The 144,179-nt window shown below is 43.6% G+C and overlaps 1 protein-coding gene, 2 long non-coding RNA genes and 1 other non-coding gene across 10 annotated transcripts; 1 reads left to right on the forward strand and 3 right to left on the reverse strand.

Annotated features, from left to right (window-relative positions):
* Window positions 1–23,452: 23,452 nt before the first annotated feature.
* TRIQK (triple QxxK/R motif containing) lies at window positions 23,453–89,962 on the reverse strand. Of its 7 annotated transcripts, XM_053249612.1 has the most exons (5): window positions 89,136–89,427; window positions 85,389–85,503; window positions 70,798–70,876; window positions 30,746–30,831; window positions 23,453–23,862 (listed from the first exon to the last, which is right to left on the reverse strand). In XM_053249612.1, the coding sequence occupies exons 2-5, from the start codon at window positions 85,398–85,400 to the stop codon at window positions 23,749–23,751; spliced, it is 291 nt and encodes a 96-aa protein (XP_053105587.1). In that variant the 5' UTR covers window positions 85,401–85,503; window positions 89,136–89,427; the 3' UTR covers window positions 23,453–23,748. The 7 variants fall into 7 exon arrangements, with proteins under 7 accessions (XP_053105587.1, XP_053105588.1, XP_053105590.1 ...); XM_053249613.1 differs by lacking the exons at window positions 85,389–85,503; window positions 89,136–89,427 and adding an exon at window positions 89,939–89,962; XM_053249615.1 differs by lacking the exons at window positions 85,389–85,503; window positions 89,136–89,427 and adding an exon at window positions 89,533–89,673.
* Window positions 62,301–62,382, reverse strand: TRNAS-AGA (transfer RNA serine (anticodon AGA)). The gene has a single exon. It is a non-coding gene; the product is annotated as a tRNA-Ser (tRNA).
* Window positions 88,628–92,610, forward strand: LOC128324720 (uncharacterized). Its single transcript, XR_008307054.1, has 2 exons — window positions 88,628–88,907; window positions 90,018–92,610. It is a non-coding gene; the product is annotated as an uncharacterized LOC128324720 (long non-coding RNA).
* An 18,589-nt stretch (window positions 92,611–111,199) lies between these two features.
* On the reverse strand, window positions 111,200–123,768 carry LOC128324675 (uncharacterized). The gene is made up of 3 exons (XR_008307030.1): window positions 123,719–123,768; window positions 122,824–122,893; window positions 111,200–111,636 (listed from the first exon to the last, which is right to left on the reverse strand). It is a non-coding gene; the product is annotated as an uncharacterized LOC128324675 (long non-coding RNA).
* Window positions 123,769–144,179: the final 20,411 nt, after the last annotated feature.

Consider the following 144,179-nt stretch of genomic DNA (forward strand, 5'->3'; position numbering starts at 1 on the left):
GTGGGGTTGTGGATCTGTATGCCTTTCACACACCTTTGTGCACTTATTTCTACAGCAGAGCTAAGGTCACATTTCTGTTTTCATCTATCCCAGGTCCTAGACAACAGCATAATTTGAGTTTATGTAATGCCTTTTGTTTTGATGCACTTGAAAGCTGTAGAGGAATGTGAAAGAGGGGTTCTTTTGCTCTGGGATTAAACTGCTTCTGCCACTGGAACTTAATATGCCTTCTGGTCACAGGTGTGCTTGTGTTTAATAGTGCAGAAGAAGAGTTTACAGATGTACAGTGAGTGAGCTGCACCCAGATCTACTTCAGAGGAGATCCCAGACCTCCATCATTTGGGGTCTAGACTAGTATATCCTGAAATGGATCTGTATTGATGCCTCCAAGCCCTGGTATTTGGCAGTCACATTTGTTTTGGGCTGGGGAGGAGAGCTGGTTTTGTAGTAGTGAGCATGAATTGTTCCCTATGCTAAGCAGGGTCTGGCTTAGTTTGCATTTGGATGGGTGCTGCAAGATTGCATTTGGATGAGTGTTGCATCCCTTAGGAGATTGGATCATAGCTCAGTGGAAGAGCTCCTGCAAACTTGCATGCAGAAGGTCCCAAGTTCACTTCCAGGCATCTCCATGTAGGGCTGAAAAAGACACCTGCCTGAAACCTTGTAGAGCCACTGCCAGTCTGTGTAGAGACAATACTGATTAGATGGACCAATGGTCTGACTCAGAATAAAGCAGCTTCTGATGTTCTTATGATTCAGTACCTACCACTGGAGGAGAGCTGGTCTTGTGGTAGCATGTATGACTTGTCCCCTTAGCTAAGCAGGGTCTGTCCTGGTTGCATATGAATGGGAGACTAGAAGTGTGAGTGCTGTAAGATATTCCCCTCAGGCGATGGGGCCACTCTGGGAAGAGCAGAAGGTTTCAAGTTCCCTCCCTGGCTTCTCCAAGATAGGGCTAAGAGAGATTCCTGTCTGCAACCTTGGAGAAGCCACTGCCAGTCTGTGAAGACAATACTGAGCTAGATAGACCAATGGTCTGACTCAGTATATGGCAGCTTCCTATGTTCCAATGTTCCACTGGGGAAACAGCATCCTCACCATATCATCTATTGCTTCTAATAACAGCACCATTCACTGAAGGAATGTTGTGTCAGGTACTGATATCTATCGGCCCCAATAATGACATCACTGCTGAGTGCCATGGTCTAGAGGGTCTAATATAGATACATTTCAGGGTCCAGATAATTTTTTATGACCTCCCAGTTGCCTGGGAAATCAATCCAGTTTCACCAAATTATTCTTTTTTTACATTTCCCACCGATTTTGCTACATTAAAATAAATAAATAAAATACTTAGGGCGGCCATCAGTGACTCATTACAAAGTGGATATGGGTGTGACCCCCAGCCATCAGCAACTTTTTCTGTTTTCTATCTCAAAACTGTTTCCACACAACATACTGAGTACTTTTGATCATCTATCACATGATTTACTGTATATCATGTCTGAGTGTTGCTAATGAGGGATAGAATGTGGAGATCAACTGTACATATCAAAGGAAAAACTTATACCACCCTTAGAGTTTCCCTTTAGATGTTCAACAGCAGTGTAACTGAACTTGTGTTTGTATCAGTAACGTTTAGTGTTTCATTTCTTGAAGCTTGAGTATGGCCACATTTGCACATAATGCCAAACTGCAGTTAAATGGGGCAGAGGTTTGGATTTGTGAACATCCAAATGCATACAACCGTGGTTTCACAGCAAAAGCAACCTAAGGTTTGCCTCACCAAACTTCAGTTTGAACCTTTGGTTTGTAGTGAGTTTCGCCACCACAACCTGAGGTATTTTGGCAGCAGTGTTGGGTCTGAATGGGGATGCCACCATAACTTCAGTTTCTGGACCTGTAATCATAGTGAGGGCAGACCAGAGCCACTCAGGATCACACCCCAAGTGCCTAAGGCACTTCTCACTGGCCACCTCTCCCAGTACTTGCCCCACCCACTGTTTCTAATCCATTAAAGCAGTTGCCTGGCAACAGGGATGCCAGCATGTCCCATCATCCCATCCCAGGCTTCAAAGCCTATCAAAAGAGAAAGTCACATGGGGGCATGCCTTCTTCCCACTGTTCCCCCCCACTCTCCTGGCAGTCAGGAGAGAAAGGGGACAGGATGGCAAAATGGGCACTATGTGCTTTGCTCTCCGAAAATGTAGCGATCAAGATGTATGTTCACAAGCACATGCAGCCACAGTGGCAACATAAACAAAGCTACTCCATCAGATTGCTGGGATGGGAACCTATGGCAGGGCAGCAATAACTGGGATTGGGTTAAAAGGCAGCCCCAACCAGGGATTCTTGAATGGCTCGGCTCTGTTTTTTGCACAATGATGTTGGAGAAGGGGGACCCAAACCCTTCCCTTTGGGGGAACATGTGTGGTCTCTAGGCTTACACACGAGAAAGGCTGAGTAGCAGGATCAGAATTGCCAACAGTAACAGGGGATTCCTCCTCTGTGATGACAATGGATGCTGTTCCTGAGTGGACCATTCACTCATGAGAGTCTAAGGCCATGGAATTACCCCTTCACAAATCATGAGAAGAACTGTCTGTGGGGACAGGGGTGTCAGGCATAATTGCTAATAATCTGTGATGATAGCTCTTCTCTCATTGACTGCTCTCTCATGAGAAAGTCAGGCCATGGAGACATGCATGCGGGCCAAATGAATAATGCTGCCCAGCCTGGTTGTTCTATATAGGGAGGCTGTGGGGATGGGTACCCCAGCAACACCTCTCCCTGCCTTGGCAACTGCTGCAAAGAAGAAGTCAAAGCATGCCCTCTGCCAGCCTGTCCATCCATTTGAATATGTCCATCTTTATTTTTGCCCGGAACGGCGACCCCACTCTACTGGGGTTGGAGACAACCGAGGCTCCCCTCTCCTGTGATTCCCTGCAGCAGCAGATCTGAGTTCAGCGCAACACTGTTCCCAATGCAGGAAATTTGAATGAGAGTGAATATCTACCCCCAGTCCCAGTGTTTCTCCAGTCTGCACATCCTGCTATGCCCAGACACATGGAGCGTCAAAGGCTTCCCTGGAGAGGGGGAATTAACCATATCTCTCATTGACCAGGTAGAACAGGGAGTCAACACAAGCAGGGCCTCCTGTTTTGGATAGCCCAACTCATAAGCACACAGTCTGCTGGAAGACCGAAGTTTGGAGACCCTAACGTCATTCCCAGTAGACTGACCCTCTCATGAGAATGCTAGTCCCCTGGTGGCAAGCCGACTACGGGGGCAGGAGTGTGGTTTGATCTCTATGAGCCATCCTTGGACACAGTGGGCCAGACTTGAGGATCTTTTGCCCTCCTTCATATACATACCACCTCCTAGGAAGTCATCATGTTCCCTTCCCTTCCTAACAGAAAAATAGTGACCCTCAGCATCCACCTCCCAGCACCAGAGATTATGCTTGTGCAAGACTGTTTTTTGCCAGAGCTCTTATGAGGGTGGCAGTGCAATTGCTTTCAGAAGAAGGGCTTGCATGACATGGTATTTAAAGGGTTTTAAATGCCCTTTCCCTGCTGAGGATGGGTGGACCATTCTGAAATGGCACAATCACACTCAGCACGCCCCCTTGAAAATTGTGGCCAATGGCTGCTACCCTGGATTCATCCTGATGCCTTGCCCACAGTCTGGCAATGTTAGCACTATGGGACTTGCTGGGATTTGACTTCTGTGGATCAGAAAGTGGGAGGTACTCTCCTGCCCTGAAAACGGAGGTTGTTGGCTGTGGTTGAATGAATGTCTGTGATGCAATTCATGGTTAGAAAAATTAACCGCAGGTTTGGCAACCTTCGGTTTCATGTTATGTGGAATGCTCCACATAGCGCCAATGCTCCAATGCGGAAAGACTTTGGAATGCTCTCCCAGTGGTCATTCACTCCTCGGACTCAATCACAGTTTTTAGGAAGCTTGTTAAATCTTGGTGTTTTTTATCCAGGCCTTTACATGATTGTATCATTGCTGCTTCTGTGTGTTTTTATCTGTGTACAGTTTTAATGTTTGTATTTTATATATTTTAAATCAGATTTGTTACATTTTTAGCCTAATACTTTTAGCTGTGGTTTTTATTATATGCTTTTTTTAACTTTTGTAAACCGCCTTGGGATTGTTTTTAATGAAAGGCAGTATATAAATTTAACAATAAATAAATTGTTAAAGTGTGAGAAGAGTGTGAGAAGGCTGCTAGCAGGGATTTACCTCGAGCAACAGACACTGATCCTCCAGATAACCAAGATCAGTACATACAGTCTGAACTTCAGCACTAGCTTTGGTTGTATCCATTATATTTTTAAAAAATGTATTAACTTTGTAATAAAGAAACCTGAATTTTGCAACTTTCATAAATAAAATATATTTGCATAATTTTGTTTCTTCTTCCATATATTATTTTGCTTTTCCTAATTGGGACAGGGGAGGCAAGGAGTTATATGTTCTATTCCAGCACCACCCAGACTACTAAAAATCTTGCTCCATTCCTTTGGTAGCTTCTGATATTGGCACTGCCGTTTATCACGCAGTCATTTTTTTTTAAAAATGGAACATACTTACATTTATTCAATTAAATTCAATACAAATCAATATAACACATTTATAATACAAACAAACAATACCTACATAGCAAAATATTCATGATTTCCAAACTTCATGAATAGGATCAGAATTATATCCATTACGTTCTATATAATAAATATTTTTTTTTTCCAAATATGACAAAATTGTGATTCTTTTCTCTGATTTTTCATTATCTTCACTTTATCGGAAATGTTTTCTAAGATTGCCACTGACCAGACCTTGTTATAACATCTCTCCACCTTTAAATTATCCAAGAGTTTCCATTGCTATGCCATGCTTGCTTTTGGAGCCAGAATTAAAAAGATAATTAATTCTTTATCTATAAGTTTAGTATTGTTTCCTGCAAAAATATGTAATAAACCTAAATCTGGAGCATATTCTACTCTTTGATTCATTATATTGCTAATTACAACAAAAGATTTCTCTCCAAAAGCTTTAATTTTCTCACAAGTCCAACACTTGTGATAATATGTACCTTTCTGTTTACAACCCCTCCAACATTGTATGTCACACAGTCCTAAGGACTAGAAAGTTGCTTTTTATTTAAAAATGAACTCTAAAGTTCTTGAGAAGGTCGATGCTGTGCTGAGTATCAAGTTTTGTGCTTGGATTAATTGAATATTCACAGCTAGAATGAACACATTCCTCACATTCCTTGATACAGTAATATAAAGAAATCCAGATTCCTTAGATGCATGCAACTAGAACAGTCCAACTGAAATGCAGCTCCATGAAGCTTATTTGGCTCTGTGTCTCCCATTCCTTCTCATTCTCAATCAGCATAAGCCAACTGTAAGGTTAACTTCCATCTTGCTGCAGAGGAGATATGAGACTCTCAAACCCAATCATGATATTTTTTCCTATATTCCTTAGGTGTTTTGATATTCAGGAGACCTCAATAGATCATGGAAACCTTGCCTGCAGGTCAAGGGTTTAATACTGTCTGTGAAGAAATGTAACAGTGGGGTATCTGCAAGCTATAACTTAATGAATCGATTCATTCATGCCAATTTCTACAGCCCTTTAAACAGGGAAAGTTGGAATACCTTTGTTAAAGACAGAGTGGTCCAGCCATGGTAAGTGGTCATGCTGTTACATCCAGTGTGTAGGACTTCCTCAGTGGGCCAAAAGGCCAAACACACTGCTGGGGAAGTGAGAGAGCTACCCCATAGGGACTGACAGTCTTGCAAGAGAAGAAACTTCCCAACCAGAGCATTGCCAAGCTCTTTTTAAGGGCAAACAGGCTGATGATGTGGGGTGAATGGGCTGGAGCCAGGGATGCCAGGAAGGTGTAGTCAGCCTAAGTTTCTACTGGATACACGTTCTCAAGGGAAATGGGGAAAGAAGGCATAGGAACTTCCCTGCTCCCTAAACTTGTTCCGAGGCTGAGCATAAAGCAGGAAGTCTTATGGACTTATGGTTTTATTAAAGTGTTCCTGATACCTTTGTAGGAAAATGTATGTTGTCCAGTCACAGAAGATATGTATTAAATGTGGACCTTATCAGTAGGGATGTGCAAATTGTTTTGAGGTTTATTTATTTATTTAAAATATTTTTATACAAAACTGTATGTCTCTAGGCGGTTTACAACAAAACAAAATAAATGAGAACAGAAAAATTAAAACATTAGTTAAAAGAAACAACAGCAAAAAATTTAAAACTTTACAATTTAAAATTTTAAAACAATGTTTTAAAATAGTGTTAAACTATTAAAACAGTATTTAATAAAAAGCCTGGGTGAGCAGATGCATCTTTAAATACTTTTTAAAAATGGTCAGAGATGAGGGGGCTCTTATTTCAAGAGGGAGCACATTCCAAAACTTCGGGGCAGCAATGGAGAAGGCTCATCCCTGAGTAGCCACCAGACAAGCCGGTGGCATCTGCAGATGGACCTCTCCTGATCATCTCAATGGGCAGTGGGGCTCATGACAAAGAAGCCATTCTCTTAAATACCCAGGGCTCAAGCTATTTAGGGCTTTAAAGGTTATAATCAGCACTTTGTATTTTGTCCGGAAACTTATCAGCAGCCATTGTAACTCTTTCAATACAGGAGTAATATGGTCTCTCCGAGATGACCCAGAGACTAACCTGGCTGCCGCATTCTGGACCAGCTGTAGTTTCTGGACTACACACAAAGGCAGCCCCACATAGAGCACATTGCAGTATTCCAGTCTGGAGGTTACCAGCATATGTACTACTGTTTTGAGGTCATTTATCTCAAAGAAATGGACGCAGCTAGCATATCAGCCAAATCCGATAGGGTTAGGGTTAGGGAGACCAGGAAAAGGCTTGGATCCAGAAGCACCCTGGCACCCCTGGCCAAAATATAACTCGAATCAAAACGCCCCAGATTCAATTTGAATCAATTTGAGATTCGAGTTCCCCTTAGTCACTGCCATTTCATCATGTCCCTCTGAGCTTCTCTGCCACTCTGGTTTAAGGATTTTTTTAAAGCTTTAAGCGATTTTGTATTTTTCTGCCATAGGTAATAATGGGGATTCAAAGTGGCCCCATTATTCCCCATGGGTAGTACCTAGGTACTCTGGAGCGGGTATGGGAGTAGGGCAGTATGTGTGCCCCCAAGTCACAAGGCAGTGGGGTAAACGGGTGATTTTGGGGGAGGGGATGTGTATTTTAGATTCTCTAGTGTTAACTAACTTTTTCTCATAATGAATCCCTATGCTACATTCTCATAATGTAATCCCTACTTATCCGGAACCATTAGCTGTTACACATGACTGTGACTGGATCAGTCAAAGATGCTCATTAAAGACTTTAGGGCTGTTTGTGCTTGAAAATTTGGGTGCTGTGCATGCTCCCGATTTTCATTTGTGTGTGAGCAAACAACTAGCTAGGAGAGCAGGGAGTGATGATGTGTGCGAGAGGAGCTGGGTAGCTGTCCAGCTCTTGTACTCAGCATTTTAACCAGGCAGAAGGAAAATTGGCAGAGGGGCATGTGTGTGTCTCACAGTGCTCTTGAAGCAAGGCAGGATACTCGTCCCATCCAGTTTTCAAGTGTGTGCAGTGCCTTAATGTTAAGTTTTTAAAAAAACTATTTTGAATATATCATTATCTATCAGAAATGCCTTGAAACGAATTTTTTTTGTTTCATTTTCTTTGTGTCTGTGAATTAAACTGTGTACATTTGGGTTTGCTGATGAAGGATTCAGTGTTATATAAAAGCTTGCACCATCATACAATTGCCAAATTCAGATGTACTAGGAATTTGGAGGTGTCTGCACCAGCGGTTTCCCAAGCCACGTGTCCAAATGGATGAAACCAGAGTTAAGGCAAGAAGGGACCTGAGGTTTCCCTTCCCAAAGTTCACTCTGAACCTTGTAAGGTCAGAGTAGAGTTTTACTGCTTTTATTTCCAGTTCTGCGGTGCCATTGTTACATCTAAACACTGGCACTACAGTTTAGGCTCCACAGAACCGAAGTGGAGGGAGGAAGTTCCCCCTCACTCCAGCCTAATTGGCTGAGCAGAGTGTCCTTCTGTCAAGAAGGAAGCCCACACAGCCAGCTCCCCTGTCTCATTTGCTACAGAGAGGCAGCTCTTCTGTATGTCCAAAAGCATTGGGAGAGTGGGGAGCGGGAGGGGGGCCTGGGGGTGCACAAAACTATGTTATGTCTGAAGGTGGCCAGTGTCTCAGCTGTAGACATCAGCTTTACCACTCCTTGTCCACGCTGTATAAATGACAAGACTGACATACTGCATAAGTTTCCATTTGCTTTGTAATACAACGTGTGCAATTGTGCAAGAGCGCTTTTTCACAAGCATGCAAAAATGCAGTTGTGTGATGGACTGCCATTATTTCCAATGGCTATCCTTCCTACAACTCTCTTTGTGTAATTTTGCACAAGAGCACACTTGTGCACACATTCCATTATAATGCAAATCAAACCTTACTCAGTATGTCAGCTAAAGGTACCAAGAGATAAAGATTCTGCATTCGGTGATTTTAACTACAGGATGGGAATAATAGAAATAGATTAATGTATATATAAATTAATTAATAGATGGACTGCTCACCTTTAGAAAATGTCTTTGGACGGCTTGCAGGAGTGTGTTTACCCAATGTAGAGATATTACTACTACAGTTTACGTGGAATTGGTTACTAGGAACAAAAGAGGTGGGTGTTTTTTTCCCAGCTTAAGGAACAAGTATGTTAGAAAAGGAATCTTCCCCTCGAAGCAACTATTGCTCAAGCTCATCTTCAAGCACACACATTCTTGCAAAATATGCAGTTCTTTAAGGCTTCTCTCATTGTCATGTCAGAAGCCTTTATAAATGTGAACTAAGATGCCACCATTTCCAGCTCAAAGCAAGGCTGTTTGTAACAACTGTCTCAAGAGTTCTCAACGGCTTAATGAGCTGGTAGCTGCTTGTTCTGGAAAGGCAGGCAATCATATGTGTCTTTATCTGTTCATTAATCTTAGCCATTCTCAAGCTGCTCATCGCTGGCAATTTCTTTACCTTTGTGCCGCATCGCCTCTCCCTCAAATGCCACTGAGTTGTGATAAATAAAAGGTGAGAGTTCCAGGCCTCTTCCGTACTGTTATTAAATCTAATAATGAATCCAGATGTTGGCAACATATCCTGAGAGGAGCTTCCCCATAATTGGACGTTTTTGTCTTGGCCCAGAGTCATTTCAGGAGGTAACGTCTTCCAAAACTTGATCTATAGTTGCGTATCTCAGTTTGACAATCTATTTGTCATCGAGAGCTTATTCCAGCAAAGCAACGGCACACTAATTTGATCACAGCTTTTGGCAGGGGCTCTTTTGTGCTAGGAATAGATGCCATGCTAAACTGAGGACTAGTGCTTGGCTTCAGAATCCACAAAGGAATCAATTTTGCAAACATGAAATTTTGGGCCGACAAAAGGAAGTACTTTTTCAGACAATGCATAAATAACCTGTGCGTTCTCTGCTGCAAGATGTGGTGGCAGCCACCAGCCTGGATGGCTTTAAGAAGGACTTAGATACAATTCATGGAGGACAAATCTGTCAGTGGCTATTAATCTGAGGGCTATAGGCCACCTCCAGTAAGTTGGTGAGGAGCAACGGCAGGAGAGAGAGCATGCCCTCAGCTCTTGCCTGTGGGCTTCTCTGCAGCATCTGGTTGGCCACTATGTGAAAAAGAATACTGGACAAGATAGGCCTTGGGCCTGATCCAGCAGGGCTGTTCTTATGTTAAGTGAGGGGATGAACTTTCAGGGCTGTGGAGAACGGGGCTACTCCAGGATAAATGGCGTGTGGGGTTTACTTCTACTACCTCTGTTAATCACTATTTCCTTATTTGGCTGTATAATCTCTGCTACCCACAAGAGCTCATTAAGTGCATGTAAACAATTATTTGGTATGATATAAAGAGTGGCATTATTAGTTCAAGAACAGGGGTTCTGACAGTACTTGGGGAATGCAAGTCCTTTATGGAGCATGAGACACCACTGTGGGACAGCGTTTTACATGTGTTGTCAGTAATAGACATATGTATTTATATCTAATATATACCCCAGCTTTCTGCAGGTCAGGTGGCTTACAGCAAAACAATAACATCATTCACACAACCAGCCCTCCCGGGCAGGACATGGCTAACCCAGGTAGGGCTGGTTGTGTGAAGTGCTGGGATCACTCCCAATCCTGGCTCACCTACCCTGGATGATTTGGAAACCGAACATAAAGTGAGGTAGAAGAAAAGTGCATGCATCCTACCTCACTCCCCAGTCATGTGGGTGCTCAGTCATGTGGATGCTCAGATGGCAGTCCAGCTGCTCCTGGACTGCCAGTGGCCAAGGGGGAAGGAGCAGCCAGGTAGCAGGGAGAGGAGAGCTGGTCTAAGGAGAGGAGAATTGGTCTTAAGGAGAGGAGAACTGGTCTTGTGGTAGCAGGCATGACTTGTCCCCTTAGCTAAGCAGGGTCCACCCTGGTTGCCTATGAAAGGGGAACTAGAAGTGTGAGCACTAAGATATCCCCCCCCCCCAGGGGATGGAGCCACTCTGGGAAGAGCAGAAGGTTTCAAGTTCCCTCCCTGGCATCTCCAAGATAGGGCTGAGAGAGATTCCTGCCTGCAACCTTGGAGAAGCCGCTGCCAGTCTGTGAAAATAGACCAATGGTCTGATTCAGTATATGGCAGCTTCCATTGTTCCTATGTTTCCCAATGCTCCATGCTCCTCACATGGTGCATTGTGGGATATCTGGTGGCCCGGCTTCCTCCCCCACCCTCTCCCAATCACCACGGACTCATTGCAGGACTGTTCATGTGGGTGGCAGAGCCCAGACTGATCATCTCTGGTAGCATGAGGGAAGGTAGGCAGGTTCTTCCCTCCCTCTTCCCGCCCATCCCCTTGTGGTTATGTGAACGATCTCTATAGATTGTAAGGGAAAACGTCAAGCAGTAGCAGCAGATAAAGTGCCACCTTCTCTCATATAAACCTGCCTGCAAAACTACACCCAAAATGAAAAATTCACTTCCCAAACAGGTTCGCTTGACACCATCTCTGTTATCATTTAGCTACCAGGTGAAGTTTTCCTTGTTCTCATATGTCTTTAATGGCTTTTAATCTGCGGTTTTGCCTTAACTCAGTTTAACTGATGGTTTCATTCAGTTTAACTGATGCTTTTATTGTCCTAGCTGCTGTTTCTTCTGCCTTTTTTATTTGTATCTTTTTACTGTAAGCCACCTTAGAGCCATCATAGGGAAAGCAGGATTAAAATATTCATAATCACAACCAACAAGCCTAGACACTGGGTTTCCCAAAGTGTGAATGCTGACTACACTCATACTGTGGGAATAGAGTTGCAAGATCTTGAATGCTACAGACCCAGGTTCAAAACTGGTCCCTTGTTACTGTGAATATTTAAGCTATGTTATTTCAAAAATCCAAATACTCCAGGAACAGGGTTGGTCATTAAGGACATTGGACCTTTCACATGACTCTGCATGAATTATCAGGGAAGAAGCTTTTGACATATGAAGAGTACCTTGCAGAGAGTAGGAGACTGATGGACTGTTAGGGGGGCAAAGACTAATGTTGTCATAGGATATGGAGGTAGTGGGGTGTAGTAGTTAGGCAGAGGGTGAGCCAGCTGCCATTAGGACGTGCTGTATCATGAGCAGCAATATTGCAGAGCAAGGCAGTCCAAAACATGGCTGTAGTGCTGGCTACAAGACAAACAAGCATCCTTTGCTGAATAGTGGCCATATAACCAGCATAACATTCATTTTTAACCTACTTTCCAAAGGGAAGAAGACTTGTGAGATTGTCATGCCTTGTATGTGTCTCTCTGTGTGTACCCCTCTAACAACATTTACATTTACAGTCTGATACAAACCAAATTCACAGCACATGGCAAGAGGTCCTAGAGGAACCCAGCAGGGTTTGGTTTTCTTTTTTCCCAATCTGCCAACTTGTTTTAACATTACAGGCACCAGAGTTATAGACAAGACTTATTTGTGACTGGTGTGCTGACAGTGAGATGCAAACCAAATTCACAACACATGGGATGGGGTCCTAGGTAAGAGTCACCATGTGAAAAGAAGCAGAATGTAGGCTCCATTCATTCTATTTAGAAAACCTATTTCTTTAAAAACATTATGCCCTGCCTTTTGATCAAAATCCTCAAGGAGGGCTACAGTAGATTCCAATAATACAATAATAATTCAATAATACAATAATAATTCACACATATACAACCCAGCAGCCCTTTATCCTCCTCCAGAAGACAGGAATGTGCATGGAACCGGTTCGGAGAACCAGCAGTTCCGTTGGTTCGAAGGTGGCGGGGGTCTATCTTTAAAAGCGGAGAGGGTGCACTTACCCCTCCCGCCGCTTCCCATCCCCCTGCCAGCATCCGTGTGTCCCAAAGTCCATCTGAATAGCCAGCACGGGCGTGCACATGTGTGACGTGCATGCGTTGGTGCCTTCCGGTCATATCCGGAAGACAAGGGCAATGGGGCAGCAGGGAGGTATGCTGCCGCCGCGATGGGCTTTGGAACACATGAATGCCGGCAGGTGGGGGGAAGCAGTGGGAAAGCGGCGGGAGGGCTAAGTGCACTCTACCTCGCTCTTAAAGATAGACTTCCACCACCTTTGAGCCTCCATGTCGTGGTTCCGTGCACATCCCTACCAGAAGATGCTTCACTTCAGCAATTCAGTCCACAGACAACTGGCAGTTAAAGAGCAGAGGGGGAAAGTGACAGAGACCATGAAGAGCGATAGAATATTGTTTTAATACTAAGTAGTTTGAATTTAACTTGCAAAGACAATTTAGTATAATCCGACACTAGTTCAAAAAGGTAGAATATGTGTAGGGTAGTTGTTTGGTCTCAGCGACAATAGTTCATAGTTACTGTTGCCAGGACTGGCAATAATCAATACTGTTGTCTCAATTAGGGACAGTAAACAGATTGTCCCATTTTCTAAATAAAAAAGCCTCCTACAATGTAATATGTCACAGTTGTGCATGTTTCTTCATCCAAATGAACTATAAAATAATGCTGAGACATGTGTTTGAGAGACATGGGTATCTAGCATTTTGGCTATCTCCCCACCCATGTTTCAGTAAAAATGAGGTGAGGTTGCTATCAATTGCATGCATTGACATGACATATAATAGTTCCTTCGTCTTGGAAATATGCATATCTGTACACACACAAACACACAGCAGTGGTGTGTCCTTTGTACAAGTGGGGAGGAAAGAGATCTGATCTCTCTCTCCCTTGCTTCACTGGTGTACAAGCACCAGAGAGGAAAGCCCCATGGCCTCTCAGGATCTCCGCTTCCCCTTCAAGGGCCACTGCAGTAGTGGTAAATAAATAGAGTCAAACAAGCATGTCCATTGGCTCTCTTTTTATTTAATTTTTATATCAATATAAAACAGGCCATGGTTTCTCAGAAATTCTTCTCCCCCTCTCTTAATGGGCTCGATCTTGATGTGTGCTGATGATATGGCACTGATATCATTTGTCGAGATTGGACTTAGAAGAATGCCGGTCAGATTGGCCAATTGTTGTAAGGAGGAAAAGTTGAGGATCAACTGTGATTTTTTTAAAAAAGTGGTAGTTTTTGGAACCAGTAGAATCAAAAACAGATGGACAATTAACACTCAGCAAATAATGCAGCACTCCTCCTTTAAATATTTGTGAGTCTCCTTTTCAGAAATCTTTATCATGGTCATTCCATCTTAATCCAGCCCTATTAACTGCATGACGTACAGTGGGGATCATTTTAAAATTCTTCTTTCCTAGTGGGAGTTCAATTAATAGCTCCTGCACTCAAAATATTTCAGAGCAAAGCAATTCCACAGCTTTTGTATGGGGCAGAAATTTGGTGGTGGAATGTGAGTGAGAAATTAGAAATAGTCCAGAATAATTTCCTGAGGAAGATTCTGGGCCTTCTCCCAGGCACCCTTGTTGCACATCTAAGAATGGAGGCAGGGCTTCCCTCAATCTCTGTTAGAGTCCATCTGATACTGCTAAAATATTTTAAGAAACTTGACAACCTTCCAGAAGACCATCTACTTAAATCATGCTATTGGCGCTACCAAGAGGAGAATCAATGGGCAGATATGCTATCCCATATTCTACAAATGTACTCTCTGCCTTCATTAGAGGAACTTAAGTCCTGGGGTAGGGGAAAGATCTGTGATTGGTTCCTTGAGTGGGATCCCAGCTGAGATGCTGGTTTGGTCCAAAATTCAAAGTTCTCCCTATGGTATCCTCACTTCAAGACAAACTGATCCACTTTGCAGTAACTAGTCAAATTCACCAGCGCACCAACAAGGAAGGCATTTACCAGTTTACATTTTCAAACTTTCACAAAGTTCCAGTGGAACAGCACCTCTGCCCCTGTGGCCAGGGACAAGTGGAGGACACTAAACATTATGTTCTACACTGCTCCTTTTATGGAACAATAAAAGAAAAAACATGGGGTCAGATCATTGATACATTTACAGGTTCTGAAACAGAATGTGTTAATTACTAGTTCGTGGATCTGTTTCCTTATGTTGGTTATCAAGCGGCCATTTTTGCTTTATTGTCTTTTAAAATTAGGAAGAGAACTGTATCTGCTAGCCCTGCTAGACATCTGGCTAAGTTGTAGTTCCAGGACAAGCTCTCTTATTCAAGTTTTATCCATCAGAGTTGTAACTGCATTTAGGTATTGAGGACTGTATCTCTTTTTATTTCCATGCATGTAGTTCAGCTAGTTATTGAGGTGGGTCTCACGATCGGTGAGACCCGCTTCGAAATGGTTTGCGGGGAGAGCAGGCTAATTCCACTCTCCCCACAGACAATCATGAAGCCCTGCCTGGGAGGCCAGATCAGCCACAGACACAACTGCTGGCTCCATCATGGAGCCAGTGGGGGCTTGGGAGTTCGGGGGCTGCACAGCCCCCGGGAGTTCCAGCATGCCCTGCGTGAGCACACAGGGCATTCTGGAGGGACCCCTGAGCCGGAAGGAAGTTTTTGAGCCTTCCAGCCGGGGGTCTACTCATGAGTTGCTGCAGCATGGAGCTGGGCTGTGGCAACACACAAGCATAGAGTCCATGTTAGCAGAGCACTCGTTCCGCTAACCTGGGCTTAGGAGAGGGCTCCGTAAGCGGGTTACCCGCTGGAGAGCTACCAGGCTCGCCTGTGAGCCCGGTGGTTCTCACTGTCTCCAGAAAGCGGGCTAGGCTCCCTTAGCCCACTTTTTGGCAATCGTGAAAATTGCCTCATTATGTTGGTTTTTTACTGTCTTATAATGTCTTATCTGTTTTTCTTTAAGCATGATATATTAGCTATTGAGGTCTTTCACACAACCTAATGGCTGCTATTGAGTGAACTGCGGGGAAGCAGGAACTCCCCGGCAGACAAGCAGTGGCCGCCCTTCCTTCCGCCATGCTGTGTGCCCACACGAGCAGCACAGCAGCAATGGCAGGAGCTGGGAGCGGGAGGACCTTCCCCCCTCCTGCATCCAAAGTGCCCCACACAATGAGCATGGCAGCTGATCTCCTTCAAGCAGCTGCCACGCTTGGCAGTGCTGCTCCTTCCCCCCAGCTTCGGGGGGGGGGGGGAAGCCTCTTAAAACAGCCACGATCGCCCTTACAGTTGCCGGCTGAAGTTAAGCAAACCACAGGTTTGCTTAACCTCAGCTAAACGCCGGGTTCAAGAATGGGGCTTGGCAATAAAGCAGCACCAGGAGCAACCTCACTCCTGGCACTTCACAAGTACAGGCTAACCCAGGCTGGGCTACCCTAGTCAGGGTTAGCCTGCGTGTGTGAATACCTTAATTATGATTTATATTTTATGGTGTTTTATTATGCTTTAATATGTGTGTTATGACCTGTGGTTACAATAATAAATTTACTTACCTATAAAATACACAATGTTTTACTGAATTGGTCTGCACTGTGTTATCTAAGGTAAAGTGTGCCATCAATTCTATTTTGACTCCTGGTGCCCACAGAGACCTGTGGTTTTCTTTGGTAGAATACAGGAGGGGTTTACCATTGCCTTCTCCTGTGCAGTATGAGATGATGCCTTTCAGCATCTTACTATATTGCTGCTGCCCAATATAGTACCAGCGGGGATTCAAACCGGCAACCTTCTGCTTGTTAGTCAAGCATTTTGAGGAATGTTCTCTGAGTAAAGTTTTTAAACTTCAATGGCTTAAAATAACTGACTTCATCTTCTTCTTTTTTAAAGGAAGAAAAGTTTTTTTAAAAAGAAACAAAGCCTATGAATGTGCCCTTAGATTGAACTAAACAGCATTATAACCAAAGTTCTAAAATGTGTTTGCAGGAATGATAGAGGTAAAGGTACAGTTTTTCATTGTTTGAATTAACTCTGCATTATGGTATCTATTTTAGAAATGTTCTATATCTACACTTCCTTGCCCTGATAGATACTGAAGCCTGTAGTAGTACCCCATTAAAATGAATGGAAGATGTTTAGCAGCAGTGGTGCTTGGTGGACTGAATTCATCATAACTTTTCCCATCTTTAGATATTTGCAGAAAACTCATCATGATAAAGAAAAATAGTAGGTCTTGTATATTTTTATGTACTTTTAATATCACTTACTTTTGATTGGAACAAAAGTTGGAGTGGGGAGCCTTCACCCCATAGAGCATATTTAAATGTAAATCTTGCAAGAAAATATGGACAAATTAGTATGCTCCTAATTTATTAGATCTATGTATGAAACAGTTTTAGTAATCAGTACTAGAAGTGATTAAAAATGACTGTCTAACTGCCAAACAAAAAATTTGGACTTACTATTAATGTCTGGTTTTGAAGGCTTTGTGCTAAGGCAGACTTTAGCTCCTGGGATGCATTTCCTCTACTAATCAGACACCAAGTGGGGCAGCGGGTGGGGGGTGGGGGGGACACTTCTCCCTCAGTTCCCAGACTGGCCTTGGAACTCCAGCAGATCCATTCCCCCTCAACTGCATATTTATGTTTGTGCATATCACCTGAGTGTGATATTCATATATTTGATTCCCTAGTTGAGACTGGGGAATCTGTTGGGGGTAATTCCTTTTGAGAATCCCAAAGCTTCCACGCATCTGCTTGTTGCTTACTGGGTCTCTGTGTGTCCTCCAGAACATTGTAGAGTCCTTGGCTCATCGGATAAGATTTTATCTGACATGACCTGTCACTGTATTGTTATTATTACTATTATTTAATACATTTATAAACCGTCCCATCCAGAGGCTCTGGGCGGTATACAACAACTTCTAAAAAGACATAAAAACACACAGTGCTAAAAACAATTCAAAAACAATTAAAAACATTTAAAACTAATTAAAATACTTTTAAAAAACAACACCACTCTACAAGCCTTGGAAGGCCAGGACAAACAAGTAAGTTTTTAGGGCTCTCTTAAAGGCTGACAGAGAGCCTAAACTGTGGATATCTGCTGGGAGTGCATTCCATAGACCAGGAGCAGTTACAGAAAAGGCCCAGTTCTGAGTCACCATCAGACGTACCGGTGGTAAATGGAGACGGACCTATCCAGATGACCTCAACGAGCGATGGGGATCATACCAAAGAAGGCGCTCTCTAAGGTAGCCCGGACCCAAGCCATTCAGAGCTTTAAAGGTAATAACTAGCACTTTGTATTTCGCCCGGAAACATATTGGCAGCTAGTGCTGCCCTGTAGTTTGAGCCATCCAGCTTGGGAATCGGCTAATCTGGCTGGAATCCATGCTGTCTCTTTGTTACTGTAGCTGTGCCTTTATCAATTAGGGGTGTGCATGAAACCGGTTCCGTGCACAGCTGGGAGGTAGGATGGGAACCTTTTAAGGTGCAGGGTGTTCTTACTTCCCCCTGTGCTTCCCCCTCCGGTGCAGCATTAAAAATCACTGGAACATGGTGGCTGTATTCCCTCTTGCTGCCCTGGTCAGTATAATACTAGAAGTGGTATGCACACAAGAGGGAATACAGCCATCCCACGCCAGCGATTTTTAACGCAACTCCAGAGGGGGGAGCGTGGCGGGGGAGGTAAGAACACCTTAAAGAGAACTCCATTCTGTGTTTGAACTGGTTCGACTGCGGGGGTTCCCAACATGTTCGACAGTCTGTGTATAGACCGCCGAACAGGTTTGTGCACATCCCTATTATTAATCCTGAGATCAGATATGAGCCCCTCAAACTTTGTTAGGGGCTGGGCTCGTAACCCTTTGCGGGGGGGATTACTTATATAGCAGAATATTTCAGGAGCTTAGTCACTCCCATTACAGCAGAAGTTAACAGGGTCTCAGGGGCAACAGCTACGATACACATGGAGATTGAATTAAGGTCAAAATTTTACTTTATTTAGAAGTACATGATGATAGGAAAGACTTGTACCTAGCCCAGCTAGCTACATGGCGGTCAGAGAGAGAATTATAGAAGCATGGTGCCCAGAGAGCTAGAAGCATTCTGGAGAAGAGGTCACTCTCAGAAAGTTCCTGAGTACATTACATTCTACCAATAGAGGGGTCATAGATGCAAAGATAAACAGGAAAGAGGAGGAGACCCTAACTGACTATCTCTACTTCCAATGCCCCTAGTGATCACTAGGGTTACAAAAAATGTAACCCTAGTGATGCAAAAGGTCGATGCCATCTGGAGCTGGATCTCCAACAGAGTCTGATCAAAATGTCATCTGGTATGAATGTGCTGAGACTGCTGAAAGGGGGCAACAAGGGCCAACAGTACTCAGGGTGCACAGAAAAGGCTGAAGTGAAGGTCCGAGGATTGGAATTGGGTCCCCATGTAGGGAAAGCACAGGAATTCTGGTGTGATTGATTTATTGCAAAATGGAGACAGGCCTCAGACAAGTCCACAAATCCTAGAAAACCTCTGTTGTTGATATATGCTAATGTCAGTCTTAGCATCTCCCTCCAGACGTGTCCTCTCTGCATTAAGCAGTTCACTACCAGTCTAGTGTAGCTCTCACACCACCAATTTGCTTTCGTAGCATTAAAAATATGGAGTAGACCCAGGATCAAACTCAATTTCTTGGAACTGATTCTATAGTTCTTACTTGCAGAAGATGCTTGATTGCTGACAGAACTGTGGAATGTTTTCTGGGAGAACATTTTGCCTGGAAAATCTCTCACCTGAAATCTTCTCCAGCTCCAAGGCATAGCCTTTGAAGACTGTCTTCAGCACTTACCGATCACTGGTCAAACATTTTTATTCTGTTATAAAGTGATAAAGATGTCCTCCAGTTCTGCTGTGGTGACAAGGTGGAGTATGAGTAGTGTTGTCTCTTCCAATTTCAGTTGTTGGAAGAGGATTGCTGGGAATTGGGCTGTTGACTTGGGAAATTGCCACCTGCTCTTATAGCTCCTTGCTTCTGCTGCAGCTGGAAGTTCTGAGGTCACAAAAGGATTTAAACCAAGAAAATGTCTTTTCTTCTTTTGTGTGTGTAGGATTTCATTTTGCTGCAAGTTCTTGCACCCTAAAGGATCTTAAGGAAGAGTTTGGGAAAGTATTCAAGAGGGAATAGTTGTTCTTGCCCTAAATCCTTCATGGTTTCTTGCTGACAGTTACCACTGCCGGAGGGGAGCCCTGTTCAGAGTACTTGGAGGGTATCTGATTGATCCAAGGACACCTCCAGATGCATTGGGGAATGAAGTGTGCTACGGTGGTCCTGCTTTTCCTTTCTCCATTTTTTGGGGGTGGGGGTGGAATGTTGTGCATTTTCCCCACAGATCCTAATCCACTGGATTGCTCTGGGAGGGAGCTTTTCTAAGGGATAATTTGTGGAAGCATTGGATCTGTTCCTGCTTTATTTCTCCAATCTACAGTTGGAGTGGCTGTGGGTTCAGGGACTCCCCCCCCCCTTTTTTGTGGCATTTGACTTCAGCTTTGTCACCCTCTCCAGCATGGCCATATTAAACACCTCCCTGTTTATGAACTGTATAGCTCTGTTCATGAAGCTACCCTTGGCCCCATCTCCTGACAAAACTGGCTCTAAGGTGGAAGGCTGCTTACCTTCTGCCATACTCACTGTACTGTGGGGAGTGTGCCTTTTCTTTCCCCAAGCTCTCTCCCCCAACATGGCTGGCTGCTGGGGAAGCTCTGCGTTTGCTTTCTATTTTCCAGCTGGGTCAGTTTTCCCCTGTCCTGTTTGTGGAGGGCAAAGAAATTGTAACATTTGCTTTAAGAAATGAAAGTGGGTAGATGCCATGTTGCTGGGTGTGACACGGTCTGCTCTGTACTTCTGGTCCAAAGGGTGGGGAGGAAAGAGGTCAGGCAGTACAATGGGTGTGTTTCTTGGAGGCCCCACTGCCAAGTGTGCCATTGCTCCCTCTCTTCCTTTCTCACTGTGAGCCTGTGGAAGGCACAGTGGAAGACACATGGGGTTGAACTAGGCAAGAAGAGAGAAGCTGCTGCTTAATGAGTGCTTCCTCTTTCTGCTTGAGATTGGATTGCTGGGCAGGATTCCTTATCTGCCTAACTAAGGATGAGGGAAGAAGAGGACTACTACTGATTGATTGATTGTTTGATTGAGTGCCGTCAAGTCAGTGTCGACCCTTAGCAACCACATAGATAGATTCTCTCCAGGATGATCTTGTCTTCAGCTTGGTCTTTAAGGTCTTTCAGTGTCAGTGGTGCATTCATTGCTGTCATAATCAAGTCCACCCACCTTGTTGCCAGCCGTCCTCTTCTTCGCTTTCCTTCCCAGCATTATGGACTGTTCAAGGGAACTGGGTCCACTCTTCGCATAATGTGTCCAAAGTATGATAGTTTGAGCCTGGTCATTTGTGCCTCGAGTGAAAATCCTGGATTGATTTGTTCTATGGTCCATTTGTTTGTTTTTCTGGCTGTCCATGGTATCTTCAAAAGTCTTCTCCAGCACCAAAGATCAAAAGTGTCAATTTTTCTTTTTCTATCTTGCTTCTGCAAAGTCCAGCTTTCACATCCATAGTGTCACGGGGGAAACCATTGTCCAAACGATTCTAATCTTTGTAGGTGTAGACACGTCTACAAACTACTACTATGGATATTTTTTTACCGCTCTTCAAACTTTTCAAAGCAGTTTACACAGAAAAATAAATTCATAAATAAGATGGCCCCCTGTCCCCAAAGGGCTCACAATCTAAAAAGAAACATACGGCAGTTACCAGCAACAGCCACTGGAGGGATGCTGTGCTGAGGTTGGATGGGGCTAGTTGTTCTTCCCCTGCTAAATATAAGAGAACCACCATTTTAAAAGATGTATCTCTTCTCAGCAGGGGTACAAAGACCTGCTAACTGTTAGGAACATGTCTTTAGTGTTAGGAAGAGCTTAGAGCTATAAGAAGATCCTGCTAACCACAAAGCAAACTGATCCAGTCCCCATTTGGCATCCCTTCTTGTAAACGGCCCTGTCTGATTACCACAGGAGCTGTTCCCCAGGAGTTAAAGACTGTGCTATCCCGGAACCTCCAGAGAACAAGAAAATTCTGCATCATCCATGTTGACATTGCAGGCAGCAGCAATGGTATAATTAAAACAAAATTTCAACTTATATTAATGAAGCAATGTGCTAATTAAAATCAACATCGACTGAACTTTCTATTTACACTCATTCAGATAGCCCAAGAGGCAAGGAACTCTGCTTCAGAGGCATATGTGAATGCTTGAGCTTCTGTCATCCAGGTGCCATTTCTGACAGAACACATGTGCCTTGAACAGTTGGCAATGAATGAAAAAAATGACTGCTGATACACATGCACAAAGGAGCAAAGATGACACTGAAATCAACTTGTGCCACCACCACCTAAAGGGGGGGGGGAGGAAGGGTTCTTTCTGAGCAGCAAAGTTTGCTGTGATTTTATGTATAGCTGTGCTGCAATTACAAATTATTAAAGCATGTTTACTTCAGGATCTTATTTGGCATCACTTGGCTACTTAGAGGCTTTGACTCATAGATTTTGATCAGAGTTTACTCCACACAGCATTTATTAAATTGATGCTCTCCATATTCTACTCAAGAAACATCCACTGGAAGATACTATATGCATGGAGAGCAAGTGAACTTGCCCTTGCCCTCTTCGGTAGAGAGAAGATCATCCATTCTGTTTTAATTTGTTCAACTCTTAAAATATTTGGATCAAACTTTGTATCTGATTCTGGCTTTTCTCATTTACACCTGTATTTGAGTACAGTTTAATTTGCTATTACAAAATAAATGTAAGCACGTCACTTATCTTCTGACATGAGAATGCGTCTTTGTTGTTAACTATTTATTTTCTCAATTTAGATCCCAAGTTGCTTCTTGAGACCAACACTTGCAGAGGTGCAAGCTAACTAGCTTCCTTTCCCTAGCATCCTTTTTCTAGCCAGCATCTGACAGAGTTTTGAGCTCTGGGTCTTGAGCTCTGGTTCCATGTTTTCTACCTAATACCAGTAGGCACATTCCACCCAAAGTTAAAGATTCTTAAATTCAAATTCAATCATTATAAATGGAAGAGATGTAAGCACAGGCTTTGGTCCCCTTCTAAAGTCACTCTCACCTTGAAATCTCGCAAGAGCCACTCTATACCCTGCTACGCTGTCCGTTGATAGCAAGGCAACATCTCCCTGCCCAGGCCAGCGTGGACACTTTCAGGTGGGAGTATTGATGTCTACTTCTTCCCCCACCCGATAGGGTCCTCCCTGCAAGACCCAGGTGGGGGAAGTCCCGACATGAAGCTCACCACGTTTACCCGGAGTGATCGGCTCCATCTCTGGGATTCCCCTACAATTTGCTTAATTTTATTTATTTGTATTTATAGATCGCCTGATATGTGTATAACTAAGCTTTGCATCCAGTAAAGCACAGGCTTCAGCTCTTGCTCAGCTACAAATTTTGCTTTAGCCAGAAAAAAAATTAACTGTATTCCAGCCTAAATTAAAATTTATTTTAATTTCTCACTCTAATTTATGGGTGGTAAAAAGTGTCAGTCATAGAAGTTTGCCCAGTGATGACACAGATGATGTAATTTAATTCTGTTCATATTGAGTTTGGGTTTGCATTACTTTTATTTTCATTTGTTGTGGTCCTTTGAATTAGTGAATCAGAAATTGTTTCAAGCAAATCAGGATCTATGCAGAATTAATCTATATCAGAATTAATGCACTAATAATAATAAATGTAGCAATTGTCTTCTGGAATCAAACTTTTTCAACTTGAGAAATAAGGTAGAAAAAGGATTAACATCAGCCAATAACGAATACAGCAGAAGATTGCTCTGTGGAATTCTTTGTTAAAAACTGTTTGATAATCTTTGTTAAAATTGGCTGAGATATTACTATGAGCATTATTGGCTTCTGAACTGCAGGAACTGGTTCAAGTTTCCACCTCAGTAAAGAGACAATTTGTTTGTGATTTGATTTGTATTTATTTATTGTTCAGTTTTTATACTGCCTTTCATAAGGCATCCCAAGGAGGTTTACAAAAGTTAAAATACAATAAAACTCCATAAAAACCACATTTTAAAATCTTAAAATCAGTTCAACAGTAAAAACCATAAAACATCAAAACAAAACAAAACAAAAGCCTGCCACCATAAAAAAAAGACAATGAGAAGAGGAGAGATGAGAGACCTAGCAACTTGGATTGAATTGGTCAAGTTAATGCATTTCCTTCAAAGAACTTGGAAAATGACATCTGCTAGTTTTCGTCTTGATCCAGATCAAGGTCAACTTCTTTGGATAGGTTAAGATAAAAGAAAGCATAGCAAGCCAGCAGAAATACCAATATAGCTGCAAGGATAAGGCTGACTTCCTGTAACAATGACACAATGTTTGTAAAATAAAGAAGTTAGATATCTGATAATTTCAGGTTAAGAAATAAAAACAAGTATTTTCATGCAAATATTATCATCATTGGACTGTGTAATTATCTCCAATTCTGATTATAATCTTGTATGTATCCTTAAACTCCAGATTTCCAAGATATTGGCCTCATCCAGACATTCTCATATGCTACAGAGGGTTATACACAGCAGGCTTAAGTCCCTTAATGAAATGAAAAAACTGCACCTCCAATTTTAGCCAAATTTTGCCACCCCTACCCTCACCCCACCCCCGCCACCTTCTCAAAACAGTAGATGAACGGGCATCCAGACAGGAAAGGAGACTGAGCACTGGTCTCATGATCATTGCTTTAGTTAATCCGTCTCAAAAGTTCTCTTTAAACAAAACATTATTAACAACAAAAACTGGGGTTGGCCTAATAAAGATATTTTTAGAAGACCAGTTCAGACAGTGTTGTTTTCTTAAATTACGATGTGAGCAGCACCAGCCTTCCATGTGGCAAAGTAATGTGTGAACCAGCCAACCATGAGGCTGGCTTCCCCCTGCCACATGCTTCCGGCTGAGCAGGTTGTGTGGGCACATGGCTTGCTTGCCAAAAGGATCCAGAGGGCTCATCTGGGGAGAAGGTGAGTTCAATCAGCATTCCCCGCCCCCACCTACACACTGACCCACCCAGTCAGGTGAACGACCTCAATGTCATTCCAAGGCACTGAAAAAGTTAAACTTGCTCTGTCAACTCAGTTTTAAAAATCAGCTCCCTGATCTCGTAAGTTCTTCTGGACTAGACTTCATTTGCATCTATATATTTAATTCTCCTAAGCATACCCATCGCTAATCCGATGCGTGGCAGCTCTCGTGAGAGTTCAGGATAGCGATGTGATGGCAGGGGGGGGGGAATAGTGGCGGCAGCAGCCGGGCACTTGGCTGGCAGGGAAACAAAAGGCCAGCGAGTGACAGCACAGCCAGCGGGTGGGGGGAAGAGGGCAGCAACGGTGGCAGGCGGGTGGGGAAAACGGGGGGCAGTGGCAGAGGCTGGCCTGATGGGGAAATGGCAGCAGAGGTGGGCAGGGAAGAAAGGCAGCGGCAAACCTAATGACGGCGGTGAAGGTGAATAGTTAGTGGTTGAAACTGAGGATTTCTGGAAGTGGTGGGGAGGAGAAGCAGCAGTGGGCAGGGAGGAGAAGACTGGCCACTGAGGGAGAACAAACTGGAGGGTGGGAACAAACTGGGATGGCGGGGAGAATGAAATGGGGCTGAAGGGGGGGAGAGTCAGGGAGAACTAGAGGAGCAGATGCTCTGCACCAGGTCAGCTAGTTTATATGAATGCAGGTTATATTTAATCACTGTTTTAGGTTCACAACTTGATAGAAGCCTTCTAAAACAGACTTCAAATATTATGGCTTCTTTGGGCTAAGGTTTCTTTGTGGATCGTCAACAAGTGTGCATGTGCGCACGCATGCGTTTGTGTGAGCCATACCATAAATTGTTGGTATACTTTACCCAAAATCCTAACCTGCATTTATAAGGAACATTAAAAAGTTTATACTAAAATTGCTGTTTTCTTTTGGTTTTGTCTAGTGGAATTAAAAATAAGAGTAACATCAATTTTTTGTGCCTGAAAGGTGGGACTTAAATCTCATAGACATGTGGAGAGACAGAAGTGGGGATTGCACTGCAGTTTAAAGCCTCTGTAAACGAAAAGGCAAGATCAAGGAGAGAGATGATAGCCATCATCAAGTATCTGAAGCAGGGAGCTCCCTGGCGAGAGTTCACTGGCAGATGCAGGACAAGCTCCTGCTGGCAGCTCCCTTCTCCCCATTGTTTGTCTTGTACACGTGCATTAGTGGTTGCCAACTACACCCCTGCACATGCTCTCATACATAGGGGCGTGGCCACTATAGGCTGTTATGCCACTCCCATTAAGTGCCTTCGTTCAAGCACTGTATGGATGTGTTCCATCTCTGCTCCAAGCAAGGCAGAGAAAGAAGCACCTAGACAGCATTAGAACAAAGCCTCAGCTGAGAGCAGCAGAGGGGTCGCGCAGCTACTCCTCCCACTAGTGGCCATGGGTGGGAGGGAGAATGGACAGATGAGTCCGGCAGCTCCCAGAAGGCCCGAAGGGGGAGGGGGACAAGAGCTTTTGGCGGCCCCTGAATGTGCTGGTGGAGCTAGGGGCCAGCCTCAGGTGGCCCCCAGAAGAGCTCAAGGTGGTGGCAGCCTGAGGATGGCCATCTCTCTATACTCCGTGGTAGCCATGCACCTGATCTGAAGGAGGAGCAGAAGGAGGAGCAGACTTGTTCTCTGTTGCTCCTGAAACAAGAACCAATGGGCTAAAAATGAGAAGGAAGCAGACTCAGCATAGACATTTGGAGGAATTTCCTAACTGTAGGAGAAGTGCGACAGTGGAACAGCTTCCTTCATGCACTGGTGGGGCTTTCCTTCACTAGAGATTTTCAAACAGGCTGGACAGCCACCCTTCAGAGATGCTGTAGCAGATGCTTACTCTGAGTAGAAGACCTCCAAAATCCCTTTTAGTTCTAAAATTCTATGACTCTATGATTCTATGAAGGTATAGTCATACATTTGTCGGGAGAAATTGTACAAAAACAATTTTTGGGGGGATGCTAAGAAAGAGAGTGCATCAAATATGGCATAGGATCACAAATCTGTCTTTAAAAAAAAATGTTCATCCTTAAATATTTTGGGGAAAGCAGGCTAGAATTGAAAGATGGTCACAATAAGGATGCTCACACTAGTTGTTGAATAACAGAAAATCATTTCAACAAAATCTTCACTAGTATTTTTAGAAGGATAAACAAACACATAGTGGAGCTATTCACATGACTGGGGGAGCGGGCGGGCAAGGGGATGGATACACAGTCCATACCTACCCCCCAGATGAGCAAACGTTCCTTCCTGGGAGTGCTGACCGTGCTCCCACACAACCTGATCTCTGGAGGCCGAGACGACACTTCCCAGTCTCCGGTATCCCACAATGCACTGTATGCTGAGCACAGTTCATTGGGGTTTCCCACAGGAGACAAGCGCTCAAGGCACTCATCTCTGTGTCTCCTCAGGCTGAATGTAGCCTGAGGAGATATACAATCCCGGACCCTGGATAAATTGCATGCTGATGCTGCTAACCGGGGATAAAAGCTGGGCTAAAAAGCAGGGCTAGGTGGTGCTGCCCCACGGGGATCAGGCCCGATCCTGGTGATTCTCACACACAGCCTAACCCAGGCTGGGCTTCCCTAGCCTTGGTGTGGGTGGGTGTGAGAACAGCCTTGGAGAGTTTCTGATATACATAGAAAAACACATAAATTCTGCACACTAGCACAGTCATCCTTCTTCAATAACAAAGTCAAAAATGTTTGATATTTATTGCCCACAAGTTACTATGTTGACATTATCAACACAGATAAAAAATCACTCATTGGGGAAATTAACAAAGTATTAAATGGCAACGACTAAATGAAACTTAGTTCCTTTCAATCCAGCATAAAAATGACAAGCAATCAAAATCTGACAGGGTAGACTAATTTGCATGCCAGTTATGATAGTAAAAGTACCGCAGTGGGGTTGGTTTGGAAAAGTTTAGTGTCTTTTTTGAGGGGAAGCTGGGATTTGTATTTATTTTCCCCCAAAACAAACTTTGTAAACTTATTGTGCAAACTTTACCCTTGGTGGGAACTCAATCTACTCTGGGTAAGTAATGAACAAAGTAAGTCATAATCAAGACATTTTAAAGAATGCTTAAGTCACTGGCTGACATATTCTGCAGCATAACATGCATGCTACAGACACATCCACGCTGCTGTGGGGCTCTAAATCACGTTGTGACAGCACAGCGCAAGAGGGCAGTATCAATACTGTTGAACCTTGTGTGATCATATGTTAATCGCACTCTACTTCCATTATTTCCAACAGAAATAGCGCATGATGTGTGATCGCACAAGAGGCAGCTGGTTACATGTTCAGGGTCTACCTACCTGAAAATGGTCATTAGCAGCTTTAAAATGACTAAGGAATTTCCCTATACTTCATCCAAGTCTCGTTCAGATATTCAAGTTTGTCACTTGATGGCTGCAACATCATCATGTAATGTCCTCAATATGAAAATGTACCATCACATATTGTTGGGGAATGGCAGTTGTGGGGCAGGAGAAAGCAGGGAAACTTACTCCAAATACTGGGAGAGCTTGGCCTGTGTCATGTATCTTGCCCGCTGCTCCACCTTGTGGCCAATGATGGGCTTAATAGGGGTGATTGTAGGCTAAAATGGCCCCAGCAGGGAAGAATGCCCAACCGGCTGCCCATGAGGACTGCCGGGGCTACATGGCTCCCAGCAGCACCTCAGCAGCAAACTCGCCTAGGGAGCCCACCAGTCAGCCGAGGTTAAAGCACATGTGTGCCATTAACCTGGGCTAACTGCTCGTGTGTCAGAGCCCACTTCTTCCAGCTGGCGCTGACACAGGAGAAGGCTCCCGGCTGTTGCCGGGGGAATTCCCACGATTTCCGGGGGCTGGGAAAGTGCATTCCGGCCCCCAAACCTCCTCCCTGCTTGAGGCAGCAGCGGCTTGTCTGGGCGCACCATCTGTGTACCCAGAAACTCCTGTAGATTGTCTGTGGAGAAGGTAAGCTGCTATAGTCTTTCCCATCAGCTGCCTGCAAGCCCGCTCACAGGATCGTGAGCAAGGGCTCACTGGGTTAGTTCAAATCTAACAGTCTTGCTCCTCCAAACCAAGGTTTAGAGGATCATGCAAATCTTATAGGCTTGGATGCTCCCTCCTCACTTTCTCCCATCATGTGTCTGGATCCAATGAGTCACTTTTCAACACAAATCAACATTTCTACACAAAATCAACACATTTCAGCACAAATCAACACTTTCCAAGATAAGGCAAGGGGGTGGATGTGAACCTGAGGCTTGCTTATGTAGTGCCAAATTGTGGTTGGGGGCACTGAGAGGGTGGTGAAATGTATGTGGGGAGGGCACCGAGCTTTGAGCAGAATAGGTAATTAAGGGTGGGAGTTGGGGCGCAGGGGCGCCACGCAGCTGGGGAGCACCAGGAATATGCCCTGTGAGCCAGTCTGAGCCTGGGTGAACTGATCCAGTGCCCCAAGCAAACAGCTTTTCAATGGTCCATTTAGACATCCAGCTGCCAGTCAATAAAGCACATGTTAAGAAATCAAATGATGTGCTTGATATGTTAACCAGCTTTAAGCTCTGGATTATGGAACCATGGCACTGAAGAGTAACACTGTCTTTGAAAGCCCTTTTTTATTATTTATTAATCACCTGCATACATTTTTAATATGCAAGGTGGTAGACAGACTTTGAGACTGTTCACACGCGCAGCCTAGCCCAGTTTAGGGCAGCCCCGCCTGGGCTAGGTTGCAGGTGTGAAGTGCCAGGATTGAGCTCCCTGCACTGCATTCAGCACTGGCCTCACGCCTAGCCCCACTTTTGAACCTGGCGTTCAAAAGTGAGGCTGAGAGCTTGTAATATCTTGCCAATTTTGTCCCCAGTTGAAACCAGGTCCAAGACCACGATACAATGAACTGGAACCTATAGGCTCCTGACAAAAAGAGGTAAATGTAATCAAAATGAGAAGGAGAGAACCATACAACTCAATAGGTTAATAATCTGCTTTTTAAACAAACAAGAAAAAGGCAATCTACTTTTTCTCATTAAAACCTGACACACAGCACTAACTGAGGAGATTATGTTGTGAAAACAGACCACATTGCATGGCAATGCTTGATCGAGATCAGCTATCAGGGAGCGAAAAGAAACCACTGTTTCGTGATTATAATAGCAAATTCTGGAAGACAACCAAATACATCATCTGGCAGCTCAACAGCTGTTACGGCTTGGTAGTAATACCTTGCCATTTGCTATAAGCTATAACTTGGAAAAAATTGATTTCTCGTCTGCCAGAAACAAGAAAATGTTCTTCTTTGAACATTACTGAAATTCCTTTCAATAGAAACAGCTCATTTTTGAACCTTTTCCCCCTCATCTGCATCTTTCTTTCAGCATGGGTTGCTAAGCTGATTTTATGTTAATTTATTTTGAACCAAAAATAAACTGAGGAGAAAATATTGGAAGCAATTTAAACAAACTACATATGTTTAGCCAAATTCTACAACAGGGTCATGGGGGAGATGAAAATACAGTATAGTATATACGCCCTTCATATTCATATTTATTACCTTTGCTTGTTAAATAATAATTATACCTTCCTTAGTCTTTAAAAACAGGAAGTTTTAAAATAATTTAAAGTCCACCAGCTTCCTTGCTGGGTCATTGATAGGGAAGGCAATAATTTTCCATGTTGGAGACAAAGATGAAAACCGTAGCCTGGATGTATGTTATATATATTAATGACAAAACACTACTAACACTTAGCCATTATATCTATACATAAACCCCCCTCATAATCACCAATGATACATAAAAATCATTACAGCACTCACTGCATACTTATGACAAATAGTAGTTCATAGGCAGCATTAAAACACAGATGAGTCTTATCAATGATGCAGAGAATCTAAAGTCCTTACAATCAAATCCTATGGACATTAACTCATTAGTAAGTTTCAATATTCAACGGGGACTAACTCCTAAGTAAATGTACATAGCATTTCAACCTTAGAGTTGCCGTTATTTTAGTTTGGCTGTGGTTTAAAGTAAAAGAAAGCCATCATGAATATTTTAGATTCTGGCATTCCACTTAGGGTTTTGAAGTGTCATAAACAATATCTCTCAAAGATCAATATTCACACAGGACATCTATGGGGAAAAGAACATCTATAGGATGTTAGTGTAAGCTATCAGCTAGATATACCTTTATGCCTGGTGCGGTTTTCTTGGCTTCTGCTTTTAATCTTGTTGCTTTTAACATTGGCCTGGTTTTCTTGTAATCTTGTTTTCCTATTGCAGAGGGTAGAAAACAGTTACTGAAAATGCTACACAAGAAACGAGAGAAATCATTTTAACATCCATGGCATATCCAGATTTTTCTTTACAAAGCACAAGAAGCAACTGCAATCATTGATGGCTAGAGAGAGCAAGCAATCATATTAGAGCTGGCTGCAAAGTAACAAACTCTGAAATGTTGGTTCTAATAGTGAATGCAATATGAGCAATGCATTATTTTATGCTTGGGATGGTTACATCATATACAAGCTGTCTCAATGACAGCTGCTACAGGACACTGTGTAGCCATGCTATATCCAATGCAGGAAAAAACAAAAAAAACAAAACCCCAACCCGACATTGAAAAAGTTATACATAACTGAAATCAAGTATGTCAAGGGTTAATCAGCCCTAAAATAAAACTCTTACTTTTTGGAGATAATTTGTGTGGATTTGTAACCATTCTGCTTGCATATCGTAAGATTATTCACTCGACATCCAACTCAATTCTAGAAAAATAAGATGGACTTCCTGCCTAGTAATAATAGGTTTGGACCATGTTGAAATTATTTTAACAGTATCCATTTTTCATGCCTCATGTCACAAAGCTGCATTATGGTGGCATGCCTGCCTGCCTGCCTATTAGCATTAGATTAGTTGAAAGCTGTACTTTATAGCCTTGCAAGTCTTAAAAGCTGTGATCCTAAGCAAATATGTTTGGGACTAGAGCTGTGCCAAATCTTTACAAGTTTTTGATGTAAAAGTAGGATGGGGGGGGGCACAACAAGGTCAATGGAAAAAACCCACCCTACCTGTCACAGTGTGATACATGTCTTATGGTCACACTCATTGTTTCCCTACTCTCTGGTGATGACACTGCACCTCTTTAAAAACAAGGGTTTTTCATTGTGTACATAAATCAGAAAGCATGCAGTGAACATTATGTCATGATGTAACCAATTACACTTGATTACATGGCATCACTGAAAACAAAGAAACTCCTCCCACTGTCCTCAGTCAGAACGAGGAAGAAAAGAAGAAACATATTCTCATTGTCCAGGTAACTGAGCTGAAGCTGACTGGGGCAGAATGTGGATGCACATTCAGATGCTTTTGCCTTCTATTCACACTGCATAACTTTTAATGGAATGGATACACATCTGAACCAATCAACATTCTACCACAACTGGTAACCTGCATGTTACTGGAATAGGGCAAGAGAGAGTCAGCCTGGTTGCCTGAGCAATAGGGATGCATTATCTCTTCTTCCCACCAACACCTTCTTCCTTGTGAACAATTTATGCAAAGGTGTTGTCAGGACCCGACCTACCCGAAAGAGGAGGAGAGATAGGATCCTGCAGAGGTCTTCAGCTCAGATGGGAGATCAATACCCTCTGAGGAACAGACAAGAGGCAACCACTCACTAGACTCCCTTGCACAAAGTGGATCCAACAGCAAAGAACCCAATGCCACTTGTCAAGACTCCCATCACATCTCTAGTTCCTCGCTTATCGTCTCCAGGACCTCAGAAGTGGTAGCAACAATGGCCCCAAGATGAAGTGATGCTGTGTCCTTTTGGCAGACCAATTCCTACTATCTGACCTACTCTGGAGGAGATAAAAAGTCTACACATGCTGGAGATCCAGGAAAAGGTGGAGCCATTAGACTCAATATAAAGACAATTTATTGTTTTATTTATTTAAAATATTTATATCCCACCCCTCCAGTACAATACTGCTCAGGATGGTTCACAACAGTAAAACAATAAAAGTAATATAAAATTTAAAACAGTAAAACAAATAAAACACAGTGTAGAATAAAATCAATTAAAACAGACCCAATTAAAAAGCCATCAGATGGTAGTAAAAGACATTTAAAAGCCTCTCTAAATGGCTTGACTAGCAAGCCAGAGGTTGCCGGTTTGAATCCCCGCTGGTATGTTTCCCAGACTATGGGAAACACCTATATTGGGAAGCAGCGATATAGGAAGATGCTGAAAGGCATCGTCTCATACTGAGCAGGAGGAGGCAATGGTAAAGCCCTACCAAAGAAAAACACAGGGCTCGGTGGGCGTCAGATGTCAACACTGACTCGACAGCACACTTTACCTTTACCTAAACAAGAAAGTTTTATGACCTTTTAAAAAAACACCATGAAGGGAGGGAGCAGGGCAAAGCGATTCCAGGATGGCATTCCAGAGCTGCGGGGCCACCACAACTGAGAAGGCAATATCTCTTGTCCACATCAACCGAATCTTAGTCAACGGTGGGGCTATGAGCAGGACTCAAGATGATGTGTTAAGGGCGCTGGTAGATTTGTATGGTGAATGCGATTCGACAGATACCCCAGTCCCAACCCATGTAGGGCTTTAAAGGTCAAAACCAGTACTTTGAAGCAAACTGGCATGGCCCGGAAGCAAACTGGCATGCTGCAGGGTACTTGAGAAACAACTAGCACCCACAATCCCTGGCTGCTCAGTGCTGATGCAGCACCCTGTGAGGATGGTCCTTGTTTAGCCAATGGCTCTAACTCCAGCTCCATTTCCTTTGCTTGGCCTGGCCTCAGGACTGAGCCCCATGCTTCTGCCATTTGTGACTTCCTCCACCTTCTCAGTATAGTGGAAACAGACCAATGAGAGGGAATAGGAGAAAATCAAAAGGTTAGCAATGAGAAAATCTTTGCAAAACACACCCATTTGGGCTAAACACTATTTAGAACAAAGGTGTAAGCAAGCCTGTGGTTGTTCTGCATTTAAAGATCAGCATTCTGTGCTGAGGTTACCCCAAACCTGATGATCTGTATAAATTGTGTACTTTAAGAACATTGTACTAGATCTTCTTGGTTTGCACAATTTATTTCCCTTCTGCTAATTATGGGCAAGGGAAAGAAGCTATGTAGGACACTGTAACCCTGCCCCGGATTACCGCTTTTCCCTCCCCAGCATCTAAGGTTTCACCAAGCATTGTCAGCACACTTTGAAGTCTAGTTTAATTCACAGTCATATAGCCTAGAAAACTGCACCCTGATCTAGCAAGGTTGAGATGTGTGGGATGATAAATTCTGCACCAAATATAACACCCTGTGCTTGCAAAATACATAGTCCAGGGGATACGGGTATGTATGATCATACATATGATCATACATTCCCACAACCCAGTATGATGTATGGTCATACATTGTATGATACAATGTATCATACATCGTACAATGTATGATCATACATTCTTACAACCCAGGGGTGGGAATGAAAAAGCCCTGATCCCAGGTTGCCACCAGATGAACTGGTGGCTCCCAAAGATAGGTCCCTCCTGATAATCTTAATGCATGGTGTGATCTTGAAGAGAAAGGCCCTCTCTCAGGTAACCTAAGCCAAAGCTCTAAACCTAGAGCTTTAAAGGTAATAACCAGCACTTTGTCCTTTGACAGTTCCTACTTACAAAAGTAAAAATGGTAAGTTCAACCATGGTATCCTTCTAGATCACCTGAGGGACTTGGGGACAGGAGGCACAGTTTTACAGTGGTAAAACACAATCTCAGGTAGATTTCAAATGGTGGTGGGTAGATTTCACTGTATATCTGGTAGATTTCAGATGGTGGCGGTTGGTGAAAATTGCTCTTCAAAACAGGAGCTACTAGATGGAGTCCCTTGGGACTCCATTGTGTCACCAATGATTTTTAACATTTACATAAAACTGCTGGGTGAGGCCATCAGGGGATTTGGTGCTGGGTATTATCAATATATTGATGATACCCAAATTTATTTCTCCTTGTCACTGATATCAGGAAATGGCATTAGCCCCTTAAATGTCTGCCTATAGGCAGTCCTGGGCTGGATGAGGGATAATAAACTGAAGCTGAATCCAAGCAAGACAGTAGGGATGTGCACAGAACTGGGTGGGGGAGGCTCGAAGGCAGGGGGGGTACTGCTTTAAGGGTGTGGGAGGGTGCACTTACCCCTCCAACCACTCTTCCTCCACCGACGCTCTGTTTTTAGTAAGTCCATGGGGAGGCAGCTTACCTCCCTGCCGCCTGTTTTCCCTCATTTACCAGATATACCCATAAGTCTCTGGCTCTCTGCTGTTCAAGGCCGAAAGGAGGAAGCAAGGCAGGCTCAGCAAACCTCCTGGGTAAGGCCAGGGCGATTCAGATGGATAAGAGTCCCCAGCCTCTCAGCTACCCCCCCCCCCAGTCTTCCTCGCTGCCTCTGGCTTTAGCTGACAGTGTTACCAAGCTGGGCGCAAGTTTCTCCCCCATCTCATATATTCAAGTGCAATATGGCCCGCAGAAAGCAGTCTGTTCAGAGAAATAACTTCAATACCAAGTATGATGCTATGTGTTGTGTTGGCTCAAGCTAGAACAACAGAAGCTCATCCTGTTAATATGTTTCCCTCTTATAATTCTTAGTGATGCCTTTGACCAAAATTTATGATAACAGTCTGTATTTCACATTTTGAGAGATATGCATGTTTCAGTCCATTGTTCGACACAGAGAAGCAGGGTGAGGAAAGAGGATCTTAATAGCTATGGTTTAGACCAGGGATTCTCAACGTGTGGGTCCCCAGATGTAATTGGACTTCAACTCCCATAGTTCCCAACCAAAGGCCACTGGGCTGGGGATTATGGGAGTTGAAGTCCAATAACATCTGGGCACCCACATGTTGAGAAACCCTGGTTTAGACTTAAGAATGAGAAATCTATCAGGAAGAGAGAAAAAATGTATGGAATAGTGCTTTCTGTTCATGGTAAAATATCTTTCCTTAACAAATTACAAAAGAAGAGATGATTTTAGAAAGTTTTCTATAAGTTTTGAAAAATTTGGGGAAGAGAGGACTACTGTGAAGGAGGAAAAGTTGGCTCTGCTTGAACTATGCAGGAAGTAGAAGCTGGTCTGGAAGGTTTCCAGAACATTATTTTTGTTGCTTTCCCCATGGGGAATTCAGCGGTCTCTTGGATAGTCAGTCATTGGGTATCTTGAAAACAATCAAATGGAGCTTTGCTTGATGGAACTCAACACATTTTGACTGCCATTTCCGCTGCAGAAAAAAAGGAGATTAAGTGGAAAATTCTGGAAAATATATGTGTAAGAGAAGTTCCCAATGGGTTATTATAGACAAGCCTCCAAACCATGGTTTGGGTGATTGAGAACGTGCTACAGGCTTGTACTCTCCAAGCACCAATTCTTCCATCATTTCAAAGTTTTCTTTAACCATGGTTTACTATAATGCCAAATCAGGCAGCTGTAGTTAGGGCTTACTAAAGAACCATGGTTTGCAAACTCAGTTTGGTAGATAATCCTAACCATAGTTTATCTAATATGAATAGTAGTTGTACACCACCCAGAGCCTCTGGATGGGGTGGTTTAAATAATGACAAATATTATTAAAGGAAACCCAGAGATGGAGGCAAGAACTGATGTGCAAGGAGGAAGGAAGAAACACATATGCCAGGCATATTCCCCATCTCCCAAACCATGGTTTGGAGGATTGGAATGTGATAATGATGATGATTGTTATTAAAATATGTATAGATTGTTTTTAAACAACAAAAAGTTCACAAAGTAGTTTACATAGCAAAACCAGGCCAATGCATATGAGAAATATAAAGTAAAGCTGGAGGCAAACATTTCATTCAGCGAAGGATGATTTATTAAGAAGGTAAAGATGCCTGGCTCGGTATATGCTTAGTGGGGAAGGCAGATACTTGGCCCATTCTATTTAGCAGAACAAAAATCTGCTCTGGCCATCCAATATACTTTATAGGTGGCTGCATGGTAAAGCCAGATGGATTTAACAGAGTTGAAAGTGGCTGAGAGAGGCATCATTTCCAGGTTATACACACACTTTCTTCTTGTCCCATTGTCACATCTGATCAAACTCTCTTTCAAGCCACCTTCAGTTCTCTGAAAAAGCTGTCTGCCTTCACTCTGAAATAATATAGATGCATGTTCCATCTAGTGGAATTATTGGTTGAATGAAAGTCAAAGAAGTTTGCATTGCTTATATAAGCCGGATATTTCAGGTGGCAACACTCTGGGTATATATGGAAGTTTTGCAATACAGGTGGTTATCTTGGGACTTTTTAGAAAGTTCAGCTGTTTAAAGAGGGGTGTTTTTAAAAGTCCAATAATAAAATGTGGTTTTCATTACTAAGGACTTAACAGATGTCCTTTGTAAATTTTTACACACAGTTGACTCTGACTGTATTCTCCGGTTTGTACTTTCCCTTCTTGCCACAGCATTTAGCAAGGAGAGCAGTAAATTAATCACAGATGCTTTGTTTTGGAGACTTACCAGCTGTAGAGTCATTATTAAAATAGATTGTTTGCAGTAAAGGTAGTTTCAGTTGTTAATATCAACTTTTATTTCAGTCTGCAAATATTGTCAGTGCTAACTTGTGCCAAAGTCAGATTTAGGGAAGCGGTGCAGAGAGCCTGGAATTTACTTCATTCTGAAATCTTAAAATGATTTACTTAAAAGTAGTGCTATTTCCATAAGTGGCTCTTTTGTAGAATTGGTAGCTGGTGAAGTACAATCTAGCAGTGAAAGGTTTCTTAACCTTGGGTCCAGTGTTCCCTCTCACAGGAATTCCCGGATGTTGTTGATTACAACTCCCACAATCCCCAGCCAAAGCCCAATGCAGCTGGGGATGCTAGGAGCTGTAGTCCAACATCTGGAGAACCAAGGTTAAGAAACTCCATTGTAGAGGATCAATAAATATATCTGGCTTTAAAAAGAATGGATCTCTTTGGAGCATGTCCATCTGCCACTGAATCTACATGAGATGCAGTGATATCCACTCATACTGTATGCACTGTCCCATGCTCAACACACTTCAGCATCAAATTCAGTGGTTCTGTGGAGTGAGACAGTTGTAGGAAACGTCCCTGCATTCAGTTATTCTGCATCACCCAATTGCTTCAAAGAGGAATATTTATAGAGGAGGTAAGGATGCTTGGCTCTTCATGTGCTTGGCAGAGAAGGGAGAAACTTGGCCCATTCTACTTAGCACACCAAAAATTGGCTCTAACCATCCAATGCACATTATAGCTGGCTGCATAGTGAAGCCAGATGGATTGTTAGGCCATGGGAAGGTGTATGGAGGAAAAAAAATAACAACCCACATAGTGCAACTATTGTTTAGAATTGCTTTTAGTGGCCGACATCCTGACTAATGACATCCTGCTTCTAATGAAGTGCTAGTGTTTCATGCGCATTGCTGCCACCTCTTAGATTAAGGCAGTGTGCTGACTCATATGGGGGAACAATTTTCACCAATTTCCCTCACCCGGGAAGCAATTACTATGACCCAGAAGTAAGTGCCTGCGGGTCATGCAGCCCTCAGGGACTTACTTCAGGTCACTAGGAGTGCTTCCAGGGTGGGGGAAGTTGGTGAAAATCCCCCACCCCCATGTGATTACTGGAGCACTGCTAGTTTGCAGCACAGAAGCTTGTCATGGAGCACTGGTGCATCATTGGTCAGGATGTCAGATGTTTTAGCATTTATTCATTATCTCATTCTCTTGCTGTAAGCTGCCTTAGAGCAGCGCATTGGAAAGGCAGGATAGATACCCCCTAATAAATAAAATAGATACATAAAACTAGATGCAGCTGCTTGATGAAGCAATCAGGTGCACATTGTAATGCGCCCTGAACTTTGTGTGAGACCAGAGCCAGCTTTTGGTTATTTGGTTCTGTCCCCTGAATCTATAGTTTAAACTGATTTCTAAATACAGAGAAAAATATTTTTAAAATCCTCTACCAATGTCTTTACCATATACTACATTTCTCCTGCATTTCTCTCTTCTTCTCTCTATATACATCCAAAATATCTATAGCAAGGTCGTTATGCTGGGCAAATGCCAAGCAAATAGGATGTCTATATAATGCACTGTGCTTTTCCAAAGCTGTATCATTCTCTATTTAATCCGGCTTCATCTCCGGAAACAGCAGATATTTGGGATGTAAATCTCATCTTAGTTGCCTTATCTTTTGTTTTCATCACGGATATGACTGGATATTCCAGACTTTCTGAGATCTTCAAGTGAAACACTTTCCACTTGTCTTCTTAGAATCTTCCAAGTCTGTGTTCAAAGCCCCCAGGAGGATAAATGTCTACAGTTTGTTCACAAGTAAATTTTTTAGCAGCTGCATGTCTTTAGTTGAAGTTGGCTCCAAACAGTATTACAGGCTCTGATATATTCTGAAGCCAAGTTTCACCCTGGAGTGATTTTTTAATGAGCTTATAAACTGGTCAATTCATAATGGAAATTCTGACAGGTCCTTTACTATTACATAGCACATGATAATATCATAGTGATTGGTGGGGAACAGCCCATGTCAGTACTCTTTTCCCTTTCTCACTGTGGCCAACTTCAGACTTTTCCTCTGAGTAAAAGAATATTTTCTCCAAGTCTTAGGCCTTCAAATATCTTCCATTCCTGTTGTATGTTATAGAACTCCAGCGAACCCATGTTCTGTCCTCTCAATAAGAAAAGTGTTTTGCCTGTTTTTATCATTTGTAGGACTGTTTTAAAACATCCTGTACTTCTAATCCAGGGACTTTTACACACAGCAGGCTTTACCACGAGTTCACTGGGAGGCTTTACTGCAAACTCAAAGTTGTCCCCCAAAACCAATGCAAATTGTGGATTTTTTTAGCCCAGATATAAATCGATCTACACTGCACAGTGAAAACCCCCATTGTGTGTGAACTGGATGCTTTCCCGATTAGACTCTGCAATGGGGTCACAGCGTATCTCCGAAGTGTGCTTCCACACTTCCTGTGCTGTCACCCCGCAGTCCCTCCGCTGACAGCCGGGTGCTATTCACATTTCCAATGCCTTCTTTTGGATTTAATCACTGTGATGTATTGATAAAATGTATGTCCGGCGTAAAAAGGTTGCTGGGTTTTTTTTTATTGTTAGTTTTCACTGGACTGTTCTCCCTGCTGGGCTCTTTGCTATTTACGTTTTAAATGCGATTTGCCTGAACGGAAGCATTTTGCCGCTGCTGAGCGGCTAATCTGAAAAGCGCCCTGCTACCCTGCTAACTCACAGGGACTTTGGGGTAAATCTGCCGAATTTGTGACTGCACCCTCCTCCATTACGGAGGAGATGAGAGTTAAAGGGCTTTAAAAGGAGAAGATGCTAGTTAAAGGGCTTTAAAAGCCCTTTGTGAAAAACTTCCTGGTGATCAGAGAGAAAACCTACATGACATGAACTTCTGCGGGGGGGGGGGGGGGACAACATGCCTGAATGGAAGCATTTTGCTGCTGTTGAGAGGCTAATCTGATCAGGGCTTTTTCATTCCCACCCCTGGGTTGTGGAATGTGCTCTCCATGGATATAAGAGGCCTGTCTTCCTTGGAGGCCTACAGGAGAGCCTTAAAGACCCATCTCTTCAGCCTGGCTTTTAATACCTAGTTTTAACCTTAATTTTAATGAGATTTAATCTGGTTTAAATGCTTCTTGGTTTTAATTGTTTTATTCTGTGTTTTTTATTTTAATGTAAACCACCCTGAACCACTTTCAGGATAGGAAGGGTGGTATATAAATCGAACAAACAAACAAATACATAAATATCAACATAAATAAAAGACTATGGTGACAAGCATACCCAAACATTCCAGATCTAACAGTGAAGAATGCCATCTAAGGTCCTCACATTTATCCATTGGATCATGGCTACTGCATTCAATGCAGTTTATTAAAGTTTTGACTGAATATATGAAATTAAGTTGAAGGGACCATAGCTCAGCAACAGAGCACATGCTTTGCATGCAGAAGGCCCCAGATATCAATCCAGATATTTCCAGACAGAACTGTGAAAGACCCACTTGAAACCCTGGAAAGCTGCTTCCAGTCAGTGCAGACAATACGCAGCTAGATGGACCAATGACCTAATTCAATATAAGGCAGCCTTTATGAAGTGAATATGGCTGAGGAGCAGTTTGTTATAGGGAGCACTATTGTGCCCCACTTGGTACCCTCAAGTCATGGTTATAAAGCCGGCAGTTCCCCACAAAAATCACAATCACAGGCTTACAAATCCAAATAGAAATATATTTTATTGAATACAAAGTGGAGGCTTGACTCTGAACATGCAGGGCATCCACACATGACACAGATCACAAAAGGTGGACACGTGCCTGGATACTAACACCTGACCTCTGCTTAGATTAGTTACTTGGTTAGATGTGTATCTGCTATACTAGGTGGGGGGGAGGGACAGAGAGTCTAATAGTCTTTAGAATTGGCCTGAAAAACTGCACGAATTCAGGATTTCTGGCCAGGGATTTTATAGGGTAAAAAGACTAAAACAGTGCCTCTTCAGGCTAAAATTAATGGGGATGGTCTTCAATGGAAAACAACAGAACAATGGATTCAAAGGGGCAAGACTGAATAATGAGATTACTTGAGAAGCCAAATGTTGCATTTACAGATCTGAGATGTCTGATGAACCTAAGGTTTAGGTAGGTCCAGAAAGAAGAACTTGGTGATTTTAACAACTAGGGACAGACTCTGAGGTCAAGCCAGACTATGTACATCTGTATGAGTGTCAACTGGAAGGGTGTACAGAAAGTCCCAATTCTGGACCCCATAACATACTGGAGTGTTACATCATGATATTGTTACACAATATTATGATGTAGCATCTCATAGATTAACACATTTATTATAGCACAAGCTTTCATGGACTACAGTCCACTTCATCAAGTGTTAGTAACAATAAATGAATTCATCTAAGTTGCCACAATATTGTATGTTGTTACTGCAACAGATACAGCTGCAGAAAAATACTGTTACCCCTTGAAAGGCAATATTATGATACATTCTATGAAGCAAGAAGCCAGGTTTTTCATTTTACAAAAAGGCGTGATATTTGTCATGCTCAGTAGTTCTTTTAACAAATATACAAAATGCCTTCATTTTATTGAGAAGGATGTTCTAGTTACGGATGTGCATAAAACCTGTTGTGCCCGTTTGGTTTTGTGCCCGGTCAAACCAGTCAAATTGTGATGATTCCCCTGTACCAATAAAGAGGCAAGGGGGCTTGCCTAAGGATAAAGGGGGTGGGAGGGGAGTAAGTACTTACAAGTGCCACCAGCAGCAGCCACGGGTGTTTGTGTGAATAGCACTTACATTTATATACCGCTCTATAGCCGGAGCTCTCTAAGCGGTTTACAATGATTTAGCATATTGCCCCCAACATTCTGGGTACTCATTTTACCGACCTCGGAAGGATGGAAGGCTGAGTCAACCTTGAGCCCCTGGTCAGGATCGAACTTGTAACCTTCTGGGGGCAGAAGCAACCCATCCCATCCCCACCTCCCTTTCCCAGAGTAGGCAGGGCCAGTGGAGGGCCAGTTCTGGCCTCTGTACATGCGTGGAGGCCATTTTAGTGCCTTCTGAGCATGCAGAGGTCATGCACATGGGCTCTGCGCATGCAGTCACTAAATTGGCCTCCACACATGTGCAAGTGGCATAGCCCAAGCTATGCCACTGGCAGCCCTGCCTACTCTGGGGGAGGCTGGTGGGAGTGGGGAGAGCCACCGCTGGGGGTGAGGGAGCTGCCCCTACAACAACAGCTGCCACCACCGCTGGCACTTGTAAATACTTACTTACTCCCATTCCGCCCCCTAGGCTTAGGTAAGCCTCCCTGCATCTTTACTGGTGAAGGGGAATCCTTACCAGATTCCCCTTTACCAGTAGACCTCTGAGCTGGCTCAGTTCAAACCTGGCCCAGTTTAGTTTGAATGTGGACTGGCTGAGGCTGGTCCGGTTCGACCCCAAACCTGTCGAGCCGAACTACCTCAACATCGATCCCAGGTTGAACCGAGCCAGCTCACACACCCCTAGTTCTAGTAGGAGAAGTTTGTCCTTCCTTCTTCTAGAATGGAACTTGGAAATGCAAACTGACTCTAACATAATGATTGACTGAAGCCCCAAAACAAACTTCTTCAGCCAATTACGCTTACTCCCATTATTCCTACCATAGTTGAGCCTCATGGTAGCAGCCAATCTTCTGTTCAACAGTATTGCCAAGCTCTCTAGATTAGTTTTGGTGGGAAATCAATATTTATTCTTTGAAATACACAAGCATTTTAGCAAGTTTACTACTGGGCTTAAACAACCAACTAAAAGTATCAGACTGCTTTTCAGATTCTCAGTCATAGCTATTAGCAGCATCTTCATCTTTGCCCTTTGTTCTTGCTCCTGTCGAACCTCATTAACATATGGATGTCTAGTTATTGTTTTATGAATGTTCACATTTCAGAAGCTCCTTTGTCGTCCCTCCTCCCCCCAATAGACTTTCTGATATCCATCCTCATTATCATCATGAGACAGCATTGCTCTTCGCCTGCATTTGCGACTTTAAAAATTAATGCACTCCTATTTTCTGAATACTGTGAAGCGTAAGCTGCTTAGGAGCACATTATGCTATCAAGCAAGCACATTCTTTCATGGAAAATACAGCTGGTTCTGATTCAAAGGCATTTCTTTTCACCTGCAAATGGACTTGCTTCTAACTTATTCCTCAGTTCATTGTCTTTTATGGGTGCCTGCAAATCTTTAATTGTCTTTAATTCAAAAACAAAAGTAAATTCAGTTTTTTAACTCTCACAAACATGTTCAATCATAATTCCTCCTGGGATGATTACCAAGTTCTATTCATTGCCTGATCTTTATAACAAAAGTCTATAAATTTATTGCCGATTTATATAGACCACTCCAATTATGCCACAATTGAACAGCAAACAAGAAAGAGTCAAAATATTTGAAATGAGAAATGTGCAATCTAAATTTAATTACACAGGCAAATTATTTGAAAATGAGTTATTTACTACATGCCAAAAACTGACAGATAGTAAAAGAAATCAACATTACAGATCTAAAATCCCTTTCAGAATTTTTTTCTTCAATTTGTAACTGCCAAGAAACTGCTGTCCTGAATATTTTTGTGCTGGTACCACACAACAACAACAAAAACAAGAACATTTTATTTTTCCTATAGCCTGCAACACATCTCCTACATTACAATAATAAATGATGTTGGAATAAAAAAATAATGCAGCATGCGAACCAAATATCATGGTTACCAGAATTTCCTGCAAGCCTGCCATACCAGTGCAACTGACTATATTCTCATTTATTGAGGATTCCAATAAGCCTGTATATAGGCAGAGATTCTGGATGGCAGTTCTCAACAAGAGGAGCAGGGGCTAAACTGAATAGCACCTTAACATAAATGACACATCCCAGCACCATAAAACAGTCACTGCCTGTCCATGGTGTTCTGTATTTTGAACCAGGCATCCTTTCCCCTTGACATATATTTTAAAATGATGTGTGTGTGGGGGAGAGAATTAAAATATAACTCAAGGGCTCCATGCAGTTCAATATTATCACCCAATGCCAGCCTATCAGGTTCAAATAAGCTTCTCCTCCTTTTTAATCCCAAGTATAGGCATTTAAACATGTGCTATGAAAGAGATAAATTTAAGCTACATGGAAAAGGAATTCTAAAGCCATAAGGCCTTCACAGAGGATGTAGTTTCAGCAACCCTTGCTCATGTGTTCTCGAGTCACAATGCCTCTGCTAAGCTAAACTATACTGGTGTGGTACAGACAACACCACTGCCCCTCAAGCAGTTAAGTGCTAAAACTGTTTTATATTTAATCAGCAAGCAAATGAACCACAACCTAGCTCCAAAGTAATAAAATCCAAAGTAAATATGATACCTACTTGCTAAACAATGTTATGATTGATATAGTTACATTAAAACAAAGAAGAGTTGTCCAGGAAGTAGTAATAATTTCAAATTTCAAATTCTCTCTCTCTCTCTCTCTCTCTCTCTCTCTCTCTCTCTCTCTCTCTCTCTCTCTCTGAAATGGTTTGGAACTAATGTGGCCAGACCCTATCTAGTGGTTTGCTCACTGTAACACCACAAATGCCATGTTCACATAACGTAAAATAAGTGTACTCACTTTCATCCTACTAATGCTGAAGTGCATGCAGTAATGCAAAATGAAACTGAAGGCTCTGTTGGGAAGGGATATTGAGATATTCAGAATATTAATTGAATCTGCAATATCCCACTTCAAATCAAGGACTCCAGTTCCACTGCCATTCAAGTTAATAGCAAACCAATTGACTGCTCCATAAGCAGCATTCACAGTGGTCTTTTACAACATATTACTATTAACATCCCTGGGTACAAAGAAAAAATTTTCCCCATAGAAGAGGAAGAGAGATTTGCTTTAATACAGTTTCGATTGCTGTGATTAAAGATGTTTTTGGAGTCTTCAGCTAACAGAAACATTTTGATACATATTGAATATAGTCAGAGTGTAAGTATTCACAGAGAGCATGAAAACCCCCTACAGTCCGTCGCTTTTTTTATTCAGGTTTAATGGCAGCTCAAATCACTGGCCATTTTTCAATCTTGAGAGATGGAACAGCTTGACACTAATAATACATTTGCAAAGGACACATCATCATTTAACACAACATTAAGTGCTCAGGAACAACTTTTTTTTTACAGCAGACACAACGTGTTCTGAGCTCAGGGTTGACATATCATTACATTTTATGCTACAAAGATAATCCAGCCAGTCATTCATGAGAGGTAAATTAATTTTCAAGCAACTGTATTTCTGCTTTAAGCCAACAAGAAGGATGCATTAAAGTGAATAAGTTTCTTTTATGCTATCAGCAAGCGTTTCTTTAGCCTGAATAAAAGACTTTCTTGAGTATACCAATATCTATACCTTCAATTATTTCTATTCTCCCTGCAGTTTCGACTCAGAAGTCTGCTCATGCAAGTTAAGCTACAATTTTAAATCCATAAAGCAAGCAATTCACACACACTGAAGGAGCCTAGGAGGCAGAACTGATACAATCCAGCTGGAAATGAAGGCCATGTTATATGCTGCCGCCCTTATGGGGCACACCTCTTGTAAACCTGCTTCTGTGTACCATGTAGGTGCTCTGCTACTGTGAAGACTTTCTGCAAGGCAATCCAGCAAGCACCTATTTCTGCTTTCTGTTGCACTGCATGTATATCATAAGAGTTGGAGTCAGCTAGATAAGGCAAATGAAAAAATTGACTTTCCTTCAGAAATCTCAGTATCCTTTACCACTGTGTGTACTTTCCATACTTTTTGATTTCTACGTTCACGATTAGTCTACTAGTAAGGCCCAGTGAGGCAGTCACCCTCAGGCAATGGAGTGGCAAAGGCAGCAGTTTAGAGGTGGAAGGGAAGGCTGGGATGTGGCATTATCTGCGCACCACAAGGGTGAAAGGCAAAAACCTGTCATACTACCTCAGGTGCCTGGTGGGAGTGGACCCGATCTATTTTAGCTGATTCCAGTATTAGATGCAAAGTGATTCTGTTGTCCACACTCAGGTAACCTCAAAAACAAAGCTTTACCTTTTGGCTTTCAAAACAATATTGTCACTGGTTTATGGATTCTGAAGGTCATACAAACTTTTCTACATTATCCATGGATCCTGAGAGTAGATTTCAGTTATCCACAAGGGGATCACTTTAAAAACACTTCAAATGACACACAGGAAATGCCATAACTTCCCTAAATGCCTGCCTAGATGTGGTAATGGTCTGGATGAGGGATAACCAACTGAGATTGAACAAGACAGGGATACCGGTTGTGGGGGGTCAACACCGAAGAGATGGTTTAGATCTGCCTGTTCTCGGTGGGGTTACACTCCCCCTGAAAGAACAGGTACGTAGCTTGGGAGTGATCCTGGATCCAAACTCTTTCTGGTTTCTCAAAATGAGGCAGTGGCCAGGAGCGCTTTTTATCAGCTTCGGCTGATATGTCAACTACACCCATTTCTTGATGTAAATGACCTAAAAACAGTAATAAATATGCTGGTAACCTCCAGGCTTGACTACTGTAACGCACTTTACATGGGGTTGCCTTTGTACATAGTCTGGAAATTACAACTGGTACAGTGGGTGGCAGCCAGGCTGATTTCTGGGACAACCCGAAGGGACCATATAACAGATTCTGAAAGATTTGCACTGGCTGCTGCTATGTTTCTGAGCAATTGGTGGTTATTACCTATAAAGCCCTGGATGGCATATGTCCAGGCTACTTAAGAGAGCACCTGGTTTGTCATGAACCCTGCTGTCTATTAAGATCTTCTGAGGAACTCCGGTTACGGTTGCTGCTGGTTTGTCTGGTAGTGACTCAGGGCCGGGACTTCTCTGTGGCTGCCCCAGGGCTTTGGAATGCAGCACTCCCTGTCAAAATAAGAGCTTCTTCATCCCCGATTGCTTTTTAAAAGGCCCATAAGACACACCTGTTTGCTCCAGCTTTTAAATTAAAACTAATTTTAAACTGTTTGTTTTACCCTGTGTTAACCTTTTTATTCTGTGAATTGTTTTTGTTTTTGTTCTGTGAAAGTGTTTTAATTGCTGTAACTTGGATTATGTACACTGTATATGTATGTGTGTGTGTGTATATATATGCATGCCACTGTGATTTTTAATCAACAATTAATCTAATCCATTTTCAACTGGGCTTTGGCAGTGGTAAAATATTTATTGTGAATATATCGATGGTACTAGACTGGGTAAATGTTGGCAATGTATATGGTTGATCACTTTAAAAAAGACCACATAGCGTGCCCTCCACATGGTTGCAATTCAAGCAGTCATTGATGCAGCAGCAAGGAGTGAAATATAACTAGGACACAGACAGGTATTGACATCAGGGAGACTCTAGAGTGCTGGACTAGGACCGGGAAGACCCGGGTTCAAATCCCCATTCAGCCATGAGACTTGCTGGGTGACTCTGGGCCAGTCACTTCCCTCTCAGCCTAACCTACTTCACAGGGTTGTTGTGAGGAGAAACTCAAGTATGTAGTACACCGCTCTGGGCTCCTTGGAGGAAGAGCGGGATATAAATGTAATAAATAACAACAACAACACAGAAATACATTGATTTATAAGGGATTCTGACCAAAGTACTCAAGAGCTGTTAAAGAAATGCCAAAGCTAGAACATACATACAAAGTAGATTTATGAAGACAAGCAACTTTCTTTCAAGATCCTATGAACATCTCTCAGAAGTCAGCATTATTGTAATGTGAGAATAGGTTCTAAATGCTGAGTGGACACTGATAGGAAAAAAATGGTTTCCCAACTTAAATAGAGATGCCATTTTGGATAAACTTCATCACACCAATATTATATACTGCCAAGATAATATCTTCTTTATATATAATTCTCTGAAACGTATCCATCGCTAATCCCATGCGTGGCAGCTCTCATGAGAGTTCGTGAGCAACTGCCATATAGGATAGCAACGGGGAAAAAATAGCAATGCTGGCCAGAGGAATCGGTGGTGGGCTTGGCTAGCCGCAAAGGCGGAGGGCCTGCCTGGCCGTAGGGAGCAGGAGGCATCTACTGCTGGGAGCTGGTGGGCAGGAGGAGGTGGCAGGCCGGCTTTGCGGCCGGCCCGCCAGCCAGTAAGCGTGGGTGGGCAGAGAAGTGGGCGGGGGGGGGGGGGAACGGGCCAGCTGGCCGACCAACCAGAAAGCTGGGTGGGCCAGTGGGAGAAAAAGATAGTGGCAGTGGGTGGGCCGGGTGGAGGTGCAGTTGCTTTGCACCCGGCCAAGCTAGTATAAATTACTTACAAAGAAAATGTAAATTCCACTATATCCAATACATAATTTCATAAATCAGTACACTGACCGCTGTGATGGAACTGGAAATCAGAAGTAGAAAACATGGGGATTATTATATAAAAGATTCGTTATATTTTTGGAAAACTATGATTTATTAAAAAAATTGACGAGTCTAACAGAAGTGAAAGGAAAGAGATTTTTTTCTTGTATGCATCAGTATTGCCTCTTGCTACATTTACTTGGGAATAATCTTCCCAATCACTCAATGTTGGCACTCCAAGGTTTTCAGGGCATTTGTAATTTTAAACTACTTCTATTCAGCATGAATGCCACCTGAATGACACGAATAACAGCTTAGACTGAAGGAAGAGTAGAAGCTGTAGATATTTATGAGCAACTGGAGCATTGGCTCATTGAATTCAGATGAAATAAAATAATATACTGAAATTATACTGAGAAACATTAACAGAAGTGAGCTAGATCCAAAAGTTATCAGTGCTAATGTTAAGTGGGGGGCAGAGGCGATAGCAATCCTCAGACTACTTGCGAAACAGAAGACACATTGGCTGCATTCGCATGTAACACAGAACCGTTACATGTGATGGAGAGAGTCCTCTCTGCAGTCAGCGAGACTGCAGAGAGGTGGGGGAGCTGACTGTGCATGCTTCCTTCTTGCTTGAAGGATAGCCTACACAGTCAATCAGGGAGGAAGGAGCTTCCTCCCTCAACTCCAGTCTGGCCGAATGCAGCTTTCAGTGCTGGATTCAGATGAAAAGGAGACTCCCTGGACTCTTGGTTAAGAGCAGTGAAACTCACTCCAAACCGAGGGTTCAAATTGGAGCCTTGTCAGCACAACCTCGGGTCGCACTATGGATGGGACTGGAGTTGGCCGGGTTCAGATGTAAAGGTAAGGAAACCATGGGTCTCTTCAAATACAGTCCCCTGTTATGTGCAAATGCGGCCCCTGATTTAAACAGATCTGTAAAGCTTGTTAACAGAACAACTGATATAGCTAAAAAGGCTATACAACCTATAAGGGGGAAAATACAGCGAAAGGAACTCCTGATGTTCTAGAACAGAAAATGTTTGGGCTTTACTCATGCACTCAAAAAAGTTCTTCCACAGCATACAGAAAACTGAAAGTAGGTAAACGTGTACTGTAAATCCAGGATATTCTGATTATTAGAAAAGTCTGTAAACAGAACATTTTAAAGATTATTTACACCCTACACACCCTGTTTGAAGTAGGCAAACAGATGGTACAGTCAAGAATGTGTAATGAAACAGATGAGTGAACCAATCTCTGACTATCTATACCTACAATTATTAGAGGAGAGCCAGCAGCCTGAGCAAGCATGTTGTTTATTATAACAAGGGCAATTTTAATTCTCCCACTTGCAATTCTAGTTCAATTTTGTATTTCTTAACTTCTCCATTAATATATTGCCCATTTTACATTGGTCTAATCAGACTGGATTTATTTACTAAGTTTTTTTTAAAAAAAAAATCATATTTGAAAGTGTAACTATTGTTTCAAAGATATTTTGCAATTCCTCCCCCCAAGTCAGCACCCTTTCAAGGACAAGCCCTGCTCAAGGCAACACTAAGGCGGCACTGGCTACACTCTCTGACAGAAATGCAAGCTTCAGGGGTCAGACCAGCCCTGCCTCCTTTGTCTATGCCACCCTTCCCCATCTGCCACCCACCTTACCTCCTGGGCACACCAGGGTTTTAAACTAAAAGTCAGCAGCCTTGCAGAGGCAAGGGTGGCACTTCTAGAATGTAGTGGTGGCTTCTTTTGCTAGCTAGATGGCTTTCTCTCTTACTCTCTTCCCCATGTGTCTTTCACCGTCAGGCTTGTGCAAGTCAGGGGTGATGCGTTTAGAAAACCAAAGAAACTCCATTTTTGCCTAGAAGACTTCATTCTAACTTAAAGTAACCTAGCCTCTCATGATTAACGTCATTATCTCTCTCCAGCTAAATCGTATCTATGAAACTTGCTAACACAGCTAAGGTTCCCACTGCTAGAAAACAGGATCTAACCAAATAAGGAGTAATCACACAATGAACAATGAATCAGGCATTTGCATGCGTACTAGATACTTAGATCACCATACTGTGTCTAGGGTGTGAGCACGATTTAGATTTTCTGTATAAATGTAAGGTGCACCTGTAACCAAACTGAGAGTATGACCAAGTTTGAGAGCATGAGCCTACTGATTACCTATTGCTATCTGCAGAAGCAATAAAGCCTCAATTAATAATTCCCAATCCTTGTGTCTGACTGGTTAAGCGGACCCAGGAACAAGCCCCCTCTACATCAGGGAGGTAGCAGAGAGAAAGTCATCAAGCTAGTGAAAGAGTGGCACAGAAGCTGCTGCTGCTCCATGGTCGCTGCCACTGGTGACTTGTAGTTTAAAACCCTAGCATGCAAGAAGATAAAGCAACCAGAAGAAGGGGAAGGGTGGCACAGGTGAGAGAGATGGGGTGGCCATGTGCCATGATGGGGCACAAAGGGAGGGTGGTGACGCAGCAAGGAGCCAGGGAGTGGCAGTGGCAGGCAGGTGAGACAACACCCACAGGTTGGGGGGCGGAGTGAGATGACCATGCTCGCCACCCCATGGCACAGGCTAAGGCCATCACCTCACCTCATGGACAAGCTGTTTCTGCCCCAAACTATATAACTGTTATTGGTCCTTGATTTTTGGAAGGACTTCTAAGCTGCTAAACATGAGGCTACACGTAAGTAACAGATACTGCCCAACAGCCTAATGCTGCACTTGTGCAAAGAAAGCAAATGCTCAGTGCTCGTGCCTACGCTTCTGAAGCACAAGAGAGCATCACAGTAGCAAAATAAGATTAGTTCAGATGACATTTAAAAAGCCCTGGGAAAATGAAAAGTACTTTCAGCACACAAGTACGTGCCAGGAAAGTCTCCCTGGAGATGGCTTTCCAAAGACAAGGCACCACAGCTGAGGCAGCTCTCTCTAGCCAACAGCCTCCTGACTTCAGAGGGTAGGGGCACCTAGGGAAAGGTCTCCAACAAATACTCCATTATATAAGGAGATTCTTGTGGGAGAAGGCAGTCCTTTGGGTCCTGAGCCATCAAGGGCATTAAAAGGAAGCACCAGCACTTTGAATTGAATCCAAAAACAGATCAGGAGAGAGCAGAGTTCTTTAAGCAATGGAAAGACACGCTCCCAAGAACAGGCCCCATTTCGTGTCCTAGGAGCTGCATTCTGAACAAACTGAAGCCTTCAAAGGTAGCATACAACACACTGCAGTAGTCAGGGGGATATCATCAGGGAGTAGATATAGCATGTGATCTCTACCCAGAAGGGGTTGCACTTTGCACATAGTTGATGGAAGATACTATGACTAATCAGGACCCCTGCTGGCCTACAGGTGGCTCCAATCCCATCACATTACCAAACATGACCCCTTTCAAAACCACCTGTGCTAGCCTCTCTGCCTCATTGAGGAGGGGCAATTCTAAACTGCCCTGAGCCATTTTTGGAAGGGTGGTATAGAAATCAATCAATAAATCAAATAAATAAAGGGTAAAGATGCCTATGAGATCAGCATATCGGTGGCACCAACTCACGATCACAGAAATGGACTTAGCAGAGTGCTTGCGCCGTTAACCTTGTTTTAGGGGAGGGGTACTTAGGTGGTCTAGCTGCCACTGAACCACCGGACTTGCCCAGTGGTTCTCACGGCCACTCAAAATCGGGCTGGGCTCCCTTAGCCTGCTTTTGTGCGGTCATGAGAATATCCTCAGAGACTGATAAGGCACTTTACACAGAAAATCCAATTTACAGAAAGAAAAGTTTCGGGAATATCAATATCATTGAAATGATATTTAGGAATATCATTTACAATACAAGGGCTTATTTATAAAGCCAAGAGGTCTCGGCCTCTTTCTTCTACAGGGAAGCAAGGCTTTGAAGTCATATTTAAGTACAACTTCAAATGTCAGTCCAAATTAACAACATTTATCTACCGCTTTTCAACAAAGGTTTCCAAAACGGTTTAAATGGATAAATAATAACTAAATAAAATGGATCCCTGTCGCCAAAGGGCTCACAATATAAAAAGAAACATAAGATAGACACCAGCAACAGTCACTGGAGGTACTATGCTGGGGGTGGATAGGGCCAGTTGAAGGGAGTGAGGAGAGAGCTGCACACCCATGCTCTTCCCCAAAATTAAGACAATAGTTTCTTAAACATCTTAAGGCGGGCTTACAGAATAGTAAGATATTTGTGACTACCCAAAGGTTTATACAATTCTTGGAGTCCAAAGAGGGTTTACATAGAAGTGGTTAGACAATTACTTCCCAGGATTACTCACTCTTACAAGAAGGCATTAATAAACTCTTGTCCCCAGAAACAAAACTTTGGGCCAATTCAGATGACACTCCAATTGTGCCATGTAAACGCAAGGGGGAGGAGTGAGAGATGAATGCCCCACCGAGCGCACTGCCATCTAATTGTGTGGGGTTAATTTGAACCATTCCTCTATGTGTGGTTCAAATATTTCTTTAAAATAATATTTAAATCATGTGTAGAGGAGCAGGTGAGAACCACAATCCCGAGATTACGTGATGGCTTGATTAGACAAGTGAGAAGAGAACTGCACATCCATGCTCCTCCCCAACACATTTCCATGGGTTGTTTTGGAGTATAATCTGAACTGGCCCCTATTGCTTTTATCTTTGTAATCCCTATACAATGTATCTTTCTATCTAAAAAAACAAAAGAACAAAACAATTGTTCACATTCACTCTTCCATTGTTACTCACATGGGTTGCTATGTCCTTTGCGCCATCTTCTTGCCACTTCCCTCAAATCTTTTTCTTTGGCTTTGAATTCTTTGTTTTGCTTGATCTATTCCAACATTCTTTATGATCATATCGCTACTCTTTTCTGTTCTGTAATTGGCTCTCTCTGCTTTCTTATATTCTATTTAACATAAGCTCTCACAAATTTATGACTCTCTTCTTCCCACATCTATCTCCAATCTATGCCCATCTCAACCTTTTTGCCTCTCTGATAGTCCTGTCCCCTGCAAATCCTTATTGCTCCCTACTATTTGACTCTTTACCTCCTGGTATCTATCCGTTTCCTTCCATTAATATGTTTAAATGTCTCTTAAAAACTCACATCTTCACCCTGTTATTCTCAAACAGTTCTCTTCTCTCCACCTTTCCCTTCATTCCTTCCCTTGTGTGATTAGTTTTTTAGATTGTAAACCTGAGGGCAGGCCGGTATCTTTTATATTGGTTTGTGCACTGAGTCTATAGTACAGTGCTCTAGAAGTAATAAATAAAAAGTCCAATAGAATCAGAAGTCCAATAGAATCTATCCAGGTAGCATTGAAAGGAAAGTTGTGGTTAAAGACACAAGCAAAGCAAAACAAAGCAGGGTGAAAATAAGTCTGAAGAACAAGCAAAAACAGCTTCATGCTAAATAGTAAGCACCAGTCCTCTGGATGTTCATTGCTGATGACCCAGGAAACTTTTCCACCCTAAGAAATGCAGCTCCTGCATGGCATCAACTCTTAGCACCAGCAACCCTATTGACCACTAGGGGCATTAGGGGCAGAGACAGCCAGTAAGGGCATTCCCTCTCTGACCATGCTTTCTCTACAGTACTCTACTTCCCCTTTGTTAGACTGATAGTCTCAAGTTTCACACTTTCACTTGGAGAGAGAGACTTCCTTTTGCTCCTTTCCCCTCTTCCTGTATGTAGCTAGTAGGAATGTGCACAAACTGGTTCGTGCACTCCCGGGAGGTGGGGGGGGGTCCTTTAAGGGGCAGGGAGGGTAGCTTTACCTGCTCCACCACTTTTCTCCCCACTGGCGCTCTCCCCAAAAGTGCTGACCCGGGCCTGCAGTGTACCTCCTTGCAGTCCTGGTCAGCAGCGTACCAGAAATGGCCAGTGCATGTGCGGAAACACACACACACCCAACCTCTGAACTGGCTCGAATGCTGGACTGGTGAACCGGTTCAGCGCTCCATAAAAGGAGCACCAAACTGGTTTGTGCACATCCCTAGTAGCTAGCAAGGAGGCATGATAGGTTTTGTCTATCTCCCTGACGGATTTCCTAAATAAATCACTTTATTTGGAACTTTAACTCCATCTCGCCAAACAATATCAATTAGCAGTGCTCTTTTACCTGTGCACTTCCGCTGTAGCTGGAGCAGATAAAGAAATTTCCCCTCCTGAGCTCTAACAAGAACATTTTCTAGATCATTCACTCTGAAAAGCCAGACGACCAGTACTCTAGGGATGTCCACAAATCGCTTTAAAAAAAAATTAGATTCATGCCCAAAACAAATCAACCCCTTTTTAAAAAAAGAATGTGAGCCCTTTGGGTACAGGGAGCCATCTTATTTATTTGTTATTTCTCTGTGTAAACCACCCTGAGCCATTTTTGGAAGGGCAGTATAGAAATCTAATTAATAAAATAATAATAATAATTTACACACAAGGATTTGATAACCAACAGGGTTATAAAGTATATGCAGGCAGTAGTGTAACTTGGGGGGGGGGGCGGATTTCAAGGCACATCAGGTAATCAGGGGGGTTATGCCCAACATCCATTTCCACAATTTGTCCCATTGCTGTTTAGAAGAGATACACTTGTCTTTCTGCACATAACCATACAGACTTTTCCAGAAGAAACTTACTGTCTTATCCACATGAACCTCTTGGTCACGTCTTCCCTCCCTGTTCCTGTGTAGGAGCATTGCATAAATAACATACAAGTTTACTAACCTGATTACAAGAAGGGGAACATTCCAATTCCCTAGTATGAGGGCACCCGTTCCATCCCATTTCCTTGAGGGCTTCTTTCTGGGACCCTGAAAAGAGGTTCTATCGCTCAAACAGACTCTTCCCAAGTCTGTTTTTCCAAATCGGGTCACTCTTAACAGCTTGCTTACTCCCTGCCACACTCTTTTGGCTACCACACACTTTTAAGAAATGTGAGTGGGTTTCCCTGAATGTCATGCCTAGCTCACTAGCTTTCTGTTGGCAGGTGATTTTGAGACACTCTTGCTGGTCCTCTAGCAGCCATGGTTTAGCCACATTAAGCGGCAGTACTTGGTGGTATAAACCCCACCTCGTTTCCAATTAATGATAAGGGACCTTTTTCTCCTTAAAGAGAGCGATGTGGTGATCAGGTTGCAACCAGTACTGTGAAGTACGGTGTTTGTAGCGTTTACATTCTAAATCGGGTCTTTAAAAAGACCACTTTGAGAATCTCTCCATAAATTGTTTTCATTATTTATTATTATTTCTTGTTTACACAGTCAGACAGGTTTGTTGACTGGTTTGTTTTATCCAGACATCGAGTCCTTCCCAAGGACCTGGGATGGTTGAATTTTATTGTGAATTGTTATAGATATCATCACAGAATATAGGCTGTTCCCAGTAAAGCTGCTTTTTGTAATTGGCTGATGGTGATTTCTGTGGCCCCTATGGTGTTGAGGTGCTCTTCAAGGTCTTTTGGAACTGCACCCAGGGTGCCAATTACCACTGGGATTATTTGGGTCTTTTTCTGCCACAACCTTTCAATTTCAATTTGTAGATCTTTGTATTTGGTGATTTTTTCTATTTCTTTTTCTTCTATTCTGCTATCCCTGGTATTGCTATGTCAATTATTTTAACTTATTTTTCTTTCTTCTCAACTACAGTTATATCTGGTGTATTGTGTGGCAGATGTTTGTCTGTTTGTAGTCGGAAGTCCCATAATATTTTTACATCTTCATTTTCTTCAACTTTTTCAATTTTATGGTCACACCAATTTTTGGCTACAGGTAGCTTGTATTTTTTGCAGATGTTCCAGTGTATCATCCCTGCTACTTTGTCATGCCTTTGTTTGTAGTCAGTCTGTGCGATCTTTTTACAACAGCTGATTAGGTGGTCCACGGTTTCATCTGCTTCTTTACAAAGGCGGCACTTGCTGTTTGTTGAGGATTTTTCGACTTTTGCTCTTATTGCATTTGTTCTTAGTGCCTGTTCTTGTGCAGCCAGTATTAAAATCTCTGTTTCTTTCTTCAAGTTGCCATTCTTAAGCCATTGCCTGAGCTGCGAGGGAGGTATAGCCTATCGACATCACTGTGGGGGTGCAGAGCATGATTGATGGTCATGATTTTCCTGGTCTTACGATCTAGCATCTCTAGCTCTGCCTGGGTCCAGTCTTTTATTCCTGCAGTGTATCTGATAACAGGTATAGCCCAGGTGTTTATGGCTTGTATGGTCTTCCCGCCATTGAGTTTGGACTTGAGGATTTTTCTAACTCTCCTGATGTATTCACTTACAATTTTTAACTTCAGTGTGTGCGATGTTATCAGCCTGGAGAATGCCCAAGTATCTGTAACGTTCGTTCTCTTCCAGGTTCTTGATCTTGCTTCCATTGGGCAGTTCTATTCCTTCTGTTTTTGTTATTTTTCCTCTTTTCATTATTAATGCAGCACACTTGTCTAGTCCAAACTCCATTGCTATATCGCTACTGAATATACAGACAGTGTTTAGCAGTGATTGGATTTCTGACTGGGACTTTCCATACAACTTCAGATCGTCCATGTACAGCAGATGGATGATTTTACTTGATGTTTTAGATGTTTGGTATCCGAGGCCTGTTCTGTTTAGTGAAAGTGGAGTCATGGCGATTACAAACAGAGGGGATAGTGAGTCCCCTTGGAAAATACCTCTTCTAATGCTAACCTGTCCAAGTGACTCGCCATTGATTGTTAACTGTGTACTCCACACACTCATTGCTTTTTAAATAAATATCTGAATGTTTTTGCTGACACCAGTTGTTTCTAAACATTTTAGTATCCATGTATGAGGCAATGAGTCGAAGGCCTTCTTGTAGTCAATCCATGCAACACTTAGATTTGTTTTTCTTCTCTTGCAATTTTCTAAAATCATTTTGTCAATCAGCAGCTGGTCTTTTGTGCCTCTGGTGTTCAGGAAATTTCCTTTCTGTTCAACTAGAAGCTACTTATTAGTTAATAATTGTTGCATTACTTTATCTGCTATTATTCCAGTTAATAATTTGAACATGGTTGGCAGGCAGGTTATCGGTCTATAATTACTTGGAACTGCTCCTTTTGCTGGGTCTTTCATGATGAGATGAGTTTTCCCAGTTGTTAGCCATTGTTCAATATCACCTCCTTGCAAAATGTGATTGAACTGTTTTGATAGTTGTTTATGGAGGCTTGTTAGGTGTTTAAGCCAAAAGCCATGTAGTTCATCATTGCCTGGCACAGTCCAATTTTTAATTTTCTTTGCTCTTTCACTTATTAATTCTGGTGTTATTATTAGATCTTGTATTTGTTGGTTACATTTTTCGACCTCTTTCATCCAGCCTGCTTTTTTATTATAATCTATTGGATTGTCCCATAGTTTCCCCCAGAATTGCACTGTTTCTTCTTTATTTGGTGTTTCTATGTTTCTTGCAGTTTTTCCTTCTGTGCTTTGGTAGAAACGTCTCTGGTTCAACTGGAATTGGAGATTCTGCCTGTGTTGTGTAATTCTGGCTTCGTATCTGCTAATCTTCTTTGACACTGCTGCTATATGCTGCTTTATTATTTCCAGGACTTCTCTAATTTTCCTTGAATCTAGGTGGTATTTTTGGATCAGATACTATTTGGTGTTTTCATTCTTCAGCTTCTTGTCTTTCATATCTTTCAATTTACTAGCATCTGATCTAACCCTGGCGATTTTATTTTCTAATCTAATCTTCCATTTAGGTGATGTACTACTTTCATTTTTTACAGGTCCACTGATCTTACATCCGAGCTCTTGTGTTGTTATTGTTGCTGCACTGTACATTAGTTGGTTTGTTTCTTGCAAATTATTGGTTGTTATTTCTGCAAGTGCAGCACTGACATCTTTTAATGCCTGAGCAAGTTGTTTTTTGGCAACTGAGCTTGAAGTCGAAGTTTAGAGCTTGAAGTCGAACCCTGTTGGTTGTTTGGTTCATGTGCTCAGTTATTTTTTGCTTTAGTTCTTGTTGCTTTTCTGTTAAACGGCATTTGGGTTTTTGAGGTAAAGGGAAAGGGGAGGTTGCCTGGTTTTGATTTTGAAACAGTTCAGCAACAGTGGTATCCTCTATTTCCAACACCTCCTCCACCTGCGCCTGAGCAACTGCTTCAGTTGGTGGTAATTCTTCTTCCATATCTTGAGCCTGTGTTGCTCTTTGCAATTCTTCCAGCTCAACTCCTGTGAATACTTTATTTCTTATTATGAATCTTCTCTGGTCTGCTAGCCTTTGTTCTCTTATTTATCTATCTGGATGCTTCTTTTTCCAAATTTGGTACATTCTTTTTAAATAACCTCTTCTTGTTGGACTAGACTTGTAATAGCAGATCATTATTTCCTTGTTGGCATTTTTCATATATTTTTTCAGTTAAGTGACGTTTCTTCCAGTAACCCTGCAGTCTCCAGCCCTGGTTGCTCAACTGAAGATTCTGAGTCCTATAGCCCACTTACCACCAGATGTCCAGGGACTCCAGCACCTGGCGCTGTCCTTGTTGACCCGAGCGATGACCAATCCATTATAGATTTATTAATGTTACGTCTCACCATATTTTTGATGGGAGAGGCACTCTTTGTCTGGCTACTCTGGTGAGACCTGTCCAGTATGGTTGGACCTCTGGCATAGCTCTCACCTTCCTCAGATCATGCAAGCCCCACAACCACACCAAGGTAGTGCCTCAGTGGAGAATTATTATTATTATTATTATTTATTCGATTTCTATACCACCCGTCCAAAAATTGCTAAGGACAGTTTACACAGAGAAATAATAAATAAATAAGATGGATCCCTGTCCCCAAATCGCTCACAATCTAAAAAGAAACATAAGAAAGACACCAGCAACAGTCACTGGAGGTACTGTGCTGGGGTGGATAGCGCCAGTTGCTCTCCCCCTGCTAAATACAGAGAATCACCACATTAAAAGGTGCCTCTTTGTCAAGTTAGCAGGGGTTCCTTAGCTGCCAAACCAAGGAGGATCCTTTATATAGTTCAACCTTCCATTTTTTTTTAGTGTGAATAACAAATCTCTCAAGTAGTCCAGGTGGTATCTTTTCAAAACTTGTGCATTATTACCAGTGAAAGAACCTTTCTTCCACCACACTATGCCCCACATTGACTTTCGCCAACGTAGAGCGAAAAGCAAAACCCAGGTTTTTTGCAGGAGGTTGGACATGTTATGGACATTCATGAAAATCCAGTTTCCAAAATTGTAGGACATGAATTCAATCACAAAATAGGGTTGCAGGGCTGGTAGAACTAGGCCTCTCCGCTCAACCTCCTTAAATGCTACTGCACGGGCCAAAGAGGACACCATGTGCCATACTAGATGGAAGACCTGGCTTTCAACTCTCCTAAGGAGATCGAGCGGAGGAGGGTAGACTACTGCCAGGTTGTGCACCGGGGGTATCAGGTAAGTCTGGATGTAAACCAATTTCTGGTATATGGCAAGATTCCATTTTTTCCACATAGTGATTTTAAGCATTTTTTTTTCCGTCCCAATCTGTCCAATCCGCCCCCCCCCAGATTTTTTCCTTAATCCTGTATTCAATCCCCAACATATTTACTGTATCTACCCACATCAGTTTGGACTTTGGGGCCCCTTTGCTTTTACATTCAGAGATGGGTAGGCATGAGAGTTGCTGGCGTTCTGGGTCCATTTTAACAAATACACTTTTGTCAGCATTTAATTCTGAGCCCGAGATCTTGCCATATTCCCAGAACAGGTCCAGTATAACAGAGATTTCACGTTCATCTGATAACAGTAATGTAACATCATCGGCATGAGCTACCAATTTTACCCTAAACTCAGAATATGGTTCTGAGATTCCTGCCTGCAACCTTGGAGAAACCGCTGCCAGTCTGTGAAGACAATACTGAGCTACATAGACCAATGGTCTGACTCAGTATATGGCAGCTTCCTATGTTCCACTGTCCAAAAGACAGTCAAAATGAATAGAAGAAATGAAGGTGTGTAATGAATCCTCATAGGGATTCATTGAGGTAATTTTATTATACACCAAAGAATCCAAACACTTGAAAAATAGTGACCACACATTTTGCTCCATAACTCCACTTCTACAAGGGCTAGAGCTTAGCTTTAAAAAAAGAAAGAAAGAAAAGAAAGCAAGCTTGGAATCTGGGGGAATTAACAGGAGGAATCCAAATCTGAAACTGATTTCAATCGAATCAGGCATGATTCGATTTGTACCCGGATCTAGCCAATGGACCACAGGGGTGATTTGTTTTGTCTCCAAATCACCTGAATCAGCTAGATTCAGATACAAATCGATTTGTACCTGAATCAGTTTGCACATCCCTACAGTACTCACCATTTGACAATCATATGACCACCCCTAGCCAATCAGGAATTGAAGAAATCACTTTTAACAGGCTCTTCTTTGCAATTTCTGTTCTCCAATTCCCACCTTGGACAGAGAAAGAAAGGCTCAGCACAAAATAGAAAACCCAGGATCCAAGTGATACTGTGTAGATCTGATTCTTCATTGCAAGGGAGACAGCAGACAGTCCAGCTGAAACTAATCCAAGTTGTACGAACTGTCTACTTTCTGAATGTAACCAAGTAATCAAACAGTCAAGTAATACTTGTAAAGCATTTGGACTTCATTGGATACAAGGTGCTACATATACGAAAAAGTATTAAGTTTAATTATTGGTTCAATGTCATAATTTATTGTAAGAACCATCTCTCTGATGGCATCTTATAAAAAGGCTTATAAATTACATTTACTACTAGTATGGAAAGCAACTGCAAAAGTACCTCTTTCAAATTGACTTCTGCTATTACCGGACTTCAAAATCAATTTCTCGTTTATAAAAAAATTAGTATTAAATATTAATAGACAAATGCATAACGATCTCGCTTTCTGGAATTAAACAAAGGCCATGACATGGTGCATACACAAAGCCCTAAAAACAACCTGTCAGTTTGCAAACCAAGCCTGACAAAATTATGGCAGATTTGTGGAAAATAGGCATATCTTTATCATGGTAGAGAAAAACAGATGTAAGATAGGCATTGTGTAACTTGATTAGTGTGGATTCCAAGAAAAGATAAAACAATTGTATTAGTACATAGATGCAAGTATAATTGTTTATTCTTACCATATGGCACCTGCAATCTAAGTGGAAAGCTATTTTTCTACAAAGACGAACAATGAAGATGAGAGTTGATCTTGCAGTAGCTAGCATGAATTGACCACTTTGCTAAGCATGGTCCACTTTGGTTTGCATTTGGATGGGTGACTAGGAACATAGACAGCTGCCATATACCGAGTCAGACCATTGGCCCATCTAGCTAAGTATTGTCTACACAGACTGGCAGCGGCTTCTCTAAGGTTGCAGGCAGGAGTCCCTCTCAGCCCTATCTTGGAGATGCCAGGGAGGGAACTTAGAACCTTCTGCATGCAAGTATGCAGATACTCTTCCCAGAGCAGCCCCGTCCCGAGGGGAATATCTTACAGGGCTCACATGTAGTCTCCCATTCAAATGCAACCAGTGTAGACCCTACTAGCAAAGGGGACAATGCATGCTTGCTACCACAAGACCAATTGGCACAGGGTCATCTGCCTCCAAGCCAACCCCACCACTTCTTCTCCTGGCTGCCAGGGGAGTCAGGGAACTGCTCACCGCTACTCGGGGAGACCAGGGGGTCATCACACTCACTGGATCTGGCAGGGGGCTCTCCTAACCAGGCACGGGGCCGCCAGGAGGGTCGGGAGCACTCTGATGGTCACCCCCAAATCAGTCTGTTTCTGTAGTCAGCAGGATTCTAACCCGCGCAGGGAGACCCCAATGGATTTCTAGTCCATCACCTTAACCACTCTGCCACGACTACATGTGAGCCCTCAGGGGATTGTGCCACAGCTCAGCGGAAGATCATCTGCAGTCTTGCATGCAGAAGATCCCAGGTTCACTCCATGGCATCTCCAGTAAGAGCTGGGAGAGACTCCTGCCTGGACCCATGCAGAGCCACTGCCAGTCAGAATACGCAATACTGAGCTAAACAGAACCAACGATCTGAATGATAAAGCAGTTTCCTGTGTTCCCATGAGATAAAATTGACCTTTACACTTTTACTAATTTCTAACATCAGGACCCCATTCGACTTGTCTGTAAGCCTCCTGTAAAATTTACACACACCTACCTCCTTTATGTCCCTCTCCATCCCATCACTCTGCCTCTCCAGTCCCTGCAGAAAAGGTCTCTACTAGTCTGGGTAGCTCCTCGTAAACAAGCCAAATGGATGCTCCAGATCCTCTCAGCATTTCTACTGATTTCTTCTGACCTGCCCTTCTCCCACAGCAGTTAGAATATCTGTGATCACCACAGCAGCTTCAGCCGATGGGACAGGCAACCAGGCAAGAGGCAAAAGTTACTTTTTAACCCCAAAGACATAATGTGGCTCATAAGTTTTATATAAGATACACTGGTGGCAATCAGGGATTTATTTGACAGGTTAAAAAAAATGATACCCTTAAAAAGCGCTCTGTTGGAAACAATCACATTTTTGCTTCTTTTAACCTGTATCACTTTGATAGTTTTACTGTTTTGTGCTGGGAGCTCAAGAGATGCCTGACAAAGGTTAATAGTTACCACAGTCACTCAGCATGAATTTCTCATTCACTGAAACAAAAGTAAACAACCTGTTTAATTCATGATGGCATTCTTCCATTCTTTTGAATTGCACAGTTGGCTGTGATGGATATAGCACCCATCCTCTTTAAAATAAACTAGAATGACACACATGCCTGAAAGAATTCCAAAATTTGGATCTGTTAATTTGTAAAGCAGGAAAAACAGCTCAGGTTTGTGGAACACATGTCCCCTTTTATGCCTCTTAGAAACTGGATACACAGAGATGACAAAAGGACTTCGGAGGGGGCAGTATGCCCTCACTTTTGATATCACCTTCTGATCCTCTTAATGTCTCAGTGAAAGCTTCTTGCATGGATGATTGTACACTAGGTTGGGGAGAAGGAGAACATAAGAACAGCCCTGCTGGATCAGGCCCAAGGCCCATCCAGTCCACCATCCTGTCTCACACAGTAGCCCACCAGATGCCTCTGAGAAGCCCATCAGAAAGAGGTGCGGGCATGCCCTCTCTCTTGCTGTGGCTCCCCTGCAACTGGTATTTAGAGGCATCTTGCCTCTGAGGCTGGAGGTGGCTCACAGACACCAGACTAGTAGCCAATGATAGACCTCCATGATAGTTCTCCATGAATTTGTCTAAAACCCCTTTAAAGCCATCCACGCTAGTGGCCATCACCACATCCTGTGGCAGAGAATTCCATAGATTAATTACATGCTGTGTTAAAAGAATATTTCCTTTTGTTGGTCCTAAATTTCCCAGCCTTCAGTTTCATGGGATGACCCCTAGTTCTAATGTTGTGAGAGAGGGAGAAAAAATGGTCTCTGTCCACTCTCTCTAAGTAAAGTTGTGCCATTGAGTCAGTGCCAACTCCTGGCAACCACAGAGCCATGCGGTTTTCTTTTGGTAGAATACAGGAGGGTATTGCCATTGCTATTTACCACGCAATATATCTTCCTATATTGCTGCTACCCGATATAAGAATTGTAAACCACCCTGAGCCTGCTCGGAAGGGCAGTATAAAAATCGAATAAATAAATAAATAAGAAATAAGTAACATACCAGCGGGGATTCAAACCAGCAATATCTTGCTTCCTAGACAAGTTACTTCCCTGCTGCACCCATTAATTGTATAGATCTCTATCTTGTCTCCCTGTAGTCAACTCTTTTCCAAATTAAAAGCCCCTGAAGCTGTAGCCTTGCCTCATAAGGAAGATGCTCCAGGCCCCTAGTCATCTCAGTTGCCCTCTTTTGCACTATAACAGTTCTAGTTTGCACCATTTCGACAATGTCCTTCTTAAGACACGGAGACCAGAACTGTACGCAGTACACCAAATGTGGCAGCACCACAGATTTGTATGGAGCTCTTCATTTTGTCACCCACTCACTTTGCTGCTTACCCCAAATTCTCGATCATTTATGAACAATTTCAAGAGCACTGGTCCCAGATCTTTCGGGGACCCCACTTTTTACTTCCCCTCCATTGTGAATGCTGTCCATTTATTATTACCCTCACTTTCCTGTCCTCCATCCCATGACTGCTAAGTTTACTCAAGAACCTTTGGTGGGCAACTTTTTTCAAAAGCTTTTTGGAAGTCCAAGTATAGTGTGTCAACTGGATCACCTTTATCCACATGCTTTCTATCATTTTACCCAGCACAGAAGTTAAGCTATCCAGCCTGTAATTTTCTGGATCCTTCCAGGATCCCTTTTTGAAAACTGGAGTTACATTAGCTATTTTCCAGTCCTCTGGTACAGAGCCGCTCTGGCAGGTTTTCTGCTTCTGATATATTTAAACAAGTTTTTGTTGTTACCCTTGACACTTCTAGCTATATGCTCCTCAAACTCTCTTTTTGCATCCCTTATTCACCACTTGCATTCCTTTTGTTTGTACCCAGGAATAACAGTGTCCCACTGGTTCTCACCATTCCACTAGATTTCCATTATGCCCACTATTTCATTAGCAACCAAGCACTCCAGCTTGCCTATCTTGGCTTGGAGGCTTCTGGCATTGATATGCTATTGGTGTGTGCTATCTCCTTTATTGTCATTTGGTCTTTTTGGCCAGCTGTCATATGCTTTCATCTGCTCTACTCCAGGTTCTACTCTGTCCCCTTCTGATTTATCTGAAATGTTTGCACCCTCGCACCTTAGGGGATTTTGCTTGCCGAACCAGATACCACCCAGTTCCTGTTGGCAATCCTCCAGCTGTTATTTTAAAAACTGCTCTGCAGCCTTTTTTATTTTAAGCACCAGCAGTTTGCTTCCATCTTGGTTCAAGTAGAGCCCATGTCTTTTGTACAGGCTTTGTTTGCCTTACAATGTATCCTAGTACCTAACAAATCTAAACCCCTCCTCCCAGCACCACAGTCTCATCTATGCATTGAGACCCCTCAGCTCCGCCTGACCCTGATGTGGAACAGGTAACATTCTTCTTCAGAGAATGCTACCCTGGGGGTCCTGGAATTCAATATGATATCTAAATTTGGCTTCCAGGACTTCTTGACCTCTCAACCTTCTCAACATCGTTGGTGCCAACATGCACAAAGACAGCTGACTCCCCTGTTCCAGCACTGCCTAACAGCCTATCTAGATGTTGTGTGACATCTACAACCTTCGCACCAGGCAGGCAAGTCATCACGTGGCCACAAATGCATCTCTCTATGCCCCTAACAACTGAATCGCCCACTATTAGGAGGCCTCCAACCCCTGTAGAAGTATCCTCTGTGTAAAAGGATATTGGTGCATCACCCAAGAAAAGGGTCCCTTCTAAGGAAGCATGCCACTCTTCCTCAGACAGATGTCCTGAGAACTTCATTCTCCATGACAGCAGAGGAGCTGTCAGCCTGGGAGTGGAATGCTTCTGTCACGTCCCTGAGGGTGTCATCCACATACCTCTCTGCCTCCCTGAGCTTCTCCAGGTCAGCCACCTTGGCTCTGAGGGAACTAACTTGTTCCCTGAGAGTCAAGAGCACTTTGCACCGAGCACACACCCATGACTTCTGCCCCTCAGGTAGATAGTCAGACATGCAATGCCATGCAATAAATTGGGAAGCACCCCCTCCCCTAGATAGTCAGACATGCAATGCCATGCAATAAATTGGGAAGCACCCCCTCCCCTGCTGGCATTCTACCATCATAACTGGTTTTATTGGCTATGTAGAATATAGAGTTTGTTTACTTGAAAGCTAGGTCTTAGCTGCAATTGTCAGCTAAGTATAGGTCTTTCAAAACAATTACAAAAGTGGGTTAGTACTCACCTCCTCCTCGTACTGAACATCTCCTTTGTGATAAATGTGGACTGCTTGTGTGCCTCCCCACACACTTCCCCACTAAACTCCTTCGAAATCTGTTTGCAATCTCCTGTTCGCAAACTGAGCCAGCTCAGCAATGTACCCCCTTCCACAAGCTGTGTGACTCACCTGCAGCAAATCCCCCACCCAAACTGCCCTGTCAAAAAACAAACCTCTAGCCAGCCAGAAATGAAATTCTAGAAAAGACTGCCCTTAAGAAACTTAGTTTCTCCTTCCCTCCCACCCCGCTTGTTTACTTGTTGGTTAATTGTTTTATATATTTGCTTGTTTGCTGTCTTCTTCAGGAGAGAAAACAAAGATTTTCTGCCTCCCTTGGTCTGAACCTTATCTTCTCAAGAGCTGCATTCTTGAGAAAAAAGGAAACAGGACTCTATTAAGCCTATGGCCATTCCCCTACATGTGGACATGGAGCTTGCAGAATACAGGCATATTTAAACAAGTTTTTAAAATGTGTTTGTATTTTATTGTAAACTTTTGTTTTAATGTGCTTTTGATTGCATGTTTTATTCAATTATTGTTTTACTTCAGAGAACAATCCCTATGGGGTAACCAACAAATAAAGTAGTTAGCAGCAGTAGTACTACGACTACTGAATTGTGCCTTTAATTTTATTTAGTGCTGAGCCAAAAACACTTCTGACCATATAATCTATTCAGAGAAGCTGAATGCTACAAGTGGAGCAAAGAAGCTCTTAGTAGCTGGAATGTTTGACCACCCTCCTCTAAACAGGGGCAAATACTGTACACATGACAAACACTTCCTCTGTTAGCAATGAAGGAAGACTGAAATGCACACCACTGTTGTTGCTGCATGCATTCGAGAAGTTCTGCCATATTCTATTCATCAATCATCCCTGTAATTCTACGTGCTCTTGCTTAGAATTCTACAAGACTGAAATACTTTATCAAAACTGCAAAGGAAAAACATTTTCCAGGAAAATATGCATTTCATTTCAAATGAGCGAGCTTTCTTTTAAGTGATCAAGCTTTTACTGATAGCAGTCAGAATAGGTACACATTTAATTTTTGGTAGCACTAGAAATAAAATGTTCCTTGTTTGCTACTGAACCTACAGACCAAAATATAGAACATTGTTCTTTGTGGTTATTTTAAAGAATAAATTAGATGGGGGTTTGGCTTTTTAGGCAGATAATAAAAATATAAATTAGCTTAATAAACACACTGGTAAACAGCACACCTGCTTAACTGGAACAGCTGCAAAGAAGAAGAGTTCATAGAGAGAATTTTCTTGACTTTAAACAAGGGATTAAAGAGAAATCTTGGCTTTCTGTGTATTGATTCTCAGTAGTTAATAAGTATGAATTTGTACTTCTTAACATAAATTCCTGACAACAGGCACCTTGGTTCACTTGCAGCTTTTATGACTGGTGAGACAGTTAAACCAATCAAATATGCCTTGATGTCATACAATAGGCTCAAAATATAGGAACAAGAAGCTTGTCCCATTCCAAAGGCCACACAGTTTATTTTTAAAAGTGGCATGTCATGTGAAAAAGGAGGATATCAAGCCCAAGATTTGGTGATAAAATCCACCCTAACAAGCATTATAATATCCATGACTAATGCTTACTTTAATTTAATGAATACAGACATTTATATTTTATGTTTATATTTCTCTTAAGATGGTAATTCCCTCTGCTTGAATTCGTGTTTGCATATAATCAATGTTACTGTAATATGAATGGCACTTTGGCTTTATTTTGTCTCTGCTTGATGCTTGCCCTGCATGAGATGTACATGCATGAAGACATAAACCTCAACTCAGATACAAAGGGCCACGCATGTACATTCTTTGTGCACACTGGGGCTTTTCTAACCACAGCAAACGTATTAAACAAGCAAATGGGCAGGGGGATACCTCAAGGGGAGGAAAACACACACACAGTACATGCACAGAAATTGCTACAAAGCTACACAGATACTGAGGCACTCCACAAAAAATCCATGGATATTTGAAAGCATGGGATTGAACAACACAAAACTTTGCAGATGGGGGAGGGGGTTAAGTTCTCAACATTGCTAATTATACTACTGTAACTGGAAAGTTACTTGCAGGTGTTACATCACAAAAGCTAAAATAAAGTTAGGGATTACTGACTGACTGTGCAGAAATCCCTTGCTATCAATTATCCTCTAAAAAGTAAAGGGGAAAGGGCAATTTTGTGTGTAGAGTGCGTATATGTGCCAGATAGAACTCTATAGTCTGGATCTTATGATTACTGAGGTCCCTGAATATGTAATGTGTGGACAAAAGAAAGTTTTGTATTGACTCTTTTTATCATTTTTTTATTCTCATGCTAGAAAATTAAGAGGATTTTATAGCCCATACAGGGAAGAAAGGGGAGCAAATGGATGCATGAAACATACGCTGACCTAGAGGTCTTTCTTCTCTCTGATGGATCAGAAGAACATTCATTTTTATTTTGTTTTTCTTGCCTTAAGCAAGGGATATTAGGCAGAAGAAGAACATCTAGTATTTCATGCTTGTCTCTGCAACAGACTGAGGCAAAGCCCTCGCTCACGTATTCACTGGGTTCAGGCTTCTAGAGAACAGCATGCAAGCCATGTAGTTTCAGACTGAAGGCCAATTCTCACTGAAATGTGAATTGGGTAAACGGTGAAGTAAAACAAACATGTGGTTACTTCAGCTTGCACGAAAGTCCCAGTTTTTAATGCAAACCACTGCTGATAACCTTCAGAGCTGAAACAGACGATCAGGCTGACTGCAGGGTACAGTTCTTGCTGCGCTATACCATTTCCCTTGCTAGGTGGGTGATCCCTCATATAATGAATGTTCCCTCATATAAAAGAATCTTCCTACAAACACATAATTATGATTAGTCTTCTTCTTGTGATGCTAGTGCTTTATGCACATAACATTTTTTTTAACATTGCAGAGCAGTCAAACATATGATAAACCACCTGCAATCTGAAGAAGCCCAATCCAGCAAGCATATGAACAGCACCATATAATTTTCCTGATCACGTGTTTCAACTCTAAAAGTCATTCACGTGACCTGTGAGCAGGGTGGGGAGGGCGTGATCGATCTTACCTTCTCCCCAGATGATCTTCACTTTGAACTGGGCTGCGTGGCTCACGCACCCACATGAGCCACGCTGCTCCCAGCAGCACAGCCATCTAGAGGGTGGGAAAACTGAAGCCCAGCCTCCAGAGATCCCCCAATGTACTGAACAAGGAGCACGGTGCATTGGAGGGTTTCCCTGCAAGCCAGCTGCTCTAGGTGCCCAGCTCTATGTCTGCTCAGGCTGCAGGCAGTCCTAGCAGGAACACAATGAGGGACTGGGGTGGAAGGACATGCTCACACCCATCTACCCCAATAATAGCCTGTGGGGAAACCTCAGGCTACTTATTTGTTTGTTTGTTTGTTTATTCTATTTCTATACCACCCTTCCAAAAATGGCTCAGGGTGGTTTACACTGAGGAATAAATAAGTAAGTAAGTAAGTAAGAAAGAAAGATGGATCCCTGACCCAAAGGGCTCAGAGTCTAAAAAGAAACATAGACACCAGCAACAGTCCCTGGAGGTACTGTGCTGGGGGTGGATAGAGCCAGTTACTCTCCCCCTGCTCAATAAAAGAGAATCACCACGTTCAAAGGTGCCTCTTTGCCAAGTTAGCTTGGTGGGGCAGCAATCTGGGATCAGCCCCAATCCCAGCACTACACACAAACAACCCTACCTGGGTAAGGCTGCTCAAGCAGACAGCCTCTAAGAGTTTTTACAGTGCCGCATGGTCTGATAATGTCAGTCCACATGGAACATTTGTAAGTTGGAAAGTTCTAAACACAATGAGGTTGTACACCCAACCTTTTTTCTTGAGGCTGGGCAGGGATGGGAGGGGGAGGCAAGATCGTTCCTGCCTTCCCCCACATGATCCAGGCTGTAGCCCTTTTCGCCATGCTGCACTGGCAGATGGGCACCGCTGCGGTGAGCAGTGCAGCAGCAGAGGGCTGTGGGAAGGATGCCCTGCCTCTGGATATCCCACAATGCACTGTGTCACAAGACAGTCAGGTACTCTAGGCGCCCAACTCTGTGTGTGCTCAGGCTGCACAGGCGCACTTGCACCTGGGCTTACGGGGCAGGCAGCACCGGGATCGGTGTTGATCCTGGTGCTTCACATGGGCAGCCATACCCAGGCAGCGCTGCCCAAGCCTGGGTTTGCCTGCTTGTGTGAACAGCCTCTCTCAGTACTGGTAGATGGCAGTCTACTTGAGTGCTCACTAAGATCGGAATGTATTACAATCACCAAAACCGAAAAGGAGAAACAAATATATGAAGTCATGCAGACAGATCCAAGAAACATTTTTACCTATTTGTTTTCTGTACTGATCAACGGGAGTTTTTGCAGTGGAGGCATCTTTTCTACCCATTTTCCGTATCCAAGATACCTGTAGTGAGAAAACATTAATAGGCTTCGAGAATCAATAAATTACACAGATACACACAAAGAGGTTTAAGCTTGGTTCTGTGTACCAAATAATCCATGTTATGCATAATACAGGATTGTTACCAACATCTACCAGTTGCTTACTTTCTGTTTCTGAACACTAAGTTGTACTATCATCCAACATTATTTCTAGATCTGTATGTCTTTAGAATCAGGTTCTACTCTCAAAGCTGATTTTAAGTTGAACACCACTGAAAGTTGGACGTTCTGCATACCTTTATTTTGAGCTGGCTCCTAACAACCACAAGCGAAATTCTTCTTAAGATCAGGACCTTCCTGCCCTCTTCTTCTTGCCACAACCTCCTGAAAGTTGCTCTGGTGGGTGAGAAGACTCTTGGGAACAGTGTGGGATGTAGCTTAAAGGGCTGGAGTGGGGGAAGCTGGCAGAAACAGTACTTCTGCAGGCTACTGAAGATCAAGATTCTGGGACTCTCTCAAACACTAGTAACTTTATTAACATCAAATGAACAATAGGCCTGCATGCCTGCTAGCCTCCTTCACCATCTACCGTAACTCCCCCTTTCTCCCTCCTCAAGTCACTCCCATCACACCAACTTTAACCCTTAAATCTCCAACACACAGCCAGCTCCAAAACACTAGATTAACTCAGAAAACCATCCAAGCTATTTCTGATTTTATTTGGAAGTGGCTGAGCTCATTTTCTGAGCCAACTCCAAGGGTGGGTGGGGGACATTCACCCATCTCTTGAAGAAATACTCTTTTATTTGCCTTTTAATTCCAATAGCCTTGTAATGTTCAGTAACAAAATGTCAGCAATGAAAAGATATTGCACTTTTTGTAGTTGCAAATAAACCATACAGTGAAAAATAATTTTCAATTTATTTTATTTTTACAACAACCACCACCAAAAAAAAGCAAAAAGCTTAGCCTAGTTAATACAAGCCACAGAGACCTTCCTGGATATCTGTGTGGTTCAAGCTGTCACTGATTTTGCGGCAAGCAAGACCTCTAAAATTGCTGTGACTTTTCTTTGTTCTTCAAAGCTGTGCAGTAATCATCATTCATTTCAACTGCTTTGATGGTTAGATAGCAAACTCCCAAGAAACCCACGGAGACATTAGCACATACAGCCGCAATGTCTAATAAGACAGCTATTTGCATAAAAGATCAGCCACAATTTAAAACGTCTTGCGATAGATGTGGAAAGGGAATAACAGATCTATATTAGCATGTACGAAACCAAGATTGTTTTCACAATTTAGTTCCCAGGGGACCATAGCTCATCACCTTCCCTGGTAAAAAAATTTCACATCCCCTAGGCAGTAACTTGCTATGAGCCCAAGTTAAACTAAAATATGGATTAATTATATATAAAATATATGAATCTTGATCAAAAATGGTTTCCATTACTGTTATCAGTAATCTGCAGGGGAGGGGAGAACAAGATTTATGGCTCATGTATTTTGAAAAGAAAATTGTATTAACCCAAAATGGATTTCTTAAACTATTGCACACAACTGATTTTGTTTAACTAAACAAGGAATGAGTTCAGCTTTTTTCTCATTGTATTAATCACCAAGAACCACTAATAGTAATTTAACCAGAAAGTTGTTTCCTAGATATAGATATAGTTAGACATAGATATAGCTATAGACACAGGTCGCAGTGGGGAAATGCTTGACTAACAAGCAGAAGGTTGCCGGTTTGATCCCCGCTGGTACTAGATCGGGCAGCAGCGACATAGGAAGATGCTGAAAGGCATCATCTCATGCTGTGTGGAAGGAGGCAATGGTAAACCCCTCCTGTATTCTACTAAAGAAAACCACAGGGCTATGTGGATGCCAGGAGTTGAAATCGAATTGAAGGCAAGCTTTACCTTTACAGATATATAGATACATGTGTATTTCCTGAAGAGGTCAACTGAGAACCAGTAGGGCTGAACCAAACAGGAGGTGATTGCTTTTCATGAAAGCTTTCTTCTACAATGCAAAAATACCCCTTCTTCTTCAGCAATTTTTCAAAGGGACAAAGTGATGGAAATGCTGATCCAGGAAATAGTGTTCCCTCTGAATTAGTTTTGTGACACAGCCAAATTTCATTAACCACATAGTATCGTGACAGCATCACATTCCTTTGCATGGTTGAGCCTCTGAGTTGCTCTGCCCAGAGCCCTTGAGAAGTTGGTATGTGCTCTGATGCCTGTCCAGCCACCAATTGGACTGGGATCTAAGGTACCTGCTTGGGACTTCACTGACGTGAAGCATATAGCTGCAGAGTCTTCCTTATCTATCACTTTGACCATACTTTTGCATGCAGGACCCTAGGATCTTTACGATGAGATCCACTCCATTGGCTTTGCTCACAAGACAACAGCAAGGGCAGTTCCTGGGGGAGGGCAAGAACCCTCTAGAAAAGTGATCTGCCTCACCACCCCCACCCCCATTTCTGTTTCATAAATCTAATGTGTAGGACACAGCTCTGCATTCACTATTTTTAGAGTGTCTAATGTACTGGCTGTGATACACTAGTTAAAATTAAGGAAGCAGGCTTTAATTGGTTTAATCAGTAAATTAGTCAATGAAAACTTACGTTGATTAATCACTTGGAGCCAGTTTTAATACCAGTGCCAAAATATTCTCAAGCGAGAAACAATTCTGGTTTAACATTACAACTAATTACAACCAGTGGCTGTTTTCCTAATCATGTGACAAGACTTGATTCTGTTAAACTTCTCAGAAGTTTAAAAAGAGGCTATATGACGACCTTTGCAACCATAGTCCTGCCGGATCAGGCCAAGACCCATCTAGTCCTGCATTCTGTTTGCACAGTGGCCCACCAGATGCCTCTGGGAAGCCCACAGGCAAGAGATGAAAGCATGCCCTCTCTCCTGCTGTTGCTCCCCTGCAACTGGTATATCCTGCCTCTGAGCCTGGAGGTGGTTGATAGCCATCAAGACTAGTACCCACTAATAGACTTGTCCTCCATGAATTTGTCTAAGCCCCCTTTAAAGCCATCCAAGCTGTTGACCATCACCACATCTCATGACAGAAAGTTCCACAGTTTAATTATGTGCTGTGTTTTAAAAAGTACTTCCATTTGTCAGCCCTAAATTTCTAGGCATGTGCCCGAAACGTTTCGGATGCCATTATGAAGGCCTCCAAAACGTTTCGGCACTGGGGGCGGTTTCGGTGTTTTGGCGTTGGCGAGGGTAGCGCTTTAAGGGTGGGGGAGGGTTGCTCACCCCTCCCGCTGCATTTCCCACGCCGGCGCGCTGGTTTTTTTAAGCCCCTCGGGGCGGCAGCGTTCCTCTCTGCCGCCCCGTTTGCCCCGTCAGCCGGAAGTGGCGAGTGCGCGTGCGCCTGTTGCATGCGTGTGCACCCTTCTGCTGTGTGTGCGCGCACACGAGACGGGCGCACGCGCACTCGCCACTTCCGGCCGACGGGGCAAACGGGGCGGCAGGGAGGAACGCTGCCGCCCCAAGGGGCTTCAAAATGACAGTGCGACGGCGGGGGAAATGCAGCAGGAGGGGTGAGTACACCCTCCCCCGCCCTTAAAGCGCTACCCCCGCCGGCGCCGAAGATTTCTGTGCACATCCCTATAAATTTCCTGGCAATCAGTTTTGTGGGATGACCTCTGGTTCCAGTGTTGTGAGAGAGGAAGAAAAATCTCTCTCTGTCTACCCTCTCCACACCATGTATGATTTTATAGACCTCTATCATGTCTCCCCATAGTCACCTTTTTTCTAAACTAAAAAGCCCCAGATGTTGTAGCCTTGCCTCATAAAGAAGGTGATCTAGGCCCCTGATCATCTTGGTTGCTCTCTTCTGCACCTGCCCCATTTCTGTAATGTCCTTTTTGAGATACGGTAACCAGAACTGCACATCTAAGTCATAGGGGATGGAGCCACTCTGGGAAGAGCAGAAGGTTCCAAGTTCCCTCCCTGGCTTCTCCAAGATACGGCTGAGAGAGATTCCTGCCTGCAACCTTGGAGAAGTTGCAGCCAGTCTGTGAAGACAACACTGAGCTAGATGGAACTATGGTCTGAGTCAGTATATGGCAGCTTCCTATGTTCCGATGAACCATCTGAGACATTGTTGCTTAGAATCAAACCCAAAAGGTTTTAAGGATATACACCTGACCTCTTCTAATCCCATCAACTCTGAGCCAGTTACAGTGAAGCCTTAATGTCTAATCAAGTATGAGTGTTAAAAGTCTGCCCACAATGGATGTATTGCATTAAAATCCCTTAATTTTGCAAGGCAGAAGTGCTTTTTGACATTACAAATGTAAAGATGGATCTCAAATCACTTTAGAAAAGGTATGCAATTTATGTATAGCCGCTATGAGAATATATCTGAGCTCACTACTCATGAAGTACCCATTATTTTTACATTTTGAGGGAATTTACTGCTTTATTCTCACTATCTCAGGGATCACACATTCCCTATCATTAATAAAAAGAAACATATCATGAATGACTAAAATAATAAAAATGAATATAAGAGCTATAAACTACATGGCACTGTGCTTTGTACATTTATGATCCCATATAAATGATTAATATGAATAATAAGGTCCAAAGGGACTGGCACTGTACATAGCAATATCTACTGGTGCACAAAAAAGTTCATAAAAATTAAACCGGATCTTGTATAATGTATTTTGTAAAAGATACTTAAATATTAATATCAAGTATTTTTGATAGTAAAGATAATGAAATATTGAAAAGTAGTTCTTTAGGACAGAAAAGAAATGAAGAATTTGTGGTTAATCAAATGAACTAAGTTTTAAGGCCCTGGTCCAACAGCTATAATTGCAAATTCTGTATCTATATCCAGGTTTGCATATTCAAATAAAATAGCATAGCTGTAGGTTTCTGCAGACATTGCTGAAGGAAGCAGGTGATCAGCAGAAACAGGAAAAGAGAGAAGGGGTTAAACCAGAAAGATAGATTTTGGTTAAATAGGAACAAAAAAGCCTTAATCACATGGGAGGGTTCAGCAACGGAATAAAGCTAATTGGGGATGTTGTGGAAACTCATTCCTTGTAGGTTTTAAAGATGCTGGGCAGTCACCTATATATAAGTTTAAACTGATGAACTGTAACCTTGGAACACTATCCAATTTACACTAAAAATGTGCATGAAATGTGATCTGAACCCCAAATCGCGGCACATTCCCCACACCTTTAACAGGGAGGAGAGCAGGTCTATACCTGCTCCTCCTCCGCCCGCTGCCACAGGAAGTTTGGCGGCACTCCCCCCAGCTAAGATTGTGCACTGGAGAGGCGTCTCCAAGCTGCCCTCATGTGATGCCAACATGCTGGAGGGAGCGCCGCAGAACATCCTGTGGTGGCAAGTGGAGGAGGAGCAGGTATGGACCTGCTCTCCTCCCTACTAAAGGTGTGGGGAATGTGCCACGATTCGGAGCTTGAATCACATTTCATGCACATTCCTTTATACTACTGATATGCAAACACCATTCATTCGAATTCTATGGAAATATCATGTAAGCTACACAATATCTACAATTGGTAAGGTTAGCACTTTGCTAAAAAAAATAATCAGATTTTTTATAAGCAACAGGCTATTAGAAGCAGGCACAGCATATGTGGAATACACGAGAAAGGATCCAGATTAAGTTAGTCATGACTAAGTCCCATTGAAATTAATGGGGACTAAGTTGGTCACGTCTAATTTATTTCAGTGGTGCATAGTTATGACTAACTTAGTCAGATCCTGCCCATGATATACAGATGTATAATATCAGGGGTGTGTGTGTATGTGTACACACACACAGATTGTACCAGGGCTATCTGTAGAGAGCCCTGGCGTGGTATGGGGCCCAGGGCAAACCAGCAAGTGCAGGGGCCCCCCGCCAATTAATTCTAATGGGGGTTAAAAGAGCGGGGCCTGGGGCGGTCTCCCTGCTTGCCATGCCCGAAGGACAGAACTGGTTTGTACACAGATAATACAAGCATTAAACATTACCCACTAAAAGAAAAGCAGATGTGGTTGATGCATCCGCTATTATTATTTGCATCCCATCCTTCCTCCAATGAGCTTGAGATGGTATACATGGATGGGTGGGTCATCCCACTTGATCTTCACAACAGCCCTGTGAAGTAGGTCAGGCTGAAGAATTAGCCCAGGATTCCTCAGTGACCTCACTTGGCTGTCATTTCTTCTTTTCAAAGTTAACACTATAGTTTACAGCATCTGCTGCTTAGAAACAATAATGACTCAATCCTAAAACTTGTAATTCCTGCTGTTGTGCTCACAATAAACTACATAAACTATCACACTTGCATTTAGGGCCATATTTGGGAGTGTACAGGGATCTGGCTGCAATATTCATAGTTGTGTCCATGAATTCTTAGCTTTCTTTTAAACAAGGAAAAGAAGACTCCACCTTTTATGTACAGAGATCAGTTGATAAAAATTGATGATTTTTAAAAATGAAAAAATGGATTTTTAAATTTTAAATGAGGTTTTTAAATTTAAATTGTATTTTAATTTTTTTCTTAACCATTTATTTTAAAAGAACCTAGGTCAAAGATATCATCATGAATGTTAATCTCATAGCTTCTACTCTATAAACATGTTAATACAATATATGGGGATAAGAGAGAATAGACTTGATCAATCCTATTCTGCAGGTGGTGTACATGCAGCACACACACAAGGAGCAAAGCTCTTGCCCCCACCTCTCTAAAAGTACAAAAACATTTGGCCCATTCACAAGTTATGCTCAACACTTATACAATGACTGTACAGTATACACAGGTACAGATCTGTATACAGGCACAGTCAGTCACATGTTATGTTGAACGCAGGTACAGCAGTACACTTCCTGTCTGTACCAAGCATCTGAATGGCCTGTATCCAGGTTCACTTTTTAAATGAACCTAGGTACAGTCATTCACACAAACATGTGCACAGCCATCTGCATACTTGTACAGGATAATGTCTGAATCTAATTATAGAGGATTTGTGGGGGAATGGAGTAGATCTGAGCAAGGAGGAGAAGTCTGGATATACATGCAAGGGTTTGGGGAGGAGAATAGAAAGCGAAACCAACAGTGAATAGAATGTATTCATGTAGTCCTGAAGAAACTTTTTCCGAGTGCTGTAGAAGGGAAACTCCTATCATGGCAGCAGGATGTAAGGAACACCCCATTTGGGAATATTTTAATGAAATTCCTGTACTTGTGGGTAGGACAAGCATGCATGTGAAATGCATGCAGTGCAACAAGGATATGCAAGTCCTGGTGTATGAATGAAACAACATTATGAGAAGTGTGTACCTACTTTCTAAAGATGAAACCTAAATCTGTCTCTGAATAATGATTATTAGACAACAAGAATGTACTTTTACTAGAAGATGAGGATTGAATAGAATCTTCCTGGCCACAGATTTAAATTGTGATTTAAATAGATTAAAACTGAGTCCTTCTGTGAAGCGATTGAAATCATCGATCTGATTTAAACCAAATCAACCCTGACAGATATATAAGAGAAAATGTGAAAACAGTACTCTAATTAGGGATGTGCAAAAAATTTCGGGCACAGAACGATCTGTGCCCGAAACAAACAATTTCGGGTGATTCGGGGCCGAACCGAATCACCCCCAATGTCCCCCGATATTTTTCGGGCATGAGCCGAATCACCCGAATTTCGGACCCGAAAAATTCGGATGATTCGGTTCATGGTTGATTTTTGGCGATTTTTTGAAGTTTTAGTGACTTTGGGGCAGTTCGGGGGCATAGCATGGGATCTGGGCAAAAGGAGTGGGGTGGGGTGGTAGTGCCTAATGGGTGCAGGCTACCGCCCCAATTTCAGGAGGATTGGGCAAAGGGCTGATTTTTGGTAAATTTCTGAAAAAACTTCTGAGGTGTGAATTCTCATTGTATCATAGCAAATGAGATTTTTTTTCAATTAGACAACTCTCATGACCCCACTTTCACTTTTTCACACTCTCTATTACTATGAATAATATGAGGAAGTAATCAATTTAGCACACTTCACCTTATGAAGACAAACCTCATAAAAATAAATTCACCAAAATTCACCCCTCTGCCCAATCACTCTTAAATTGGGGATGGGTGGTAGCCTCCACCCATTAGGCACTATCTACCAGCCCACCCCACTCCTTTGGGGCAGATCCACTTTCTGCCCCCAATCTGCCCCAAAGACACCCAAACTTCAAATATTCCCAAAAAATCAGCCCTCTGCCCAATCCCCCTGAAATTGGGGTGGTAGCCTCCACCCATTAGGAACTACCACCCCACCCCACTCTTTTGGGGCAGATCCACTTTCTGCCCCCAAACTGCCCCAAAGTCACTAAAACTTCAAAAATTCTCAAAAAAATCACCCCTTTGTCCAAACCCCCTGAAATTGGGGTGGTAGCCTCCACCCATTAGGCACTACCACCCCACCCCACTATTCTGCCCCAGGCCCCACTTTCTGCCCCAATTTGCCCCAATCTGCCCCAAAGACATGAAAATTTCAGAAATTTGCCAAAAATCAGCCCTTTGCCCAATCCCCCTGAAATTGGGGTGGTAGCCTGCACCCATTAGGCACTACCACCCCACCCCACTCCTTTTGCCCAGATCCCATGCTATGCCCCCAAACTGCCCCAAAGTCACTAAAACTTCAAAATATCGCCAAAAATCAACCATGAACCGAATCATCCGAATTTTTCGGGTCCGAAATTCGGGTGATTCGGCTCATGCCCGAAAAATATCGGGGGACATTGGGGGACATTCGGATTAAATCAGAATCCGAACCGAATCAAGGGTGATTCGGGTGACCCAGATTCAGGCACAAAACAGAACAGGGGTGATTCGGTTCGGGTCCGAGCCGAATCACCCAAAAACCCGAATTGAACACCCCTAACTCTAATTGCTCAGTCCACAAACAGGCCATGAAGACAATAGCCTACTCCTACTGCTGCTGCCCAACAACTAGTATTCAGCCACTGTTAGCAACTGTAGCTTTCTCTTTCTACTACCACCAACTTTTCTTCATATTGTGCAAGATTCCATTGTTCTTTACATAGTAGTTCCAGAGATGATCACACATTTAGCACTCTTAACTGTGGGGCAACTTTCTGGTATTGAAGGACTGTGTCTTCCCTGACTGCAACTGTAATTACTGCTTTGGTCATACATATACCATAACATAAATGCCAGGTGACAGCAAATACAGCATTGTGATCAGGGTAAACAGCCTGAGCACAAATACAGAAGCTGTGCCATGTGGAGTATTATTAAAGCTAAACTGGCAGAGCTCAGGCATCTGCTGCTGCTCTACAATGCAAAAATTCAGCACAGTTCCATGTATAAAGTGAAAAGCTTCTAGAGGCAATTATTTCTTTGGCCCTAGTGATTAAGGATATCAACAGCAAACAAGATATGGGAATGGTTTAGTTTCCTCTTTGATCCTTAATATACACCACTTTTGCATTTATTTCCTTTGATGCAGAAGGAAAAGAATTAAAATGAGAGTCCCAGCTGATACAAGGTCATAGAACCCACATTCTCAAAACCAGCTAGGGCTTCTAAAGCATTGTTGTTACATTAATAGTTTCTACAGTGTTGCAGTCTACGGACCATCAAGCTGCCAAGATTTTAAAATGGATTACACAGTACTCCATATAAGCATCTAGAAAAAAGTGGTGTGATCATGCACAATGGGTTAAGACCTTTTAAAGATCTTTGACTTCTGATTCTTTGCACTATGTATTCCACACAGCGTGCCCTTTCTCTCCATTTCCTTTATTCTTTTATATTTGCTGTTGGGCTATGGGCCATAGGTGGGAGATGGGTAGATACTGTTGTGTATTTGCACTGGCATGTTAACAAAATCATTATTATATAATAAACACAATAAACTTTAAATTAAAGAAGGGGGTGGGCCTTGCTAAAATAGACCAATTTCCCTTTTTGGTAGGAAATGAGTAGATATAATATGTTTATCATTAACAATAAGAATATTTGTATACTGCTTCATAACCAAAAAGTACTCCATGAAGTTTACACAGAAAAAGAAATGAGAAGATGGCTTTCCTTCTCAAAAGGGTTCACAATCTTAAAACAAAACAAAATATCATCCAGGTAATAGTCACTGGGAGAGATGCTCTGTTGGGATAAAAAGGGACAGTTGCTTCCCCCCTGTTAAATATAACATTACCATCATTTTAAAAGGTGCCCCCTTCTTGCCATGTGTCCATAATTAAAAAACAACCCATGTTGCAGTTCTAAGCACATGGTAAGATAAGTCACCATGGGCCAGTTGTTGAGATGAGAATTATTATTCCCTTCAGGTCTGGTCTACAAATGCAGCAGAATGATATGGTAACAGTCAAGAGGCAACAGAGAAGCTGTTCTCACAACCAGCCTAAGCCCAGCCTGGATTAGGTTAATCACAAGAAGTGGTGGGATCCCTGCAGAGGCTTCCAACAGACATAACCCTTCTAAACAACCCGGCTGTTAGCCAAGGTTAAGGGTGCACTTGCACCCTTAACATGGCTGCCGTGTATAGTGTCTCTCCTCGGGCTGAGTTCAGCCCAAGGAGACAGAGAGAAAGGTGCACAGAGTGCTCGTCTAATGGGGAAATCCCCCAATGCAACGCACATTGCACACGCTGTATTGTGGGTTGTCCAGCGGCCGGAACAAGAAGTTCCAGCCCTGGATCCCTCCACCCTGTTCCATGCTTCATAGAGCAGGGTTGCTCCTGTGGGTTCACTCGCATCACCAAGCCTTGGATCGTCTGCAGGGAAGGTAAGCTTTCTGGAGCCTTCCCCACCCCTCCCGCCCACCCGCTCTTGGTGATTGTGAGAATAGGCTCAGAGTGAACTTTACCACTTCAGGCTGTAGGTGAAAGATGCCATTTTGGAATGCTCCACCACACTGAAAAACAACCCTTCCAGTATGTAACACACATGCAACACAAACATATGTTCGAGCCCAGTCATTCCAGTCATTGTGGAAATGGGAGAGCATTCAAAAGTTGTATTCCCCCACCCACCCACCACACCTATAGTCTGAAGTGGTACATTCCATTCTACCACCTCTGAACTTCATTTTCATTTTATTCTGCTCCACGTACAGACCAGGCCTCAGCTAGGAATGTGGCATGTCATGGAAGGAGCCTATGTATTGCTGGCTTTTGTGCTGGGCATGTGCATCAGAGGCAGTAGCAAGAGGGCACTTGCTTCTGGTGAGGGATTTGTGGACGCTTGTCCACTGTCATGTTTTGGGGAAATTATTCTGATATGAAAGGTGTGTGTGTGGTCAGGTTTGCCCATGTCAGTCACCTCACAGTCTACTTTCCAGTTCACAACTGTCATGGCAGCTCTCCAAGCCAAAGTTGATAGATGACAAACTGGGCTGACAGAGGCACCTTTTCTTAAGGGATTATCTCTTATTGAAAAACATCACAAAGCTGAAGAAACCACACATATCCTTGGAAAAAGGAGTGTCTGACATGACAAAAACTGATCTGACAAACTTAACGACAGAGGAACCAGTTTGCACTCCAGAGTGATATAGCAAGCCCTTTAAATATTTTCCCCTCTCTTACAACACGAGAACCAGCGGTCACCCCATGAAACTGAAGGCTGGGGGATTTAGGACTGACAAGCAGAAGTACTTTTTCACACAGCACATAATTAAGCTATGGAATTCCTTGCCATGGGGTGTGGTGATGGCCACCAGCTTGGATGGCTTTAAAAGGGGCTTAGACAGATTCATGGAGGACAGGTCTATCAATGGCTACTAGTCTGGTGGCTGTGCTCAGAGGCACGATGCCTCTCAATACCAGTAGCAGGGGAGCAACAGCAGGAGAGAGGGCATGCCCTCACTTATTGTCTAGGGGCTTCTCAGATGCATCTGGTGGGCCATGGTGCGAAACAGGATGCTGGACTAGATGGGCCTTGTGCCTGATCCAGCAGGGCTGTTCTTATGTTCTGCCAAAATACATATTACCTACAAACATATGTAATGGTAGCCTCCTCATAAAACCACTTTGGGAGGATCAAATTGGGAGCGGAAAAGTAGATGGCACCGAATGCTTTCCCTCATTCTCCCCTCCACTTTCAAACATGCATTTAAAAACCAACATGGGGACAGAGGCGGGGGAGAGGGGTCCAGCGCAGAGAAGGGAGTTGCTTGGGAAGGCAATTTGCAGTGGGTGAAGGATGACGAACAATCCCATCCTACCACTTCACAGTTCCCAATCACTCATCTGTCTCAGGTGCAAAGGAGATCCAAGGGAGATGCATGTCATTTATTATTCTTATTATTTATTTATTATTATTTATTTACACAGTCAGACAGATGTTACTGACTGGTTTGTTTTATACAGACATCGAGTCCTTCCCGAGGACCTGGGATGGCTAAATTTTATTGTCAATGTTGTTGCTGTTATTATAGATATCGTCGCAGAATATAGGCTGTTCCCAGTAAAGTTGCTTTTTGTAATTGGCTGATGGTGATTTCTGTGGCCCCTATGGTGTTGAGGTGCTCTTCAAGGTCTTTTGGAACTGCACCCAGGGCGCCAATGACCACTGGGATTATTTTGGTCTTTTTCTGCCACCGCCTTTCAATTTCAATTTGTAGATCTTTGTATTTTGTGATTTTTTCTATTTCTTTTTCTTCTATTCTGCTATCCCCTGGTATTGCTATGTCGATTATTTTAACTTGTTTTTCTTTCTTCTCGACTTATTTTTATTATTATTATTATTATTATTATTATTAACATTTATATCCCGCTCTTCCTCCAAGCAACCCACTACATACTTAAGTTTCTCCTTACAACAACCCTGTGAAGTAGATTAGGCTGAGAGAGATGTGACTGGCCCAGAGTCACCCAGCAAGTGTCATGGCTGAATGGGGATTTGAACTTGAGTCTCCCCAGTCCTAGTCCAGCACTCTAACCACTACACCACACTGGCTCTCCCAACTTAAAAAAAAAAAAAGTAGCTGCAAGGGGAGGTGTCTAACCCTTTCCCCTGTGATGTTTTCTCAATCAATATATCTCTGTCTCTCTACACACACAGATCTGCTGGGGGTAAGGGGGAAGTACCTGTATCATGTCCATCTTTTAAAAGGCACCTTTTAAATAGTGGTGTGCACAGGACCGCGGCTCTGAGGTCTGGCACCAGGGGAGTGGTTCTTTAAGGGGGGTGCACTTACTTCTCCCGCCGCTTCCCCCCTACAACACTTTTTTTAAAAAGTGTCTTGGGGTGGCAGTGCGGCGGTACTTCCGGCCACTTCCAGCAGAAAATGGGGGCAGGGGCGGCAGGGAGTTACGCTGCTGCCCCAAGAAGTTGGTTTTAAAAAGGAGCGCGGGTGGTGAAAAAGTGGCGGGAGGGTTAAGTGCACCCCCCCACACCTTAAAGAACCACCCTCCCGGCACCGAACCTTCGAACTGCGCCACATTCAAACCAGTTCGGAGGCATCTACAATGGCCTCCGGATCGGTTCATGCACATCCCTACTTTTAAAGTGATAGAGAGCAACTTTCCCTATTCAGCTCAGCGTAGTATTTCTTCAGCGGCAGTTGCTAGACTTCCTTCTTTCCTTCCTGACATGGAACTATTTTCTCTTATCCTTTGCCATGTAAACTGCTTTGAAAACTTGTTTTTGGTGAAAAGCAATATATAAATATTTTCAATAATAACTGAAGAGCTTCCCCATAGCACAGGTTTTCAGAGTATTTAAGACAGATTTATTTCATCAAGCTTTTATCGGCTGTAAGTTGGTTTTTAGTGTCTTTCTGCTGTTTTAAATTATTGTAAATTTTTAACAATTTTAATGTTTGATTTTAATGCTGGTTTTATTGTTTATTTTGTAAACCACCAAAAGACATTGGTATAAGGCAGTATAGAAAGGTAACAAATAAATAATAAAACAAGCAATTGCCATGCCCTGAGTACATCTTCTGGCTCTGATCCTTCTGATTCTTGTCTACCTGATTCGGCACTTGACCCTAGTGGTCTTGTCCACATATGCTGCCTCCAGCCCCTCTGAGCCTCTTCTGCCAGTTCTGCAATGGGGCCTCCACTCTATCAGCAGCCTACCTAGGTATGTAAGAATTCTCTGCCCCAGAATCCTTTGCCATTACAGATGACACCAAAATCTGTTGCCCAACAGACATATGAAGAATAGATATGGTGCTATCAAGGCACTGTACAACACAGAGAGACAAGACTTACAATTCCTACTTATAAAATATGAAATCAAATACTCCCACACACAAAAATAGCATGCCCCTAGATTGTGGGCGATACTACATTGCAGACTGCATAGACACATATTCTAATCCTACTATAGCTGGAGTAGTAAAAGTTAATGATTGATTCTTCCTGGTCCATATCACAAAGCTAACGTACTGCTTGGCAGGTTTTGCTTAAAGCCGCTGGAGAGGAAAGGCAAATACTACAGCTCAGAGTGGAAATGAATGGGTAGAGGTTTATGTAGAACTCTTACATTTTGTGACATCTCTCTTCATTGTCTAATGTAATCCCCGTCTCTTTATCATAAACACTAAATTTGTTGCTATGTTGAAAAACGGCTCCAGCTCTTTACAGTTTCCCAAGATCATCTGTTTTGCAAAGAGAAACAAGGAACAGCCAAAATATTACACGAAATGTTTGGTAATAGAATCCACGATTGGACATCTGGGACATTCCCATCACAACTCAGAAATGAATAGCATGAATGTATCATAATATTCTGTGGTTATCAGTTCCAATGACACTCTCTATTCCAGTACATTGAATCTCCCAACATAAGAGATTTTCCCTCCACAACTATAAAGTTTACGATAATTATGATTATTTTTATTTATATAGCATCATCTATTTGTACCTGATAACGAATTAGAAGACAGTTCCCTGTCCGAAGGGACTCACAATCTAAACAGTATTCTGAAATAGCATGACTTGACATTCTTAAAGATCTGTATACTACGTCTGATTATCTAAATGAATGTTCACTGAAACATGATGTCCATCACTGATTATTCATTCTGAGTTGTTTTAGTATCACACATTCACATTAATACATCAAAATATAACAATTTCAAAATGAATCTCTGAAGAAGAGATGGACTGCATTCTTGTAGAAAACAAGAAAGCATATTGTATTCACATAATTCCCAGTTTGCCCTGCCCTTAATTTGCTTTTTCATATTTAAAAGGTACTGACTTGGGTTTTCTGTGGCTTTGGCTTTATCTCAGAAGGCTCCACGTAGGCAGGCACATATTCTCAAAAGGGTCGAACGAACTAACACAAGATCAGATCAACTCAGCCAACAATACTACTAGCCAAGCACGCTTTTTTGTGTGGCTAACAAGGTATTTCTTAAAGCAAATCAATTATATATATATATATATATATATATATATATATATATATATATATATATATACACACACACACACACACACACACACGTAAAATATTTATTCGATTTCTATACCGCCCTTCCAAAAATGGCTCACGGCTCAGATGAATGCAGTGTAGTGCTGAGGTGGAGTGAGGTGGGGATGCACACAAGCTTCTCTAGAAAACTCCAACATCGCTAAGAATCTCTTCCCATCACACCCACCACTCCTGAATTCCCCCACCCTTGACCTATGTTGTGTAAGTAAAGCTCACAAAACAAGTTCCGGTATTTTAATATTTGATTTCATTCAGACGATCACATTCCTGTTTCCAGTGCCAGCTCAGAGTTTTGGAGGGCCATCTCTCAGGCAAGACCCCTCAGTGGTGCCCCTTCCTTGTTGCCAGCTGCTGTTGTTTGTCTTCACCACCATTGCCATCTCAACTGTTTGGGAAAGAGCTGGCTAAGTGAATATGCATTCACGGGCAGCTGCTTCTCTTCCCCCCTCTCACTGCTATTGTTTGCACCTCCTGGGTCAGAGAGAAAGAGCAGGTAAGTGGGTGGCAATGGTGAGGAGGAGCAGGCCAAGGGGCCAGGAGCCGCTTGGTAGTGGGCTTTCTTGCAGAGATGTGGCTCTCAGCAGGTGCCCAACCATGGCAACCCTTGACACTGGCCCTACCCAATTCTGTTAAAAACCCAAAGCCCACTAAGACAACAATCCTAAGGTTTCTTACTAGGGAGTAAGTTCCGTTGAAATCAATGTCACTTACTTCTGAGTAAACCTATTTATGTTCACACTACACAGTACTTTAATGTTGGCATTTACCAATGAGCAGCAAATGTAAACCCATACCTGCCAACATGTCTCTATTTTCCCATTCAGGTGAATGGGAAAATAGGGACATGTTGGCAGGTATGTAAAACTTCCTCTTCTTTGGTTTCAAATTCTAATTGTCAGTGACTTCCAGCTGAACATTCACAGCTTGCACAAAGCAGTGATGTCTTCTAAGACTGCCACTAGGCTGGCTTTTTGCAAGCTTGCATTCTTTTTGAATGGCCAAATGCCAGAGCAAGATTAAATACAGCAATATAAAAGCAGTTTTAAGATGCACAGTCAATTATCTAAGGAAGGGAGGTAGGATGGCACTATTTATTGCACATGTGTAATACACATTTTCCTTCTGGCAGTTCCACTATTTAGAACAGAACAAGGAATTTGCCAGGCTAATACCAAGCCCAGGCACACCAGCACCACTGACTAACACTAATGGACAATTATAGAGACCCTAGCTAGATAGAGGGATAACTGATCCAAGATCATGCATTGCAGGGCTAGAAATGTGAATCCAAGAAATGTGAATCCAAGATCATGCATTGCAGGGCTAGAAAGGTGAAGCTTTAGGTTGATGTGTTTGGAGAAATGCTGCATTTATATAGCATATAGGTTTTAGCATGCTCCAACTGGGGATAAATGGCAGTTCTAGGGCCATTTGAAAGAACAGTGTATTTCAGTGGGAAGGGGAGGATGGTTAAAGTATTGAGAAGCAACTGGAAGCCCATGAGCCATATTTGTGATCACCATTTAGCCCATCCCTGTACCTTTCTCACAGGAAGTATTTTATCCCCAGCTGGCTTCCTAACAAACTTCAGCAGAGAGAAAAGCTGCCAAAACACACACAGGCTACTTTTGCCCACATTTCCCACCCACAAAAATTAACACACCTGTCTGAGGCTTGCAATCCCAGCCAGTTATGAGTCCAACATTGGCAGTGTTAGTAAAAGAGAAATATTTTGGTCCTTCTCTCCTGCTGCCATGAACCATAGGTGAAGGTATACAGAGGTAAAGCATGCCATCAAGTCAATTTCGACTCCTGGCACCCAAAGAGCCCTGTGGTTTTCTTTTGGTAGAATACAGGAGGAGTTTACCATTGCCTCCTCCTGCACAGTGTGAGATGATGCCTTTCCGCATCTTCCTATATCGCTGCTGCCCAATATAGTACCAGCGGGGATTCGAACTGGAAACCTTCCAATTGTCAGTCAAGCATTTCCCTGCTGTGCCACTTAAGGTGACTACAAGCAACAAATCATTTTTGCGTTACGTTTTTGCATTGGTTTTGTTTTTGTTGTTGTTTTTAAATCCAAACTCGCAGTGAAGCCCCTTAGCAAACCTGCAGCAAAGCCTGCTGTCTGGAAACGCTCCTAGAGAACTAGGCAGTGAACTAGGATCTTGTTTCCATCCCACCTTTCCTCCGTGGAGCTCAGTACACAGGTCTTCTCCACTCCGCCTTTTTCTCCCGCCCTCACAACAACCCTGTAAGGTAGGCTAGGCTGAGAGTGAGTGGCATACTCAAGGCATGTGCTCTACCCGTCTCTCCCGAGGAGCGCGCAGTGGCTGGAAGTGGGCCTCTACACACCACCCAGAGAAAGCACAGGCAAGCAAACAACACGGGCGGGCAGCGACCGCACAGAGCTCGCTCTCGCGCCCTTCGAGTGGCACGGCCGTAAGCCACAGCGCTGGCCATAACAGCTGGAGGAGGGGGAAAGCCCTGCCTGAAATCCTGGAGACCAGTCACTGTCGACACTGCTGAGCGAGATGGACCAATGACCTGACTCAGGATAAGGTAGTTTGCTGCTGGGTGTCCAAGAAGGAGCTGCTAAATGACGTCTATAATGAGTTTACTTGAGAACGAAAAGCAAACCGCAGACGAATGAGCGCCGCTGCAGATGCATGAGAAAATCAACCCTCCCCCGCTCCTCCGCAGGGACTGCGGCAGGGCTACCGATTGACGACGCGCTGTCTCACCCCCTTCCCTTTTTCTTCCCTGCCTCGCAGCTATTTCCGGCCTCACCTGAGATTTTGGGTTTCTCCCATTCCCCTGCCCTAAAGCAAGATGGCCGCCTCAGCGATCTGGAGAGCACCACAGGGCGCTCTCTCTCAAGAAAAAGGGCGTGCGGGCTTCGGCGTCAGCTCAGATGGACGGCACGCTCCAGCCAATCGCGGGACACACGGCTTCCAGCCTAGCCAATGGAGGGGTGGGAAAAGGGAAAGGAGCCGCCCCTCTGGCACAGCTTGGCCTTTGTCGGCCTCGCCAGGGTGGCTGTTTCGATGGTTGGGCTGGGGGGGGTGGCCCGGCGCGTGCGTTCGCGCCTTGGAGGGAGTGGGGCGGGCTGCGCGCGGAGGGGCGGCCCAGTCTCCCTCCCCTCCCCGCTCCCTCCCCCACCCAGCACCGCGTAGCGCTTCGATACCTCCGGGGCTGAGCGACGCGTGTCGGCTCCGCCTCTTCTTTCTCCAGCGGCAGCAGGCGGGCTCACAGTGACTGACTGAGAGAGACGTCCCCCTGACTCGGGTGGGGACGGCCCGGTCTGCCTCTGCCTTCAGTATCAATATACCTCTCTGGAGGAGGAGGCTGCCCACCAGTGCCCAGCCCTTCACGAGGTTCAGGCCGAAGCTCCATCTCGTTCAGCGTCCTTCGCCTTCCTACAAGTGTCCTTCACTTGGGAAGCCCAGACGCGCGTAGCTATCATGGCCAGTGCCCCTTGATGGCTATTTCCATGGTTTCCCTAAAGGTACCCTGTGCCGTGGAGTCAGTGTCGACTGCTGGCGACCACAGAGCCCTGGGGTTGTCTTTGGTAGAATCCAGGAGGGGTTTACCATTGCCATCTCCCATGCAGTATGAGATGAGGCCTTTCAGCATCTTCTGTCTTCTTCTCTGTCTATTTCTTTCTCCTAGGCGTACCCGTCGCTAATCCTATGTGTGGCAGCTCTCGCGAGAGAGCTGCGGATTAGGGACGAGGAGAAGCGGGTGCGGAGGAGAAGCGGCAGCTGCCAGAACGGACAGCTGTTCAGGGGAAGCAGCGGCTGCCAGGATGGCTAGCTGTGCAGGGGAAGTGGCCACCACCAGGACGGCAGACGGCTGGCCAAGGAGAAGTGGCCACCACCAGGACAGCAGATGGCCAGCCAAGGAGAAGTGGCAGCCGGCGGCTGAGGAAAAGCAGCCTGGCCGCTGACGGAGAACGGGCAGGAGGGAGAGAACGAAATGGGACTGGAGGGGAGGGGAGAAAGAATTGAAGATGTGGGAGGAGATACAGGGAAAACTAGGGGTGCAGATGCTCTGCGCCAGGTCAGCTAGTCTTCCTATACTCCTGCTGCATGCTATAGGTTTTCCCCATTGTCTGGGAAACATATCAATGGGGATTCAGACCAGAAACTTCTGGCTTGATAATGAAATCATTTCCCCACTGCACCATTAGGTGATATGGTTTCCCTAAAGTAAAGTGTGCCATCAAGTCGATTTCAACTCCTGGTGCCCACAGAGCCCTGTGGTTGTCTTTGGTAGAATACAGGAGGGGTTTACCATTGCCTTCTTCCACACTGTATGCGGTGATACCTTTCAGCATCTTCCTATATCGCTGCTGCCCGATATAATACCAGCGGGGATTCAAACTGGCAACCTTCTGAGTGTTAGTCAAGCATTTTCCCGCTGCGCCACTTAAGGTGACCCTCCATTAAAACGTCTAAGGCAGTAGCCACTGACCCCTTTTGTGCAGCAGGTCCCCTAAATTAATGGTTAATAAGTATTTTTTGCTGTTTCTCCTTAAAGTTACTGTCCATCAATTCCATTGGGTGACCCTGGATGCTAGTATTGGGGTGCGGGTGGGGTGTCCAACATTAGTGCCCATCTTTCTTCCAAATTCCTAATATGGTCCTTATTGTTTGTGTGTGGTTTTTTAATGAGAGAAGTCCAGGGCTTATCCAAAATTTACCCTCACAAACTTTTAAACCCTTCCCAAATATGTTGCTGGTTTGATAAGAGATAGAGCTCTTAGCACTTGCTCAGAGGCACTTCATATGTTCCAGGGCTGAGATCTTATGCTGAGAACAGATTCTGGGAGCTAGGCCTTGGTAATCCCTGCCCCATTCGCAACACTATAATAATTACATAAAAGCTGGTGACAAATTTCACTCTCTAATGAATACTTAGATAAATGCTTAGTATTGAGTGTTCAAAACATGTATTACCTTGTAATCCTTACAATATATGTAAAAAATAACCCTGTAAACTAAGTAGTATTATCCCCACATCACAGATGAGGGCTGAGGCTGAAAGGGATTGGCTTGTCTAAGGTTGCCTATTGAGTTCATGGCAGAGACAAGATTCAAACCAGGGACTTTAATCCATAGTTCATTCTCTTAGCTGTTATACCAGCTCTCTGACAAAGCAACAGAACTCAGAATGGGGCTATGCAAATAAGAACAGTCTTGATTCTCCATGGCTGCAATCATCAGAAGCAGGGAGCAGGTTTTAGCATCCTTTCCAGTGGTGTCCCCAAGTGCATCCTCATACAAGTGAGTATTTGTCTCTCAGCTCTTCCTCCTTTGGGGAAAAACATAAATTAAAAGCTAGACTGATACACTCTGCCTTGCTTCCGAGTTGACTTGATATACTCATACTGTATCTGTTTTGCTGACAAGTTGCTAAGGTGAGAAGAACATTTGCTTGGGATCTTGTTTAGTCCATTTATTGTGTCTACCCTTAGCAATACTTTGTTACTTTAAAAATGCTCTTCTGTGTTTTAGTTTATCTATTTCTTAAGGCCAATTTTTGCCTTATTCTGTTACTAGCCCTTTTCAGACAATCATTAATGAACTTGTGATGTGGGGGAGCAGGGTTTTAGTGGCAGGTTCATTGCATGTGCAAGGCTGGAACAGATTCAGAGTTTTTGAATGCATGGAGAGAACCATACAGGCGGAATGCTTGTATACATGCATAAAAGGTGAAGCAGGAACTTCTGCCATGATTCCATCCCCCTCCACCTCTGTGTGCGTTCACTCAGCCTAATGATTGTCTGAAAAGGCTAATACTGCATATCTTTCATCTTTCTGGCTGAATTTGAAGCATATGTTGATTTTATAATACAAATAGCTGTCTATTATGTGTCCTATGAAAATGAGCTCATCTAACATAAGTATCCAACCAGCCATCAGGAAATTGCCATCTTCAGACACCTAGGCCTCTTCCAGTTGGTACACGAAGGACAAAAAGGCTCCATATGCCATTACTTGGACTCTGAGCCATCAAGTCTGCTCCTGCCCACCCCCACTTTCCTCCTATTGATTTTATAGCATTTTGCTAAATGCTATCATCCATACAGATGTCTGCCATCATTTTGTTGACATAGTGAGTCAATACTTCATTAAATGTTACCTTTCAGCTTTACCCTTAATTGTCTAAAGTATATGTGGTGTTTTCATTATTTATGTGACTGCACCATTAAATTATGCATTCTGGAATTTAAAAAAAATAAAAGGTTTTGTTTACATTTATTATTATTGCTCTGGCGTCAACTTTTGGATTTCTATGTAAAGAAATTAATCTTCTTTTGGAGGGGGAAATGGGAGATGACAAGCACTAGCTCCTGCTGCCTCGGGGACATAATTATGCTCACAAATACAAAAACAGAAAAATCATAAGCTCAACACAGTTGAGACTCTTGAAAGTTTCATCTCAGCATGAAGCTATGTTTTAATTATTATTTTTGTCTGTATTGTTCAGATCGTCAGTGCACCAGATAGAATAAGTGCTTATCCTAGTTAATTCTTCATGAGACTTGTGTCACTGGGAGATGCGTTTAATTTATTTTCTTTTGCTTCTTTCTTCATGCCACTACTTACAAAATTGTGTTTTACAGCCAGATTCAAAGCTTTACAATGTCAGTGGAAAGATTATCTAGCAAAGATTTGGCCAGGGCTGACTCTAGAAGGCAAGGTTTATGAAAGTCTACAGTGAGATTCAGAAAATTACTTTCTCCCCTTCACAAGGTGATGCTTGTGATAATTTTGTATTGAGAGCCAGATGAAGGTCAGCCTTGTGAATGATCCAGTGGGACTCCATATCCCCTGCCACTGTGCACCTGGCTAACTCTACTTTAGAAGCTTAAAGCACACCTTGTTGTGCCTCATTATTAAAACTAGAGCTGCAGCCTGCCCAATTAAAGAAGTCTTAGTCAATTAATTAAATAGCAAATGACTAAAACAATAGTTTTGAAAAAAATACTTTGTTTTTAGATGGTGTATGTATATGTCACAGCAGATGCTGTCTTTGAAAAGGCGTTCTAACTGATTAAGCAAAGGTTGTGTCCCCTAATTAAAAACCTGTAACATCTAACATAAACAAAACCACATCCTCCCTCTGAAGTCAGGTAGTAACTTTTAAATGGTATGTATGCCACAGTAATAAATGGGGAAAGCTTTGGTCAGCATTGCTGGAGGCTGATGTTCATATCTGTAGTGAGATCCTGGCTGTTGGCTTTAAGGTGTCATATGACTAATTTTTTCCTGTAACTAACATTTTTATTTATTTATTTATTTATTTAGAATATTTATACCTCACCCCTCCAGTACACGACTGCTCAGAGCAGCTCACAACAATAAAATAGATACAATATAAAATAAAAGTAATAAAGTTAACCAAATTAAGTTAACAAGTTAAAAGCCAGGTTAAAAACCACAATCAGTATTAAGTTTCAAATTAAAAGTTATTTTAAAAGTGAAAAATTGAGTACTATAGGAACGAAAAACTAAGAACCTACCAGATATAACCAAAGATGGAGCATTAAAAAGCCGCTTTAAAACGATGTGTTTTTAGTTGTTTTTTAAAAACACGGAGGGAGCATGGCGAAGCTCTTCGGGGAGGGTGTTCTAAAGGCAGGGGACCACAATCGAAAAGGCCCTGTCTCTAGTCCCCGCCAAATGGATCTCTGTTAGTGGTGGGGCCATGAGCAAGGCTTGAGACAATGAGCAGAGGTTCATATGGGCAAATGCGTTCTGCATGGCTATATCTCTGGAATGTGTCTCTTGGACTTAAACACTGAAGTTAATCTTTAACTTTTCCTCCCCAAGCCCAAATACAATTTTTTCAAGAAAAACAGTAGATTGATGGAGTGTATTTGTAATATCGTCATTTGAAGCCAAAATGTGTGCATAAATTAAAATGGGGTTTTCAAAACATTAGGAATAGAATTTTTCCTCCATTGGGAAATTATCTTTCTATTGGGAAATATGTTTCAGAATAATTAAAATCTGTTGTGGCAATGAGGAAATGCATGAAAGTGATTAATTAGAATCATTTCAGACTATAACAATTATTATTGGACACTAAGAGATCAGCCCAAGGAAGGATGCTCAGGATGCAGTTTAAAAGAGACCACACTTGCAGGAACGTTTTATTGAAAAATAGTGTGACTTTATGTCCAAGTGGGTGTATGAATGGATTGAAGTGGCAATCAAATAACATAGAAATTAACTTAGTTGGTGAGCCATTATCTGCAAGGTTATTCATCTACTACCCCTCACATTCATAGAATCATAGAATCAGAATTTTAGAATTGGACGGGAACTTCTAGTCCAGCCTGCTCTCAGAGCAGGAAACTTCTACAGCAATCCTGATAGGTAACCTTCTAGCCTCAGTCTGAAACTTCTAGAGAAGAGCTCACCAATGCTTGAGGCAGAGAATTGCACTTCAAACAGCCCTTAAGCTGCACATAATGTCTAGCCTGAATCTGCTGCTTCCTTTTAATTTCCATCCACTGGTTCTAGTCCTGTCTTTAGAAGCAACAGAGAGCAAGTCTTCTCCTCCTCCTGTGTGACAGCCCTTCAGATATATGATCACAGTGATCATATCGCCCCTTAGTTTTCTCTTCTCCAGTCTAAACATACCCAGCTCCTTTAACTGTTCCCAATAGGACTTGGTTTCCAGACATCTCACCATCTTGGTTGCCCTCCTCTGCACCCATTCCATTTATCAATGTCCTTAAAACACAATTCCCAGAATTAGATTTGGAAGCCGTTCACACAACACGAGCTGTCAGGTAACCCAGACAGCTTGTGTCATCCGGAGCACCAGAAGACTTCTGGTCCCAGCTGCTCCAGAGCCGAGTAGCCCAGCTTCTGTATATGGGTCATTACCAAGGTTGAATGAAACTACTGATCATTCTACCTCAGCAGCCTATCGTAGTGAGCCAGCAAGGAAGGAGCAGCTGCACAGAGCAGAGCTGCTGCAGTACGGAGAGCAGCCAATCCACTGCTTGTGCATTTCATTTGATTGATTGATTAATTGATTGATTGATTGGATTCAATTTCTTCCAAAAATGGCTCAGGGCAGTTTACACAGAGAAATAATAAGATGGATCCCTGTCCCCAAAGGGCTCACAATCTAAAAAGAAACATCAGATAGACTGATGTATAGGTACTGTGCTGGAGATAGATAGGGCCAGTTACTCTCCCCCTGCTAAATAAAGATAATCACCATGTTAAAAGGTGCCTCTTTGCCAAGTAAGCAGGGTGCCTCCTTGCCAAAAAGGTGCCTCTTTGCCAAGTTATGGGCTCCCAGAAGACTCAACATGAGTTTCCCCCTTCCTACCCTTACTCTGGAGTTCACCAGTGTGTTGCTTGTGTGGGCGCACTAACAGCAGAGCCCAGAGGAGGCTCAAGTCAACTGGACGGAAGCAGGTAGGAGCCTGACTTCCATTTTTCTCCCCACCTTTTGGCTGTGAGAATGACGTCATATTGTGGCTGACATCATAACGATGCGTTTGCTCAATGAACAAAGTTGTACTAGTACAGGCAGATCACATAGCTGCACTAAATCATTGGGATTTTCAGAATTTTGCTTTTGGACTATTGTGCATAAATTCCCTTTAAAACATGTTGTTTCTTGTTTGTTGCTAGCACTACTTTTCTGCCGGCTCCCAGAAGTCTCTCTGCCTATAGGAACATAGGAAGCTGCAATATACTAAGTCGGACCATTGGTCTATCTAGCTCAGTATTGTCTTCACAGACAGGCAGTGGCTTCTCCAAGGTTGCAGGCAGGAATCTCTCTCAGCCCTATCTTGGAGATGCTGCCAGGGAGGGAACTTGGAGCCTAGATGCTCTTCCCAGAGTGGCTCCATCCCCTCAGGGGAATATCTTACAGGGCTCACACTTCTAGTCTCCCATTCATATGCAATCAGGGCGGACCCTGCTTAGCTAAAGGGACAAGTCATGCTTGCTACCACAAGACCAGCTCTCCTGTTTGAGACTGCAGCCATATGGGTCTTACTTTTGACATGCTCAGGAGCTTCACAGCATCGTGAGCTCTCTGTTTGTTGGCATATTGGGGAACAGTCACTCAATAGGTGGTGGGACAGTTACCCCTAGATTTAGCAGCTGCAAAAGAGCCAAATTGAAAGGGAGCTCACCTTGCACCTTCCCCAGGCTGGGATACCAGAGTAGATTCCCGAAGTTAACTTGCAGCAGTTAACTCTACATTCAAGGTCTCTCTGAATGATTAACCCTCCTTCAGTTTACCTCCCCTCCATATATGCCTCAAACAAGCTAAAAACCAATTATCTCAGCAGGGAAGTCAGATAAGTCTCCCCGAAGCACATTCCCTCATCAAAAGAAGGCTGGAATGGGCAATAGGAACTCAGAGATGTTCCCATTAAAACATTGATTAGTTTACTAAGTGTTTCCTACCTGCCCTAGTCAAGAAAGGAGGTCAATTGGAATGTCCCCTTAGGACACATTTTGGGCTTTATCTACCCCTGGATTCTTGGGCCAGTGTGCTCCCCTTGGTCTCAAGTGCTACCCACTTGGTTGACCACCTTGTGGAGTCACCCGTTACTTGGATGCTGCAGTGGACATTTGCTATACCACTTAGCTGTGTTTCACTCTGTGGGCCACCCTTGCTTCAAGGCCCTAGATCGGTTCCCTTGCCAGACCCAATCTGCGCTGCTCTCCACACTAATACCTGGAGCTGGCTCCACAAGTACAGATGCCCTTCGTATCCATCCCTGCTATCTAACTCCCTTGATACTTTGCTACTTGCTACTCCCTGGTCCACCCCCAAGGAAAGAGGTCCTTCAAACACTCCCAAGCCATGTGGGTCCATCTGCTACTGAAGGAAGAAACGAGGTTGTATGACCCGCCCAGTCATGTGAATGTCTTCCATGTGGATTCTTACATGTTGAGCCCCAATCTGGGGTCCCTCTATCCCTGTCTCTTCTCTTCTGAATCCAAAAGCCTGTCTCTGAGCCTCCTTTCTCTGGCCAGCCTAGAAGCTACTTTAATTCAGACTTTAAGCTAAACTTCCTCTTAGCAGTTGTATGGTTAACCTTGTAATGTGTTTTAGTAATAATATTGATCTAAGTGACTCTCTTATTCCATTGTACTCCTTACCCTCAAATAAAACCTCTGTTTTTGAAGATCTCTCTCTCAGCCAAAAATTTCCCTGTTAACAACACTTTGCATTAAATTTATTCTGATGTGGAACTGCTCAATTCTGAGCTAATTTCCCTACACAGAGCCTGAATGCAGTTTTTGCGGTGTTTACCAGTCACCCCGAGGCGGTTCCATTAACATGTTGCACAAGGGCAAACCTGTTTGCACAAGCACAACATTCATCTAGAACACAAGCTTCAGGCTTAGCAGAACTTGCCTGCACAACATCCATGCACAAGCTCACCATTAGGCTGTCAGCAAGTTTTCTACGCTCTCCAAGAGTGAGAGGGTAGACAGAGAGAAATTTTTCTCCATCTCTCACAACACTAGAACTAGAGGTCACCCCCCATGAAACTGAAGGTAGGGAAATTTAGGGCCAACAAGAGGAAGTACTTTTTCACACAGCGCATAATTAATCTATGGAATTCTTTGCCATGGGATGTGGTGATGGCCACCAGCTTGGATGGCTTTAAAAGTGGCTTAGGCAGATTCATGGAGGGCAGGTCTATCAATGGCTACTAGTCTGGTGGCTGTGGGCCACCTCCAGTCTCAGAGGCACAATGTCTCTCAATACCATACCAGTAGCAGGGGAGCAACAGCAGGAGAGAGGGCATGCCCTCACCTCCTGCCTGTGGGCTTCTCAGAGGCATTTGGTGGGCCTCTGTGTGAAACAGGATGCTGGACTAGATAGGCCTTGGGCCTGATGCAGCAGGGCTGTTCTTATGTTCCACGTGAGGTCTGACCCACACTGACCAAAAGAGTGAAATGAAGAAAATTCACATTTCAGAATGCAACTAATGTCCCGTTTACATAGAGTTAAGTTGACATTTGACAATCCACATGGAGGTTGTTCACATGACCGGGCGGGTGGGGTGCCGGGCAGTGGGGAAGGCTGGTTAAACTCACCTTCCCCGCAGATAACTGCTGCCATGTTGCTGGGAGGGCAGACTGTGCCCCCAGACGAGCAGCTCTGTGTGGAGCAGGACGCAGCTCCGAAGGCCGGGACAATGCATCCCAGCCCCCAGAGATCCCACAATGCACTGAACAAAATGCATTGGGGTATTGCCCCATAGATGGGTGCTCGAAGCAGCCCCAGCTTGCACACAAGCAGGTGGCCTCGGTTAAGGGAGCTCCTGCTCCTGTGACCTCAGCTAACACCCAGGCTAAAAAGCCGGGCTAAGCGCTGCTGCCCCCACTGGGATTGGGCCTGATCCTGGCAGTTCTCACATGCAGCCTAACCCAGGCTGGGCTTCCCTAGCCTGAGTTTGGCTGTGCATGAGAACAGCCTCATGGGATCTTACAGAGTACTTTTAACAGGACATGCATAAGAGGCAGACTTCCTTTAAGGAAAAGATTCCCTTGCTGCTTTTTTTTCAAGTCGAAGCTGTTGTGAAGGTTCATATGTCATGATAGAAAAAAAATGTGCCAAATCCAGATTTGTATAATAGAATTTTTTATACTGGGAGTCATAGTTTGTATTAATATTACATTTCTTGTTCTTACTGCATCAGTAGAAGTGTTTGCATGTCAATATATATAATTTAAACAAAGGGATAACTTCCAATAATGTAATCTTTGGATGTTTCTGATAGTTTTATTAAAATATCTTATAATTCATTACTTAAACAAACAAAAACATATACACAGATCTTGTGCATGCCCAATAGGATTTCTGGTTGTTGTTGTTGTTGTTTGTTTGTTGTTTTCCTTTCTGTGGGGCGGAAATCCCATGACATGACAAACTACATTTAAAACTCAGTTTCAAAAGCCACTTGCTATGTTGTGAGGGTTGGCTTATCTTTGGGAAATACAAAACCCCAAATCCCTTTGGAAATTGTTGTGTTTTTTGCTGCATCCTAGCCACATTTTTTAAAAACCATTTGTTTATCTGTATGCATATAAATTATCTTGCACTCATAAATAGGGGAAGGTGCTAAGGAAGTATATAGCTTTTAAAGATGTCTACTTTTCTAGAATGGATGTTTTTACTGTCGCAGTTTTATAGCCCATAGTCTTTCATTCCCCAGTGCTAATCATGCAAGTGATGTCATAAAAAGGAACTTTCTGTAAGTTTTAATCACATATATTTCAAATCTCAAATAGAGTGTTCAGACAATGCATTCTTAAAAGCCACTATTACACTATGCAATGCTGGGTGATGAGGAGATGCTACGTTTATTTTAAGAGAAAGAGCAAGAGAGAAATCTGTATTTCATTTGTTACACTGCTAACTTCACTTTAGGTAATTGCATTCAGCTTTATTATTGCCCAGAGCAATAACTGATTGTTAGTTATTGAAGTCTGAAATGATTTTCTCATCTCCCAGGGGAATCTGAAGATTTACATGGTGCACAGCAGTAACTAATAGATATAATCTGGTCATAATGTAGCCAAAAATGTGTTATTTACTTGTTGAGAACATGGATGTTGAGCATTCTAACATTTCCTTTAAAAGTGGGACGGATCTTACTCATGATATGTGAATGTTAAGTGCCTACTGTTCCTTGCATTTTAAGGCCAGAAAAAGCTATCCATCAGTGAAAGATTGTTGTAAGTAAAAATGCACTTTGATGTGGTGCAGTTAGAACCTAAATGCAAGGATTTACATTCTCTATCAATAAATAATACAGTTTACAATACAATAAATATGACCCCAAGTATTTTTTTTAATTTAGTATTCCCCATTAAATCTCTAATATAAACATTAGGGTCCCAATTCAATGAAGCGTTCCGCATGCTTAAGTCTTTCAAATCAACAGCTTTAAATGCACGTGCTTCTGTTGTAGATTGTAACTTAATCCTTTCAATGACCGTGCCTCTTTAAGACTGGTTCTTTATTATGGTCTCAGTCCAGCCAGTGTTAATCATTATACACACACAATGAATACTTATATACCGCTTTTCAACAAAAGTTCCCAAAGCAGTTAGGAACATAGGAAACTGCCATATACTGAGTCAGACCATTGGTCTATCTAGCTCAGTATTGTCTTCACAGACTGGCAGTGGCTTCTCCAAGGTTGCAGGCAGGAATCTCTCTCAGCCCGATCACCCTATCGCTCTCTTTAAAGAGAAAAAAGTCCCTTTCCATTTATGGGAAACAAGGTGGCGCTTATACCATCAAGTACTACCACTTAATGCGGCTAAGCCATGCCTCCCAGAGGACCAGCAAGAGTGCCCTAAAATCACCTGCAAACAGAAAGCTAGTGAGCTAGGCAAAACATTCAGGGAAACCCACTCACATTTCTTAAAAGAGTGTGTGGTTGCCAAAAGAGTGTGGCAGGGAGTAAGCAAGCTGTTAGAGTGGCCTGATTTGGAAAAACAGACTTGGGAAGAAATAACCTCGGGTTTGAGCGATAGAACCTCCTTTCAAGGTCCCAGAAAGAAACCTTCAAGGAAACGGGTGCCCCAATACTAGGGAATTGGAATGTTCCCATTCTCGTAATCAGGTTAGTAAACTTGTATGTCATTTATGCAATGCTCCTGCATAGGAATAGGGAGGGAAGATGCAACCAAGAGGTTCACGCAGATGAGAGAGTAAATCTCTTCTGGAAAAGTTTGTATAGTTATGTGCAAAAAGACAAGAGTAACTCTTCTAAACAGCAATGGGACAAATTGTGGAAATGGACGTCAGACGTAACCCCCCCCCGATTACCTAATGTGCCTTGTAATCCCCCACCCCTGAGTTACAGTACTACCTGCATATACTTCATAACTTGTGTGTTTCCAAATCCTTGTGTGTAAATCTTTGTAGATATATCATGTACAAACAACCACTTTGTATATAATTGTGCTTTGGCAACGTACTGTATGCTTTGGTAGTTTGTTGGTTCAATTAAAAAATCTTGTCCTATTAAAAAATAATAATAATAATCTTGTCCTATCTTGGAGAAGCCAGGGAGGGAACTTGGAACCTTCTGCACTTCCCAGAGCAGCTCTATCCCCTGAGGGGAATATCTTACAGTGCTCACACTTCTAGTCACCCATTCATATGCAACCAGGGCAGACCCTGCTTAGCTATGGGGACAAGTCATTCTTGCTACCACAAGACCAGCTCTCCTCTCCCTCATTGTTCTCTCTCTCTCATTCATATATATATATGCTGGCCTTGGGCCGAAATAAACAAATACATACATATATAGTGTTCACCTATTTTACCAGTGCTTCATTAATCAGGATGTCAACCAATATGTTAAGGACTTCAGACTAGAGAAGAACAAGAGCAGAGAAGAGGGGAAACAGTGGAGACAATTAGAGGCAGCAGCCGGGACTAGCAACAGGCAGGTGGCGGGTGATGCCTGTGATGGGGAACAGGATGGAAGCCTTCACTTGCCGCCCTACAGTGTACTCACCACACTATGAGGCAAGTCTCACGATCAGCGAGATTTGCCTTTAGGGAGTTTGCGCTGAGAGTGGGCTTAGTCTGCTTTCCCCGCAAATGATCGGAAGGGAAGCCCTGGGCGGCTGGATTGGCTGCCCACACAACTGCTGGCTCTGTCACAGAGCCGGCGGGGGCTGCGGGGATCGTGGGCCGTGCAGCCCCCAGAAGTTCCAGGATGCCCCACACGCATGCACTGGGCATCCTGGAGAGACCCCCAGGGTCAGGAGGCTTGTTTCAGCCTCCTGGCAGGGGTCTCCTCATGTGTTGCTACAGCGCGGAGCTGCGCCATGGCAATTCATGATCAAAAAGACGGGTTTAACGGAGCGCTCACTCCACTAACCTCGGCCAAGGGGAGGGGGAATTAGGAGCATGGCTCCCATGACAGCAGACAATCAGCAAAAAGCGGGCTAGGCTCCCTTAGCCCGCTTTTTGCTGATCGTGAGAATCGCCTCTATGTCAGGGACATTATGGGGAAGCAAAGCTACTGGCGGTGGGCAGGGGGAGGTGTAAGGGGTGCCCAGGGTCATCAGTGAGAATTACCAAGGTTCTGGAGGTCCAGCAACTGCCTGAGGATGCTGTATACCGACACCAGGCCTCCAAGATAGCAAAGCAACTCACTGATCCAATGTCTGATGTTAGTATGTGTCTGTAGCCAAAGTTGTGAAGCAAGAAAAGAGCCCACTGTGACTGTTCTTAGAATGTTGCACATCCTACATCCCAGGTCTGCTGGGGGGTTCAGATATACAAACATGTACATCAGAACAAATTAAGGACTTACTTTTCAAAAGCGCACAGACCATTGTTGTTCCCACTTTCACTTGTTGTTCCCACTTTCATGGACCGATTCCATGTGAATTTATTCCCATCCTCCCTAATACAAGGCAGTGTATGTGATTCATACATGGATACAATACAAGCTGGAAGGTGTAACCTAGTAAACATGCTTTATTCATCATAAATGTTTTATGACAATATCACTCATTCATTTTGCAGATATTGTACAATCTATTCCTTTTTTACTTCTATGGGGGTGCATGTGTATTCTTCACGGGAAACAAAAGTATACTAAATTCTGCTTCTGTTCAGGGTTAGAGTTCCATGCAGAAGGTACTGAGGTCATTCACACAATCAAAAACTGTATTTTGCCAGAGTTTGCAAGGTAGGAGGAAAACCTGGGTAGCTTGCCTTCCTTGCTTCCACGCGGTCACTTTGACCCAGGTTTTCCTTGTTTCCACACAAATGAAAATTGGGAGCACACACAGCTCCCAGACCTAGATAGAACACAGTTTTTGATTGTGTGAATGACATCAGTATCTATCCTTATTCTCCCAATTTAGCTCTCCCATGCTCACTTATTACAGCTTTCAATAAATATAGGATACATTTTTGTGAGCACCCAAATGAGAAGCACCTGGCAATGATTTCCTTTCCATCAAATCAGTACTGTGCCCTTGTGAACAAAATGCTTTGTTCTGCTCATGCGATAAGCTAGAATCACTAGGAATGCAATCCTGGAGCCATTTGACCGAAGTAGTTCAAAACAGTCAACTCACTACAAATGAAGTCACCTAAATCAAACCAGGAAGGCTCCAGCAGCTAATGTGACACATTATTCCATGATGGACTGCAGATAATGCGCACTAAAGCTGTCATGTATTGCACTGAAGTCATATATCATGTCAATCCTCTGTTGGAAACCAAGTCAAGCCATTGTTATAGATGAGGGTTTTTTAAAAAAATAAATAAATAAGTAGTGGAAGAGTTGCAGCTTAAATTAAAATTCCTCTGACTCCCCAGAGCACTGTCCATCTCTTCTTGCACATATATCTTCTCATTAACCTTCCCATCTCTTCACTTGTGCTGTGTACTTGTATATAGAGAAATCTGGCTGTACAACTCAAACATGGCACAGAGCCCACTTAAATAACTATGCCGTGATGATGATTTATTTCCTCTTCGCCATTATTGCATCTGCAGAATGTCATCCAGAGGAGCTTGTCTCAATGGTCAGATATCCATCTAATGCTTGTTCTGGCCACCCAGATGTGGAACCATCTCAGCATTGTTGAGATGTGCTTTCAAAATAGAGCTACTATCTTTTCAACTTGATTGATAAAAATATGCAAGGAAAAGGATATCAGCACCTAGAATAAACCAACCCATGTTGTGCAATCTTTTAATATTATATGGCCCGTGGACCACAACTGGCCTGAAGGTTTGCTCTGGAATTTGAATTCTGCTCTTCCTTGTCAACAAAATTTTATATTTGATACAGAGCACACCTTTTTATTTGATGATATGTATGTTGAAATCAATATATTTCTAAATTTGGTGAATAATCATTATTTCAGAACCTCTGATTTGTAGTCATGCAAAATAAATATCAAAGCACACATAGGTTTGGGAAATGTATTGAACTAATAATTACCTAATTTGCTTTCATTTTATTGAACACTACATATCATGTGACTTGTCAATACTGCATACTTTCTCTTAGACAGGTTACTTATTTAATATGTTGGACTCACAGACAGGTTTTATAAATAAACTAAATATGCATTAAGCAATGCTGACAGTACTGTGAATAATTTATATATTGCATTACATAATTTAGATTGCAATATCATTATAGAAACTCAAAACTATCAAAAATCAATTTTTAAAATGAATTCTTCCATTGCTGTCAGAGCTACTTGAAATGCAAACTAGATCCCATTAGTTAGCATAAGATGCTCCAGTATAAGTATGTTAGTATGAGATATCCCATTTACAAAAGGTATATTGTTGGCAAAAATAAATATTTAATCCCAGTTCAGTTGAGCATCAACAGAGTAGTCTACCAATTAATAGATTGTATTACATTTTTGCCTATTTCCCTTGCACTTCTGAGACTTATAGTTGCACAAAGACAAATATCTGGTGATTTAACTTGCTTTGCATTTATGCAAAACTCTGCCCTAGAGTGCAGTTCAACAAAGGAGTATTCCCTGCAATGAATCTCAAAAGGGGACTACAAGATCAAAATTTTGAAAGCAAGCGAATCTTAGATTCCTAGTAAAGCACCAGAGAAACTGTCACTCTGTATATGCTTATTTGATACAGTTATCCTCACAGGATATCTCAGGTGGAGACTTCAGTTGACTACTTAGAATTGTTTTAAATTAGCAGTTGTAACAGGAATATTCTGTAAAAAAGAAATGACAATATAGACTTCAAGAAATGGCTAATAAAACTATGCCAGCAGATCATATTTAAGATTATGTAATTCTGCTCATGAAGTTTATAAACGTCGTTAGCATGAACTGTATACAGATTCCTCTTTATACCCAATTCCTAACATTAATAACAGGTGAATGAGGATTGCACACAACCACTATGTTTGTGGAGACTGTATTTCTCTGGGCTGATAGCAACTTCTCTCTGTCTGATGGCATGGACTGGCTGAATCATTCACTACATCGCTTGAAAAATTTGCAAGACATTGCAGACCTGGTTGAGTGGTGGTACAGTGGTAACAAATTTTGCTTGTGCTAAATACATACACCGTGAGGTCATTCACAAAATCAAAAATTGGGTTCTACCCAGGTCTAGGATAGGGATGTGCAAATTGATTTGGGTACAAATCAATTTGTACCAAAATCTAGCTGATTCAGGTGATTTGGAGACAAAACAAATCACGCCTGTGGTCCATTGGCTACATTCAGGTGCAAATTGAATCACACCTGATTCAATTCAAATTGATTAAAGATTCGGATTCCTCCTATTAATTCCCCCAGATTCCCAACTTTCTTTTTTTTTTTTTTTAAGCTACGTTCTAGCCCTTGTAGAAGTGGAGTTATGGAGCAAAATGTGTGGTCACTATTTTTCAAGTGTTTGGATTCTTTGGTGAATAATAACTTTCCCTCAGTGAATGAGGATTCATTACACACCTTCATTTCTTCTATTCATTTTGACTGTCTTTTTGACAGTGTCACCTGTCAATACCATGGGCCAACTATACCCCACTCCTACCCGCAGTGGGGTACTACTCAGTTTATGTTCTAGGATTTTTTTCAGGTGTTTAGGCTCTTTGGTGTCTAATAACCTTTCCTCATAATGAATCCCTATGAGAATTCATTACATACCAAAGAATCTAAACAGCTCAAAAATTCCTAAAATATAAACTGAGCACCCAGTTGCTTGTGGGTTGTGGGGTAGTTGGAACATGGGATGCCACTAATTCCCCACCCCCACCAGCAAAGCAGTGGGGTCAAAATAAACAGAAGAAATGAAGGTGTGTAATGAAGACAACAAAGAATCTAAACACTTCCAAAACAGAGTACGTGTGTGTGTGTGTGTGTGTGTGTGTGTGTGTGTGTGTGTGGTAGTTGGCACATGACAGTTAACAGTTGGCACTGTCCAATGACAGTAAAAATGAAAAGAAGAAACGAAGGCATATAATGAATCCTCATAGGGATTTATTATGATGAAAAGTTGTTAGACACCAAAGAATCTAAACATTTCACTACTCCAAAAATTAAAATGAATACCCCACTGCCTTGCAGGTGGGGGGGGGGGTAGTTGGCACATGGCAGTTGACAGTTGGCACTGTCCAGTGACAGTCAAAAATGAACAGAAGAAATGAAGGGGTGCAATGAATCCTCATAGGAATTAATTATGAGGGAAAGTTATTATACACCAAAGAATCCAAACACTTAAAAAAATTTCAAAACTTTTAAAACTTTTAGATTGTGAGCCCTTTGGGGACAGGGATCCATCTTATTTATTTATTATTTCTCTGTGTAACCCACCCTGAGCTATTTTTAGAAGTGCAGTATAGAAATCTAATAAAATAAAATAAATAAATACAATAAATAAAAAATAGTGACTGAACATTTTGCTCCATAACTCCACTTCTACAAGGGCTAGAGCTTAGCTTTTAAAAAAATGAAAACTGGGGATCTGTGTTAGGGTTAGGATATAGAAACTCAAAATCTGCATTGTTTCCTATGGCAGAAATGTTCAAAATCAGTAAAAACCAAAAATAAATACATTAAAAATCAACAAAGTGTCCCACTGCGTTGAAATTTGGGTTGGAGGTGGCACCCATGTGGACCTACCCACTCCCCAAATTTGGTGCCTCTAGGGCCTTGTTAAGTGGTCTGAATCAATCTGAATCCAAATCAAAGCAAAGCAAATACAAATTGAAACTGGGGTGATTTGGATGGGTAGATTTGGATACAAAACAAATCAGGGGTGATTTGTTTGGGGCACAAATTGAATAAAAATAAATAAATTTATGCATATCCCTAGTATGGGAGCTGTGTGAGCTCCCAGTATTTGGTTGTGTGGAAGCAAGGTAAGAGGAAAACCTGGGTAGAAGTAATTGTGTGGAAGAGCCAAATTGGGAAAAGCTACCCAGGTTTTTCTCCTACCTTGCTTCCACACAATCTCTTCCACCCAAATTTTGCTCCTACCTTGCTTTCACACAACCGAAAATTGGGAGCACCCAAAGCTCCCAAACCTGGGTGGAACACAGTTTTTGATTGTGTGAATGACCTCTGTATGTAGCAGGGCCAATGTATACCCTGGCCCTGCTCATGACATTGGCTTTGAGCGGCACCCACTTTCATTCTTGGTATTCAGGTCAAGCCTGGAGAATAGTGGCTGACATCCTGACCAATGAGGTTGCAGTAGGAGCTGTTTCCTTGCAGCAGGATGCTGCTCCTCATAAAGCCAGGGGCTTCCCCTCAGGGACATATTTTTGGAAGGTACAGAGCACCTCCAGAGGCAAAGGAGCTCAGCAAAAACCACTCTCCACCCTGCCCATGTGCATTCTGGTTGTGGGGGAACTTCTGGCTGTTTTTAGGGCAGCCTTCTGTGTCCTCACCTCAGCCACAATGTCCGCCATTTCCTTTGATGACAGACCGCAAGGAATTCTGGGTTATTTATTTATTAGGGGATATTTATCCTGCTTTTCTAGTTCAAAAGATGGCTCAGAATGGTGAATATCAATAGACAGAAAGATAGATTTTATTTGACCAAGGAAAAATGATGAGAAAATCCAGCAAGAACCAATAAAAACAAATTACAGCACAAATAAAATAAGCCCACACAAGCCCAAATAAAAATTAAGAAACATCTACAATTTAAATGTCTGAATCCCACCCCCCACCACCAGAAGCCACCGCATTTTCCTTGAGGATATTTCCTCTAACATTGATCACTGCAGACGGAATATGAGCAATATCACAGTTACATATTTATCTTGTCAATGCCGTAAAATCACTGCACCGTGGGCTGACATTGTCAGAGTCCCTCCAGATATGCCCCAGATGTAGTTCCCCCTCTCTTTCTTACAGAGAGCCCTTTCGCATGAGCAGTGAGAAAGGGCCAGAGGGATAGCAGGGAGGAAGCCCTAAAGAGCTTACCTCCCTCAGAGGAGTGTTGGCGTCCTCGTCGGCGGGTGGATCGCCTGACCAGACGACTACCAGCTGCTGCCGGTAGCTTGGAGGGCCGGGGGGTGGGGGGCGGGATGCGTGAACCCACCCTGCCTCCAGAGCTTCAGTAATGTACTGCACGAGTGTATGGTGCATTTTGAGGATTCCCCCCTCCTCTCTCCGAGATCTCTTCTGTCTGCTAGCAGCCACGGCGGGCAGAGGATCACAGGAACAGGGTGGGGAGTTTGAGGGGGGGGCTCCCAGTGCCCAGAATCTGCATGAGGCACTGCACAATTGCATGGTGCCTTGTGGGGAGCCTCTCGACAATACTCGTGAGTCATGGCATGGAGCTGCGCCGTGACGGCATACGGTCTTTTCAACCAGTTCTCAGGCGCTCTTGCGCCCGAAACCTGGGTTAGGTGGTGGCCTTTGTAAGCAAGCCTGCCACCCAGCCACCACCAGGAGCCGCGCATTTCCCATTGCTGCACATGAGCAGCAAGAACCGGGCTAGGCTCCCTTAGCCCAGTTCCTGCTGGTCATAAGAATAGCCTCTATAATTCTCAGGAGCATTCATGAGGGAATATCCCTACTCAAAGTCCTTTCAAAACAGAAGCCATGCTCAGCTGCTGCTGCTGCTCCTTCACCGCTGAAGTGAAAAAGATGACAGAGGCGAGAGACCCATCTAGTAAGTGGAGCCAGAGAGAGCCAGAGTGGTGTAGTGGTTAGAGTGCTGGACTAGGACCGGGGAGACCCGAGTTCAAATCCCCATTCAGCCATGAGACTTGCTGGGTGACTCTGGGCCAGTCACTTCTCTCTCAGCCTAACCTACTTCACAGGGTTGTTGTGAAAGAGAAACTCAAGTATGTAGTACACTGAGCTCTTTGGAGGAAGAGCGGGATATAAAATGTAATAAATGAATGAATGAATGGATGGGTGGATGTGTCACGGGGGCTGTGTGAAACTTCAGAGGCCCAGTTCAGTTCTGGTTTGAGACAGGTTAGACTGAAAGTGGACAACAGGAGAAGAGAGCTGGTCCTGTGGTAGCAAGCACGTCTGGTCCCCTTAGCTAAGCAGGGTCTACCCTGGTTGCATAGGAATGGGAGACATGATGTGTGAGCACTGCAAGATATTCCCCTCAGGGGATGGAGCCGCTCTGGGAAGAGCAGAAGGTTCCAAGTTCCCTCCCTGGCATCTCCAAGATAGGGCTGAGAGAGATTCCTGCCTGCAACCTTGGAGAAGCCGCTGGTCCAATGGTCTGACTCAGTGTATGGCAGCTTCCTATGTTCCTGTGTTCCTAGGTTGAATGAGGTTGAATTGAGCCAAACTGGGCCTATTCACTTCTGGCCTAAAGAGGCCAAATAGACCTCCAAAGCGTTGCACATCCCTCGTGTTTGTAAATAAACAGGTCCTACAACAAATATCATGAATCTTCATTGATTTCTTATACAAAAGATAACAATTCTGTTGTCCCTAGAGTATCTCAAGGCTACAGTATTTTTATTGAGAAAATTACAGTGACTCATGTTCTAGTGGCTGTTGCATGCCACAATATATACATGATATACACAGAAATAAATGCATTGCTGCATAATTGCCTCCCATGTTCTTCTCACCCAGACAATATTATTACAGAAGTTTGAGACCTTAGAAGTATCTATTTTGCCTCCCATGTTCTTCTCACCCAGACAATATTATTACAGAAGTTTGAGACCTTAGAAGTATCTATTTTAATCGCCCAGTTCTGAAATGAATCTGATAGGGATTATTTAAAAAGAAACACTGGCGGTGTTTCCCTTAACCCCAGTCCCTAATGAATTACTGAGTGACCCAGTCAACTGCTAGAGAATAATAAAAACAACATTTTGCTGTGAAAGTGAGATTTCTCTCTCTCTCAAAAATCGTCTGTTTTATTATTGTAAAGAATTGGTCCACTGAACTTAGCACAGACTCTGAGGTCTCAGTGAGAATCCCATGATTAATGAGTTAGCCATTAATGTCAGTAGATTGAACAACTAAAATCTGATTATATTAAAGTGCTTCCCAAACATTAGGGTCACATTAACAGTTTATTGAAACAAGCTGATAAAATTTTAAATGGTCATCTAATTCCCTACGGCTCCTAATTGTTGCATGATAAATCACTCTGTAGAGAAATCTATTACATTGTTCCAAATGAGAAAATGCAATTTACTGTACCATTAGTGGGTGATCGAAGCATTTCAGTTCTTTGCAGGGGGAGTTTGGCCAGAATGGGGGTGGCGGGTGGAATCTTGTATGTCTGCTTGCCACACAAAATATCCTCAGGCTTCAGACATGATAGTACTTTTGTGTTTTCTGCTGAGATGTGGGAAGATAGTAATGTGTGAACTAGACTTTTTTCACATATATAAATGAAGAGCAGATACAGGGAACTACTGTCTAAGACTGAAGTCCCTATGCTCACTTACTTGGGAGCAAATACTATTGAACTTTACAAGATCAGGTGGCATATCATTGTTCTCTTTAATAGAGGATATTCTTCACATTTGTGATGTTCTAAATAACTTGATTGGGCAGGTTCCCATGATTTCTGTGATGCCGGCTAAACAGGAAATTGATTATTAATGTGGCATGTGTGCTCCCAATTTTCGGTTGTAAGAACTTGGAGATTTTTGTCAATGTCAGGTTGGTACCACACCAATGCGACATTTAATGGAGACTGAGAACTGTAGATCAAATCCTAGATTATCAATCTCTGTTAAATTAGGTTGGCATAGTGACAACTCAGCATTGATGGAAAAAATTCTGGGTATTCATGACCAGAAATCAAGAGCACATCATGTTACTCTCCAATGTCTCGTTTAGCCAGCTGCAGGGATTGTGAGAACATTGTAAATAGAGAGCTGCATTCCAATTATAAGCATGTATTTTGCCATCTTCTGCCCAGCATTCCCACATAATTTACATGGGCTGCTATCAAAGCTTCACATGAGACCTGTGAACGTTGATAAAGCACATGCTGTGCATTGGAAAGGTCCCAGTTTCAATCTCAGATGCATCCAGTTGAAAGATTTCAGGCCACAGGGCTGGGAAAGATCCCTCCTACCTGGCCAGACCGATTAATGATCCAATTCAATATAAGATAGCTTCAAGTGTCCAATATGCATTTCACAAATGAATTAACTCCCGCTACCTGCCTTGCTTAATTCACAGATAGGGAGTTGGTGTTTCGCTTCTAGTCCTTCTGAATCACAGAGATAGTCTTCCTCGCCATGCTTTTATGAGCAGCATCTCCAGCTACTGACTTGTTCCTCTGACTGAAAAGAGATGAAAAATCTCATCAAAATGTGGTTCATCACCGTACAATACAGACCAAGGAAGCAATTGATCAGTCAGTGGGTCTCACTGAAAGCAGTAGCCAACCTGCATCCTTAAGCTGTAACGAGCCTCTCTATTAAAGAAGCACAATGCATTTAAATATGGAAGCAGCTACGGATCCACAAGGGGTGAGATTGAGAACAAAAGAGAACATCAAGAAGGTAATTGTTGCTTTGTTGGATCACATCCAGCATTCCTCTTCCAACAGCATCCTATCAGATGCATTTGAGATGCTCACAAATAAAGCACAAAGATGATGGCTTTGCCTTTTATTTGTCCCTAGCATCTGATATGCAGAGTTAGATTGTCTCAGTATGTAGAGATTCAATTTCGTATTCAGGGCAAATAGTCATTGATAAACTCTTCCTCCATGAATTTGTCTAATCCTTTTTTTAAAGGCCATCTAAGCTATTGGCCCTCACCGCATCTTGCAGTCATGAGTACCATAATTCTTTTAAATATGCATTGGCCAGACTCACATGTAACAGCAACAAGTAAGTATGGAAGAGCTGCCAGTTTCCTGAATTCCGCCAAGTGTGCACTTCCAATACTGCTGCTGCTTCCATGTCATGAGATCCCAGAAATCTCAGGTGGAGAATGTCCAGTACCTACCTCAACCCAACATTGTCAAACCAACTTCAAATGTTGGTGTGGGTGATGGATGAATATCGGACTGAGGGGGTACCAGACATTTTCTGCCCGGCATTTCTGGGTTCTCATGACACGGAAGTGGGAGCGTGCACCTGGCAGAAACTGGTGGCTCTTCTGTACTTACTTGCCGCTGTTATATGTGAACATGGCCTTTGGCCCAGTTCAGATGTAATATGGAACTGCAGGTCCAATAGATGGACCCATGGTTCCGTGCCCCACTCCCCCTGCTCTCCCATGTGAAGCTGCAGAGAAGCGGGGGAACTGGGTGTGCAGGCTTCCTTCTTTCCTGAAGGACAGCCCACACAGCCAATAGCAGATGGAGTGAAGGAGGAGCTTCCTCCCTCAACTCTGGCTTGGGAGAAGGTTAACAGTGGTGCCATGTTGAAATGCTGCCGTGCCACAGACAAACTGGAGATTGGGACAATGAAACCTAAAGATAACCAAAAGTGACAAATGGAGTTTGGGGAGGGAAATCACAGGTCAGTTTTTTCCTTTAATTGTAGTTCCCTGGGTTCGGGGGTTTGGTTAGTGAAACTGGAGAAGAAGGGACCTTCGGTTTCATATTTCGTCTGAACCCAGCCATTGTGTGAAGAACTTCTTTTTGTGAGACCTGAACCCACTGCCAAGCAGCAATGACACAAAACCTTCATGCCTGTGCACGATGTGCAGATAGCAGAGGTTAAAGAAACCCTGGGTGGATGAGATCTTAATCAAATGCTGCCCTGGTAAACTGTGTGGTTCCGGTAAGTGCTCGGCTTTCATTTAAGCAAATTGATCTCAATTTTTTCTCAGTACCACCAATGGCACGTACTGGTTCCATAGGATTCCCACATGCCTGTATATTCCTAGTGGTTTGCTGGATGGCATTTAGCTCATCATGAAATACAATGACTCTAGTTTCATGAAGAGTGTATGGGGAAATTCCCTATATCAAAGTAGCTGTAGGAAGTGCGGAACGGCAGATCGCTTCTGTGCCAGGTAATTTTAAAATACCAGCTTAATAGTCAATCTATATGTAACCATGTTCAATGTGCAAAAATATCAGCAAAGTGGTGTCAAATTGTATTATGGATGGAAGGTTTTCTTTCCTGAGCATGACTCAAAGTGAATGGTTTTTATTGATAGTCAAAGTAAGTACCGTTTGACAGCACCCTCCTAGCATCCTTTAAAATGTCACCGATGGCATAAATATCACAATAACATTTAATTAATGTTAAGTTGGCACATACCCAGGAAAAACACCATAAATGCTGACATCCCCACAGATTTAGTATGGGAAATAAAACAGCAACTTAAATTAAGGCAAGATCGACTTCTTAGTAACAGAACTTTCTTGACTTGAGATTATGCCATATATGCTCATCTGTAAAAAATCAAAAGGCTTGTGGATGTAATGGTACCACACCAAGCCATATTCACAGTAAGAGACATCTTATTGTGCTAACCCGTGTTACCATTAGAATTTTTAAAGAAGAAAGAGAGAGAGAAACTAGAAGCAATTTTTGTGTCCCTCCTCATGCAAAATATCCATAGCATTATGAAATATGTCAAAAACACATCCACAAGATGCCTGAAATGTATCCATGTTGTTGCTTAATTGCCACCATATCTGAACTAATACAAAAGGGACATGGAGTCCCGTGCCCAGAGCTTCAGCCAGAACTCCCTGGTTGGGGAGGACCAGCAATTCAGTGGTAGTGTGCTGAAGGTCCCAGGTTCAACCCTGGCGTATCTGGTAGGGCTGGGAAAGATGCCTGTCTGAAACCCTGGAGAGCCACTGCCAGTCAGTATGAACAATACTTACCTAGATGGACCAGTGCTCTAGCTCACCATAGGGCACCTTCATCTAGTTGCACTAAATCAGGAGCTTGTGTTCCAAACTGATGAGGCACAACAAAGAGCACATTGGAAGACTTATGCTCTGGCAGTGCGGGCGGTAAAGAAGCAGTTCTTTTCTGCCCGCATTGCTTCCACAAATTCACGTCCAGCTGATTTGTCTAGGATTGTGAAGGCGCTAGTATGTACCCCCTTCCACTTGAATTTAAACTTGGAACCATCGGTCACTCGCTGTGGCATTTTTAATGACTTTTTTGTGGATAAAATCTCTCATATTTGGGCCGAGCTGGATTCCACAGTTACTGCAGAGTCTACTGTGCACGTGTTCAGCAACTCCCTTTATGGGATTAGATTGGATCATTTCCAGTTTGTGACTCCTGAAGAAGTGGACAAACTGCTTCAGACTGTGTGTCCTACAACCTGTTCTCTTGACCCTTGCCCAACTTGGCTTATCTCATCTGATAATCATATTATCAGAGAGCATCTGGTAAATATTGTAAATGCTTCTCTGACAGAGGGCAGGGTGCCTCCTTGTCTTAAGGAGGCTATTATTAGACCACTTTTGGAGAAAGTTACAATGGATCCCTCGGAGTCAGCTAATTACAGACCTGTTTATAATCTTCCATGGTAAGGCAAGGTGGTTGAGCAAATGGTGGCCTCTCAGCTCCAGGCATTTTTGGATGATGCAGATTATCTAGACCCATTTCAAATTGGCTTTCCTGTGGGCTATGGGGTTGAGACTGCCTTGGTCAGCCTGATGGATGATCTCCAACTGGCTATCAACAAAGGGAGTGTGACTCTGCTGAACCTTTTGGATCTCTCTGCGGCTTTCGATATCATCAGCCATAGTATCCTTCTGGATCGCCTGAGGGAGGTGGCATTGGGTGACACTGTTTTACAGTGGTTCTGCCCCTACCTCTCTGGCAGATTCCAGATGGTGTCGCTTGGAGATTGTTGTTCTGCTAAGCGAGAACTGAAGTGTGGAATCCCACAAGGCTCCATACTGTCTCCAATGCTTTTTAACATCTTCATGAAACCACTAGGGATGTGCACGAAAGGTTGTTCGGCACGGCGGGGGTAGGGCTTTAAGGGCGGGGGAGAGTGTACTCACCCCCCCGCCGCATTTTCCCCACCGGCGCTCTCGGAATTAGAAGCCCCTCGGGACGGCAGCGTTCCTCCCTGCCGTCCCGTTGCCCCCGTCGGCCGGAAGTGGCCGGAAGTCCCGTTCGCGCGTGCGCCCGTCGTGCGCGCGCGGCCGTACGCGCGCGCATGCATGACGGGCGCACGCGCAAACGGGACTTCCGGCCACTTCCGGCCGACGGGGGCAACGGGACGGCAGGGAGGAACGCTGCCGTCCCGAGGGGCTTCTAATTCCGAGAGCGCCGGCGGGGGAAATGCGGCGGGGGGGGTGAGTACACTCTCCCCCGCCCTTAAAGCCCTACCCCCGCCGGCGCCGAAACGCCGAATCGCCCCCACCACCCGAAACGTTTCGGCGGCCTTTTCAATGGCCGCCGAAATGTTTCGGGCTCAAGCCTAGAAACCACTGGGAGAGATCATCAGAAGATTTGGTGCTGGGTGTTATCAATATGCTGTTGACACCCAGATCTACTTCTCCATGTCTACCTCATCAGGAAATGGCATATATTCCCTAAATGCCTGCCTGGAGGCAGTAATGGGCTGGATGAGGGATAACAAACTGAATTTGAATCCGAATAAGATGGAGGTACTGACTTGTGGCGGGGGAGGGCAGGACCCGAGGGATGGTTTAAATCTGCCTGTTCTGGATGGGGTTACACTCCCCCTGAAAGATCAATTACGTAGCTTGGGAGTGTTCCTGGACCCAGAGCTCTCCCTGGTTTCTCGGGTTGAGGTGGTGGCCATGAGTGCTTTTTATCAGCTTCGGCTGATACATCAGCTACAGCCATTTCTAGAGGTGATTGACCTTAAAACAGTGGTATATATGCTGGTAACCAACAGGCTTGACTAGACTACTGCAATGCACTCTACATGGGGCTGCCTTTGTATGTAGTTTGGAAACTACTACTACTACAGAATGCGGCAGCCAGATTGGTCTCTAGGACAACACAAAGGGACCACATAACACCACTTTTAAAAGAATTGTACTGGTTGCCAATATGTTTCCGGGTGAAATACAAAGTGCTGTTTTTTACCTGTAAAGCCCTTAATGGCTAGTGTCCAGACTATTTAAGCGAGCGCTTCCTTTGTCATAAACCCTGCCGCCTGTTCCGATCTTCTGGAGAGGTCCTGTTACAGTTGCCACTAGCTCATTTGGTGGCGACCCAGGACTGGGCTTTCTCTGTGGCTGCTCCAGGGCTTTGGAATATGCTCCCTGCTGAAATAAGAGCATCTCCTTCTCTGTTTGTTTTCAGGAAGAACCTCAAGACTCTCCTGTTTTTTGCAGGCTTTTAATTAGAATTAATTTCAATAATTGTAAAAACTTTTTAAAATAACTATTTTATTCTATTTTTATTGTGTCATGTATTTTAATCTGTGCTGATTTTTAAATATTATTTTAAATTTTGTACACTGCCTAGAAATGTACATATCAGGCGGTATAAAAATATGATAAATAAATAAACGAGTGTTGTGTAGCGTATGCTTGCACGACATGTGGCAACGCTGCTGCTGTGAAGCCTCTTCCTCAGTCCATATATGTTGCAGAGAATGATGCCAGGCTATCAACTACCCGTAACGAAGAGTGCAGGAGACTGAGCAACTCTGAGCATCGGCTCAGCAAGCGTACATCCTTTTGGGTTGTTTCCCTGGGAACACTGGAAGCTGCCTTATGCTGAGCCAGACCATTTGTACATCCAGCTCTGCATGGTCTGCTCTGACTGGCAGCGGCTCTCCAGGGCTTCAGGCAGGAGTCTTTTCCAGCCCTACCTGGAGATGCCAGGGAGTGGACCTGGAGACTGTGCAGCATTAGTCTGACACGCAGAGTCATGCTGCTCTCGGGCAACAAACAAAGATTTACATACGCAAGAAGCGGGGTTGGATGTCAGTCAGTAAGGTTGTTCACACCTTCTGCTGGGCTCGGTAGGGCGGGCCAGCGGGGAGACAGGGCAGCGGCTACCTCCTCCCGAGACGATTCGGCAATGATCCTAGCCATGCAGCTCATATGCCCATATGACTGGCGCCGCTGTGAACCACGTGGCGTCCAGATATCCCACAGTGCATCCTGGTCTCCAGATATCCCACAATCCACCACCCTATGAGTGCAGTGCATTGAGGAATTCCCGGTGCTCTAGGCACCCAGCATACAGCCCAAGCATTCACAGAACCTCATACCTGGGTAAAAGGGTGCACTTTTGCCCTTTAACCCACATAAAAGCCCGGAGTACATTCCTGGGCTACACGGGGAGGCAGCACTGGGATCGTCCTTGATCCCAGTGCTTCACATGAGCAGCCCTACCCAGGTAGGGCTGCCAAGCCTGGGCACAGCCGCTTGTATGAACAGCCTCGGTGTCTTGTTTTAATGGATGACCACATTTTTAGCCATTTTACTGAAATGTCATCATGCTTTATTTTGTTCACTGCTGTGATGATGATGATGATGATTTTATTATTATTGCTGATATAAATATGTACTTCCATATATCAGAAAGATATTGTGCACGCTTAATAAATAAAACACATTACCTCTAGGGCTTTTTGACATGACCTACAGTGGACGTCAGCAGAGGTAGACTTCTCATGAGGTAAAGTGAGGGGGCTACTGCGGTCAGCAAAATAGGAGACAGGCTGAATGAAGCCATAGGCATATCGCGAAGGGAAGTTCTCTTGCACAAACTCAGCTGAAATGAATGGGAAGTGCTCTTCATTTCCATGGAGCTTATGGAGGAGGACTTCCCAGTGAACTGTGCCCCCATGTTAATTTGAATATGAGTTTGGTGAGTAATGTTCAGATTTTTCACCTCAGGCACCAAACCATCTTGGGCCAGCTCTGAGTGTCAGTAAAACCAGGCCAAGTGTAGTACATGATAAATGAATACCAATAAAACCCAAACTTCCTTGATGTTTTGTTTTTCCTGAATATTTATTCCAAATCCTACAGATTCATGGTGCTTTTAATACTATTGTCATCCCTGAAATAAATCACCATGTGTACTTCCTGTGATCTTTTCAGAAGGCAATAAAACAGATTGTTTTTAATGGCTGTTCCAGCAATGAAAAATATCTGTGTTAGGTGGAAACAACAAATTGGATGCTTTTTCAATTCCTTTTAATGGCACGAGGATCTTTGCAACATGCTGTGAAAAATATTCTCTTAATGATAGGCCTGTGGCACAACTTAAGGAGTCATCAAGAAATAAACGCTCGGCTGTCTGGCTGGCAGCTTGGTATCCCTTAATTGAAGTATTATAAGATTCTGTGAAGAATAAACCCTCCGGGGTTTTGTAGCTAAATGGCATGGACACCTCTGATGAGACATGCAGATGAAGACATGTCAATAGAAGCTTCACCCATTTGCAGTAATAGAAAGGGACTGATAAATTTTGTAACCATGGCCACTTCTATTAGCTAACCCAAGGAATGGTGTAGATTTTATTAAGCAAGTCATTTCTATCTTTCTGAGAGACTTCTGCACCAGAGTTATTTATTTCCAAGGATGGTATGCTTTTCTAATAAGGATCTCAGCTTTGTTATTAAAGGAGGATTTGAGAACTGAGCAAAGTGGCACCTTTTAAAAGTGGTGATTCTCTTTATTTAGCAGGGGGAGAGCAACTGGCCCTATCCAATCCCAGCACAGCATCCCTCCAGTGGCTGTTGCTGGTGTCTCTCTTATGTTTCTTTTCTAGATTGTGAGCCCGTTGGGGACAGGGAACCATTTTATTATCTATCTATCTATCTATCTATCTATCTATCTATCTATCTATCTATCTATCTATCTATCTATCTATCATCTTTATAAACTGCTTTGGGAACTTCTTTTGAAAACCGTTTTATAAATATTCGTCGTATTCGTATTAAAGGAGGACTTGAGAATGCCACTTCATGTTTATGCAAGTAGCATAGCAGCAGTTTCTTCTTCTTCTTCTTCTTCTTCTTCTTCTTCTTCTTCTTCTTCTTCTTCTTCTTCTTCTTCTTCTTCTTCTTCTTCTTCAGCTTCATACCCCCTTGCAATGAAGACAGCATTTCTTATATACATTTTTAATGAAGAGAAAGGGAAACCGAAGCAACTAAATCAAAAGTATATGGCTGTATATTTTTATCTCTCTTTTTTCCTTCCTCAGCTATGAAAGAACTTTTAATATTTTATTATAATTGCCCATGGACATCTAACATCATTTGGTTACACATAATCAACTAATGCTTTATGTTTTAGGACTGGATTCAATAAAACATGAATTACCCCATGTGACTGGGGCAACGCATTCCGAGATTTCTCTGCACTGTTTTTATACTGGAGCCAGGCTGCATTGCGTATGCACAAGACCAGACCAAAAGTGGCATTGTGCATTTCCTTTTGTGGTGGAGTTTAAGATATCAGCAGCCCTTTCTCCAGGATGTGTCCCTGTAGCTTAGACAAACATATAGAGCCAGACCACACACCTGCCTGTTTCTGTACTCATTACACTCCATATCTGAGCACCATCCTGTTCTTCCCATTTCTAGAGAACAGCATTGTTAATGTGTCCCCAAAGCATAACAAAAGAATACATCCTTCCCTATGACTCGTCACAATCTCTGGGGACTGCTTTCCACATATTTTTACCACATAGAAATCTGTACAAATCATGTTTGAAATGCACATGAGTGCTTAGTTTGCTGCAAGCAAACACCATAGCCTCCAACATTTCACTGATGAAATTTTTATTTAGTTAGTTACTTTATCCCGCTCTTCCTCCAAGAAGCCCAGAGCAGTGTACATGGTTATGTTTATCCTCATAACAACCCTGTGAGGGAGGTTAGGCTGAGGGATAAGTGACTGGCCAAAGTCACCCAGTGAGTTTCATGGCTGAATAGGGGCGTGGCTGTGAATGTATAGGGGGCGTGGACAAGCAATCTAGAGGATGTGATGTACAATGTGTAGAGAGTATGGCCAAGCTACCTGGGAGTCATGGCATACAATCCTGACTACAATTAAGGACGTGCAGAACCAGTTCGATAGCAAACCAGACCGCCGCAAACTGGGTGGTTAAAGCAGTTCGATTGCAAACTGCTTCAGACCAGTTCGAGATGGTTCATTGAACTGAATACCCACAGTTCATGCTGAATTTGGTTCGAATTTGGACCACCACCACCCAACCGGTCTGTGCACACCCCTAACTCCCCTGCTAACTGAGCAAAGAGGCACCTTTTAAAAGTGGTGATTCTCTATATTTAGCAGGATGAGAGAAACTGGTCCTATGCACAGCATCCCTTCAGTGGCTGTCGCTGGTGTCGTGTGTGTGTGTGTGTGTGTGTGTGTAGATCGTGAGCCCTTTGGGGACAGGGAGCCATTTAAAAAAATTATTTATTTATATCTATGTAAACCGCTTTGGGAACTTTGGTTGGAAAACGGAATATAAATATTTGTTGTATTCATATTTGTAACTACAAGCAAGTCACAAATTGAGGTAATAAAGTGCATGATGAGCACATTGTTCCAGATAAATAAAGCAAGTGAGCCAAGCCCATACCCTCCAACATTTTGCAGATAAAAATGGAGCATCATACCAAGGATTACTGCTGAAGCCCCTCACCCACTATTACAGAGTGCTGTGGATTCCACTCACTCCATGCTGAGCATTGCATAGTGCCTTTGTGGTCCACACCCATTAACAAGCAGGTGCAATAGAGAGATGATGCACCCATCCACTAGCTTAGAGATTTAATTTCTAGAGACTCTGGAGAGGGAGTTGTGTCCTGAAGAATGACAGAAATAGGAACTCATGTGAAAACAACTGAACAAGGCTTGTCAAGTGTTGTTTTTTAAAAGTATTTTAATTGGTTTTAAATGGTTTTAATTGTTTTTGAATTGTTTTTATATTGTTTTTAGCACTGTTTTGAATTGGGTGTTTTTATGTCTTTTTAAAGTTATTGTACACCGCCCAGAGCCTCTGGATGGGGCGGTTTATAAATGTAATAAATAACAACAACAACAACAACAGCCAATTACAAAAAGCAACTTTACTGGGGACAGCCTATATTCTGCGACGATATCTATAATAACAGCAACAACATTGATAATAAAATTGAGCCATCCCAAGTCCTTGGGAAGGACTCAATATCTGGATAAAACAAACCAGTCAATAATACCTGTCTGACTGTGTAAACAACAACAACAACAAGGCAGAGGCAAAAAGGGGGGCAAAAATAGCAACAAAATAGAGATATGATTTACCAGGACAGAGTCCAGAAAATAACGGTGTCCCTCATAAATAGGTACAGTTGGAGCCTATGACATTTCTACATAGAGTTTTTCTCCTATATAAAGATCTCTGTGTAGAAAGAAACCCAACAATATTATATGTGAAGTGGCCCTAAAGCTCTCCTGCTAACAGAGCAAAGAGGCATCTTTAAAGTGGAGATTCCCTTATATTTAGCAGGGGAGAGCAACTGGCTCTATTCTGTCCCAGCACAGCATCCCTTCAGTGTCTGTTGCTGGTGTCCACTCTATTTTATTGTATTTAAAGATTGTGAGCCCTTTTGGGACAGGGAACTATGTCTTTTATTTGTGTGTTTTTTTTAAAATGTAAATCACTTTGAGAACTTTTGTTGATAAGTGGTATATAAATACCTGCAATAGTAGCAGCAGTAAAATAAGCCAAGATTAGTCTCTTAATTAATCTATTGGTACATCAAGTCTATGCAAAGAGAGCATTTTTATTATTGAAAGCCTTCCCAAGTAGCGATGTGTTGGAGGGGCAAGATATAAATATATTAAAGACATAAACTTCTTCATGATGACCTATTATCCTTTAGCAACTCAAATCTAGGTCACACACACACACACACACACACACACACGTGGCACAACTGAGTTTCCACTGATGGTTTTCTGGACATCAGGACTCTTGCCCCTTTTATCAGTTTGGGCTTAACTCCCTGGGAAATCACAGCAACCCCTTTGGGATATATGGTAAGTATTTGAAAATGAACACAGCCATTATTTATATTATGTATATCCCACTCTTCTTCCAATGATCCCAGAGTAGTTTACATGGTTATGTTTATCCTGGCAACAACCTTGTGAGGTAGGTTAGGCTGACAGATTAGTGACTGGCCCAGAGTCACCCAGTGAGTTTCATGCCTGAACAAGGATTTTGAACTTAATGCTGCTAACTTGGCAAAGAGGCACCTTTTAACATGGTGATTCTCTTTATTTAGCAGGGGGAGAGTAACTGGCCCTATCCACCCCCAGCACAGTGCCTCCAGTGACTTTTGCTGGTGTCTATCTGATGTTTCTTTCTAGATTGTGAGCCCTTTAGGGACAGGGAGCAATCTTATCTTATTTATTTATTATTTCTCTGTGTAAACCACCCTGAGCCATTTTTGGAAGGGCGGTATAGAAATCGAATAAACAAACAAACAAACAAACAAAATATGAGCAAAATTATAAGCAACATTAGAAAATATGTTGAAAATATGAACCAATTTGTAATACATTGAAATAAACAGCTTAATTTTCTTACCTTTTTAAATTTAACCAGAACTTTTGTGTGTGTGTACAGCTGTGTGGCTTTACAGCGCTCTTGAACAAATCTAAAGAGGATATATATACCTCATATTTCTGCAGTGAGTGAACTCCATAACCTGGGAGTGGCTACTGCCCGCCCCCCTGGCTGCCACCGCAGCTGATGGTGGCACTTCTAAGGTATATTTTTACTTCCCTCCCGCCCACTCTACTTTTATGGAAGCTCCCCTGCCCCACCTAGCCCTTTACTGGTAATGGGGAATCCTTACACCAGATCCCTCTTTACCAGGAGGCCTGCGAGCCTTTCTAACTGACTCAGCTCAAACCCGACCCGGGTCCAGTTCAAGTGTACGCAGAACTGAACTGGATTTTCCAGATCCGCACACATCCCTAAGGCACAACCCTCAGCTCTGAGGCCAACTTCACTGTTTTGGTATCAAGACCACATGGGTTCTTGGTGTGTTTCTATTCTACTAGCTAATCCCGCACAGAGCATCTGTGCAGCAGTACACTCCCGCCACCTTCTGCCCCAGTCCCCTCCCCCTAAGCCTTCAGCCCCTGTCCCCTCCCCTCAAACCTTCTGCCCCAGCTTGCTCCCTCCTCCATTTCCCCCTCTTTCTCTCTTTTTTTCTCTCTCATTTGTGCTCCCCCCCTCCCGCCACTTTTTAGCCTGCTTTTGTTTTCCCCACTGGCTCTTGCCACCTCCTCCTTCCTCCAGTCCCTGGTGCGTCAGGCGGCCAAGCGTTCAGCCGGCTCCTTCCTGCACGGCCCTCTCTCTAGCGAGTGTCTTCTGAAGCGGCCAGCCATTTGTCTATGCTCAGCCAGGCTCCGCCGCTTTCTCTCCCCGCAGCTTCCCCCCTCCCTTCTGCCCCAGTCCGTTCAGTTCTCCTCACCGCTTGCCCGCTTTCCTTCTTTTCCTTTCCTCCTCAAGCGGCCACTTCCCTACGCGGCCAACCGCTGCCCAGCCAATCCGGCACCTCCGCTGCCCAGCCAATCCGGCACCTCCGCTGCCCAGCCAATCTGCTGGGTTGCTGGGATGCATCCCCACAGAGGCACATCTACGAGAATTAATATAATAGATGTGTCAGAGAATGCTTCTTACAATGGCAAAAGCTTCTGCATGTTTTAAGACCCGAATTCAAATCCCCATTCAGCCATGAAACTTACTAGGTAACTCTGGACCAGTTTGTTTATCCCTCAGCCTAACCTAAGCTAACAGGACAGTTGTGAGGATAAATATATAGAACCATATATACCACTCTGGGCTCCTCTGAGAAAAAGCGAGATATAAAAGTAAAAACAAATAATTTTTTTAAAAGCAGTGTGTGAAATTTTCATGCATAAAACCAACTAGAGTTGACATGTCTCTTAAAACAGAAATCACTTTTTTTTAAAAAAAGATAGTGATTATGGTGGTGGTATGACCATGATTAAATCTAATCAGACTAAAAGCTGGAGTACAGGTTACCAAAGCAACCTGGAGGCTTCTGGAAATGGTCTCTGGATTTACCACTGCTGCAGCCATCACAAGCAGCACCAGGCATCCTATCAATTTGGAGCTTGGGGCAGACAGTTCCCATATAACAGCACAGCCATTTGTGGGGAAGTTGACCTGGGAAGTCTCTGTCCAGGTGCCACAATGCTGTTTCAAGTAGCCTCTGTGTGGTGTCGATAAAGTGTTCAGTTTTGTGCAATCAGAAGAATCAGTTAATCAGTCACTCAATCTTTATTATGGTCTTTGACCAGCATAAAGTAGATTATATTAAAACAGCATTAAGGCAGCATTATAGCAGGCTATTCCTGGAACTATGAAGACAGTAGAGAGGCTAAAAGCTATACACTGTTGTACAGCTACTGTTAAGCTGCGATGAGCTATCTTAAAACTACAGTTAAAATGGGTAAAATTAATGTCAAATGGGCAAGACTATATAAAAGCTTTAAGTGGTTAAAACCTTAAAAATCAGTCAATAAAAACTATAAAACTAAAATGCTTTGGAGTCAAAACTAAACGATATGAACGTGCACTGTGTCGGGCCTGCTTAGTTCTTGCTGTCAGTCAGGACCCAACGAATTTTACACGCTGCTGCACAAAACTTGGCAATGTTGTGTATAGTAGCAGGGTTAGAGTCAGAGAGCAGGAGAGAGATGTAGAATTGGCTTGAGCAACCTGGGAACTCGATTAATAGTGGAAGGATGAGGGTGATACGAATGTCTTTGCAGAATTGGCAATGGAGGAGGACATGCTCTATGGTTTCAACTGTTGTTTTGCCCAGAATCACAGGGCACAGATGTTTGGAGAAGGGGGGTCTTCCTGTATTTCTCTTCTAGCACAGCCTAAGGAAGGGCACCACAACGGACCAGAGTGAAGACCATTCTGTGTTTTGGGGCTTCCAGCTGCATGAGGTATACAGTAGGAAATGCAATGTACCTTAGCCTTTCATAGATGAAGAAGTTTGGGACCCTGCCTAAATCTGTTTGGTGATCTGTGTCCATTATACGTTGTTTGATTAGGTTTTTTGCCTATTCGTAGTGCATGGAAAGTAAGAGAGGAGGGGAGAGCCCCAGGGATGACATTTTTGTCAGAAGTGTTTGTTTCCAGGTGGATTGATAATTGTCCTATAGTGTTAAGGGGGCAGGAAGGGATGAGGGATAATCTTAACCAGTGGTTGAAGATGGCCATTCAAACTCTGGCCTCCACTTTCACCAGACTTGCCTCTAGTCATAGGCTAGCGTTAGAAGCACATCATGGTACTTGGAGAAATGTTCTTATGAATTGGACAAGGTCCAATGGGGTGAAGTTGGAGATGGGGCCCAGTTGAGCACAGTAGAGGAGTTTCACCAGAGACTTGGCTTCAAACAGTTTAAAGGCTGCAGGTATGTAGTGGCCGTAAAAGTCTAGTTTATTTAAGGTGACCCACCATGGTGTTAATGTAGACATTAAACAGGATTGGGGCAAGGATTCAGCCTTGTTGATGCCCTTATGGGTTTGAACAGCACTTGATAGATGACCTTGGGGGTTGCACCTTACTTTCAGGGATGTATCATGATGTAGGATATGGATGAGGTATAGCAGGTGCTAGTCAATTGAGGAGGCTTCCAGAACCCATGTGGTCTTGATACCAAAACAGTAAAGTTGGCCTCAGAGCTGAGGGTTGTGCCTTAGGGATGTGCACAGATCTGGAAAATCCAGTTCAGTTCTGTTTCCGCTCGAACTGGACCTGGTTTGGGTTTGAACTGAGTCAGTTCGAAAGGCTTGGAGGCCTACTGGTAAAGGGGGATCTGGTAAGGATTCTCCTTTACCAGTAAAGGGCTAGGTGGGGCAGGGGAGCTTCCATAAAAGTAGAGTGGGTGAGAGGGAAGTAAAAATATACCTTAGAAGTGCGATCACCAGAAGTGACAGATCCGCCCCCCCCCCAATAACTTAGGCTGGTTTGGGCCTGGTTCAGGCCTCTGTGCAGGTGTGGAGGTCACTAAAAATTTAGTGCCATTTTAGTGACCTCCACGCTTACACAGAGGCCGAACCATCCTGGGCTACTCAGCGGGAGGCTGGTGGGGGGGGGGGTGCCAGTGCCCCTCAGCATCACTGATGGTGGCGGTGGCAATTCTAAGGTACATTTTACTTCCCTCCCACTTGCTCTACTTTTACAGAAGCTCCTCTGCCCAGCCCTTACTGGTAAAGGGGTATCTGAGTCGGCTTGGGTCGAACCGAGTCTGGTTCTGTTTGATCTCGGATGAAACCAGGCCTGGTTCAATTCGATCTGAACTCTTCAAGCTGAGCCCTCTCGAACTCAAGCCTGGCTCGAGCTGAGCCTGCTCGCACACCCCTAGTGGATATACAACACACTCACCAAACCTTGCTTACAACCACCACTTCCATCAAGAAAGTGTTCCACTGTGTTCTACTATCTTCCTTTATAATAGGGATGTGCGAAACATTTCAGGTACAGAACGATCTGTACCCGAAACAGCTAATTTCAGGTGAATCGGATCCGAACTGAATCACCCCCAAAGAGCCCCGAATAATTTCGGATCCAAAACGAATCACCCCTGTTTCGGATCCAAAATATTCGGATGTTTCGGACCTCCATTTTGTGGCCTTCTTTCCCCCCCTCCATTTTGAGCAATGACGTCTATTTGAATTTCCCGCCTTTTTGCCTCCCATTGACTTCAATGCAAAAAGGTCTGATGTGACATCTGCTCGAATTTAGGGTCCCAGGGGCAAAATAGTGGTGTGGGGTGGTAGTGCCTAATAGGTGGAGGCTACCACCCCAATTGCAGGGGGATTGGCCAAAGGGCTGATTCTTGGTGAATTTTTGAATTTTTAGTGTCTTTGGGGCAGTTTGGGGGCATAATGTGGGATCTGGGCCAAAAGAGTGGGGTGGGGTGGTAGTGCCTAATGGGTGGAGGCTACCACCCCAATTGCAGAGTGATTGGGCAGAGGGCTGATCTTTGGTGAATTTCTGAAGTTTACGCGTCTTTAAGGTTTTCCCCCATTAGGTATAATGGAGGGTGTATCGCTTCACGTCGGAGGGAAAGGGGTGGCCTAGAGTGGTGTGGGGTTGGTGGTAGTGCCGGGTAGGGGCAAGGAAGCTACCTGAATTTTTTCAAAGGATTTGGGCAGAGGGCTGATTTTTGGGGAATTGTTAAAGTTTACGCGTCTTTAAGGTTTTTCCTCATAAGGTATAATAATGGAGCTTTCAGCAGCCCCATAAGTGCACTTGGGGGGTGCTGGGGTGGCCCAGAGCGAGTGGTGGTGTTGTGCACATAGGGTGCCAACCACCCCCATGGGTTTTTAACCCATGGGGTACAGGGTGCTGTTGTTTCTGAGGTATTCTGAGTGTGGATTCTATTATAGCAAATTAGAGTGGATTCATGGTGTCTCATTGAAAATCTCATTTGCTATCATAGAATCCACACTCATAATACCTCAGAAACAACAGAACCCTGTACCCCATGGGTTAGAAACCCTGGGGGTGGTTGGCACCCTATGTGCACTACACCACCACTCGCTCTGGGAACCCCAGCACCCCCCAAGTGCACTTATGGGGCTGCTGAAAGCTCCATTATTATACCTTATGAGGAAAAACCTTAAAGACGCGTAAACTTTAACAATTCCCCAAAAATCAGCCCTCTGCCCAAATCCTTTGAAAAAATTCAGGTAGCTTCCTTGCCCCTACCCGGCACTACCACCAACCCCACACCACTCTAGGCCACCCCTTTCCCTCCGACGTGAAGCGATACACCCTCCATTATACCTAAAGGGGGAAAACCTTAAAGACGCGTAAACTTCAGAAATTCACCAAAGATCAGCCCTCTGCCCAATCACTCTGCAATTGGGGTGGTAGCCTCCACCCATTAGGCACTACCACCCCACCCCACTCTTTTGGCCCAGATCCCACTTTCTGCCCCCGATCTGCCCCAAAGACACTAAAAATTCAGAAATTCAACAAATATCAGCCCTTTGCCCAATGCCCCTGAAATTTGGGTGGTAGCCTCCACCCATTGGGCACTACCACTCCACCCCACTATTTTGCCCCTGGGACCCATTTTTTAATCCGAATCGATTCAGATTTGGATTTGGATTAATTCAGATCCGAATCGTATCAGGGGTGATTCGGATGGGCCATATTCGGATACAAAACAGAATAGGGGTGTTTCAGTTCAGATCCGAATCGAAACACCAAAAATCCAAATTGCACACCCCTACTTTATAACACCTCAGTGAATTGGTTTTTCTCTCCCTGGTCACCACCTTCTGATAACATTTGTTTCTGCCAATCTCTCCCACCCCCAAGTTCTGCTGTTCATCCCTTTCAAGTGACATGTTCAGAGAGCCTGGATCAGGATGGCAGATACAGGGCTTACCATTTTGCCACAATCCTCTATAAAAATATGTCTGCATTCAAAGAGGTCTACCCACCCCACCCCTGCCACAAAGAAGAACAGGAGCTTTTTCAGATGGTGACTTTATCCAGGAAACTTGCCTAGAGATCACAAAAACTCTATACGACTGCAAATATTACAATGTGCTATAATGCAAAGCCAGTTTTCTATCCTTTGCGCTTTTCAGTTAGTTTGGTTTCTGCACTCCATTGGTAACCACAAAATACATGCTGCAATTCCGGTTTAAAATGTTACTGTTTTCAAGGAACTTGCAAAACCTGCTCAAGCCTATGGAACAGTTCCCATTGACTGGTGAGGTTTGGCCAACCTCCATACTGAGCTATGGATACATGAGAAAACTCTTGTGGTTAGTTAAATCGTTTTTATAAGGCCTATTTTAAGCCCCAATAAAAAAAAGTCAATGAAAAATTCAATGGAGAAGTGAGCGATGGCTATGCCAGGATTTGATAAAACTCAAGTAGAATATATATATATGCAAGATTTCTAATGATACACATTTTCTGGAGGCATGACAGCCAAGCAAAGAGCTATTTAGTATGTAACATGCTTTAATAAAAATAACGTGTCTGGCAAGGTCTAAAAGCTTTTGCAGCTGCAGGGGCACTTCTTGGAAATAAAGTTTGTGTTTACACAGGTGCAGCCATATTTAACAAAAAATTTATATGCAATGAAAACAGCTGCCTGTCTGTTTTCTTTGGCAGAGCTCGTTCCAACTGAAACAATTTGTATCAAACATCTCTCCCTCTGTGATACCTATATAAACAATACCCCCCCACCCCGCAAAAAAAAAAAATTCCTGTACAGGGTAGAGGTTGCTCCCATAATTTGTTCTTTAGATAAACTATCAAGCTGAAGCAGCTTGAACTGAAATCCATTGAGGGGGGAAAGCATGACTTCTTCAGGAGGGTTTTAAAAATATTGCATATCATGTGGGGAGGGTGCCAAGGAAGCATTAAGCATGCAGTGTGAAAACTTTAAAAAGGATTTTCTCCTGTTGGAGTCACTCTGAAGGATATTACAGCTGGCATAGGAAGGCTGGCAAACAGAATAGCTTTTTTCTTAATAATGGCACAGTATAAGCTCAAATATGGTGTGTGATTTTAATTTCAAAATGGTTCCCCCGCTCAGCATGTATAACCTTGTGTCAACCCTCTGCTTCTTTAACTACACCATAAATGCTGTGTTAATATTTTCATGTCTTTTTCATATGACGTTGATACAGGGCTGGCCCGTCCACTCGGCAAACCTAGGCAGTTGCCTGAGGCACCAATTCTTTGACAGGGAGGGGTGCATAAGCAGTGCCAGAATATAGCACTGCCAAGTATTCTTTCTCTCCCTCTTGTATTGCATCCTGGAAATATTTCACAGTGGTGTGAGAATGTAATACGTAATCTTGCACCCTGCTCCCCAAAGGGCCTGCACATTCTGCATCCCAAACTAAACAGTCTCCTTTGGTCATTGCACCTTATCCCCCCCCCCCAATAACCCCCCCCCCCCGCTAATCTCTTAAACTGCTCTCCCTCTCTTGAATACAAATTGTCTGCCTCAGCATTCATTTCCAAAAAGAAATGGTCTCAGACTGGATTTTCAGACTAAGAGCAGCATCTTAGCCTGTTTCAGGTTAAGATGAATGACTGTACCTGCATTCATGTCAGTCATAAGACCTGACATCACTGAGGAAGTGGAAGGGGAGAAAATTGGGCATGAACATGAACACTAGTTGAGGAACATCAGGAAATGTAAGACTCATTTGCACACAACACAGAACCGTGGATCCAATGGACCCGCGGTTCTGCCTCCGCCCCCCGCAATTCTCCTGTCTGAATTCTGAATGTAACTGAGAGTTCCCTCTCTGCAGTCAATGAGAAACTGGATGTGCAGGTTTCCTTATTCCATGAAGTGCAGCAGAGGGAGGAGCTTCCTCCCTCAACTCTAGTTCCAGGGGACGCAGCCTGCAGTTCTGAATTCGGACAAAATGCAGGCTGCGTCAATCCTTGGGTTGAGGTGACAAAACTCACGACAACCTGAAGGTTCAGATTGGAGGCAGAAAATCCAAACCTCGGGCATGTCGCTGCATGAGACTGCTGTTGCTCACATTCGTACGCAATGCTTGCAGAACCTCTTGCCCCTCCAACTGCAGTTTGTTACATGCGAATGTGGCCATCTTGTGTTTCCTTAGGATAGGAAGTCAATTAATCTCAGCTATGGCTGGTTGCTAAATTTGCTCTGAAAATGTGACTTTTGGAGAAGTTGTAAATGGGATGAGAGCTGGTCTTGTGGTAGCAAGCAGGGTGGCCAGAACCTAAGGGGTATACTCATGAGTCAAATGGGCCATAACCCAAAATTTGGCTTTAAAAAAGCCAAATCTGGCAACAGAGGTAGCAAGCATGAATTGTCCCCTTTGCTAAGCATGGGCCACCCTGGAGTGCATTTGAATGGGAGGCTACATGTGAACACTGTAAGATATTCCCGTTAGGAGATGGGGCCATAGCTCAGTGGAAGAGCATCTGTATGCTTGCATGCAGGAGGTCTCGAGTTCCCTCCATGGCATCTCCAGATAAGGCTGAGAGACTCTCCTCCCTGCAACCTTGGAGAAGCCGCTTGCAGCCTGTGTAGACAATTCTGAGCTAGGTGGACCAATGTTCTGACTCAGTATAAGGCGGCTTCCTATGTTCCTATGTTAAAAGTGAACCTAGGTTTCTCAAAAGCATGGTACAAATAGGAAGTAGGGATCTGCACTGATTTGCTTTGGCACCATCCCAAGAGCAGCAAGGGGTTCCCATAAGAGGAGGCGGGCAGGTCTCCTCATTCATAAGCATCCCTTGGGCAGCATCAGCATCCATGCACCAATGCCATTTGCTGGGGGAATGCTGGGAAAATTTGCTGGAGGAAGCATCCCATGGCTGCAGCAGGGCGGCTTAAAGGAGACAGCGGCATGGGCTGCTGCTTTCACAAGGACGCTGTTCTGAGAACGGTGCTGCAATAGGGCGGCACAGGGCGGTGGAGGCTTCCAGGAGGGGCAGGTATGACCTGCCTGCCTCCTTTTAAAGGAACCCCTCACCCCACATCGAAACGTTTTGGCTACAGGGAGCCGAATCATTTGGCGCCTCTCCAAAGAGGCACCAAAATGATTCAGGCACATCCCTAATAGGAAGTGTACTGCTGTACCTGTGTTCAGCCTAACATGTTAATAATTGTACCTGTGTACACTGTACACTCGTTGTATGAGTATTCAGCATAATGTCTGGATTGGGTTCAGTGCTAGAGTTTTGTCCCCATAATGAACTGGGGACTCTCTCCCACTGTAACCTCAGACCAGCGCAGATGGGCTATTCTACCCCGTGAATGAGCAGCCTGAGCAGCTGAAGTTGAAACCAGGGCTCTGCATTTATCAGCCGGGGAGTGTGGAGCAGGGCTGGGGGGAGGCACCAAAGTAAACTTTGCCTAGGGCATCAAAATCCCTAGGGATGGCCTGCATTGATATTTCACCTAATTCAAAATCTCCATGATTTACAAGATCCTAATAATGTTGAGTTTTTCCCAGTTCTGTACAAATATTTACATTTAGAATGAATCTCCTAACATCGGTTTTGTTATAGTCAAAACTGATTTCAGAAATTGTTGCAGAAAAATTGGATTATTGTTGTTGTTGTTGTTTACACAGTCAGACAGGTGTTATTGACTGGTGTGTTTTATCCAGACATCAAGTCCTTCCCAAGGACCTGGGATGGCTCAATTTTATTATCAGTGTTGTTGCTGTTATTATTATAGATATCATCGCAGAATATGGGCTGTTCCCAGTAAAATTGCTTTCTGTAATTGGCTGATGGTGATTTCTGTGGCCCCTATGGTATTGAGGTGCTCTTCAAGGTGTTTTGGAATTGCACCTAGGGTGCCAATTACTACTAGGATTATTTTGGTCTTCTTCTGCCACAGCCTTTCAATTTCAATTTGTAGATCTTTGTATTTTGTGATTTTTTCTATTTCTTTTTCTTCTATTCTGCTATCACCTGGTATTGCTATGTCGATTATTTTAACTTGTCTTTCTTTCTTTCTTTCTTTCTTTCTTTCTTTCTTTCTTTCTTTCTTTCTTTCTCTCTTATTCTTATTCTTATTCTTGAAGCAATTCTCTCTCTCAGGCTCATAAAAGGAAAGAACATTAAAATATTCCTAATTTAAGCTCAGGATCCCTTCAAATTGAAAAAGAAAAGAAAAGAAAGTTGGTATCTGCAGAAGACATACAAGATTGAAACAAGTATTCAAATATAATGAAAGCCACACAAAATGGTGACTGTATGTATATATATTAACAATGCAATAGTTAAATACAGGCTCATTTTATGATGATATTCATTACTAGCAGTAGACAGTCTGTTGAAGGAAAAGGATTAATACCCATACATATCTCTCACTCATCTTGTCCCTTATTTACTTAGATTTTATATTCTGCTCCATCCCCCAAATCTCGGCAGGCTGCAGCACTTGAACACCAACATTAAAAATGACACTGAAGGTAGAATGTACTAAATACTGTGTAAAAAATTCTAAAAGGAAAAACTAGAATACATTCATCTGACTCAGCCAGGATTATCTGTGTGCCAAAACAAACTCTTATGTGCAGATTGCCCTGCTGGATCTAGTCCCACACAAATAATACTGCATGGCAAGCAAAGGGGAATGCTGGTGCCTAAAGATTAGTATCTCAGTCCAAAGATCCTTGCATGCAAGAATGGGATGCATAAGTGCTGGAGAGCTGGGTTTTTGGTAGCAAGCATGAATTGTCCCCTTTACTAAGCAGGATCCACCCTGGTTTGTATTTGAATGGGAGACCACATGTGGGCACTGTGTTATTCCCCTTAGGGGATGGGGCCACTCTGGGAAAAACACCTACATTCTTGCATGCAGGAGGTTCCAAGTTGCCTCCCTGGCATCTCCAGATAGGGCCAAGGAAGACTCCTGCCTGTAACCTTGGAGCAGCTGCTGCCAACCTGTGTGGACAATACTGAGCTAGATGGATCAAGGATCTGACTCACTATAAGGCAGTTTCCTATGTTCCTATGTTCCCAATTCCCCCAGCTCAATCTGTGATCAGTGCTGCCAGCACTGGCAGCATTGAACATTGCAACTTTAGGAGTGGTGGGTTTGATCAAGTTGGGTATCCTCTGCTCCCAATTGGTGATCAGTACTGTCAGAGAGGGTAATCGTCCTATATACAGTGAGCGAAGGGGGATCCTAACATACAGTTAGGATCATTAAGGTGGCCTTATGATATGATCATAGCCTGCTCCTGTGAGCAAGGATGTCTGAGATGGACACACACACAAGTGACAAAAAGCTAAGGTGCCCTCACCAGGGCTGTCCTTAGAGAGCCCTGGCAGCCTGGGGCAAATCAGCCAGTGCAGGGCCCCCTTTGAGTTTTCTAATGGGGGTTAAAAGAGCGGGGCCCAGGGCGGTCACCCTGCTTGCCATGCCCCAAGGACAGCCCTGGCTCTCGCTTAGTAGTAGAGCGCCTGTTTTGCATGCAGAAGGTCCCAGGTTCAACCCAGGCATCTCCAGGTAGGAAGGGGAGAAATCTTGGAAAGATGTTTAAGAACATAAGAACAGCCCTGCTGGTTCAGGCCCAAGGCCCATCTAGTCCAGTCCAGCATCCTCTTTCACACAGTGGCCCACCAGATGCCACTGGAAGCCCACAGGCAGGAGTTGGGGGCATGCCCTCTCTCCTGCTGTTACTCCCCCGCAACTGGTACTCAGAGGCATCCTGCCTTTGAGGCTGGAGGTGGCCTTTAGCCCTCCGACTAGTAGAAATAGCTCCAGATGAATCAGGGGCTTAGGGGTAGAAGGAGCTGGTGTCATAAACCTCGAGTCTGATATGGAGGAGTCCCAGGAGGGGTCCTGACAGCTTGGACACCTGGGGCTCGTGAGGTCCTGACAGCTTGGACACCAGGGGCTCGTGAGGTCCTGACAGCTTGGACACCAGGGGCTCGTGAGGTAAAGTGGTTGTGACCTCTGAGCCTGACTCTGACTGAGAGGACCCACAGGACATAAGGACATAAGAACAGCCCTGCTGGATCAGGCCCAAGGCCCATCTAGTCCTTCATCCTGTTTCACACAGTAGCCCACCAGATGCCACTGGGAAGTCCGCAGGCAGGAGCTGTGGGCATGCCCGTTCTCCTGCTGTTACTCCCCTGCAACTGGTACTCAGAGGCATCCTGCTTCAGAGGCATTGTGCTTCAACTGGTGTTCAGAGGCTGGAGGTGGACTATAGCCCTCAGACTAGTAGCCATTGATAAACGTCTCCTCCGTGAAGTTATCCAAACCCCTCTTAAAGCCAACCAGGTTGTTGGCTGTCACCACATCTCGTGGCAGAGAATTCCACAAGTTGATTAGGCGTTGTGTGAAAAAGTACTTCAATTTGCTGGTCCTAAATTTCCTGGCAATCAATTTCATGGGATGACCCCTGGTTCTAGTGTTATGTGAGAGGGAGAAGAGTTTCTCTCTATCCACTTTCTCCATATCATGCATGATTTTATAGACCTCTATCATGTCTCCTCACAGTCGTCTTTTTTCTAAACTAAATAGCCCCAGGTGTTGCAGCCTTGCCTCATAAGGAAGGTGCTCTAGGCCCCTGATCATCTTGGTTGCTCTCTTCTGCACCTTTTCCAGTTCTACAATGTCCTTTTTTAGATATGGTGACCAGAATTGTACACAGTACTCCAGGTTTGGCCGCACCATAGTTTTGTATAAGGGCATTATAATATTAGCAGTTTTATTTTCAATCCCCTTCCTAATGATCCCTAGCCTTTTTTTTTTTTTTTTAAAGGCCTTTTTCACAGCTGGCGCACATTGAATTGACACTTTCAATGAGCTCTCCACCATGACCCCAAGACCCTTCTCCTGGTCAGATTCCATCTAATCAGTATAGACAATAATGAGCTAAATGTACTAAAACTCTGATGCAGTATAAAGCAACATCCTGTAATTACCCACAGGAGCAACAAAAGCAACGGTCCAAAAATCATATCACTCCAGCATTTGCCAGATTGCCCTTTCACCAAATCTTTAAATAAAGCCTTCAAAACTGCACCAGTTTCTAAAGCACCTGAAGAGCCACAAGAGATCTGTACACCCCAAACAAGACCACTCTGTGACAATGAAACCACCCTCGTTCTGGCACACACATGTCATGATGTGGTCCACATTTCATTTCCAAAGGGCATTACCTCCCCAAGACTAGCCCATTCTAGTCCAGATTTATAATCCACTCTAGAGCACACTCACAAAGTGCTAATGAGATAAGCCCTCTTCAGACATTAGGGAGCTGCCATATACTGAATCAGACAATTGGTCCATCTAGCTTAGTACTGTCTACCCAGACTGGCAGCGGCTTCTCCAAGGTTCCAGGCAGGAGTCTCTCTCAGCCCTGTCTTGGAGATGCCAGTGTCCCCTGAAAATGGGACACTGCCTTCTCATACAGCATCCCAAGAATGTGCCTGCATGTCACACCCTGGTGTTGACCACTGTTCCCAATCACAGGGATTCCCAGATGTTGTTGACTGCAACTCCCACAATCTGCAGCTGCAATGGCCAATGGCTGGGGAGGATGGGAGTTGTATTCAACATCTGGGAATCCCTGTTACAGAGAACACTGGTGCTGGCACACTCAAAAGGCTTCACTTCCTGTACTCTCTACACTTACAGTGTTTGAAGAGACAAGTGCTTTAAGCTTGATGGGGGCTGTTTCTGAAATCCGAAGTCTGGGGCACCCCAACTTTCCAATCACAGAAACAACTGCCATCACACTTATGGTGCTTGCCTCTTCAGTCAAACCTCCTAAGAGTGGAGAGCAATGGGATGGGGGCTAGGGAAGCTTTTTGAGCATGTCAGCACCAGAGTGGGACTTCCAGGTGCACTCTCAGGACATGGTACACAAATGCAGCCTCGTTTATTTTTATTTTTTTAGACTTCTGGATTGAGTGGGGTGGGTGGGTCCACTGGACTTGATGTCTCAGGCAGGTCTTTGCAAGTGTCTGCTGGTCTTCTCAAGCATAAAAGGAAACCACCTCCAGGGAGAGGCAATGCTGGCAATGGATGATACTGGTGTGGAAGTAGACACACTGTTGGCCCCTGCATCATAGCAAGAGGTCAATATAGAGCAAACAATATAGAGCAAAACAGAGGCACAGAAAAGCAACCATGATGTTACCCCAATAACACAAGAATTGACCTTCTATCTTATTTGACCTCCCATCTTATTGAAATCAGTATGGCTTTAACTCTGTCTGGATTGTGGCCAAGGAGTATAGAATACAATTGGAAACAGAGGAAGTGAAAAAGAAACATTTTAATGGTAGAGAGAAGTTTCCTTGTGTAGACTATACAAAATCTCCCCACCCACCCCCAGCAGTTTGCTGTTTTTAGAAAGCTTTTGATGAGTTGACTCTTTGATCTTCTGAAGAAGTGCAGTTTTGAGTTTAGCATTAAAGCTCCTACAACAGATTTTATAGGAAAGCCTTTTTTTAAAAAAGTGCATTAAAAACGCATCATAGTTTGCTTGTACTTGGGATGGAGCTGCATAGTTACATGACACAAACAGAATCCTTACTGTTTTTTAAACAGGTCGATAACTTTAACTCGGTACTGACTCTTGGGGAACTTTTATTAGGTAACCTGAGTTACTGAAACTTCTATCTAGCCATGATCTCTATACCGCTTTGTCAATCTGATCGACTCTATCCTTTACAAAGAAAAGTTAACTTATAAAAAATAATAAAGCTGACAAGGTAAAAAAAAATGAGCCATGTGTTCAAAAACATTTGAATAAGTTATTTGAGAGGACTTGTCACCGTCTTGAAAATTTACAGCCGTCAGCAATGTAAACATGTACTTGACAAAGCCCACCAGCTTGCTGACTGAGAGTTCATCTACACTTTCTCTGTAGGGCAGATGTTTCATTTTAATACTCTTCATACTGTAGATTAGGATTATGTATTTTTCTTTTTCTTTTCAATAAGAGAATAAACCTGACATGCTACTAATGTCATTTCACACTGTGGGCCAGATGGTGAAAAATGCAAGGCCTGCAAATCTGTTTATGCAAAAGTGTGGGGGGTGTAGGGGTAGGATTTTGTTTCTGAAAGACTTTCAGCTCAATCATTTGTTACTTTCATCTAAATGCTAGATGATGAATTAAGGAAGAGTATCTGAACTTCAAAAAGGTCCTTGAGATTAAGTGGTTAAAAAATGTAACACATCTGGAATAAAAAGAGTATCCTATTATTCCTGGTTGCCACATCAGGACACTGAGAATATATTCAGGACTTTGATGCAGGAACTGTATCAGAAAGGAACTTGGCAATCACTTTTTTTATGAAGGTTAAATTTAGTGCTGTGCTGAATTTTCATGAGGTTTGATTTCTAGTGTGGAAGTTGCTGCTTGGGGAGGTGAAGGAGGGGAAAAAACTCCTGACTTTCACTTTTCCACACCTATTTTTAACTTGTTTGCGGCTATTATTTCTCCAGTTTACTGCTGTTTTGCCACCATTTTATTTTATTTTATTTTTACTGAAAAGGAGTGGTAAGGCACAGTCCCTGCCAATCAGGGATCTAGTAGCAAGCATGATTATATCAGTGATCCTTGTAGGAAATCAAATATGGCAACATGATGATATCACTGGAGGCAAACGAAGCCCTTGCATAGCTCTTGCTTTGAATAGAAGGCAGAGAGGAAATACATGGGGTGGAGACCCGGTCTTGCAGTAGCAAACATTAATTGTCCCCTTTGCTAAGCAGGGTTCGCCTTGGTTTGAATTTAGTTGGGTGACTAAATATGAGCTCTGTCTAATGTAAGATATTCCCCTTAGTGAATGGGGCTATAGTTCCGTGTTAGAGCATCTGCTTTGCATGTAGAAGGTCCCAGGTGCACTCCCTGGCATCTCCAGGTAGGGCTGGGGTTTCCTGTCTGAAAACTTGGAGAAGCCACTGCCAGTCAGTGTAGACAATACTGGGTTATATGGACCAATGGTCTGACTCCGTATATAATGGTCTGACTCAGCAGCTTCCTATGTTTCTACTCCTTCTGCAGTACTCCCTGAGACGATTCTCACGAGTGAGCAAAACTGGATTAAGAGAGCCCAGCCCAGTTTTGGTTGCTTGTGAGAACCACTGGGCTCGCAGGCAAGCCTGGTGGCTCCACGGTGGCAAGCCTGCTTACAGAGCCACCCCGTTAAATGAGGATAATGGAGTGAGCGCTCCATTCACCTCATTTTTTTGGTTGTGTGCCTGCCGTGGCTGCTTGCAGCCACGGCGGACACACTCGGGGGGGAGGGGATCCATGGGGGGAGATGCACTTGCAGAGTGCATTACTGGGGCTTGGGGGGGCAGGGTGCCACACAGAGGCACTTGACCCAACCCCTGGAGTTGCCAGGTGAGCCGCAACCGGGCACAGGAGCACCGGAGCAAAGCCATCACTCATCTGGGCAGGTGATCTGCCAGCCCGAGGAAGGTTCCATGGTCATCTGTGGGGAGAGCGGGTCAAGCCCACTCTCCCCATGGAACCCCTTTTGGCTCTACACACTGATTGTATATCGAGCCTTCCTATCTCACCACATTGTGCTGGTGGCTTTATTGCCACCCAAATGCAGCTCCAGATGTGCTTAGTTGCATAGGACTAGTCTGGGCAGAATGGAATGGAAGGGAATGGAATGGAAGGGAATGGGAATGGGAATGCAAAGTAGGATGCACATCCAAATATGAATTTCAATCCATATTTTTCCTGAACTAGTGTGACTGGATTAGGGCAAATGAGTGGTAACATCCCCTTCACCTAAACATTCACCCCTTCCAAACAGTTTTGCAAAGGGGTACAAAATTTTCCCCAAAAGGAGCCAATTTCATAAGGAGGTAAAAATTTTGGCAAAATGCACCCCCCCCCATTTCAATTCAGCACTTAAATAGATAAATAATACATCTGTGACCTTTCCATGGACATTGCTCACCTATATTGTCCAAATACAGAGGAATTCAAAAATCTTTACCAGGTGAGGTTCTTATTGATGTAAAAGTACCAAAAATAGGGTAGCTAAATTGCTGACCAGAACTATACAATAGGAAGGAACACATCTCACCAATTCTGAAACATGGTTTGTTGTGCATTTCAGGGGACAATTTAAAGTGCTTGTTTGAACATATACAGCTCAATATGGCTTGAGACCTTGGAGCTTTCCCAAGCTTTACCAAGTGGTCTTCTGCAAGGTTTCATGGTGAGTTTGAAGTCCCCCCCCCCCCGCCAAACAACGCAAAAAGTGGATTTGCTTTACCCCAGATATAAATCGGGCTACACTCTGACCCCCAATGAAAACCCTGAATTGTGTATGAAGTGCTCCCTATTAGCTGGCAGGGACTTTGGGATAAATTTGTCCAATATGTGAATGCACACCTCCATTCCAGAGGCGGTACGAACTAAAAGCTGGATGTGAAAAACTTCCAGGTCATGAAAGGATGCTTGTTCCCAGATAAACTTCCTCTTTTTCAAATCCTAGAATTTCCAAGTTTGAAGGAACCTCCTTGAAGGTCTTTCTGTCCAACTGTCCCTGACAGACACCCTGACATACAACTGTCCATTCCTCCTTCTATGCGACAATGCTTCAGATATTTTAAGACTGCTGTCTTTTCTTCTCCAGGTGAAACATCCACAGCTGAAGATTGTCATCAGAGGCACTGCTCTGAGCACCCCTGACATTGGAAGCTAGGTAAGTGGTGACGAGAAACAAGTCCCTCTTCACCAATAGCACCCTAGCATTGCAACATCCTCCCCAACTAGGGTTGCTGCCAACCCTCCAGGATTTGCCTGGGGTCTCCAGGGTGATTTCCAGACTACTCGCTATAACAGCGGTAAAATGCTTTGGCTTAGCAGGATCGTATTGAAACATAATTAAAAGGTCCAGCTGTTAGTTGCACAAAGCCACCAGCAGGGGAGCAGTCTCTTCTAGCTTGTGCAAACCTCCTACAATGGGAAAATACAGCTACTTGTAGCACCACAATGCAAAGATACAATCCAAAAGAAGGCATTGGAAATGTGAGTGGCACCTTGCTGTCCGTGCAGGGACTGTGGTGTCACAACACAGGAAGTACGGAAGCACACTTAGCAGATATGTAGTGACACTGTTGTAGCATGTAACCTGGAAAGCGCCCAGGAATCGGCATGAATATCCAGGTGATTATTGAAATCAACCTTGGGAATTTTCATAGCTTGATATTGTGAAAGATATCTATATGTATAATTCTCCTGGGTGTGCCTTGGAATGTGCGTCCCAGCACCCAGCTGATTGGCTGGGCGGCGGATGGGCCTGATTGGCTGAGGTGCTCCCAGGAGGATTGGTTGCCACAGCAGCGGTAGGCCTGGCCACAGAGGCCAGAGGCAGCAGCGGGCCCAGCCCAGCTGCGGAGGCAAGGCTCGGGGGGGGGGAGAAAGTGAGGGGGGGTAGAAGTGGTGGTGGGGAGGAGAGGCGGCTGGGCCTGGAAGTGGAGACTGCGGCAGAAGGTGTGGCGGGGGGGAGAGGAAACTGCTAGCCCCAAAGAGTGCACAGATGCTCTTTGTGGGGTCGGCTAGTTGAACAGAAAATCCCTAGGAATCGCTTCAATCAGAATTGACAGCCCTATCCCCAAGGTTGCTCATCTAGCACCTTCCCTACTGAGCTTTAAGTATCAGATTAAGACATGTATTATTTGCACAGGCTTTTAATGAGCAGTTAAAGGTGAGTTCCTAAGCCCCAACTTTCAGAGAGCTAGTGTGGCATAGTGGCTAAGAGACATATAAATCAGCACTTCCTCAGTTCTCCATAGCCCTGATCAGACATTGAGGTCATTCACACAATCAAAAACTGTGTTCTACGCAGCTTTGGGAGCTGTGAAGAAACAAGGTAAGAGGAAAACCTGGACAGAAGTGATTGGAGCTCTTCTCAAGATCGGTGAGAAGAGCTCCTTTGAGGTCTGAGGGGAGAGCAGGTTTGCCCGACCCTCCCCACAGACGATCACTCACCCAGATGAGTGGCAGATCACCCACCCAGATGAGCGGCAGCTTGCTGGTGACTCACCTGCGGCTCTCCCACACCTTGCCTGGCCGCTCCGAGGGTTGGGTGCAGGGAACCCACCCCCCGGAGCCCAGCCGCCTGGAGCTCAAATAATGCACCACACAAGTGCATGGTGTATTACTGGGATTTCCTCCTCCCTTGCCCGAATGTCCCCATCACGGGGCTGCAAGCAACCATGGCAGACACACAATCAAAAAAATGAGGACTTAACCTCATTTAACTAGGAGGCTACATAAGCGGGTTTGCCACTGCGTAGCCACCGGGATCAGGTGTGATCTCAGCCCGGTTTTGCACACTCACGTGAACAGCCTCATTGTGTGGAAGCAAGGTAGGAAGAAAAGCTACCCAGGTTATCCTCCTACCTTGCTTCCACAGAACCGAAAATTGGGAGCTCCCAAACCCAGGCAGAACACAGTTTTTGAATGTGTGAAAGACCTCATTATGTTGTATGAGTGTACAGAAGTCTGTAGTGACTTGTTTTTGTGTGAATGCCTGTACTTGTACTCATTTAAAAAGTGAAGCTGGGTCCAAGTTTGCTCTGATGGCCCTGGATGGATGGATCTCCTGCCCACACAAGCCCTGGCTGCTGCTGGCAGCTCCGAGGGTTCGGGTGCCAGGGCATGCTGCCCCACATCGCCCTGGCCCCCAGAGCTTTGATAATGTACTGCATGAGTGTGTGGTGCATTATGGGGATCCCCCCTCCCCTGGTATGCCACAAGCAGCCACAGCTGACACTTGAGCAGGAAAATGGGGTTAGAAGAGCACTCACTCTCCTAACCCTGTTTTCAAGAGAGGATTCATAGGCAGGCTTGCCACTGTGGTGCTTGTCAGGATCATCCTGATCCCGGCAGTTCACACGAGTGTGCAAAACTGGGCTGGGCTCCCTTCACCCAGTTTTGCACATACGTGTGAGTAGCCTCAGATTGTGAATAGGGCTCACCTCTGCTATGGATTCACTAGGTGGCTTAGGCAAGCCACTCTCAGAGGCGGGTCTCACGATCAGTGAGACCCGCTTTGTCTGGGTTTGCAGGGAGAGTGGGCTAAGCCCGCTCTCCTCGCAGACGATCAGGCAGACCTGCCTGGGTGGCCAGATCGGCTGCCCACATGACTGCCGGCTCCGTGACTACTGGCTCCCTGATGGAGCTGGCAGGGGCTGGGGAGTTTGGGGGCCGCATGGCCCCCGGAAGCTCCAGTATGCTCTGCGCGAGTGCACAGGGCATACTGGAGAGACCCCGAGCTTGGAGGCTGGTTTTCAGCCTCCCGGCTGGCGGTCTCCTCATGAGTAGCCACAGCATGGAGCCACGGCGTGGCTACTCACGACCCCCAAAACTGGGTTTGTGGAGCACTCGCTCCGCAAACCCGGTTTAAGGGGCAGGCTACTTGAGCGGGTTACCCGCTCAGGAACCACCGGACTCGCAGCCAAGCTTGGTGGCTCCCACAGTGGGACGAAATTGGGCTAGTGGAGGCTAGCCCGATTTCGTCCCATCGTGTGACTAGCCTTTCACTCATCCTAATTTACTTCATGGGAATAATGGCTGACATGAGGTGTCTTGCGGAGCTGTTGCTGGAGACATTTTAGCAGCAACTCTGCTGTAGAGAATGGGTGGTAGCACTGGAAAGCGTTACCATACTTCCCCTCATTGACTACAAATGCGGGTGGGCGGGATGCTGATGCTTCTAATGCTACCATCCATTCCCTACAGCCGCATCACTGCTTCTCTGTCTTCAGAAGCAGCTCCACACAGTGGTGTTCTTTGGGCCAGACTTTCGGGGACAAAGTCCAGTCCTCAGAGCACCGGAGAGTGGCGACTCCAAATGGCTCCTGGGGATGTTCCACACCATGTGCTGCCCACCCGCTGTGCCCTCCAGCCGAACTCCTGTTGCGCAGCAATGCGCAGGGGCTGAGAGCCAAGCGGGCCTGTCTGCCTGCGGCCAATGGTGGTGGCTAAGGCACTGGGCCTGGCCGGACCTGGCTGGCTGCTCATGACACTCGTGCCTGCGCAGTGCAACCCGCAATTGTCGCAAATATGTGACGTCACGCCACTGGCTCCACAAGTCACTTCCATTCATGTTAGAACCCCCTCCCCTCAAAGTGCTACATAAACACTGAGCTTTTTTTTTTTTTTTGAGATGTAGAGTTTCTTTTCTCTCTCTTTTTCCTTTTCCTGAAGTTTTACCTTACCGTCTTACTGATGCTGTATAGATTGTCCTATTTTCTGCATATTTTATTGTTGTGATAGTGAATTCCTGTCAGCCATCCTGGAATGTTTAAAATTTCCGAGTCCTATAATTTTAGCTTACAAGATTATCTCTCAGCCTAATTTAATTCCCAGGGTTGTTGTGGAGATAAAGATCATGTATG

The sequence above is a fragment of the Hemicordylus capensis genome, chromosome 4 (assembly GCF_027244095.1).
Source record: "Hemicordylus capensis ecotype Gifberg chromosome 4, rHemCap1.1.pri, whole genome shotgun sequence".
NCBI classification, from domain to species: domain Eukaryota; kingdom Metazoa; phylum Chordata; class Lepidosauria; order Squamata; family Cordylidae; genus Hemicordylus; species Hemicordylus capensis.

What these genes read in the sequence shown, in the direction of transcription:
- TRIQK (XM_053249612.1), bottom strand. An exon ending in TCAGTACAGAAAACAAATAG is followed by an intron (nt 30,832 to 70,797) that starts GTAAAAATGTTT and finishes CCTCTGCAATAG; the next exon opens with GAAAACAAGATTACAAGAAA. An exon ending in AAACCGCACCAGGCATAAAG is followed by an intron (nt 23,863 to 30,745) that starts GTATATCTAGCT and finishes TCATTGTTACAG; the next exon opens with GAAGTCAGCCTTATCCTTGC.